Source organism: Pezoporus occidentalis, unplaced genomic scaffold (genome assembly GCF_034315485.1).
Source record: "Pezoporus occidentalis ecotype Australia unplaced genomic scaffold, CSIRO_AGI_Poc_V1 ctg18, whole genome shotgun sequence".
Classification (NCBI taxonomy): Eukaryota; Metazoa; Chordata; class Aves; order Psittaciformes; family Psittacidae; genus Pezoporus; species Pezoporus occidentalis.
In genome coordinates, this window is record NW_026913640.1 from 3,773,387 (window position 1) to 3,897,652 (window position 124,266).

The following is a 124,266-nucleotide window of genomic DNA, read 5'->3' on the forward strand; positions in this document are numbered from 1 at the left end:
AGCGTGTCGAGGTCCCTCTGGATGGCATTCCTTCCCTCCAGGGTATCAACTGAACCACACAGCTTGGTGTCATCGGCAAACTTGCTGAGGGTGCACTCAACCCCGCTGTCCATGTCACCAACAAAGATGTTGAACAAGATCACTCCCAACACCGATCCCTGGGGGACACCGCTTATTGTGGGGAACTTCACCTGACTGCCATGATTTTTCAAATATGATGGGCAGTGGCTTAGCAACTTCATTTGCCAGCTCCTTCAGGACCCACAGATGGATTTCATCAGGTCCCCGATGAACAGACTTGTGCACGTTCAGGTTCTTAAGATGGTCTTGAACCAGATGCTCTCTTACAGTGGGCCCAAGGTCTTCATTCTCACAGTCCCTGTGTCTGCCTTCCAAGACTTGGGCAGTGTTGTCAGAGCATTTCCCAGTCATGACTGAGGCAAAGATGTCATTAAGAACCTTCTCCAAATCCAGGGTTGCCAGTTCTCTTGATACCTTCTGGAGAGGGCCCACATTCTCCCTAGTCTGTCTTTTATTTGCAATGTAATTATAGAATCTCTTCCTGTTACCTTTCACAGTCCTAGCCAAGTTTAATTCTAACTGGGCCTTAGCTTTCCTAACCTGGTCCGTAGCTTCCCGAACAACATGCCTGTATTCTTCCCAGGTTGCCTGGACTTGCTTCCACACTTTATAAGCCTGCTTCCACCTTTTATAAGCCTAACGTATAAGCTTTTTTGAACCCACACTTAAATATAATCACAAGTCAGAAAAATTAAGACAAATGAATTTATTAGCTTTGTATTTGTTCTCTTCTAAACCTTGCTAGCACTCCTCTACAGTGATACTAAATAGCACATGGAATAAAAATTGAAATGCTGTAACAGTGACCTAAATTTGCCAAGCCACAGAAAGTTTCTCCTTTTCATGATTCCTATTTCCTAAGGTGTGCTGTCATAGGAATGGGATCATAGGATAATTCAGGCTGGAAGGGATCACAGGAGGTCTCTAGTCCAAAATTCCGTCCAAAGTAGGGTCAGCCACGAGGTCAGGCCAGGTTTCTCATGGCTTTATGCAGGTGGTCCTTGAAAAGTCTCCGAGGGAGACTATAATTTCCCTGGGCAACCTGTCCCACTCCTTGACTGATCCCATTCTGATCTGTTTGTCTTCATAGGTTTCTGCTTGCCTCCAGTCTTGCACCCAGGTTCACCTTCTGACTTTGTCTCCCTTCCTCCCACCATACTTTGCTGTGAAAAGCCTGAGTTCATCCCAACTGGCCAAAGTGCACCCTTGGAAACAAGCTTGTGAAACTGAGGGGATTAAGTGACAGCACATTGCTAGAATCTAAACCTGTTACCAGCCTCCTTTCAGCAACATGAATTTATATTTCTTCCTTCCAGCAGAGAAAGTCTTGTGTGACTTGGTCACCACATGACTGCTCATGCACTGTGCAGTGAAGTTACTCCTCTTTTCAGAGGGATGAAATACTCTGATTTTTTTTTTTTATTCAGAGACATTTTCTCACCTGACCACCAGCAATATCTCAAATTCAATGCATTAAACTTCTCATAAATGAGAATGTGAAAGTTTGCATTTTTTTATGCATGTTTTTGACCCCTTTTTTCCTTGGATATTCTCAGGGTTTGAAAAGTGTATTTATTCCCATACATGGTATCACCATTTTTTATTTGTTAGCAGTTTTCCTCTGCCACAACAGATTTGTGCAAACATGTACATGTTCCAGTGATGCTGGGAGAGGAACCTTCCTTCTCAGGCACCAACTTTGATCACTGCTGCTCATCAAAGTATTGTGGGCTAGTGAACATAGAGCAGAGGGCGGCAGATGCATTTGCTGTTGCCAAAATAGGCAGAACTTTAAGAGTTTTAGACTCAAGATAAGCTTGGTTTTCCTCATTTGTATTTGTGCTATTAGACACAACTAACATGAAGGAACAGCATCAAGTAGATGGGAACCCATGGCATAAACACTGAAGAAATTGAGATACAGAAGATACAAAAACCCTAAATAGACAAGTGGATGTGCTGATTTTGTTTTTAGCTCATCACACGTTCTGAGAAGTTTTCCATGGCTACTGCCAATCTTTTATTAAACTCAGATGCTGCTTGCTATGTAGAGCAATCATGCACTCTATTTTCCCATAAGGATTTGAACTTTCCTCCCTTGTTTGGTAGCTCTCCCAGTCAAAGCCATTAAGACCATTACATAGAATAGACTGCTGTGGAAAAGTAAGAACCATGGTTCAAAATAGGAAACATTACACTATGCTTAATTCTTGCAACCTTGTTTTCAGGACCATTTTACTATAGTCTGCTTTAGCACATTAAAAATGTGCATGTATAAGAGAGAAAATAAAAGGCACAACCTACCAGGCACTGGAGTTCTTACCAATGAACATGTTCACAGGCTTGCACAGAAGCGAAGACCAAGGAATACATGAGGTTTTCAGTGTATGCTCACCACCTGCCCTCTCTCACCAATGTACAAATGACAAAACTGTTCCATTCCAGTTCTTCCTCTGCAGGAAATTAAAACATCAGATGTTTCAGAAGACTAATGACAGAAATGGCAGAAAGGAAGTAAATGTACACATTCATTACTTTAATAATCATGGTTCATTCTTGGTTGTATTTCTCTCTGCCATGTGAAACAGGAGAGTTTTCCCTTGTCACATGCAAAGCTGTCATATTCTGGATTCTCTTTCCTTGTACTCAGCATTTCAGTGACTCTCAGCTGCAGGAATGTATCCATAGTAGATACCAAAGGACAGGATAAACGAGTAGGATGCTCATGTCTCACAGATTATTTACTATGCCTACACTAACTTACTTTTTATTCAAGTGAGCTGGTGTGCATTCCGTGAAAATGTTCCATCATTTTTAGTGCAGTTAGCTACTATCAAGCACAGGCAAGGGTTCTCAAAATCTCCCCTCACCATATCACAGGTAGTGTCAGTGTGCCAGATGACCTCCATGAGCTCTAGTGCTGGAATCTGACTTCAGATTCGTGGAAATGTGACGCTCCAGGGCAGCCTTGGATGCAGCGATCAAGAGATGCTAGAATTTGAGATCCTCAGGACAGTGAGAAGAGCGTGCAGCAAGCTCAGTGCCCTGGACTTCAAGAGAGCAGACTTTGGCCTCTTCAGGAACCTGCTTAGTAAGGTTCCATGGGATATAGCCCTAGAGGGCAGGGGGGCCCAGGACTCTTGGTTGATATTCAAGGATCACCTGCTACAAGCTCAGGAGTGTTGCATCCCAACCAGAAGGAAGTGCAGCAGGAGGGCCAGGAGACCTCCTTGGGTGGATAAGGAGCTCCTGAGGAAAATTCAATTGAAAAAAGAGGCTTATAGTAAGTGGAAGCAAGGACAGGCAACCCGGGAAGAATACAGGGATGTTGTCCAGGAAGCTAGGGACCAAGTTAGGAAAGCTAAGGCCCAGTTAGAATTAAATTTAGCTAGAGGTATTAAAGATAACAGGAAGGGATTCTACAGGTACATAGCAAAGAAAAAACAGACCAGGGAGAACGTAGGCCCCCTCAGGAAGCTCTCAGGAGAACTGGCTACACAGGATTAAGAGAAGGGTGAAGTTCTGAATGACTTCTTTGCCTCGGACTTCACTGCCAAAGGCTCTGACCAAACCACCCAAGTCTTGGAAGGCAGACATGGGAACTGTGAGAATGAAGACCCTGGGCCCACTGTAGGAGAGGAACTGGTTCGAGACCATCTTAAAAACCTGAACGTACACAAGTCCATGGGTCCTGATGAGATCCATCCTTGGGTCCTGAAGGAGCTGGTGAATGAAGTTGCAAAGCCACTGTCCATCATATTTGAGAAATCATGGCAGTCAGGTGAAGTTCCCGATGACTGGAAAAAGGGAAATATAACCCCCATTTTCAAGAAGGGGAAAATGGATGACCCGGGGAATTACAGACCAGTCAGTCTCACCTCTGTGCCTGGCAAAATCTTGGAGCAGATTCTCCTGGAAGGCATGCTGAGGCACATGAAAATCAACAAGGTGCTTGGTGACAGCCAGCATGGCTTCACTAAGGGGAAATCCTGCCTGACCAACCTGGTGGCCTTCTATGATGGGGCTACAGAACTGATGGACAGGGGTAGAGCAGTTAATGTCATCTACCTGGACTTGTGCAAAGTGTTCGACACTGTCCCACATGACATCCTCGTCTCTAAATTGGAGAGACATCAATTTGATAGGTGGACCATTCAGTGGATAAAGAACTGGCTGGATGGCCGCACACAAAGAGTTGTGGTCAATGGCTCAATGTCTGTCTGGAGACCAGTAACGAGTGGTGTCCCTCAGGGATCGGTGTTGGGACTGGTCTTGTTTAACATCTTTGTCTCTGACATGGACAGTGGGATTGAGTGCGCCCTCAGCAAGTTTGCCGATGACACCAAGCTGTGTGGTTCGGTTGATACCCTGGAGGGAAGGAATGCCATCCAGAGGGACCCTGACACGCTTGTGTGGTGGGCTGATGCCAACCTCATGAAGTTTAACCATGCCAAGTGCAAGGTCCTACACCTGGGTCACAGCAATCCCAGGCATAGCTATAGGTTGGGCAGAAAAGAGATTCAGAGCAGCCCTGTGGAGAAGGACTTGGGAGTGTTGGTTGATGAGAAAATGAACATGAGATGGCTTCAGTGTGCACTCGCAGCCCAGAAAGCCAACTGTATCCTGGGCTGCATCAAAAGGAGCGTGACCAGCAGGTCAAAGGAGGTGATCCTGCTCCTCTACTCTGCTCTCGTGAGACCTCACCTGGAGTATTGTGTGCAGTTCTGGTGTCCTCAACATAAAAAGGACATGGAACTGTTGGAACAAGTCCAGAGGAGGGCCACGAGGATGCTCAGGGGACTGGAGCACCTCCCGTATAAAGATGGGCTGAGAAAGTTGGGGCTGTTCAGCCTGGAGAAGAGAAGGCTGCGTGGAGACCTCATAGCAGCCTTCCAGTATCGGAAGGGGGCCTATAGGGATGCTGTGGAGGGACTCTTCATTAGCGACTGTAGTGATAGGACAAGGGGTAACGGGTTAAAACTTAAACAGGGGCAGCTTAGATTGGATATAAGGAAAAACTTCTTTACTGTAAGGCTGGTGAGGCACTGGAATGGGAATGCTCCATCCCTGGTAGTGTTCAAGGCCAGGCTGGACAGAGCCTTGGGTGACATGATTTAGTGTGAGGTGTCCCTGTCCACGGCAGGGGGGTTGGAACTAGATGATCTTAAGGTCCTTTCCAACCCTAATGATTCTATGATTCTAAAGCATGGATGAGGCTGCACACAGATGCACAGGGGATAACCAGAATATAGCAGACCTTCAAGTACTGCTCCAAGAGTAGTTTAGGTTCTGGGAGAACCCACTTGGACCAGTGACCTCCTAGAAGTATTTCACAGAAGGAACACAAACTACTATCCTGTTGTACAGTCACTGGATAGAAATTGCAGAACACCCAAACTGAAAGAGAAGTGAATAACTTAAAGGATGTCCAGAGGTTCGAATCTATGCAGTTAGTACTAAATTAAGCAAAAGGCTCATGAGAGAAAGACTTCAGGCAATTTCCTGGACGAGATGAAGCTCGCATTGCTTTTGAAATGAACGAGATAGAGGAATGGAGAAGTGCAGGTGAAAGACAACAGAAAGGGCTGTGAGGGTGAGTATCTCCCTGTGTCTATATTTAGAGGTAATGCCTACCAGGAACATAGCATTTCATTACCAAGAATAGTGGTATCCAGAGGTTCAAGCAGGGGATCCACCTTGAGAAGCTCCCACGCGTCTCAGTCATTCCATCCCAGGAACTTAAACTGAGAAACACTTTGGGGATTTGTTAGTCCCTTTATAACAAAAGGGGATGACCCAGCTACCTAACAGCTACTTTAAAGCCATCATCAGCCTTGAATTTAAATAGGGTGGTGGGTCCTAAGCAGGAATGGCTTCAGTACTAAGGACTACTTTTTCTTGCTCAGAATAGGAACTGTTACAATGGTACTCCTTTCCTCAGGTACAGAAGCAAAGCCACTAGTGACCTCCAGAGCATCCGTGTGGTCCTTGTTTGGGAACACCAAAGCCACATCAGCTCCAAAAGATAGGTTTTTGTAACCTACTCTGCCTCTACAATCCCTGATTGAGCTAAGAGATCTCAGAGCACATTGGCATAACAGTGAAATGTGTGGAGATAAGGTAAGAACATTGTTCCCTGTCTTTAGTACTAACAACAGAGAAAGTGGCTGCTTCTGAGAACTGGAATGTGCCCAAGCCCACAGACAGGCAAAGGGACCTGAAAAAGCAGGTTTTTTCTAAAGTAATTTTTGAAACAGGTTCCCTTCTCTTAGTATGGAGGTAAAAAGACTGAAAGTCACAAAAAAACTACTCCCCACTCAAAGAAGAGGCCCTGTTGGGGCAGGAGAATAGACAGAAGACCTTCTTCAGTAAAGTCCATCAAGTCACTCCTAAGAGTGAATCAGCTGCTAAGGCAGCAACAGACCACACTAGGAAGACAACACACAAAAAACTATTTCATTAGGAAATTCAAAGAAACAAACAGGGCATTAGGCACACTGTCCATACAAACTTTCACAGCGCGGGAGGGAGAGCAGTCATATGGCTCCCTGAAGACTACGGAAACATTCTCCAACCTTAAGCATTAAGTTCTTTTGGAAAATGTGCATATATGTAGTCTAGAGACAAATGGTTTACAATTCTATGTGTACTGTTCACAGTATTTCAAAGCTCCACCTTTATTTTGCTGCTTTAGGCCAAGTATTTGTATACATAAACAACATATGTATCTTATATGTATATCAAACAGAAGGAAGGCCCTGATTATGAAATCTGTTTAACAACTCCACAGGCTCCAACAGAAACAACTGGTTTATGCAGGAAGCAAGTATTTAAGGCTAATCAACATATAAGATTTGTTCTTATTTTGAATAAACACAGAAATGGAAAGCAAGCAGTGGAAGCTGATCTGATATTAAATACTAAATAAAAATAAGCCAGTACAAGTAGCAGAACAGCTTAGGAAGAAGGAAACAGAATTCATTTTTACATCTTTGCAGAGATTAAAACACCATCCCATGCGGAATTAATGTAATATCCCACAACCTGCTTCACACCTTTTTTAGGAGGTACCCAGGTATGTTATCATTGGAAGCTGCTGAAACAATGTATTTTATGAGTAACTTTTCCTATTCCATTCACAAATACAAGGAAATGGTTTGCAAAACTTGATGTTCCCTACCACAGTAATCTTTCTTTCACATTTGTACCAAAGACTTGCTTCTTCCCTAATACCAACAGCAAGAAGTGAACTGAACTTTCATATCCTTCCAAATTATTCCTCCTTTTGGTCTATACACTCTGGTTTGTATTTGGGAGCACAGAGTTGGCTACCTGTGTTTCAGGGGAGTCCTCACTTGCCATTTCATTGGGTAATGCAAGCCACATATTGAAGCCAGTTTCACAATTTTGGGCAAGTGCTTATAACCTTGGGAGGAGCTTCATTCCCTACATACTGGGAAACTGAGATATCAAAATGCAGAAGCCTTTCAACTAGCTGTTCTCTAGTTCAGCTCCAGAATTCGTATGCCCCTCTTCCAAGATGCGCTGCAGCTGGGTAGCAGTCTGATGACCGCTTTTGCTTCACAACACGGTGGTGGCATTTAGAACCACCCAGAACAATCAGAGTCCAACTCCCTGCTCCTCACAGGACTACCTAAAACTAAACCATATGACTAAGAGTATTGCCCGGATGCTCCTTGAACTCTGACAGGCTTGGTGCCATGACCACTTCCCTGGGAAGCCTGCTCCAGTAGCTGAGCACGTTCTCTGTGAAGAACTGATGTCACAAATGAGAAAGATTTGGAAACTTGGCTGGTTGGGACCCACTGAAGGGAATGAAAAGCATCAATGGCTGGGCATAAGAGACATACTGCCCTGTAGGAGAGGACATACATATATGTGAGGGAAGGGGAGAACTAGCCCAGGCTGCTAAGAAGGTATACTGAAATTAGTAGAAAGACTACGTCGCCAGGGTTTCACAAAAAGCTACTAAGAAAAGAGGTCACATTGAAAGATTTAATGAGAAGCATTGTAGGAGACATCATTACCTATGGTTGTATGTTGCTATCTGCAGTGTACACCTGTGAGGACTGTTTCTATTAGGCAGCTTTGAGAGCTCTGGTGTCCAGATGGCTTATATCTTGGCCTATTTTGCCTCATTTTTAGTGCTGCATTAAAAGGATGCTGCCTTAACCTTAACTTCCTGCCTATGGAGGTTAGAATTCTCGTTTGCCAAACTATTCCAAATTCCTTATAACTGGCTTAGCAGCAGCTATCATCCCCTTTCAACACACACACTCTGCACTAGCCTCAATTCTGTGTGTCTTAGATATATTTCAACACTCCAACTTCTTCCTCCAAATCAAACACCACATCTTCAGTTCTCCTCCCTTACATAATTATTAAAAATGAGAATACTGTTGTCACTAACATAATTTCTCTTATCTAGGCTTTCATCTTGAACAGAAGACTCCTATAACTGGTCATCTGATATTGAGTAACTGCTTTCACATCTCATTTATCTGTCGATTCCCTACCTTTTCCTTATCTTTCTAGCACCTTTCAAATTAATAACTCATTTTGAATATACCATTTTTCACCCAACACACCTCCACATAGCATTGTTTTCCCATCATCTAATCCATATAACAGGAAGTAAACAGAAGGTAAATAAAACCATTACTTTTCACTCCTTCCTCCTCCAGCTTTTATCTTTTGAAATGGTTATGGAAGGACAACAGTAAATGCCTTTTGTGGAAAACTCAAAGGCAGTTTTCACTGCCTTTCAGAGTACCTGCAGGTCAAAGGCTCCAGAGAAATGGTTGTGTACATCAGGTTCAGGTAACACACCGCTGCATCTATAGATACGGCTATAAAAGGCTGCTTAAAATGAACACCTTATTGTTTTCTTAAATATGGATTAAAACCTCTTCTGTTCTTCAAAATATATTTAGTTTACAGAATTTAATTTTGCTGAATAGAAAAATACTACAGAAACATGTACAGTTAAAATATATCTACCAAAAAGGCAGCTTTTCCAACAGAAGACTATTTCAAGGTGCCATGACTTCAGAAGAAAGCTGGTTTACATTATCAGCTTGCCTTCTCAGCATACTAAAGGAAAAGCTTTTTAGGGCAAGAATGTTTCATTCTAACACATTCTTTTATAACACCAACAGAAGTTATTACTACTTAGATTGTTACTAAGTTCTGTTCTTATACTGCATATCATAATTCCAGCAACTGTCTTCTATCTATAGAAAATTAGTAAAATGCAACAATACTGACAGAACCTTACAGAACCTAACATCTAAAACCTTCAGCTCTCTGGATCTGCTCAGGACTATGTAACAAATTTGTGAAGTGCATTATTTTTTTTTTAAGAATAAAATTATTTCCAAGTAAGCAGTCAGCATATTCAATAATACTGCTTGGCTTTCCAAAATACTGTGTTTCTTTGTATCTACATACATGAGGTAGGATACAAGCAGTAGAAACACAACCAGCCAACACCTTGCAAGATGTTATTCATCCTCCAAAGAAACTATATGTTAAAACTAATTCCAACTCATCACATGATGACCGAAATACTGATTTGCAGGGGTAGAAATCTGTATTTGAGACTTTCCTTCTTCTTCCATAAATATAATACAATGCTGCTAACTCAAAAGAATATACAATATATACCTTCATTATAAAAATGAAAGTACTAAAACCACATCATGACTGTAGTGAGGCACTGGAAAAAATGTAAGTGTGAAGCGTTACTGCATATACACACTGCATGATACTATGTTTATCCTGCCTATACAAATATAATGGTACCTGGTAAATTCTGTGCAGAGAGGTGAGACCTTTTAGGCAGCAGAAATTGATGAACTTTTAAGCAAGTTGTCCTGTATTTCTGTCCCAGTTGGCACCATTCAGGTCTCCACTTTTCTACTCGCAACAAAATGCCAGAAGCTGTACCGTACATAATGAAGCAGGTGTGCAGTAGGTGTCCAACAGGTGTATGCTGGACAAACCTACTGACACAGCAGGGAGACTGTTTATGCCTGTGGAATGTAAGTCACTTCTGTCAGCATTAGGAAATTGCACCTAAATTAGGAAATATCTTTTGTAAAGGCAAACATCCAACAAAGATGCAAAGACTGGAACGGCAACCTGAGCAGAACAGGAACCAAGAATGCATGAAGGCTCTTCCCCTGATGGAGGACTGGACAGAGGTTCTTAGGTGAATTTTATCATTTTGGTCATCATAAAACCATCAGAATAATGGGATGGCCATCTAGAACTCATCTTAATCATGTGTTTGTAGAAATGCTGCCTTGGACAAACATAGCTGAACATGTTCTTTAAGAAATTCTTTGTAAAATACGTACTGCACCTACCTTGAGGTAAAGATTTATCAATCTGTACTATATATATATTTAAATACAGGCAAGTTTTAAAAGTATCACAAACTCATTTTTCTATGTCCAAGGTATACAGTTTTATGATACATGTATGCTCTCTTCATTACATGACCTATTTACACAGGTGTTAGAAGACTCAAACGTATCAATATACTTGGATATGTACTTGTATTTGCACAGGACAAATGCAGTGAAGAACCCCACAGAACCAAAGGGATGCAAACTTCCAGTGTTCAAAACCTACTCTGTGTTTTCACAAAAGCAGACTTTGGTAATCTGTCATAACCTACACTACATGTGCAGAAAATAACATGAAAACTGTACACACACCTCTATGTGAAGTCTGGTGGTGGTTGGGTTTTTTTAGAATATCAGATGACAAGTGCTATGCCAGAATGAAGTATTTAATCTTCAAACCTAAGCCTTTTTTGCGAGTTGCTTACAAATTGATCATATTAATTTTCAGTAGAAATGTCTTTAATATGAATGCTTTTTTATAAATTCTAATGGTTTTGTTCATGTAGATTGAAATGTCAAAACAGCAAATGTCAAAATATTTGAAAAAGGGTTTAATTTTGCTAGAAAACGAAGTCAATTCACAGAGTCAAGTATATCTAATACAGGATTTTAGATTGTCCTAAGTGGAATAGGTGTACTCACACTAGAACTTTCAAGCAATTTCATATTTCCTTCCCATTGGAGTGTATTAGCTAGCCCTAAATATTTATTATCTCTGTCGGTGACAAGTGAAAAATCCCATGCTTCTGGAATCAGAGTGAATTCTTCTTAAACACTAGTATCAAGATTACAATCACTGTTTGCATTCTGCATATGAACTACAGATCACTGAAAGTCTCCTGTTGCACTGCAGCAAGAAAAGGAAATGTAACACAAATGAACATAATTTGCTGCGAAGTACAGCAAGATACTTCGGTAATCTCACAAAAATGTCATACTGGAACTTGTTACAGTGAGCTCAATTTGATCTTTTAATGTAATACAGTACATTTTTATAAACTTAACATTATCATTGCAGAAGAGCATGCTAACTCAGTGTTAGCAATTTATCTTTTATACATAATTATACTCTACTGTAGCTACTGTACGCAGATCTCAGAATGTTAGTACATAAAATATTCATTTTCTTTATATGAGATGAGAATGAACTTAGAGATTTGAATGTAAGAATGAAATATCTGCTGTGCCTATTTCTCAAGAAATAATGAATTACACATTATAACCCAAGAAATCCTCATTTAAATTGTAAAACTACAGTTCAAATTTACATTAGACATTGTGATCAATAATGTGCATCAGTATTCCATGAAGTTTAACCTAACCATGTTTATGCACATAAAGCCTCAGGAGTCTGCAGCAGTTTCAGCATCAATTTTTCATATTTTTTGTATAAAATGGACTTAAAGGTACATCTTCCATAAATGTTTTCAGTGCAATTCTGTCAAAGAGGAAAATATAAAGCTAGCTTTCAATCATTTTATACCATAAAAACCATACCAACAACTTGCATTTGCACTGCTGAAGCATAAGTAAGCCAGCTCTGTTGTACCAACTATTTCAAAGTCAATTCAAATCAACTGTAATTGCCTTTTTAGGCAGCATTTCACCTATACCTACAGGTATAAATGTTGAAAAGCTGAATACTGAAGGGAGTAGGAGGGACATTGAGGCAGAATAATCTAATATTCATAATACCTTTTTCCATTAGTAAAAGAAAAAAAGCATAATGAAAAATTATAACTTTCTTTAGTGGTGATCTTATCATTTGGAAATAAGTAAATCCATGTTTTAGTATTGTTTCCTCTAATCTTTATAGGCCACCTTACAACTCTAACTTAACGATGGATTATGTGAAAATGCTCCATTAATGAGATAAAATTTTCTCAAGTTAGAAATTGATTTTTGCACATATTATCAACTGTAGGGAACCAGAGAGAGAACAGCACCTGAAATTATCATATGTGCTTGGTTAAGGATAGTGTAATAACCTATACATTTTGGTTCAAAGACACAGTTTATACACTGTAAAACCGCATACAGGATACTGCTTTAAGTATTTTGTTTCTCTTTGTGTTTTTTTTTTCAGATTATACCTTGAAAATAAAAAATAAAAATCAAAACCCCAACCTCTCTATGGTAGCAGAAAATAAAAATGGAGCTTCATTCAAATCTTGAATACCCTGACTGCAATAATCAGCAGCTGGTTATTCAACAAAAACTTAGCTCTTCATACCAAAAAAAATTGGCTCAAAATCCCAAAACAAAACAGTACAATAAACTCTCAATAAAAGATTCTCTCAAGTGGCAACCTACCATATACTACTGCTAGATACGAGTTTCCAAAAAAACATTACATCCCATTTTCAGCACATTTTTCATAAACATGCAACTTCACTATAAAATACAAAACACTTGGCTCTCAAGAACAGCTTTATAAAGACACACTGCATCAATAAAATTTTTCTTTGTGATTAACTTTACATTGTAATAAGAACTGTATTTTCACTAATGTTTATATATCAGATTTCATATTATAATGTAGTAATAATTTGCTCTGTGAACATCATGTTCAGAAGGAAATATCTATACACATTAACATACTAGACTATTAAAAACTCAGTTACAGAATTTTATTGATACAGTAGATTAATAAAAACTGATGGGGAAGATAAAATGGGTAGGGTATTCAGTACATTATTTAATAACACACTTTTAAAATTAAAATATTTTAAATCCTTTCTGAATTTTCAATGCCACTAGAAGTCCAGAAAAGTCTGGCATCAATACTGAGGTGTAAAACAAACAACTTCTTTCACAATTTGCATCTCTTGTATTATTCTATCCAACATTGTTCACTGTAAAAGAAAGTAATTTAGCACCTCTGATGATAAGCAGGTGCTTAAAGGTAAACACTAGGTTAAATCCATGAAGGAAACAAAGACCATTTTTTTAAATTCTTCTCAACAAATAGTGGCAAAAGAAAGTGGCACTATTTGTTCAACTGATTTTGTTTTCACAGTTAAATGTCAACAAGAGTACAAATACGAACACTGACAGATATTGCTTGAGATCAATTTTCAACAAACTGTTCTTTTTTATATCAATAGATCCAATAAACAGTGGGGTACTGTCAGTTTAAAGCCGCAGATAAAAGCTATACAAGCACTTTAGAAGTCAGAAACATTAAAAAAAAACTATTTACAGTTTTCTTCTTTAGTTCATATGTCTACAAAGCCAGCGCACATTACACTTCACAAAAATCCACAGTTAATGATATCAACGTGTGTGGCTAAAGCTTGTGACCTAGGGACTGCAAATGCAGGGGCAGGAAAAGGAAAATAGATTTTTGTCTTTTGTTCAGCAACCCCATTTGTGCACTAACAGCTTTATTCAGTCTCAAGCTTTATAGTAAAAGCATTCTTCAAAGCTTTCACCTGGAAGGCTGATAACTACATGCTCACTCATCGCCTTTCCCTTTTTGAAGCTCTGCGACGGACCTGTTTGGAGAAAAAGCATTTTAAATGTTTTTAAAGGAAATTATCTGAAAAATTCAGGAATAAATATATTTTATAATGGAAAAATGCTTAAGTCTCACAATAACGTTTGAGTAACTGTATACAGTGTCATTCATTATTCATCACAGGGACAAGTCCCAGTCAATTACCCGGACATAACTTTGCTTGATGTTCCTGAGCCTGCATCCTTCAAACATTAAAAAAAAATATTTGGTTTCATTTTTTAGAGTTTTCCTACACTCAGATGCTCCAATCATCAGAAGTGTCCAAAAGTGTGAAGGCATTCATAGTAGCATTTTTAGTATTGCTACTAACATTACTAATGAAATAAATATAAAAATAAACTTATTTTAAAAGATTTGCATATTCTGGTATGAGGAAGAAATCTGTTTAGGATTCTGCTCCAAGATCCCATGCTTCTCTTCTAGCACTATTTATTTTGTGCCTTTTTTTTTTTTTTTAATAAAGAAACATTATGATGATCTTGCTGAGAAGAATGGGCAGGAATTACCTGGAAAATAATTACCATAAGGTTGTACACAACTCAGAAGCTATACAGAACAGAAAACAGAAGATGCTTGACAAAACCTGACATTTGCTAAGAAATGCAGCTTCTCTGGGAAGCTACAGTGTGGTGCCACTACACAACAGTGGCAGTTGGCAACCACCTCATTAATTTTAAAGGAGGAACGTTAAGCTCTCAGAACAGGAGAAGTCATTCACTGAACATGAACACACAGAGGACACCACAGACTTTCAAAGAAAATCTCAGGAATTTATTTCTCTTACATTGATTGTGGAAATTTCCTCTTCTTCCGTTACCTCTTCCTGGGGAATGTCGTCACTGACAGGTGAGCTACTCTGAAAAACATCCATCTCTTCACTAGATTCATTCTCTTTACTGGCTGCTTGTTTGGAACGTCCTGCACGGCTACAATCAGAAGAAAAATAACAATCATTTTCATAGTATATGGCTCTGCACATGTATAAACATGTATAAGAGCAAACGCTCTACAGAAACAGCAGCTTTATCACTTCATGTTATAAAATAGCTCTTTTATACCTATCTAGTTCATCCACACATGGAATAGAAGTGAAACTAGGAGGCTGGACAACAGCATTTTAAAACTCAGTCTTCCAGGTTAGAGGGTTAGGAGTACAAAGTTGCACAGTTTCTGCCTCCACACAACAGATTTTTCTCTTCAGTGCCAGAATACGGGCCTAAGAAGGTTGACACAACAGTAACCAGTGAGCAGGAGAAGCCAAACAGCCAGAGACAGAATACTTGGTTGGTTTTGCTTTTTCCCCTTCTATTCAATTCCATGAACAGATGTGCTGTACTTCTACAGGAGTTTATACACAAGATTTGGTAACTGCATCAATGTTTTACCGACCTAGAAGAGACTTTATTGCTCTCTATGAAATTAACACTATAATGAACCTGAATGCAAATCTGCCAAGCCAGCTCATGCTAAGAGCTGGGTATAATCAGAATAGCAATACCTTCATCAGGATAATCAGGAAAAATCAGTCAACAATATCATAAATTTTCTGTTAGCGATGGGAACTGAACCACAAGCAAAAAGCACTCATTTGCTTAAAATAAGAACTAGTCCCCCTCCCACCTGAAAAAAGAGGCCAACTAGATATATATCCAAAACTACACAGCTGCATCTACATCATAATTTTGGTTGGGTCATTAGCACAGTTCAGAATCAAATCACTGAATAATCCAACTTACTGCAGATGCAGTCTAGCTGCACCCAAACCAGGTAACTTTCTAGATGAAATTAAACCAGAAACTGTTCCAAACTGCGAACAAACACACTTCAGTCCCCAGTGGATGAACACATATCCAGAACAGCTGGCTTCTGACAGCATTAAAGCACACATGTGATGGGAACCACATTAAAATCTATACAAAATAGACTCTCTGAATTGCATATAGTAATTATAGTGTAGTACAGGGGCTTTCAGCGTCAACCAACCAACATGATACCTGCTGAGCAACAATACAAATTAGCCCAACTCAAGCCTTCCAGGACTGGTAGATACAAGAAAATTGAAAATAAAACAGAAGAATTACTCACAAATTCATCTTTTCACAGATTACAAAAATAAGCCAGCTCACATGCACTAACCCATAACCCAGTTGGCTATCAGAAATAGGTTATATGCTATCACCTTAAAGGTGATTTTACCTCACAAGTAAAATCCCAAATTCTTACGACAAACCAAAGGAGCCCAGAAAGATTTAAACATTTGGATTCAATATATATGTATGTATCTCGTGGTACACAGTGCTGCTCAGTCTATCAGCTCCTTTCTCTTAAAACTGCTACACACATGTAGAAAAGTGAGAAAGGCCTGACTACAGCACACTTTGAAAACTGAGGAATTACTGTGGTCTCACCTTTTTCTTGCAGATTTGGAAAGAGGACAGACAATTTGGGTGGTCTGATCACACAAAATTTTTCTTGGTTTTGTGTTTTTTTTGTTTGTATTTTTTTAAAATGAAATCTAGAATAGACCTGCAATTCACAACTTTCACAACTTACTTGGGCTCCTTGTGCCAGGAACAACGTACATACATGTGAACAAGACCTATGCCTATTACTGATCATGTGTAGTCTTGTTTACTTTGCTTAAAATGGAGTAAAGTAATACACTGATTTCACTGAGAAATTAATCAGAAGCTATTTGAGTATTAGCACATCACCCAACAATAACTTGTGGGCATGTCTTGTCTGCATGGCAGTAGCTGTTTCCAACTCTTGTTTCACTGTACAGGTAGCAGTGACTTCTGCAGTAACCAAGACAGTGTTCAGGACCTGTGTTTCTGGTGACAGAGTAAAGGAGCAGGAGAGGTTTAACCTGGGGTAGGGAAACAGAACACTGTTTTGGGATACTGTGCATGTAAAATGCCAGAACATGCAATGTGGTGTGAAACTAGAGTTAGAATTGAGGGTACAAGCTTGTTCAGGCAAGTATCTTTGTTATGGAAGACTCTCCAGGGACAGGCAAATTGGTACATTAAGGTGCCAGAGGAAGATCAGAATGATGCTAACTAAGCCCAGAAGCTAGAAAAACAACAGAGTAGTATCAAATGCCATACTGAAGATGTCATAAATAATGCCCTAAGGAATTTATCACTGGGGTCTGGAAAAGTATCTTGCAAATCTGTTCCATGAGCTGCAGTTTGATACCTGTGAGCAGGTAAGTCCTGTCAACTTGTACACCTCTGCTTTACCTACATTGCGTATACACGTACAGAAAAGGTAGATACACCTGTAACTTCTGACAGCAGGCACAAGAAGATTAAGCTAGCCAGAGTTTACTTTTATTTTATAGCTTAATCTGCCTCAGAATTTTCAAGAGCTACTACCCTTCAAAGACTGTAGCACATTTTAATCATGTGGAAATGATTCAAGTGGATAATAAGGCCACAAATTAGAAAGTAAACATTAATTTAAGCATCAAAATAAACTTAATTCTCCAGAATACTCTTTAACCACAGTAACAATTTGATTCTTCCTCTCTATCCAAAACAAATGAGAGCACTTTTTGCTCCTTGAAGTCCTAATAAAGCCCTGCCTTTAAGGCCTTCATGTGCCGTATTTTCTCCTAGAAGAGCAAAGTCTGGTATACGCTACCTGCGCACATTAAACTTACTCATAGCCTCTTGCTCTGGTGTAACATGTCCTGGGAGAATCAGCTAGGGAAAGCATTTTAGAAATAGCAATGGAAATTTATTTTCTTATCTGTCAATTAAAGAATTCTGAAATATTTTCAGTAAATGATTGTTTGGGAGCACAGAGGCATAGTTCTAATTTTCTCTAAATACAAATTTAGAAAATGTTCCCCACTTACACTTTTTTTGGCTGTGATGGTGGTGTGTTTGATGACCTTCCTCGTCTTTTCTGTGGCGTAGACTGTGCTGATTCAACTGTACTAGTTTCAGATGGTTCTGCTCTGTTTTGAGGAAGACCCAAATTGCAAAGTATCAAATTATAACTAATGTCCAAGGATAAAAAAGATGCAGCTTACAAGAAGACAGACTTACCTCTGCTGTGTTCTTTTCGGTGTCCTATTTTGCCTGCCTTTTGGTTTTTGTTCAATGTTTTCAGTTTGCCTTTCTTCCTCTTCCTCCTCCTCGTCTGCTGCAGCTGCTGATGGCTGTTTTTTTTTGCTCCTTTTTGATGACTTTGCTACTGGTTCTTCCTTAGGTGTTCCCCCATTATTTGCTTTGGGAGGGCGTCCTCTTCTCCCTTTCTTTGGTGGACTATTCTGTTCATCCTCACTTTCTATAACATCTTCTTTTAGCCTTTTTTCCTCTTGCCATTGTGTTTCATCAGATTCTGAAACAACTGCAGGTCTCTTCCTTCCCCGTTGACTGCCTCTAAGTTTCTGCTCTTGACCCAGTTTATTCAGGTCATCTATGCTTAGTTTCTCTTCTGCATCTGTGATAGCTGCTTTCTTCCTTCCTCTAGGCTTCTCCATCTCTGACTGAAAAGGTAAGATTATACCTTTAAATTTAAAAATTAAACTGCCATATTAAACTGTCAGGTATGCAAAAGCTACAGAAACTTCACCCTCCAAAAGAAAGAGTTTTCAAGTTACACAGCTTCATAACAATCTAAGATTGTCCACCATATCCATTTCAGAAACCTTTGCAGAAATATAAACACAACCATAAATATAAAATGCCAGGCAAAAGAGAAAAATTATTTCAAACACTAAAGTGCGTAAGGTCTTCATTTGTATGCTCACCTGTGTCAAACACAAGTTGCTAGAACATCTGTAAGTGCATTTTTATCAATAGGAAAAGATAAAGATACAGAAGATGGGAATTGTCAATTTGTGGCTTTAGCTCTGTTGCTAGCTGCCAGGGTGCTTATGCCTGGCTCCCATGCTGGCAGTGGCAAGACAACAGGCAACCCAAATTTATAATTGTAGAAGGAAGCACAGGAATTTGTGGTAGCTGCCAAAGCATGGCTGTCAGAGCTGCACTAAGACTCAACATTTGCTCTGTGCAGCAAAAACCCCACCCAACCCTTAAAAGAATCACAGAGTATTTGGGTTGGAAGGGACCTCTAAAGATCATCTCATCCCAAACCCCCTGCCACGTGCAGGGACACCTCCCAGTAGACCAGATTGCTCAAAGCTCCGTCCAACCTAGTCTTGACCATTTCCAGGGAAATTTCCAGCCACAACTTCTCTGGGCAACCTGTTTCAGTATTTCACCTCCCTCACTAACAAATTTCTTCCTAATACCTAATCTAAATCTACCCTCTTTCAGTTCAAAACCGTTGCTCTTTGTCCCATTATTACAGGCCCCTGTAAAGTCTTTCTCCATCTTTACTTACGAGACCCCTTCCTTTGTCTGAACAGTGAAGACATCTCCTGTCAGTTCATGACATCAGTGACACACCTGTTAACCTAGATCAGTGACATCCTTGTTATTCCCTGTTCTATTTGCTTTTGCAGTGATTGTGCATGTGTCATTGCAGCTGCTTTTACCAGGTAAATAGTTGTATCCAAGTTTCATGGTAAAGTTTGTCTTTTCGGGTTTAACAGTGTCCCACCTTGGAACTAACATGTTACACTATGATTTAATCTGGGGAAATATCCAAAACATTGACATCTTTAAAACATGGACTTTCTGCTCCCCAGTTAAAGTTCTGCTTCTCAGTTACCGCTTGCTATAATCTGCTCCCCAGCTCCAAAAATCCAAATGAGTCCTGAATCAATAACCTTAAGCAGCTTGATTACATAGTCAAAGTGAAATACAAATGTCCTCAAAAGTACCCAAAATACTGAACTGTATTTGCTTTATTCCTCAGCTTTGTCACAGTTAGCAATTCAACCAAATGCTTGTAAACATGAATTGCATGCCAGCAGCTGTTTAGACTCTCAGGCTTTCCAAGGTTTACAGCTGAAGTGACATATCAATATAGGCAGTGGGTTTTTTTGACATGAGACTGCTGATTTTTCTGTTTTGTTGTAAGCCAGTTTGCTTTTCCCACAAGATATCACAGTATAAGAGGGTCATTTGCACTTCAAGGCAAGCAAGGACATTTTCACTAATCAGTACCTTAAGCCCCAAGCGACTTTGAAAAATGGAACAGACATACTGGGAAAACAGACAAATGTCAGAGACAGTAAAAAATAAAACAGCAGTGACATCATAGAATAGTTAGGGTTGGAAAGAAACTTAAGATCATCTAATTGCAACCCCCTGCCATGGGCAGGGACACCTCACACTAAACCATGTCACCCAAGGCTCTGTCCAACCTGACCATGAACACCGCCAGGGATGGAGCATTCACAGCTTCCCTCGGCAACCCATTCCAGTGCCTCACCACACTCACAGTAAAGAATTTCTTCCTTATATCCAAATCTAAACTAAATCTAAATAATAAAGGCCCTCAGAAGACAGTGCTGTCAATTTCCAGAGCATTCTCCTGGAGAAACTGGCTGCTCATGGCCTGGACAGATGTACACTTTGCTGTGTAAAAAACTGTCTGGATGAGTGAGCCCGAAGAGCAGTGAATGGAGTTAAATCCAGTTGGCAGCTGATCAAAGTGGTGTCCCCCAGGGCTCAGTACTGGGGCCAGTTTCATTTAGTATCTTTATCAATGATGCGAACACAGAGATTAAGTGCACCCTCAGTATGTTTGCAGACAACACCAAGTTGGCTGGGAGTGTTGATCTGCTGGAGGACAGGAAGGCTCTGCTGAGGGATCCATACAGGCTGGATTGATGGGCTAAGGCCAATGGTATAAGGTTCAACAAAGCAAAGTGCCGGGTCCTGCATATGAGCCACAAGAATCAACGCAACGCTGCACGCTTATAGAAGACCAGCTGGAAAGCTGCCTGGCAAAATAGGATGTGGGTGTGTCGGCTGACAGCTGCCTGAACATGAGCCAGCTTGTGCCCAGGCAGCCAAGAAGGCCAACGGCATCCTGGCCTGCAACAGCAATAGGCTGGCCAGAAGGATGAGGGAAGCGATTGTCCCCCTGTACTGAGCAACTGGTGAGGCTACACCTCAAATCCTGTGTTCAGTTCTGGGCCCTTCACTACAACAAAGACATTGAGGTGCTGGAGCGGGTCCAAAGAAGGGCAGTGAAGCTGGTAAAGGGTCTGGATCACAAGTCCTACAGAGGAATGGCTGAAGAGAACTGGGGTTGTGTAACCTCAGGGGATACCTTAGCGCTCTCTACAAATACCTGAACGGAGGCTGTAGCACAGTGTGTGGTGGTCTCTTCTCCCAAGTAACAAATGGTAGCAAAAGAGGAAACAGCCTCAAGCTGTGCCAGGAGAGGTTTAAATTGGATATTAAGAAAAAAAATTTCACTGAAAGGGTTGTCAAGCACTGGAACAAGCTGCCCAGGGAAGTGGCTGAGTCAACATCCCTGAAAGTGTTTAAAAGACATGTAGATGTGGCACTTAAGGACATGGTTTAGAGGTGGACTTGGCAGTTAACAGTTGCACTCAATGATCTTAAAGGTCTTTTCCAACCTCAATAATTCTATGAAAACCAGACAAACTGAACCTTTTTTCATTGCATTTTCATATCCAATTCAAACATGTTTTCCCATAGTTTACACAATCAACTCATTTTCATGCTTCATGTTGATATCAAATATCACCACATTGGTTTTTATTATAAGTCTTGGTGACTTAAAATAAAACGTGCAATGCAACCAAACAGCTCACCCTTACAATATCAGAGTCGTCCCTTTTGTCAGTTTTTTTCCCTGGTAAGGGTGAAGTCAGTGTGAATTCTTCATTTTCACTGTGGTCCATTTCAGTACTGTCAAGCCTAGGATGAATAAATATTTATTCTCCTCATTACTATAATACAGCAGGCAATACTTAAAAAAATATATATATTAAGAACATCACTTCCAGAGGACTTTTTTCTTCTTTAGTATCTCCACTCAAAACACTGATCAGTTTAACTTAGGTGAACTGGGCAGATTATGAAGACAACAGAACATGTCAGACTGCAAGCACAGCATTTTTTAAATGAACTGGATGTAGAACACTACTAGTCTCAGATTCATTTCTGGATATAGAGAATAATCTGGATTCCAATATGTCTTTAGCCAAGAATGTATTTCAACATATGAACATACATGACTTATCTCTCCCAAGTCATTTTGTGGACTTCCCATGGAGTTGACAAGTATTTTTTTGTAAAACACTGCATTACATTTTAAATTAGTATTATATGTTAATAGTATACATTAAATTAGCATTATATATTAAAGTTACATAAGTACCATGTGAGAAGCCTTATTTCCAAACACATTTTCCTCAGTCTTGAAATAAAGTGAGAAAATATGAATATGCAATCTCTAAATGGTCTGTGAAAAAAACTGATTATAATGTGACTTTCAGTTGAAAAATGAGCATAGGAAGATACAGTAACTGATTAATAACCTTAAAAATTGACACAAAATAAGCTATGTTTTTTGAAGATGGGTATCTAGAAGTAGACTTATGGAGCATTACAGTACATTCCCCCCTCCATCACAGGAATCTAAAATCAAAAACTATTAAAATGTTTATTTATAAATTTGTTTCAGATTTTGCAGATGAGGAAGTCATGCAGAATCATCACAATGGCCAACCCAGTCCTCACGGTCTATGATGTGCTGTTAACATTACGGCAGGCCACAAAGTTCCTAGGAACTGCAGATGTATGTATACACACAAACACGTGTTTGTGTACATATACAGGTGTGTGGCTTATATATAGATATAAAAAAAGAAAATGAACATATAAATTCTCTTTCCCTCCTACAGGCAACTCTGGATATGATTTGATTCTGTTTGGGGTTTTTTTTTAAAGCAAATTTATTTCTTGAGTTAGAAAGCCAAATTCATGGTTTCAGTTATACCAATGTGGTACCGTAACTTTACTTCAAAATCAGATAATAGAATTATGTTTCTCACTTAGAAAACATTATCGAAATACTGAAAGTCGCCATTACAAATACTTGAAATATCAAAGCTGCTTTGTTGTCTACCAACCTTCCTTTGATCCTTCCTGGAGAGCTTGGATTTGAACTGCTGCTGGCATTGCTTACAGTTTCCATTCGTGAAGATTTGGATTGAGACTGCTTGCCTGCTGACGAAAGAGGCTTATTAACTGCTCCGAGAACATTGGCTGCTTTGGGCTGAAACCAAAAATATATTTCCTTTATTTTGAGCTACACATTTAGATATTGTTAACATGTACTATGCTTAAAATATTCACAGATTTCACTTTTTGCAATCAATATCTTCGTTTTAACACAAAACTATAAACATTTTCATATGAAAGTTATGACACCAGAAGGATGCTGACAAAGCTGTAATCAAATAGCCTGCTGCCACCAAAACCAGTATGCTTTTCCCTACCCTTATAGTCTGCCCTCTTCTCATTGGTAGTACTGGGTGCCCACCTGACCTTGCAGTAAGCCACTTCAGCATTTTTGCGCAGTTTGCTTTCTGCTGATCTAGGTGCCTGAACCAGCTCACCATTTGGGTCAGATAAGCATCTGTACTGGCAAAACAGAAACAGCAGTAGGATAGACCTTTCAACAAAGAAGCCCTTAAACTGGCTAAATTGTAATGACAAACCACACCAGTTTCAACTAGGAATGAATTTGAATCCAAAAAATCAAATACTGTGGAGAAGATTCTGATACTTCATGCACGGATTATAAACGTTAGGCTCTTAACAGGTGCCAAAATTTCCAGACACTGGTGAGCTTCAGGTTACTCATTTAACTGGACTGTCTTTCAGACACGCGAAAAACCTGCAGCTCATACTAACTTTTGAAAGAGTTGAAAGAGTTCAGTTACTCCTGAAGAGAATACACCTTTATGCCAAACACCTACATACGAAACCACTGAATTGAAGACCATTCCCTTCAATTCTCATGATCTAGGATGATCCAACTTCTATCTCGGTGTTGGATTCAAGCTATGTCTAAAGTTAGTGACAGCTGAAGAAAAACAAATTCAACATGCACATCATAGCAGCTTTGGGTGTTCCTTTTTCATAGACATGCACCGTGGAAGCGATGGTTATGCTTTTATAGCTGGAAGGAATTTTATACATCCACCAAAGATTCACTCTGCACCGAGTACAAGCAAAACAGCATATCCTTTCCAAAAGTAAACCTTGGAGAACAAAGTCCAGTTTAAGAAAATATATCTATTAGTTTAGAACTTAACCAGTAAGTGAATAGAGAAAGAGCTCTAGGGCAGAGAGATGTTCAAATTCAAACTGGACTGGACTTCCTACTAAAAAGGAACTAACAAACAGGTCCTGCACTAACCATTCCCCCCTTACCACAGAACCTACACTCAAGCTGCTGCCCTGCTTATATCCACCCCACTGCAATCCACTCAAGATAGTTTTCCACTCCCAAAACTGAAACTCCCTAGATCAACTCTCTTTTCATGTTGCTCTCATCACGGTCAAACAACTGAAAAGTTTTGGTGATCAAATACACCTCTGTGTTTGTTACAAAATTTCAGAACAACAAAAAAAATGAGCTAGAGCACCTGGCACTAGAAATACAAAATAATATAAAACCTGCCTTAGGTTTCAAAAGAATTTCAGTTAGGATATATGAGAGATTTGGAGATACTGGGGAGAGTCCCGCAAACAGCCTCTAAGATGAAAGACAGGACCAGAGCATTTGTCTTATGAGGAAAGTCTGAGAGAGCAAGGACTTTAGACTACATGACCTCCAGATACCCCCTCCAAACTCAAACACTCTATGATGTTTTGTGATGGCATAAACATGTTTCTTGCTTAATATTGTCACAGTACACTTAACATATTAAGTTGCGGACAAACTAGCAAGTATGTTTTATGTCAAGAACTGGGTAAGAGAACTTAATATTGACTACTGATCAGAAATTAAGAGACAATTTTCGTTTAAAGATTTGTGCATCTTCAGTAAGAAATGAATCTCTAATCCATGGAGTTCAAATACTGAAATGTGCAATATTAAAGTTCTCCATAGATGTCACTTCATATGCAGCACCGTAGTCTTCTGCAGAAAAAAAGGGTAAACATTTTGCAAACTTACCAGATATTATAGGGTTGGGTTTTTGGACTCTCTCCTTTAGAAGACAACAGGCTTTGCCTACTATTACCACACCTCAGCAGAGACAGCAGCAGTTTTCCCTTCTACCTATCTCTTTCTCTTTACCTGTTTACTAACCTTTGGTATAGATACACTTTGGGTAGAAATTATCTATTCTCTTACACTTGAAGATTTTATTAACTACATGTTAGTTTTGTTAAAACAAAACAAAACTCAAAACCACAAACACAGTACCAAAAGCAAACTCCCTCAACATCCTCACCTTTCCAGGAGTGAAAAAAGACTTCATTTCCGGAGGAAGATAATTTTTGGTGTTACTGAAATTCTGTAAAGGAATGATGGGGAGAAATGGGGAGTGGAATCAGAACAATAATTAGCAAGATACATACATTTTGAAGGTAGTACTGAAAGATATTAACAAATGAAGAAGGAATAGAATCACAGAATAGTTAGGGTTGGAAAGAAACTTAAGATCATCTAATTGCAACCCCCTGCCATGGGCAGGGAACACCTCACACTAAACCATGCCACCCAAGGCTCTGTCAAACCCGGCCTTGAACACCACCAGGGATGGAGCATTCACAGCCTCCCTGGGCAACCCATTCCAGTGCCTCACCACCCTAACAGGAAAGAATTTCCTTCTTACCTCCAATCTAAACTTCCCCTGTTAAAGTTTGAACCTGTTACCCCTTGTCCTGTCACTACAGTCTCTAATGAAGAGTCCTTCCCCAGCATACTTATAGGCCCCCTTCAGATACTGGAAGGCTGCTATGAGATCCACGATGGCTGAGGTGAGTAGCTCGAGAGAAGACGCCTTCAACACCAAAGTGGGGGGAAGCTCAGCATTCAGGAGCCTTAACTCAGAGCAGCGAGAGGCAACAAGGGAGCCTCCAGTCCTCGACAGGATTTGCCCAGAATGGTTGTTGATGTGTATAATGATATTCATTGCTATAAGACAGACGCTGGTAAAATGCCTCCTCAGCAAGTTTGCTGGTGATACAAAACTGGGAGGAGTGGCTGATACCCCAGAGTGCTGTGTTCTCATTCAGAAGGATCTAGAGGGATGGGCAGAGAGGAACCCTTTGAAATTCATGAAGGTAAGTGTAGGGTCCTGCACCTGCACAGGAATAACCCCATGCACCTGTACTGCCTGGGGTCTGACTTGCTGGAAAGCAGCTCTGCAGAGAAGGACCTGAGAGTCCTGGTGGACAAGTTGTCCATGAGCCAGCAGTTATGTGCCCTTGGGGCCAAGACCACCAATGGTATCCTGGGCTGCATTAGGAAAAGCATTGCCAGCAGGTGGATGTACATGTTCCTCCCTCTCTAAGCCCTGGTGAAGCCTCACCTGGAGCACTGTGTCCAGTTATGGGGTCCCGAATACAAGAGACATGAAGCTGCTGAAGTAAGTCCAGCAAGGGGCTACTAAGGGTCTGGAATGTCTATTCATGTGAGAAAAGGCTCAGGGAACTGGGCCTGTTCAGCCTAGATTGCTCTGGGGTGATGTGAGTAATATTGATAAGTATCTGAAGGGAGGGTGTCAAGAGGATGGGGCCAGACTCTTCATGGTGGTGCCAGCAGACAGATCAGAGGAAATCGACAAAAACTGAAACAGAAGAAGTTCCATGAGGTGTAACTTTACTTTGAGGGTGACTGAGCACTGGAACAGGTTGCCTAGAGAAGTTGTGAAGTCTCCTTCTCCAGAGATACTCAGGAGTCACCTGGACACAATCCTGAGTAATGTGCTCTAGGTAACCCTGCTTGAGCAGGGAGGTTGGACTGGATGACCTCTGGTGGTCCCTTCCAACCTCAGCCATTATGTGATTTTCTTTACATCATTTATGGTTTTGAAATTTTAAACCTGAAGAACATTATTTTGCAGTGGGGGGAAGAAATCAGTATGTGTGCACATATATAAATATTTATGAAAATATATATATACATGCAACTACACTATAATAGGGAGAAGTCAGAAGTTACAAGAACAATTAAAAAACCCCCTCAGTTACAACTAACAAAGATTTAAACAGACCTATCTCAAGAAAAATTAAATGTTAACAGATACCTTGTCAGGCTGAGTAAAGTATCTGGCAGGAAGGACTGGGTCTTTAGGGGATTCCAAACTGTATGTTGTACTCTTTGACATAATGATATTCATAGCTACATCGCAGACTGTGTATAGTTTCTGTAAATAATAAGATTTAAAAAACTGATGAAACAACATTTTAGACATTTACTGCACATCCTGATAATAGTATAGTTTAAGCACAGAACCACAAGTACTCTCAGTTCAAAAGCAATCATCTTCAACATGTAACAGCAGCCTTCAACTTAAACTGTGTATCTTGGGGTATTAAAATACAGGCGCAAAAGACAAAAGCAACTTGTGGTTTAAGCATGTGGTTTAGGTCCAGCAGCTGAAGAGACCCAACTTTTATGATGCATCTACACTTAAGAACAGTGTATGCCACAGTTTCAAAGACAAAGCTAAAAAGCAGAAACCCCAAAATCTCACCTCTGTGGGAAAAGCAGAAAAGTGACAAATCTGTACATTTCTGTAGTGCAAAAATCTCAAAAAAGATCAGGTTTTGATACATTCACTACACAATACACACTGGAGACATCTAATGTATGTATTTTTCTTCCTATACTAAGCTTAATCTTGCACTTTTTAAATTAATTTCAAAGCACTTTAGTGGATGATTTAAACAGTAAAAATTATAGTTTGCATATATTTTAGTGTTTAATAATCTCACTGAGACACAAACAGGACTAAACTATTACAACTCCCTTGCAATCATGCAGGACCTACTGAAGCATAGGAAAATAACTGTAATCTAAACTACAATAAACATTACAGTATGTAAGTATTATTTCCCACATACAGTTCTACAAAAGACATTTTCAGGGTTGGTGCAAAACCAAAAAGCAATTCATTTCCAGAAGCAGGCCAGAATTAAATGCAATTCCCAATTAAAAAGCATCACATACTTCATTCATTTTTGGATCATCTGGTCCTTGAGCATCCTTAGTCTGTTTGATATTTTCTACCATTTTTCGGATAAACGCGTGACTGTTGTTTTCATTTTTAGCCATCAATATTTCCAGGATGAACCACAGGCACCTGAAGGAGAAATGCAGTATCCTCATGAATAAAAATGTAAAAGAAATTCTTTTAAACAGCACAGTTGAGAAAGTGCTGTCCTCCAGGTATTATCGGTATTATTAATTTGAACCAGTCTAACTCTGGGAAACCAATACTTTCAAAAATAAATAAAGAATAAATGAAAGTAGGATGAGCAGAAGGTGAAGGCTCATCTGTAAGATAGCACAAAGCACTAAAAATGCACATAGACTATTTCTCACAGTATTTTACAGAAATAACTAACATAGTTATGTGCATTGCACAGCATCAGGATAACACAATGAACCAACATTTCACTTAGCATGAAATCATGTTGGTTTTAACACTAGAAATAACGTTATTAAAAGTAGTCTTACTCTTTAATGTCCTTGAGTTGTTCAATGTCCTGGACTTTGACATAATCTGGGTCATGAGCAAGGAGATGTATAGTATAAGGAACAACATATTCTGGTAGAAGTGACAAAAGTTTCTCTGAAAAGTAGAAGAAATATGCATCAAAAGACTACATACTGAGAAATATGCTTTTCTACTAGAGAGAAAAGAGCACAATTTAAGGTCAGATATAGGCACATGTGGGCCTATCACTTCATTAAGACATTGTATCTCATGGTTGATGTGCAGATGTTTCATGCATACAAAAATTAATATTTTAAGTATGTCTCACTCAGGGCTGCATATCTTCTAGCTACCCTGAGAATACAGCTGCAGTCACCCCTTTCTCCCAATATTTTCCTCAGTTCAAAGTCTGTATTCTGAAAGACTTTGAAAAACAGAAATGAGGACAGATCACAAAATCCATGTTAATTGCAACACATGAGATCAGCACAACTGCAAGATAAGCTCTATTCTTCCTTTGGATATTGCAGTGCACAGCCTTGCTGTCAACAGAAAGAAATTCCCTTTGCAGGGGCTTTGCAGTTTTCTCCAAACCCACAGCCTACCATTATCTGTTTAAAGAAGGTAGGTAACATGAAAGCTGTAACAAAGTAGTATTGGACTGAGTTTTAAAAGCCCAATCCCACTTGAACAGACCAGCACAACTGAACCATGGTATTCAAAGGATTCAAAATTTCTTCTGAAGCTTGTAAATAGTCCTAAGCAAGGACTGCAGAAGAATGTCTTCCCTACATCATGACAGCCTGAAGGCCTATTTTCCTTGAGCATTAAAAAAGTAAAGATTGTTGCCAAAGCCCCTCTCAGAGTTACAAACACATAATATACATTCCCTAAGGTAACCAACATATTCCTGAGCTAATCTATGTAACTAACACAATCCTGAGCTATGCAGAGTGAACTTCAGCATCTCAGAGTCTGATTACAAAAATCAGAATAAAAAAGGACATATCCTAGAGGGCAAGGACAACAGAAAGCATTTTGCAAAATAACATACACACTACTTTCTTTAGCCTAATGACCAAGAGAAACTGGAGGATGCTCAGCACACCTAAGTTATTAAACCTGTACCCTCTGTGACAGGCAGGATGACAGGCAGAGAAGGTATGCTAGTATATTACTATGATACAAGCACTTGATCTTGAGTGCTTGTGGCAAATGTAAATTCATAGTATTAACTTGCCTATGGATATACACTTGAATGTACATGTAAAGGAAGGAGAGAAATTCCTGGCTCTGCTTTTGAAAAATCACATTTCTAAGTTAGTGATTGGTCATCAAAGACATAACCAAGTCCGAGAAATTTTATTTCAGTAAGCTTTTAACTATCCATATTAGGTTATGAATAAGAAGTCCAAACATCTGTAAACCACTGTATATAATAATATTTGAAACTAGTTTATAACACGTAAGAACGCTGACATTTTTATCTCCAATATATATATATTTGTATAAGATGTGCTTGATAAATACTGTGCACATCAGATAAAATACATCATTACCATAGATTTCAGAAGACTGATTAAATAATTGCCATGTGTAAGTAAAATCTTAATCTATCTCATTCTTAAAAGTTTGCATAGATAGGAATAATGCACAGTGTACATCAAATATTTGGATTCATTCATTACAGCAACGAAAGCGTGAAATAATAAAGGCCCTCAGAAGACAGTGCTGTCAATTTCCAGGGGTAAACTTTTAGACAGCCATTGCAGTTGATGCAGTTAATTATCAAGAGTAATTATTATATAGACTGTAAGCCATAACAGGGTTTGAAAAATAATCAAATCACCAAATTTCTATTTCAAGCTATATTTTTGTAATTGAAATCCGGTATACAAAGCAGTTTTTAATGTGTTTCAGTTGACAGTGCACTATTAACTTTAAAAACACTTCAGTTTTCATGCGCTGTCCTGCATTTTAGCCACCAGCTGTTTGCATAACTACATAGAAAATATAAAGATGTGGCAGGAAAGAAAAAGAATGTAGTTATGATGTCAAAACACTGGCAAAATTGGCTTGCCTTAGACATGTCACAGGCAAAACAATAATAACTTCAATAGAATGCTCATCGAGAGCTCATTGAATCATAGAACAGTTAGGGTTGGAAAGGACCTTAAGATCATCTAGTTCCAACCCCCTTGCCGTGGGCAGGGACACCTTGCGCTAAATCATATCACCCAAGGCCTCGTCCAACCTGGTCTTGAACACCACCAGGGATGGAGCATTCACAACCTCCCTGAACAACCTATTCCAGTGCCTCGCCACCCTAACAGGAAAGAATTTCCTCCTTATATCCAATCTAAACTTCCCTGGTTTAACCTGTTACCCCTTCTCCTGTCACTACAGTCCCTAATGAAGAGTCCCTCCACAGCATCCCTATAGGCCCCCTTCCGATACTGGAAGGCTGCTATGAGGTCTCCACGCAGCCTTCTCTTCTCCAGGCTGAACAGCCCCAACTTTCTCAGCCTGTCTTCATACGGGAGGTGCTCCAGTCCCCTGAGCATCCTTATGGCTCTTCTCTGGACTTGTTCCAACAGTTCCATGTCCTTTTTATGTTGAGGACACCAGAACTGCACACAATACTCCAGGTGAGGTCTCACAAGAGCAGAGTAGAGGGGCAGGATCACCTCCTTCGACCTCCTGGTCACACTTCTTTTGATGCAGCCCAGGATACAGTTGGCTTTCTGGGCTGCAAGCGCACATTGATGGCTCATGTTCAGTTTCTCATCAACCAACACCCCCAAGTCCTTCTCCAAAGGGCTGCTCTGAATCTCTTCTCTGCCCAACCTGTAGCTGTGCCTGGAATTGCTCCGACCCAGGTGTAGGACCTCGCACTTGGCATGGTTAAACTTCATGAGGTTGGCATCAGCCCACCTCACAGGTGTGTCAGGGTCCCTCTGGATGGCATTCCTTCCCTCCAGGGTATCAACCGAACCACACAGCTTGGTGTCATCGGCAAACTTGCTGAGGGCGCACTATAATCCCACTGTCCATGTCAGAGACAAAGATGTTGAACAAGACCAGTCCCAACACCAGTCCCTGAGGGACGCCACTCGTTACTGGTCTCCAGCTGGACATTGAGCCATTGACCACAACTCTTTGTGTGCAGCCATCCAGCCAGTTCTTTATCCACAGAGTGGTCCATCCATCAAATTGATGTCTCTCCAATTTAGAGACAAGGATGTTGTGTGGGACAGTGTCGAACGCTTTGCACAAGTCCAGGTAGATGACATCAACTGCTCTACCCCTGTCCATCAGTTCTGTAGCCCCATCATAGAAGGCCACCAGATTGGTCAGGCAGGATTTCCCCTTAGTGAAGCCATGCTGGCTGTCACCAACCACCTTGTTGATTTTCATGTGCCTTAGCATGCCTTCCAGGAGAATCTGCTCCAAGATTTTGCCAGGCACAGAGGTGAGACTGACTGGTCTGTAATTCCCTGGGTCATCCATTTTCCCCTTCTTGAAAATGGGGGTTATATTTCCCTTTCTCCAGTCATCGGGAACTTCACCTGACTGCCATGATTTCTCAAATATGATGGCCAGCGGCTTAGCAACTTCATTTGCCAGCTCCTTCAGGACCCGCAGATGGATCTCATCAGGACCCATGGACTTGTGCACGTTCAGATTTTTAAGATGGTCTCGAACCAGTTCCTCTCCTACAGTTGACCCGAGGTCTTCATTCTCACAGTCCCTGCATCTGCCTTCCAAGACCTGGGTGGTTTGGTCAGAGCCTTTGGCAGTGAAGACCGAGGCAAAGAAGTCATTCAGAACCTCAGCCTTCTCTAAATCCTGTGTAGCCAGTTCTCCCGAGAGCTTCCTGAGGGGGCCTACATTCTCCCTAGTCTGTTTTTTATTTACTATGTACCTGTAGAATCCCTTCCTGTTATCTTTAATACCTCTAGCTAAGTTTAATTAGTCCATAACAACTTAGGCTCTCCCACGATCAAACTGCTGGTACTGGGAAGAAAGTACTACATAAACTGATCCTGAAGTGCCTACAAATATAGCCTTTGCCAGCATAAGACAAGAAGCTACTGATATAGCAGTGCAAAGACAGTCAACTTAGTACAGCATTTATGTCATTAAGGTTGCATATTATTAATTACTGAGCTAAAACTAATCATTGTCACTTCACTTACAACATAATTAACCATTAAGTTCAAACAGCACACATAACTGCCTTAAGAAACCACTTCCAGTATAGTCAGGAATGAGCATTCCCACAGCTGTTAACAAAATTGAAAGATCACAGGAATGACTGTTTAAAAAAATCAAAAGAAAATCTGAACATTATTTGCAGTTTTCATTAGATACTTCTCAGAGAAATTGATAGCCATTCTATCTATAAAAACAGAAAACCATCATACTTTCAGTCTACTCACATTTACAATTGAACTATAGCACTTGTACCAAAAAAGAAACTTCTGTTCTCTTACCACTAACTGCTGCATGTTGCTTCAGGTACTCCCTTCTGACATTTATGTTCTTCACAAGGCACTGCCTAGCGTGAGCTCTTCTCTCTTTCACAGGATCTTTTGCACACAGTGCACAAATGGCCATATATTCTAGTGGCAGCCGTAGTCTAGAAAGGCCTTTATGAAGTTTCTGAGCAAATATTTGTCTCACTTGGTAACATTCATCCTATTAAAAAAAAAACAAAAAACAAAAAGCAAAACCAAAAAAGGTAACAGTAAACTTTTCTAAAAGTAATATAGACTGGGAAAAAAACATGGAAGCCTGAGTAATTGTGCCAAAATCAATTTCAGACCTTGCAGCCACAGAAACATAGGAATTATAAGAATGTTTTTTAATGCCAATTCAGAGCAATTAAACTGAATTAATCAGTTCAAGTTCCCCTGAGCATCAGGAGAAGTGTTAAGGTTCAGAAACTGTACAGGAAGGTATCACACTCAGGACACAAGGCCTAGCTTAGTACTGTATTGAGGCATGGAGTTAACGTAATTGTATACAATAGAACCAGTTGCTTCATGGAGCCAAAGATCTCCACCAAAACAGCTTTTAGTCACCCATAATCACTGTGTTGATTTTATTACTGTGATTTCACAAATCTTCATCAAGCCATTAATATGAGAAATTGAATAAAATTCAACAGAATTACCAGATAAGAGAAAGTCAAATACTGAAGAGAGTATCAAGCATTTCCATCATACTGTGGAAATCTATGAACCAGTGTCTAACAGGTGCCAAATAACATGAAGGAAAATAATATGTAGGCGTCAAATTTACTCCTGCAATATTTTCAGTAATATATTTCCCCAAAATATATTAACTTTAAAATTCTCAGTATGGAAAACAACTTACATACTTTAAGACACCATTTAATATACCACAAAACAATTTAGTAACATAGCCCAAGGAAGGTTAACAGCAGCAGGTGTGGAAAACAGAAGAAAATGTACAGAAAAGTATAATGTAAGCAAGGCCACCAGAACAGCTTGGCCTATTTAACGTGTCAAAAACACAGGTCAAGAGGAAAGACCTGTTGTCTCTAAATGTGAAGAATAAAAAACATTAACAGTAATAAGCAGCCATCGTAGTCAAATGATGGCTTTGAAACTAGGAAGAACTGAAATGTGTTTCCAGCTATCTGCCAACAGGAAGTGTAGAGACAAAACCTAGCCACTGGTAACACAGACTGCTAAATTTGTAAACGGCATCAAGATAGATCATATAATACATTAAACAAGCCTCCATTTCTCACCACCTGAAAATTAGATCTAGAAGAAATTAACCAAGCTCCATTTTCCCTTCTGTGCTTCAAGCCACAGTCTTCCTGAGCTGAAACACCTGCTGTAATGGAGTTGAAGCAACCCAAGACCACAAGCCCAAACTGTGAGACCTACTCAAGATCTATTGCCTCTTTACGGAAAATTCAGTCCCCAGCAGCAGGCTAAGATACAGCCCTCTTCTGCTCAGAAACATCACCTAAGTCTAAAGCCTTTGGGAAGCTAAAAAGAGACCTGTGCTTAGTTGGTATACGGACAAGGAAGCATGTCCTCCCCTTAACTCAGAGGACAAAGGAAGGCATAGTTTATTGCTACTAATGGTGTTGTGTGGCACAAAAGGGAATGATTATTGCTCTCAATAATAGAAGATAAAGAAATAAGCTTTAATTCAGCTCAGTTACACTAGTTCACTGCAAAAAAAAAAGGGGGACCAAACTCAATTAAGGTCTAAATTTTTACATCATACAAATACAATGCATGCATGAAACCAAATTCACTTATCTACCTCTCTGAATTTAGTGCCAGTTCATCAGAAATTCACCATTTAAAAGCATTTTAAAAAAAATTTGCAAAGCAGCATGTACCCCTCAGACACAGCTCTGATTCTTGACTACAGGAATTAGCAACAATACTCCATTATGTATTCTGCTCTCTAATCATTTCACAATACAAAATGGCACCCTCAGAGAAAAAAAGAAATAGCCAGCATAGAACCATAGCAGAACATGCGCAACCATTACAGGCCTTAAAAATTAAGCTTTTCCTTTTGTTTAATCTATTTCCTGATCTGTCCACTTAAAAAAAAATTGCTGTAAATTAAATTACATAATGCTAGAGTTAGCCTTGACATCACTTCAATGTCATAATTCATGAGTAGACTCAGCAGTTTTAAGAATAAATACAGTTAGAATAATCAGTGTCTCCCATCAAGAAATGGATTCTAATACTAAACATTCTAAGAACTGTCATGGATTAAAACCAGGCAGAGCTCCTTCACTCACTCCCCCCCTTCTTTCCCTCCCCCTACTCCTGAAGGGAGCTACTGCTGAACCCAGGACAAGCATAAACAAATATGTATTATGTTATGTATGTATTATGTATACATGCAAATATCTCAAAACAACCCCAGATGGTTTCCAAAGGAGATTAATATGGTGCCACAAGAGCCAGCAATGTGCACTTGCAGGCCAGAAAGTCATGAAAAGGGGCAGCATAAAAAGAACTGTGGCCAGCAGGTCACAGGAGCCAATTCGCCCCTTCTACCCTGCTCTCATGAGACCCTCACCTGGCATCCTGAGCCTAGCTCTGGGGTCCCCACTACAAGACAAACACAGAGCTGTGAGAACAGGTCCAGAGGAGCTGTGAAAATTGTCAGAGGAATGGAACACCCCTCATTTGAGGAAAGGCTGAGAGTTGAGCTTGTTCAGCCAAGAAAGGAAAAAGCTCCAGGGAAGCCTATTGCGACCTTTCAGTATATAAAGGGGGCTCGTAAGAAAAACAGAGAAGGACTTTTTACCAGCACCTGTAGTGACAGGACAAGGGGCAGCAGATTTAAACTGAAAGAGTACAGGTTTAGATTGGACATAAGGAAGAGGTGTTTTATAGTAAGGGTGGTAGGACATCGGAACACGTTGCCCAGAGAAGTTGTGGCTGCCCCATGCCTGGAAGTGTTCAAGTCTGAGTTGGGTGGAGCTTTGAGCATCCTGATTTAGTGGAAGATGTCCCTGACCAAAGCAGGGCAGTTGGAACGAGATTATCTTTAGAGGTCCCTTACAACCCAAACTATTCTACAATTCTACAGTGAAATGTGATACTAACTTGTTTATAAATGTTGATGACCCCACTACGTTCTTGTAATAAAAAGCTCATCTCTCAACATTCTTTTTTGAAAATTAAGAAGAGGCAAGCATCAGGCCCAAATATAGCAAAAAATCAAAACAAAACACAAAACAAACCAACCAAAACAAAACAAACCCCCATCAAACTACAACCAAACACCAAAACCAAACCAATAAAAAACAAACAAGCAAAAAACCCCAAAATGGTGACAACATGTCCGTTATCAATATCCACAACAGAGTTAAGACTGATACAGCTGGAAAATAGGAAGTGAAAAATAAAGTGGTAGACAGTGATGAAATGAAGGGCAAGGGGCTTGCACCAAACATATTAAAAAGAGAGTCAAAGCAATGAAGGCAAATTCTGACAGAGGAGAACATTTACAATAAACAAAAATATGCCACAGAAGGCAAATGACTGAAGAAATGAAAAGATTTTGATCACTGGGGTCAGGAGAAAATAGAACATGCAAAAACTATATTGGCAGTGCTAGTCTGCCATGACATTATCTGTCTGGAGTATCCTTTCCGGAACAGAGACAGAACTTATTTGTCATTAGACTAAGTGGCTCTTTTCCTTTCTACTAATTTTTTTCCAAATTGTAAAAAATCTGCAAAACCCATTTTCACACAAGACTAACATTTATATTAGGTTTTGGAATAGGAACATTGAAAAGTCCTCGTTTTGGGTGTAAAAACCTTCAGTTATTACCACAGAATTTCTGCTGCAGTTAGATTTCATCTGCTTAAGTAATTTTGTTTTGTTCCATTTCTCTCATTTTTCATAGCATTTGGGAACTGAATAAAAGTTCCCTTTCAAAGGAAGATCCACATAAACATTGTTAAAACAATATGCAAGCCTAATACAGACTGTATTACTCTGATATATGAATGGTTTTTCTAGACTAATTTAAAATGGGTTACAGGTTTTAAAACTTTAGCCAGTCATAGGACTTAAGGTCTAGATTGGAGTATCATTATTACTAAAGGTATGCTCTGGAAGAGATTCCTTCCAAAGGATTTCTTGACTTTTGTGAGGTCATGGGCAGTTACAAAAGTAATACCAAAGTGAGTCCCTCCGTAATTGCCTTACTCTTAGCATGCAGTTCAATTTCTGTAGAATTTCTTAAATCTACCAGACAGGAACACAGGGGATCACTATATCTCTGCTTACAATTTGAAAGTTATTTTCTTTCTGGTACTGTGGGCTCACAGGCATAAATTAAGGATGGAAATTGAGGCACCTATTGAGAAATCTCTCCCTATCTCTTTTAATATTTAAAGGATGGCAATTATCATTGCAGACCTCTACATTCCAGCTATATTCTACCCAAGTATTCAAATATTCAAGAAACCAAGGTCACCATTGTCACCATAGTCCAATGTACTCTATATCATTTCAACTTCTAAAAATTTATTAAATGCAGCTGGAGTCTTTTAACTCTATCCTGAATTCCTTGGTTTATCAATATTCTAACATTTCACTACTTTAAGTTAGTATACCCCCACTGGACAGCTTAGTACTATAGATCTAATTCTCATCAAAAATCAGTTTTCAGGATTATGTAGTGGGAAAATAAATTCAAGCCAAGACTGAACAGTTTGCATAAAATGAGATTAGCAGAAGTATATACAACATACAGAACAAGCAAAATACATACTCATACATAATGCTGATAACCCACAACTCCCACCTAATTTCCTTACATTTATGGCTAGTGCACACAGCTGGTACTGTTCTAAGGTGATGATTTCATGGTAACAAGGTTCTTGTGCCAACTTCACAATAGCATTCCCTGCAGCCAGCCGCAACCGAGACATATCAGGTTTACTGAAAAAAAACAAGCATATGCATTATGAAGGTTAATTAGTAAGAAAATATGCAATTATTTGACTTAATTAAATCTCAATAAATTTGCATTGCTGAAAACCAGATACTTTAAAAAGAAGGAAAAGTTTCCATGGACTTTGCCACCCACACCCCCAAAAATCCACAGCAGAAGTAATTTCAAACCAGAAGTAGTTTTCTTGGCACCACATTTTACAGCCTGTTACCACATACCTATTACCTTGCCCCAACTTAGCAATGAAAATATTCCATGGGACTTCCTAAAAATTCCACGTGTGTGAAAGTTTTAGCTGTACGCTGGGAAAGCACAGTCCAAATTGCCTCTCAGAGGCCTCATTTAGCCTGTGAGATGCTTCCATTCAGCATGCTGATTTTTCTTCAGCAGGGTGCTTCTGTCAAAGAAGTACCCCATTTCTAGTCCCCAGAGATGCCAAAGTTAGTCTAGAAATGAAAGAGCAAGTAGTGATAAGATAAGGGGGAATGGCTTTAAACTGCAAGAGAGCAGATGCAATACTAGGAAGCAATTCTTTACTATGAGGGTGGTGAGACACCGGCACAGGTTGCCCAGAGAAGTTGTGGCTACCCCATCCCTGACTGCTCCAAGACCAGGCTGGACAGGGCTTTGAGCAAGCAGAAGGTGGGCAGGGGGATTGGAACTACATTGTCTTTAAGGTCCCTTCCAACTCATGCCATTCAACGATTCTATGAACGACAGCTCAAAAATCAATGCTGCAAGTCAACTTTAGTTAAGATTAGTTAAATATTATGATAGGTGACTAAGTGAAAATAACAGCAAAAAACAATAAGGCAAGTGAAAAAGTTTTCAACATGTTGAAGGTATTGTTACTTGACTCACACACCAAAACTGCACTTTTACTTATGAATGGGTTTTTCTGTAACCTTTGTAAATATGATTGTAGGTTATCAGAATATCAAAAGCATCTTCAACAAGAGCTTTGCGAACTGATATCCACTTGATGTTAATAAATTTAATAAACCTAGTTGAGCTTTCACTGTTCACAGTTTATGTCAACAAAGGACATTACTTTGTTGTTTCTTCAGATCAAACACAAAGAAATTAGTTTTATGCATCTCACTTAAAGTACTAATGAATTCTATTCAGCAGTAGTAAGTACAGTTTTTTCCTTGGGTAACTTGAAGCAGGAATCAAGCTGTATTCTTATTTAGAAATAATTATTCATTTTAAGCAGGATAAATACTGTTTAACTTCTTAATCATTCCATTTTATCCTTAGGAAAAGCAAACACTGTAGACTTAAATCCATTATTGCAAAAACTGTATAAAGCATTTAAAGAATTCAATAAAAGGACATTATTAAACAAAGAGTACATGACAAAAATACCTTCTTAAGAGCTTAAACCTTAAAATTCATCTAATCAGGCTTCATACGCACTCATGGTATGGAAACCACAGCAAAATCAAACACTAAAAAAATCAAATAGCAACCACGTGTCAGGACAAAAGCTGCGCTCACTTTCAAACGTGGCATGAAGATTAACATGGTAATGTCTAGTTTTTAGATGGTAAATTTCACTTTAAAAAGAATCTTCTGCGATAAGTGAACCCAATGAAGTTTTGCACTTCAGTGACAACTGAGAAACAGCAACTTACAAGCACAGAGTGACTGAGCTAAAGGAAGGATAAAATTAACAACTTTCAAGTAATAATAACATTGACTTTGAAAACTGAATCAAAGATATTTCACATAAAAGTTGGCTAAATTTTACAGAGTATGTGTGTCACAGAAATCACCACAAGCACGTGGGAAGGAAGAGGACAGTGTCAGTTGTGAATATCATTCTTACAGCTGCTGATGAAAACTCATCAGCTGCCTTATTCCCTGAAAAGATACTTTTGAAGAAACTCTTAACTGAGAATTTATTTTTTGTCAAACTGTAATAGCCAAAAGCTTTCTGATCTGCTATTGATCCCAAACCACACAATTATTAGGGCTGAAATAAAAGCTCCTGCATGATATAATTAAGCTTTTGATTATTTCTAATGATTCTGAAAATCGGTACCAAGGATTCCCTCCTCTCTTAAAACAATCCAGCACTGGAGTTGACATTTTTTTTCTTCTACTCCAGAGGATATATGTCTGTGTTCAGTTTTCTAAGCATTTTCTATGTTCCATGGAATAAAAAGGGTCTTTCGACAACTTCTGAGAATGTTGCATATCAGATGGTGTAGCAATTTATCTATAGCACAGAACTATGAAGTTCTAAACTACATCTTTTTAAGCAAGCTTCAGTGTAAGGAAAATGCAGATAGCCTTTCAGAAAAATGTCAATTCAGGTTCATATCTAATATCAATACTTTCAGCAACAGCTAGTGTTCTCTGATACTCAAGTACTCTTTCTTTATGCTTAGTATAGATAAAATCCTACTACAAAGACATGCAAGATTCAACTTAGTTTTACCTGACCACAAATAAAAAATCTGTATAATTTTTAATTTCAAATTTGTAGGACTGTTTATGACTCGCAAGATGAAAAATAAAGATCTGGAAAGTGCAGTTGAGATACTGATTATTGAAAAAAAATTAATATTAAAGCATCTGACACTGGTGAATTTAACTTACATATGCTAAGAACTCAAAGCAATCAGTTATTTCTTAAAAGAAATTCAACAAAGTCATCAAACCTACCACTTCAAAATGAGAGTACAGATTTGTTTCTTTATTTTCCAAGTAAGACCTTGCCTTGAAATTTAAAAATCCCCTTCCCTTACACTGTCACTGAGAAGTACAGTCGTGTATATTTAAAGAGGCATTGAGACAGAGTAATTTTTATGGCTCATGAGGACAATAAACCAAAATGATTATAACATGACTAAGAGCCCACATGAGGTCAAATGCCTTCTGAACCCTGCCATTTTCGGTTAATGCAATTATCTTCAGCAAATTATATATTGTTCAAAAGACAAGTGCAAGCTATGAACACAAAAACTGCCTCTATGTAGATCAACATCACATCAAGCACAGTTTAAAAGATTATGTTTTATACTCAACAGATAGTTTTGCTATCCAAGGACTACTCTAATTTGGAAAGGGCAGTGTCAGATTTGTACAGTAGGAACTCAGTAAGTACTGGGAGAAAGAAGATATACTCATTCTATTCTCAAAGGGTGAAGAATAAGGGTCAGGAAGCGTCAACAAGATACCAGGAACCTCCATGCAGAACTAATGTGCCTGAAATGTCATCGTTGCTTCAGAGATGTTAACATGGGTGGTATGTCATACAGAGATAATGGAAATCTACCCTCCTTGCAGTTTAGAGCCTTCACAAAATGCACTGTGAAAATCACAGAATAGTTACATTTGGAAGGGATCTCTGGAGGTCATCTAGCCAAACCCTTCTCCTCAAGCATGGTCACCTAGAGCAATCTGCCCAGGACAGCATCCAAATGGATTTTCAGTATCCCTAGGGATGAAAACTCCACCACTTCTCTGTACAACCTGTGCCAGTGCTCAGGCCAGTCTTGCTAGTAAAGACTGAGGTAAAGGTGACATTCAGTACCTCAGTGCTTTCCATGTTCCTGTCAGGTGTACATTTTCCCTAGTCTTCCTTTTATCACTTACTTAAAACAGCACTTCTGGTTGCCTTTGTAATCCCTCACTAGATTCAATTCCAGCCAGTTGGGCTTTGGCTTTTCTAACAGAGTCTCAGATGGTGTTTTCGGTATTCCTGCCAGGTTACCTGTCCCTGCTTCTACTTTCTGTACGCTTGATAGAACCACTGAATGATTTGGGTTAGAAGGGACCTTTAGAGGTCATCTAGTCCAACTCCCCTGAAACAAGCAGGGGCTACTTTAACTAGATGAGGCTGCTCAGAGCCCCTACAAACCTCACCTTTAATGTTTCCAATGAAGGGGCATCTACCACTGCCCTGGAGAACCTGTACCAGCATCTCACCATCCTCACTGCAAAAAAAGTCTTCCTTAAATCTAGTCTATATCTACACTCCAAGTTTAAAACCATTATCACTTGTCCTACTGCAACAGGCCCTATTAAAAAGTCAATCCCCATTGCTCTTGCGAGCCTTCTTTAGGTATTGAAATGCTGCAACAAGGTCTTCCCAGGAGCCTTCCCCTCTCTGGACTGAACCACCACAACTCTCTTCACAGCAGAGGTGTTCCATCACGCTGATTATTTTTGCTGCCCTCCTTGGACCTGCTCAGGTCCATGTCTTTTCTGTACAATTGACTACAGAGCTGAGCACAGTACTCCAGTTGCAGTCTTCAAGAGAGTAGAGTAGATGGGGAGAATCACCTCCCTTAACCTTCTCCAATCAAACTCTACTAAGCAGAACCCTGAAAGAAGCCCAAGTCTGTCCTCCTCAAGCACTACGATCTTGCCTTTTGCCTTCCTTGCTATCCTCAGGACTCTGAACTCCACCATCTTATGGTCGTTACAGACAAGGCTGCCTTTAGCTTTCACACCCCCAAGTCCCTCCATTGTTGACAAGTATGAGGTCCATCAGAGCACCTTGCCTTACTGGCTTCTCTATCACATGTGACAGAAAGTTACCACTGATGCTCTGCAGTAAGCATCTAGATGGCTTATGTGCTGTGTTGCTCCTCCAGTAGATATTCGAGTAGATGAAGTACTCCATGATGGACAAGGCCTGCAGATATGAAACTGTTCCTAGATGTTTACAGAAGGCCTCATCCACTTCCTCTTTGTGGCCAGGAGGGCTACTGCAGACACTCACTACAATGTCACCTACACCAATCTGCTCTTTAATCCTAACCCATAAACTCTCAGTTGGCTCATCATCCACCCCTAGGCAGAGCTCCAGGTTCTGGGGTTGAAGGGTTGCCTTCAACACAGAGCAACCTCATGTCATTGCAGCTTTCTCCCTCCTGTGAAAGTATCTCCAAGTCCTCCACTAACTTAAATAATGGAGCACTGACCACATCATTATGTACAGTCTGTATTATTATTTGTAGTTTTGAGTACAAAAAGATTGGGAAAATTAAATTCCTAAAACATGCACAGTAAGTAATCATCACTCCAAGCATCAAAATACAGAGGACCTACAGAACTGATTGATTCTGGATAAGCCAACAATATGCTCTGAGCAGTTATGCTGAAAAGCTAAATTACTACCACTTATCTCCCTAGTAAATGCTATGAATGGTTGTATTACAGAATTTAAAACTATGAAACAGTTATTTTCAAGGAACTTTAAGATAAAGACTACACAGTTGCTGCAAAGATAACATACGAGACAATTCTCTAGTTTGCAACTTTGTTAGGTTCTTATCTGCATAATCACTGTATAGTTCTACCCCAAAATTAAAATTTTTACTTAAACTGGCACAATCCATGCAAGCCATTAATGGCTTTTATAGACATGAATTTTCAGTCTTTGGCTAGCAATAGTGGCTGACAACTTGTCACTTCTCCTACTGCAGAGGATTAAGAAGATACCCAGAAAAACAAATCAGTTTTGCCTGACAGATCGTCTAAAAGGTAAATTATTTATTGAGACTTTAATCCTCTTTACACAGTTTCCTCTTGTTTTCACTTTTAGAAGCCTCAAGGAATTAAAGTCTGCCTCCAAGCAAAGTGCCTTATGTACTAGCTATTCCCACCTGAGTTAGTGCAACACACTCTTTTTATTAGAAAGGCTGTCTATTGTACAATTGTACATCAGGAAGAGCAAGTTGCATAAAAAATTAAACACAATTTTCAACATGAAAGAGGAAGTTACACAGTTTATTCTTGCAATACCAGTAATGGCCCTTTGAAGAAAGGGATAAAACAAAGATGATAAAAACTTATATACAGCTATATCTAGTGTTAAGAAAAAAAACTGAGACGCAGCAAACTTATGTAAGCATCCAGCCAAGCTTACCACCAGTTCTGATGAAATAAGATGCATAATCATTAAGCAGTCTAACAGAATGGTTTAAGTACTACTTCAACTAAAACCCTAACCACTGCATCAACACAGACATCAAACGTTACCATCTATAACATACCTAATTTTCCCCTGCTCTGTTAAATCACCATCACTATGTAATATTGTTGTTAGCAACCTCAGAGTAGAAGTTCCTGACTTGCTGTGGTTGTTCTTCATTCCTAGCAACCACCGAACCATCATCTTGATGGCCTGAATCTACAAAAGAAAGAAAAGTTGATAGGCAGAAGTCAAATCACACAATGAACTCATTTATTTTAATAATCTTTATCATAATTTAATCACACAGTATTTGCCCAAATGCTTTTTGATGCTAAAAACATAAACCTGTCAAGGCTGCAAAACATCATTTGAATACTGAAAGATATACTAGACATACTCTCACTAGACAGCAATATTTTACCGAAAGTCTCACACACTTATTACAGCAAATAAAAATCGTGCAACAGTTAAGGTTTGAACTGTTCATTTTACTAAGCAATCATACATTTTGCCCTGTGAAAGCCTATTATCCTAATTGAGCTTACATCTATTAAACACTGTGGAACACGCAAAACAATTTATACTTACTAAGAAAATGTTACTGGATCAAGAAGCAGAAGGCATTTTCATCTTCCTATATTACTATAATTCCTGTACTTAATCCCTATATGTTCTTTATTTATATATGAAATATTTGAATTTAAGACATGTAAATTAAAAAGCACTTCACAGACATCTGACTGTTAGAGTATCAAACTGTATTAAGGTAACTTGTTCTAGAAAAGAATTTTTCTTTCATGGCTATTTAAAGAAAAGCCTCAAAGCATGTTACTTAGGATAACTTGTCCTTTGCCAATGGAAACATCAAGTGTTTTGAGGCAAGGTTCTAAAAGTATGCAGATCCAGCTGCTATCAAGACACACTGAATAATTTCATATTTCTTTAGTAAAAATAAAGCATGAATTTTGAGATTAGTTTATTTCAGTATTTGAATCACTTTGTCCTTTCATTTTCCTTTGATATGAGAACACAGACAATAAGACAGAAAGAGGACTATATTCCTACAGAAAAATGAAAATGCTGATCACATAGGCAGCCTTGGGGGAAGAAGAAAAACAAACCAAAACCAAGCTTTCAAAAATCCAAGATATTTTTTGTAAACACTAACTTCAAATTTTCTCCTTGATGGAAAAGGCAGTTCTAATGACTTTCATGTAAACATTCACAATATCAGCAAATTAAATTCATCATACAGTTGATCTATTCGATTTAACAAACTGACCACAATGGTCCCTTCAGATCTAAATTCTGTGACCGCCATCTATACCAGTTTATTTTTTTTTAGCACCATAGTCCATATTCTCCACCTCCAGAACTGCAATTCTGTTGGGTAACACCAGCAAGAGGTAGGATGTCTGTCACTCCAGATCTCCAAATACAAACAGTGTTTGTGGAACAGAAATGAAATTGTCTTGCATTAGCATTCCAACAGTCTTCCACTGAAACAACTCTAAGTATCCACCAGAAGATTTTAATAGCAACAAAACCAATGTAATAATAGCAGTAAAACCAATGTAGTAATAGTAGTAATAATAGCAGCAGCAGATCTTCTGTTAGCTTACCAACTAAAGTTTCCTCATGCCTTAACCAGTACCTGTAGTCATTAGTGCCTCCTGTTTGTTGGGAGGATGGAAATACGCCAATTCTATTTGGTCTAGGAGCCTAGAATCTTCCTCTGAGATTAAAAATGATTATACATGAGATGAAAATATAAAGTCAAAATGCAACATGGGTCAGAACCATATGGAGGACCACAAAAAACTGCTTTATACTCAGCAGCACAACATGAACAACATGTATTTGAAGTGCAAGCACAAGTGATAAGAAGTTACCATTTCTTAAGAGAATAACATGACAGATCTTTGATTTGTTATGAGAAAACTGGAACTGACTACTAGCTTTACATAAACTGTCAGAAGTAAGTATTAATTTTTAACATTAACAATTAAAAATAATCAACAGGTAGTTCTAACAACTTTGATGTAGAGGTTATCATCACGCTTCCACTGTAAAAGTGTAACGGGCTCCCATCCCATGTAGTGATCCCACAAACACTGTCTTCTTACATCAAGATGATGACACAACAGTTAGCTCAGGTTTATACTACTTGACTTTTCGGAGTGACAAACGCTACAAGTTTGTGCAGAAGTGGAAAATGAAATAATGCCCATTTAAAGCATTAAAGTTAGAAAAATAGGATGAGAAACTTATACTGCTGTGTGCACTTAAGGAAACAAGAAATATCACTGCTTCTACATAAGTCTTAACCCACTGCAGGATACAGAGTATTCAGTACTGGTCACTGTCAAGAGTCTACTGCTTTAGAGCAGACACAAGTGCCAGGCATAGGAATTCAAGTTTAACTCATACAGTAATTAATCCAATTTAATACTGTACTGAAACAGTTCTCTACAGACATTTCATTTACGGTTTAGCACCCAAAACTAAGGGTAGCCTGTATCAGTCTACATCTGTTAGGCTGGACAATACTAAAATCTTGTCTTCATCAGTACTTCCCCCTTTCAAACTTAAACTTGCTAGTTTTAAGATCCCCATTAGATAGGCAATTACGTTACAAAGGGAGAAAGAGGCTTTTAAAACCAGAGTGAAATAAAATAGACTGTGAGAGAAAAATCATTTACAAACTAATGGTGTGGCCTGCAGTGTTCATTAAATATAGGCCTCTCAGTGGTAATAAATGCTAATTGAATTTGCAATCAATTTTCACAATAATCTGTTTTCATTTGCCAATAAACACTCTGTACAGTTTTCAGGCTTGGCTTCAACTTTGAATTGCCTGAAGATTTTCTATAAACCAATTCCCTTCCAAACAGCTAATTGTAAGAAAAGTTTTATCAACAAAAAAAGAGCATTTTAGAGAGATACAACAGCTTCATGAATCTTTAAAAAATTAAGAAAAACAATTAATATTTACTGCTTCAAGTTACACATGCAATCACTGAAGTGAAATCATGTCTATTTTAAACTAGCAGTTCATGAAATCAAAACAAACATGCATTCTTTCAACAGTTCTTGGAGTGCACTGTGTATCTATGGAGTTGCACAAATACAAAAAATATCCTTGCTGTAGTCAAACCAATAAAAAACTAAATAAACTCCAAACACAACTGAGCAGTTCCAGTAAGAGTTCTGTACCAAGCTGGAAACAAAAATACTTGTTACATCAGCAGAGAATAAGGTATGCTACAAAGAGTGTAACTTAACAGAGAAGACAAAGAACTTTTGAATAAAGTTGCTCTGATTATTTAAAAAGGCACTGGAAATTAAATGACTGCTACACTTAATTTAGAAACAGCATGTTATGAAGTACATGTATCTCACTGATTCTGAAAGAAAATGCAGAAGCACTATCTATCCCTGTTCTGAAGAAAGGGCATTTAAAACGCAAATACAGACATAGGATACATTTTCTACAGTGTAAACCTATTTCTCATTGAGTGAAAAATTAAGTTAGAATATCTATTACCAAGTTCAGAAAACGTAATAATAAACATGTTCCAAAAAAAAAAATCAATAAGCTTGAGGTGACATTTTAAAGTTAAAAAAACCAACAAAATCCCCACCATTTTAAAGCTGGGTTTGCTGGTTTGTGGTTTGTTTTTTGGTTTTGTCCGTTCCCCCCCCCCCCCCTTAAATCTTGTTGTTTTTCTGGTACACTCTGTACACAGAGCAAAACAATTTAACACATTTCTTCATTTGAAGAAACTGACAAACCCAAACCCAATTTTTACTTTATTCCAAACAGCACTGAAAGTTCCTTGGAATGTCCTAAATATTCAAAAGAAAAAGGAAGACTTTAAATAGTCTCCATGGTATTTAACTCCTATATGAAACAGAAGGGAAGTATATCTGTACACTAACTGTGATAATATCTGAAATACTGTTGCACACCAAACCTATGCTTATAACAGGCTATAATAAAAATTTAATAAAGCATATATGTAAATTTATTTAGAAAAGCAAAAAAAGTACATGCTCCCAAAAGCAAATTCTTCTGACAATCCAAAATGTGTTCTGGTAAGATACTCAATCTAAAAACAGTTATTTCTTTTTTACTTTTAGAAAGGTGACAAGCAGAAAAAAGCAGTTGACAGCTTTAAAAATTTAGAATTCTTTTAAGAATTCTTATTCTGTAACAATAGTATTATTACACAATGATACCAAAATATAGTAAGTGCTACTTACTTTAACAAGTGTTTCAGGAGACACTTCTTCATCTGGGACCCAAAGTTTTGTTGTCTTTTTCCCTGGAAGCTAAAATAAACGTTACATTTTGTTACGTTACCATTACTCTTCAGTGAAACCTGACTAATCTCCACTTTCCTGTTTGCTTCTCAAGTCAATACTGCAGCACCCACTGGTTTGCTATATGCCTTCTATCTTTTACAGAAGTAACGATTATGGGAGCGAGATGCTGTTCGTACCTCACAATTCAAGTATCAGCAAATTTTACAGCAGTAGAGGAGGTTTTATTGTTGTTACCTGAAAACTATTGCTTTTGAGTGTAATAGCCATTGCTTTCAAATTAATTTCCAGTTTCCATATCCAGTAGATTGGAACTTCAAGAGCATAGTTTGACAGTAAATCTTTCCCTAAACAATGTCTGGCAATCCACAAGTACTATTTTTCACTTTATAAACACTATGAATACAGAAGTAGTAGAAAAATTAAAATTCACAGTCTTCCAATTAGACGGCATATTTCAGTTTCAAACACATTATACTTCCTAAAAAAAATAAATCACAACTTGCTTGCTCAAGACAAGGGATTAAGTGAGTGAAGTCATTACCAATTTTACCCATTTTTTAACAAAAGCAAATCATGAGTGATTAAATGCTGTGCTATATAGCTTGTCACTTTTGTAAGGACTATAAAATTAGTACTGCCTCCTTTCCTGTACTGTGGGTTTTCAGTTCAAACAGTACACATGGATATCTATCACAATATCCAAATGTAGAAATCAAAAAGCCAAAAATTTTCGTATTTGCTGAGTATCATACCACAGGAGAAGCAAAATCTTAATAAGAGGCTTTAAAATACTTACCCTATCGTTCATTAGCAAATCTTTAACAATAAAAGTGGCAACCAAAGATTTCAAAGGGGCAGCAAACTGATCAGGTGCTAGCATGGCTATGTGGCCAATAGTAACCAACGGTGTGATGAGATGCTCAAAATTGCTTGGATCCAGACTTTTATGCAGTGGCTAGAATAAAGGTAACTGTAATCAGTAATATTCAGTAATCAGTAATATTCAAGTATTACTGATATAATCTGTGTCTTATTGAGGAGAGAGGGGTTGGAGTTCTGCACTACGTTGTCCATGACTATTTATTTTTCAGAAATACAATTTTTTTAAAACTATTGTTTTGATTTAAAGACAGATTCATCAACCCTACAAGTCTCCCACAAATCAAAAGAAAAAAAAAAATCACAAAGAAACACGAACTCTTTGTCACATCTGCATAGTTCAGAAAGTGGCAGCTCAAGCAGGGTTGTTTAGTAAACATGTATTTTCTTGTTGAAGAAATGGGCATGCTATATCTCAAGATCATAATTTCAGTAAAGGACTATGATTCAGCCTTCAAGATAAACAGCTGATGAGCACTAATTAAAAAGTGTATTTGCAGTTATAACTTTAAAATCTATTTAAATAGTCTCTACCATAATTCAGTTTTCCTTAAATACTTTGGGCCAGTCCCAATAAGGATAAGGAATGGCGTATGGCTCCTCTTCCCATAAAAAGTTCATGGTTCTAGCAGACAGTTTAACACTTAGTTTTACCCTATCATCTGTTAAAATACATAAACATGGATCATAGGATACAAAACCCCCCTCCACTATCATATTTCAGACCAAACTGAAGAGAACAAAAGGAAAGGGGAAAAACATCTTTTGTAAATTTGATACAACTTGACATATAAATTAGTACTATCTCCCTTAGTTTACATTTGCAATATAAAAGATTAAGAAAAACTAACTCAAATATTTTAATTTTACCTCAAATATCTGTGCAAACTGTGTTTCTTTGCTGGAAAATATTGCATGGATGCAATGAATAGCATACTTGGCTTGACGAGGGGGTCCCTTTTTAGCTTTATGATGTAACACTGGAAGCAAAGCTCTTAAAAAACAAGAAAACACACCTTTTCACAAATTGAAAATCTTCAAAATATCAAACCAGCAAAAAAGTACAGATATACATATAAAGAACATAACACCTCTGCAAAAGTGCTAGTTGTCCTGGTTTTGGCAAATTCTTCAAAGAAAGAAATGGCTTGTAAGTAAAAGTCCCTGGCTTTTGTTGATAAAATTTTATGTACTAGAAGAAATATTTTCTCTGCACAAGTTATTAAATGCTCTTTTGGATATATTCTTGTCTACACATCCGCATTAAATTGAAAAGAATGGGTTTACATTGCCATATATTTAATTTAGGGGGAAAAAACACCCCAAACCAACACCCCATACGTAATTCTGAAGGGCAATGATATAAATTATATTAGTGCCAGTGACATATCAGCTGTTCACTACTTCAAATACATTCATTTCACTTCCATTGTTCAAAAAGCACCACATTTTAAAGACATTCAAAATCTTTTTCCTGTTTTACCTGAGTAATACCTTATTTCAAAAGAACGCAGGATAGTGCTATAGTATGCAAAGGGAAGAAATAGAACTTCCAAAAACCCATAAAGAACACCGCTCAAACAAAGTAAGACGGAAAACTTACGATCGTATATGAGGAAAATCTTCCTCAATTTTACTTCCTGTGTTTTTGAAAATTTGTAATGCAGCTTCTGCTACCTTTTCATCATCCATTTTCAAGCAAGCCAGGAGAGATTCAAAAGTTTCAGCTGAATGAAATGAGATAGGGTGCGTAAATGAAAGTACCTGCCAGAATAAGATGAAAGCCATGTTAATATTTTTTTAAAGGTCCACTTACATAGAAACATTCCATCGTGAGTAATTTTCCACTGCCACACTGCAATATTTATCATACTCTGCCTGGTTTTGTCACATGATCCACACTTCTCTTTTCCTGACTTTTTCTGGTACCTCCTAAATAAGTCTCTGTCTTTATACATGATCTCATTAGTTTTAACTTAATTCTTCAGTCTCAATTTCTTCTCCTGCTATTGTGAACATGCACTTTTCAGCGGCGACATCTACATTACCAAGTACTGGCTTACAGCAGAATCAGATCTTAAAAGAAATAACTGATACTAAGGAAGCAATATTCACATTTCAGGGGTTTTACTTCAGAGTATTTTTAGACAGACTTGAACCCATTTTAGCCATTGCAACAGAACATGTGCTTCTGAAGCCCATCTCAGTTTTGTTTCACCAAAAAGAATACAGCTTATGTGCTCCCAGACTTCATGCTTGTTTGCCAAGTGGAATAACTGGTTGCACTCCGAATTGAAGCTCCTATCTCCAGAATAGTAATATAGACATATCCAATAGGGTCTCTAGTCCCTCAAGGTTTATACAGCAGCTCATCAGATCCTGTACCTCTCCTTCAGATTCTTGGACTCTATTTTCAAGTACGACATTCCTTCCATGTTAATAAATAAATAAATAAATAAATAAATAAATAAATAAATCCTCTTTTGATCCTCCTTTAAAGTTTGCCCTCTCTACATTTGTAAATGGCTGTTGATTACTAGCCTCTTTCCACACCATATTCTGACCCATGGCAAAGAAATGACCCTCAAAATGTAGGAACTCCTTCACACTCAGTTTTCCATTTTCCTCTCCATTTTATGGAATTCCCTTTTCTGGACTCCTACATTTGTCCAGTCAGGATTTTTCTCATGATGTACAGATCACTTTCCTCAGGGCAATCTTACTCCTTTTCCTTAAATGTGTCATGTCAGTTCATATGAGTATTTAAGTACTGACCTGGGAGCTTTCTTTCAAATATATAGTCCTTTGTGACATGATTCATTATTACTCAGATTAATTTTTGTGCTACTGGCTTTCTGTACTTTTATCTAAACGTGCACACCTGGTTAGAGAGTCACATGCTCTCAGATGAACCTACCAGGCCCTTAGCTGATCTAAGATATTCTGAAAACTTAAGTATGGGAGTCCTTTAGATTTGGAGGCCTCTGAAGTCAATCCACCCCTGCACCACTCTCAACACAAACATGTAACTGAAGTGGTAATACAGTATAAGTACAATTCTGTTCAAGTACAGGCAAATCTGACTACAATGTACTATTAGCCTAAAGTCTTTGAGAAACACTAAGTGAAACAAAAAACCCTGTGTAATGGCATCTGAAGTTTCAGGCATATTGCAGTATTGGTAAGTAACAGTGACCAGCCCTTTTCTTTCCCCCTAGCAAAAAGGGAGTACAGAATAAGAAATTCTGTACACTGTCCCCACAAGTGCATCTTTATGGAGTTTGCTACGTTAACTGAGTCTCCAAGACTATACAGAGTTGAAATAGGTAAGACACAAATTTATGAGGAACTCCTAGGAATCACAGTATGATGCTTACAAGTACAGTTCCAAAACTATTATAACTATATTCAAAAGCAACTAAATTCACACTCTAATAATAAAACTTCTAAATTCTTTATAAGATAACTTTACTTATGTGCCATGTAAGATGAACAGAGAGAACAAAACCCAAACCAGTATTCTTTCAGACAGCCACCACATGCTTATGGCTAAAGATACTGAGTGCCAATTAAAAGTCTATTTTAACAAAGTTGCTTCAGAAAGTTTTACATGCTCACTGACCACCAGGAGTATACTTGCCTTAAGCAACTCAAGACCTGCCCTGATTGCCTGGTCAGTAGGTACACCCTCATCTTCATCATCAGCTGTTCCATCTATAGACTTGTTTACTTGCTTGATAAGGGCACTGAAGAGGAAAACAAAGTATGGCCTCGTATTTACTGCAATCCACTGTGTATGACAGTTTTCATAAGATATAATCTTATTAATGGAATTTATTAAAAACTTAAAACATAAGCTTGTTATAAAACAAATATCAACTACATACATAACCTGGTTACAATCATCTCCTATCTAATTCAAAGTTTATGCAGCATTAAGTTAAAAAACATTTATCCATCAGGAATAAGATGAAAGAACCATAAACAAATTACTCCAGAAAGATGACCAAAATAAGAAATCAATTTGAGCACTACAAGCAACAAATTCAGGTAAGAATTACGGTGAGGCTACTAGCTGCTATGGCTTCTTAAAAATTGATGGAAAACAACTGTTTACAATGTTTAGTATACAATCCAGAGGGGGAAAAAAAAAAAATAAATTAAATAGCTTTACTAAGAGTTGATGAAATACTTAAAAGACCTATTTTCTGCACATTTCACCTTGACAGTAATGCTTCATTTTCTCCTTACACTGTACCCTAGGAAAGGAAATGATTATTGAAACAATCCTATTAGTGGGAGGTGTAGGCAGCTTCTGTATCATAAACTGAACAATATTCAGAATATTCCCCCAGTACATCCTGTAAATAATATTTATAGCTAAAAAAAAAAAAAAAAAATCCCCAAACCAAACAGCCTCAAATGAAAACAAAAAAGCCCCAAATGAAAATAAATAAGAAAACCCCAACTGGTAGCAAACCAAGGGCAAGGCCTCTTAGCCAGACTTCCCACATTTAACCTTTTTTTCCTGCCCTTAATTGGACAAAAATGACCACATAATAAAATCAAAACAGAAACCAAAAAATAAACAAACAAAAAGCCCCATCAAAACTTAAACCAAAACCAACCCAAACCCAGTGACCTTCAAAAACAAAGTGGGAGTTTAGTGAAAGTTTACAAAGATTCAAGTAAACCAGTTCTGTGGCAGAACTGAAAATACATATTTTTTACTACTTCCCCCCCCCCCCCCCCCCCCCCTGTATACTATAAGGCAGTCAGCAGGTAGACAACTCAGTGCCACATGTGAATCTTACTTAAAAATATACATTTTATATTACTTCTGTGTATGTGAAAAATCTGTTTTCAAATTTAAATTAAAAATCCAGCTACATATTGTACTCGATCCAAGATCAGAAACAGATTAAATGAAATCTCAATGGCTCCATTACATTACATACATGACAGGCAGAAACTGAAAAGCTCGAGTATTATAGTTGGAATTAACAGGTAAGAATTTCCCAGTATTTAGAACTACCTGTCTCTAAATAAGGTACCACATATCTCAAAATACAGCTGTTAAACAATTATTTCAGCAATTACATTTTTCCCCTCCCATAACTTAACTGGCTTACTTTTCTTTAAAGTCTTAATGCCTCATCACCATACTCTTCACTTCCTCAGTTAAATTACTGGTTAGATCACACTATGAGCTAATATTCTATTTGGAAAACTTCAGTGAAAAGCCATGGACAGAAATTTCTTTTAAAATCAGTTAATGAGTCACAAACCAACCTTCTCCCAACAGCAACAGATACATTTTTTCTGATATGTTGTCATGGCTGTGCTGAATGACAATTCAATTGTTTCTGTGGCTACATTCTGAACTAGCACACAAAAACCCCTAAGCAAGGGGAAAGAAAACACTGCAGGTTACCAGGTCTTAAACTGTAGCTTCCAGTCCATTAAAGCTTACGCTTAAAGGTGAAATAAGAAGCCCTGATTTCAAACCCTGCAATCTACAGCCAACACGCACACAAAATACCTGATGGATTCAGTATCAATGTGCACAGGAGCAATTCTCTCAAGAAGAAACTTTATCATTTCCAGGAAAGGATTTGTTGGTTGTTTTGGATTGCCCAGCTTCTTTGTTATCTCCCTCTGCAATATAAGTTTCAATTAAATTTATAATCAATTCAGTCCCAAAAATATTAACACATTTTAAGAGCAACTCTCACCACACATCCTTCAGCCTGTTTGCAGGAACATGTTGGGCTAACGAGCATTTCTAACTGACTTCTTATTTTTTCATCATCTTCTAGAACTTGTGTGAACTTTTTCATGAAATCTTGAGCTTTCCCTGGATCAGGAAGGTTTCCTTTAAATAAGAAAAAGAAAGCACTATTTATTTTAAGAAGTATGAAGTGTCAGTATTGTAAATTACACAATTTCAAAATGTTACACCAAGAAAGTTTCTCCATGTGCTTAAGTTAACTAAGCGGGGGGAAGAGGTGTAAAAAACCAAACACCATAAAATAAACAAAAGACCCAAACCACAAAACACTTTAAATTATGCTGATATACCTATGAGGACACTAGTTTCTAAAAACTGGTATACCCACAGACCTCCCCATGCTATTTCCTTTCCTTAGTCTTCACACTCATTTTGCAGCAAGTCTAGGTGTTCTTGTTAACAACATTAACAGCTGAAGTTGACCTCAGAATGAAAGGTCTATAATCTACAGAAAAATACACTCTGTATATAGCTCACCTGATATGACAGGTGTGGAATAATATTAAAAGGGTATTTTTGCTAAATTACTCCTCCATGCTGCACAACAGCTTATAATATTTAAAAAAAAAAAAAGCGCTTTTAAAATGCATTTCTTAAACGACATACTAACATTAGCATTAAGCAAAGTTGGCACAGAAAACAGTATAGGACTACACTATAGTGAGCTCAAAACAAGTTCTACTAAGTATTTCTTTCCATTTATTTGTTTTGGGTTTCTTAATGCGAGCCAGAATTAAAAGAATCAGAAAAATTACAAACTGAACAACTTTTATATTATAAAACAAAAGGAAAAAAAGGATTTGGAACATGGCCAACCAGGTAGTAAGATTCAGTTTTTACTCCAAATTTTTACAAAAATTTACATAGCCTTAAGCAGTATCAATTTCTGCCAGAACAGCTGGCTTTTTCTTTATTATTATTATTATTTTAAAAAATAAAGGTTGATTTAAAAACAAAGTTTCAGAACTCTAAAGCATGTTTTTCTTCTTCATACTGGTTTTAATGCAATTGGCATGGTGGTCTGGAGGGAACAAGATATGTTCCTTTGGGGTTGATGGTTTTTTCTTTGCTGTGAATTCAGGTTACATAAAAGTTCTTCAGTTTCCAAAGTGCCTTCCCTGCTACTGAAACCCAAATTATTTTGTGCTCTCCCAACAGCACTTACAATGTGAACACCTCAGAGATAGATAAGTTAATAGATAGATATTTTAGGAGGTTAGTTAACATCAGTTAATATATATTCTATTATAAATGGTAAAGCAGACACTGACACACTAGGATCTAGATTTTTAATTAGTCCACAACATATACAGCCAAAATGTCATGTGATTAGCTTCATGAGTGAAGACTTTTTACAGTAAGGAAGTAATTCTGCTTACCATTGTCTTAATTCTTTAAAGCATATTGTTACATCATCTTTATCATGATTTGTTATATTTCTTTTATCTGTTACAGAACTTTTTATTAAGCTTATCTGAAATGATATTTAAAGCAAGAACGCAATATAGTTAAACTGCAATTTTAAAACTGTAAATATTTTAACTTACTTGTTATAACCATCACTTTTGAGAATATAGCTTTACTGCTGGCATCTGTCTGTAAGTCACAAAAGAAAAATAGATTAAGTAAAAATTTTACATTATATATTTCCATTTGGATACTGAGTGAGCAAAAGACCACAATGCATTATCAACAAGTCAGCATCCATTTTGCTAACAGATCAGTATGTTAGAAATCAAAACTACCACTGCAAAGTTAATGCCAGATAGTTACAGGGAATAAAAGCTAGGTCACACCTACAGTATCATTGTCTCAGATGTAAAATATTTTTATTACTTTTCAAGCTACTATATAACTTATGAACAGCACAAATGGGTTATTTCTGTAATTGTTTTCCATCTAATGCCTCTTTCATTTTTAAATATAAAATGGACAGCAAGCATTAAATTCACTTTGTCTTCTTGTTCAGATATTGATTCTTGGTAGCAGTCCCCAACTTAATGTAAAGAACAGAGCAAGTCAATAATAAGACACCTTCTACCCCTCTTTAGCTGAACAGGGAAGGCAGTTAGTGTGAAAGTAACAATCACAAACCATAACAACAAAACAAATGACAATATAACTGCATTTCAAGATATGTGTGATGCTTAGATTTCAGTGCAACTGTTACTGATATAAAGTCATCCAACAGCATCTTACAAGCAAAATAAGTTATACAAAACAGCTTTTTTATTTAATTTAGTTTCCTTTTGTCAGTAATTCTTCTGGTATAGGATTTCAAATTCCACATGAAAAGTCACCTTAAGAGTTAGTTCTGGCACTGAAAAAGTGGAAGATGAAAAACCTACTACTGAAGGTAGACAAACTACTTTTCAGGGCACTCTGTCCCCACTTTTAGCTGTATTCCACAGTATTCTACAGACTAGGAAGCTTTACTGAATTGCACTGAAGTTTGAAATATTAAGAAATTATCAGTAAAAATGCCAAAGGGAATCCTTAATTGTACTCTGAAGATAAACACCCAAATCATCTTCAGAAAAGTGTTCTAAAGTGGACAAAATAATTAAAAAAGATTGAAATCTTTCACTGCTGCATAAGTGTTGTTAAACAACTTGGAAATCTTCATAACTAAAATGAAAATTGGAACCTGAAAAAAGATTCAAGCTTACAGCAATGTTGCCAAAAGCATACAGACCCATCAGCTTTCAAACCATAAAGGAAGCTGCTCTTTTGCCAACTGACTTTTGACAGATCGACTTCAGTGACATAACTTATGAAGTCTGCAAAACTCCATAAATGCACATAAATAGTATCAATTATGGGCTACAACTATCAAATTATATTCTTCTGAGAAAGATTTAAATAGTAAAACTACCACGCTATCAGCTTTCACTGAAGAGTATTTAAAAAGACACACGGAAATGTGCATTTCATAGAATGTTTTGGGTTTGAAGGGACCTTAAAGATCATACAGTTCCAACCCCCTGCCATTGGCACAGACATCTCCCACCAGACCAGGCCCTTCAACTTTTCATAGTAAATTTCTGTTCTCTAGAATGGAATTCACTAGATACTATAAAACAGGATTTTGAGTTCTAACATATTTGCACAGGTTTTTTTGTTATTAAGGATATTAATTAGCAAATTTGTGGAAAACATGGCAATGTTTGAGAAGAGAGGCAACCTATCTGAGTATAACAAAAATATAGCATGAGATTAAGACAAACAAGGTTTTTAGTGAATGTTCTTCACCTCATGACATGGACACTTCATATGTAATTCTAGCCATTAAGTATTTCTGCAGAACTGTCTGGCACTTTTTAGTGTTGGAAGAATGCTGCAATTTTCAGGGCTTCTGGATTTCACAGCTGAACAAGTATGTTCAGACAAGAAATGAAGGAAAAAAAAACAAAACAAAAAACCCAAACCCCAGTAAAACAGAAATAAAAACTGGTTTACAGGATTTAAATAATTATTGTTAACAGATCCAGAATTTCCATATTTGCACCTCTTACAAGTCAAAAGAAAAATATCAAAACTGTACTGTGGCGTTTCTTTGTTTCTGACTGATCTGGACTTCCAATACAGGCTATGTCTTCAAGTACTGGCTAAAGCTCCCATTAAAACAAACCTAAAGTTAAGCAAATTACTAATCATCAAATGAAGTAACCTGAATCCAAAGTATTTTTTTAACTTCTAGTAGTATAACTCCGTTGAATAATGACAGATTGAAGAAGATCAAGAAACATTTCTTTTTAGAAGATCTACTGTGGCACTTTATCTACATTATCTTGCATCCATGATATGGAAGCATCTGCAGCAAATAAAGCTTATACTGCAGTACTGATAAACCAGCATTCCCCCACTTTTCCTCAACCCTCTTTACCTCTGCGAGCTCTCACAATGCCTACACTTGCCACAGTGACAAGATCTACAGGAGAACAAATCAACAACTAAGCTATAATCATTAAGTGAAGAAATCAGACTGAAGTGAAAAAGCACAAACAGTAACACCAAGTCATATTCTAAAAGATTACTAGTTCGTTTCCATTTTGTTTTCTGAAAGAAACTGTTTCTACAGCTCTGAATGGCTCATAGATATTTCTCTTGAGATTATTACTGCCTTGGACTGAATGTCTCTTCAGTTCATGATTATGAAAAATCACTCTTACAGTTATTTAATTCTATGAATTAATTATCAATTTGGGGAAAACACACAAAACCAAAAACAACAAAAACACAAACAAGCCATATGAGGCACATCACAAGTAAAAGGTTTGTTAAAAATACCTAAGCATCTGCACTGGGTGTAAAGACAGGGTTTGGGGTAACAAAGGGCTGCTGGGCTGACCCACTAGGGAGGAGGTTAGGGACTGCCCTGTGCCTGCCTAAGCTGTTTCCAGCCAGCTCCACAACCAACAAACCAAACCAACACAACTCTAATCAGTGACAGAAGCCTATGGTGCCTCTGAGAAGACGTATTTAAGAGAGAAGACGCTGGAGAAAATATAACTCTAAAGGGATTGAGGCTAGTGGAAGAATCCCTGATGGAGCAGTGGATAAGAAACAAGGAGCAGTGGATAAAAAACGAGGAGCAGCAGAAGGAAGGGAACCACCACACCTCATGCCCATCCCCTGTGCTGCCATCACCTCACTGAAGGGACTGAGCATAGTGTGCAATGGGGGCCTGAAGACTGTAGAAGAGCTGTTTCTCTTAAGTGTGTGGTTTGTGGGTTTTCTTTTCTCTCAATACCAGAATAAATAAAAAGTTTGTGTTAATAGACAACAAACTTAGTAAAATTCCCTCACTCAAAACCATTTTGTTACCCATGACAGCATCTCAGACTATCTGAAGCCCCCTACATTCTCCAATGTAGTCCTGTTACTCAAAAGGATATTACAGTGTAGAGAATCAGCACTTAACAGCAAATGACAGGATGAAAGTCACATGGACAAATGTAAACACGTCAACAGCATAACACTAGTTTGAATAAAGTGCTAATACTGGCACTTATCAAAACCTACATGTTTAATTCCATATTATATTTGATATAACTGAGAATGAACTTTCATCTCCCTGAAAAAAAATTTCCTACTGCAAGTGCAGTCTAGTGGAATATCAGTTAACTTTCAAAATATTTTATGTGATTAAAAATAAGCTTCAGATTGTGAAACAAATGGAATTAAAAATCTGCAAGCTAAAGATAAGTTGAACTTACTTTGGGTTGTTTTATCAGGTCAACCAAATCCTTTACTTGATGTCGTAGAAGATTCTGACATTTCCACATTTCATTCAGTGCTCTAAAGAAAAATAATAATAAAAAAAATTAATTTTAAAAAAGTTGTCAAAAATCACAAACTCGATAAAGAACACAACTGACCAATAAGACCCCTTAAATCCTTTTCAACTCCAGTCTCAGAAATATGCTTATCACCTGAACTTCAGTTGCTGTGTGAGCAACAGTTAAACATTTCTTAATGGCATGACATGGTCATATTAGATTGGAACAAAGTGAGATTTTAAAACAAGTTTCATTTCAGATACTTAACTACATAGCCTTTAAAAGGAGTAGGAAGTAACTGATATCTGGCCCATAAAGAGTTCATTTGTACAAGCATGAAATCACTCTTCTAAAAACATTCCAAGAAGCAGGCTAAAGCAGATGTTTAAGATTTTTATCATGAAAACAATTTTTTTCTTGCACACAGAAAACAGCTACTAGATGAATGAATTGTGAAAAGTGGACACAATTAGACTCGTAAGAGATACAATAGAGATATTTGATAAAATTGAAAATTAGCACATTTTCCAGGAAAAATAAGCCATATAAATAATAAAGTCACAGATTCACTTAAACTTTCCTAAGCCACAAGAAGTCAGTTCTACGTAACTGAACATACTGTGTCTTTAAAATGAGTACTGCTGCACATGAAAACTGTAGAATTCTGAAGTTATTTGTTGACTGAAATAACAAGTACTGAAAGGAATCCATTCTGCATTTTTCTTCAGCTTATACTAAAATTTACTAGAACAGTAACTTTTTATTTTTAATATACTATTCTTATTTCTAATTTGTTACAGTTGTAGTATCTTTAGACAGGCAATATGAGAAATGTAGGTGATTCAAAAATCACTTTCTGTAGCATTTGAATGCTGTGAAGTTTTTTCAAGCCATTCTTTCACATACAAAGCTTTTTTTAGTCTCCCTGACTAGGAAAAAAAAAAAAAACAAAAAAAACCACCAAACCAAAACAAACTATATTTGATTTTCAAGTGACTCAGTACTAGTAAATGAAAAACAAATTTAAAATTACTAAATTCAAACTGTGAGCATTACAGCAGCAAAATTAGTCAATTTCATGCATATATACCCATTTTAAGATGGGGAAGGCACAATTTTAAATGAAATGCATATCAAAGGAGGAAAACCAAACAACTTATTCCTTCCCACTCTAAAGTCATCCTTGCTGCTAATTAATTGAGAAGCTGCCAGATAAAATCTAGGGCTAGTCAATGCTACTACCTATGCTATCTCCTTTCAGACATAAAAGGACTAAAATGCATTCAAACTATTTATGCTTAAAAGATACCACACCTTGTTGGAAAACACCCTATTAGTCTGGGGTTTTGTTTGTTTTATTTTTGGGGTTTGGGTTGGTTTTTTTTGTCCACAATACCACCTGAAAAATAGATATTATTGCTATGTTCTGTTTTCTGATAGTTCATAAACTACTTTTGTCCACAGCCGTAGGCTACTTGTGACAATTCAGAACTAATTTACAATAATGTTTGCATTTAAAAATATTTTGCAAGTAGTTAAAAACAGCACGTACTTCACAGCATTTGAATCCAATGTTGCATAAAGGTAATACAAACATTTCATTCGTTCATTGGTTTCCAAGTTGTGAGGGACCATATACTGAGCAAATATGCGTTCAACAAGTAACCTGAAAGACAGGATTAAGAAACTTAAACTGTAAAGGGAAAAAGCAGTTAGATTTGCAAAACATTCATTCAGAAGTTCTCAGACCTATCTAGAGGTCAATTGTTGCGTATAAAGATGAGGTTATTCAAAAACCTAAAGGTCAAGTTACTTAACTTCCAGTATAACTCAGCATAAGCCAAACAAAACTATAAAATTGTATCTTCTGTAATGATACTGTTAGCAGTAGGACATTTCAGAGATGACATAACTGAAGTCAGATATATTATTCTAGACAGGAACCAAAGGATTTTAGAGAAGGTTGTCTCTGAATAATCATCCCAAAGAGATGTCATCAGTGAATTTCATTACAGGTCAGCATTGAGATAAATTCACAAATTGATGTAAATTAATGGGCCTGAAATAAAGAAATATCATGTTGACTGTATCATACATTATCATGAAGCCTAGAAGGAGAATTCAGATACTCATCAAAAGGAGATGACTTTCTTCTACCTCTCCCTAGCACCTTTCCCAAGGGATAAGTTTATCCCATTTCTTTTGCTTCTGCAATAAAAATGTAGGTACATTCACAAGGGAATTATAAACATTACGTTTAGGCTAACGGAGAGAAGAAAATTCTTATGCACAACTGGAGAAACTGGTCAAACCCCAAACCCAGCTCCATTAAAAAGATCCTGAAGTTTAAGAAAATCGTGAGTAAGACTGGACCTACACACATTTCTTTGACAGATGACTTTTTGAGTCTACAAGTTTTTGAAAAGACTTGGATGGGTTTGCAATACCATTTGTATCTAATCACACTGTGAAGGTCAAAGGCTCATTTCCAGCGCCACCAAGACTGCCTTGATTAGTCAAGAGGGATTAGGTGCTCATACGCATCTATCTGTTTTTCAATACGAACAACTATAGACAAGGCTATAGCTGGTATGACAGAAGCACTGCTTTCACCACAAATCCAGGACAAAGCTCTAATTCATGGCTATTATAGTACAGAAAAACAAACCTTCTGCAAAGGGATATGCCTTAACTACATTTATTAGGCTTACCTTTAAATCGTATAACAACATGCAAATCTAAAGCAAGATTGTTAAAGCGATTTCAATTACTGCATTTTAGCATAAAAATTAGCAAGCTACTTAAATACAAACAAAAATCTCCTTTACTCAAGCAATGAAATACAGCTGTAAGTATTGAAATATCCTGACCTATCTCACCCTTTAGAATAACTTTAGCCTTTTAAGGTAAAAAAGAAGAAGAAAACAACACAAGACAACATTTGGCTGCAACCATGTAAGATTACACTACGCACTGGATCAAAACATGTATCACCAAGTCTCCTTCTTGCCAGCACTTAAGCACAAAGGAAAAACAAATCTGAAAAGTTACACACTTATCAACAGAATCACCTAGCTCATGACTGACTTACCGGTCATCAATACTGTTTTGATAATATATATGCAGAAGTTTATCTTTGATCCATGATATTTGTTTTGCAGCTTCTTTTCCTGCTTCTGATTGCAATGAATACTTCTTGTATATCTGTGCAAGTCCCATCATAGCTTCCTTCCTCACTCTCCACTTGAGAAAAAGAAATAGTACCCAGTTTAGCAGTTCAAAGCTCAGACTGCAGAATTTCCTGGTAGGCAGTATTCTACACCAAAATAATCTCATTTACAAGTCATTAAACTGAGTTCTAAGTGCAACACTTTCTCAACAGGACATATATTGCATTAAATCTACTGTGCTAAACCTTTCAACATCAGTAATTACTGTGCAAGTATCTTGAATTCAGAATTGTTACAAATTCAAGCCAATGCCCTTTCTCACAGGCTACACTGAATATTTGTGATTGTATTACCAGTGCAACAGCAGAAAGCATGCCAGCAATTGAAAAAAAACAGGCGATAATGTTAATTCTAAAGATTTGCGCCAGCAGCTTTACCATTAGTAGCAAACCCTCAAAAAATTTTACCAAATAACCAAACATACTTAAATTAGATTTCAAGACTACTCAAATTTGAAAGCCACTACACTGATTTGTCAGTCTCACAGTGATCCAATTAAAGGAAGGTAAACTAGTTAGCTCTGATGGGGGAACATTTTTCATTAGTAATTTACAATACATTTTGAAACCTGCTTATGAAATTTGTTAAGAAAAATGTTAGAATGTTTTATAAGGATTTCATTTTATTGGAAAAAAAAAAAAAACAAACAACTACACAACTGGAACAGTATTTTTGTGCTTTAGCCTATTTTTTTATAACATACTATCTTCAATGAAAATGCAGCACAATGAAAAATGTGGCATTTGAGTAACAGGCAAAAGATGCCTTATTAAATAGACTGCTTCAAAATTTTTTGCATAATACTGGTTTTAATTCATCATTTTCAAATTAGTTCAGCATTTTTTAGAAATCCTGTTTTTTAAAAAGCTGAATTACAGTCTAGAAATATAACATGCATCCATGATCAGGACTACTTATGTCTTACCCGCTTGTCCAGTGTTCGTTCTCTGACAAAATTAAGTAGATGATCATTGACAAGCAAAAGATCTTTTTTAGCAGCAGTAACTATAGAGACTATAACATCATGTCTTATGGCCTCTTCAGGGTCATGTGACCTTACTTTAAGATATTCTGGGGGAAAAAAAAGTAAGTAAGTACACAATTTTAGCTACTTTTCTTATGCTAGACAGCACCCAACTGACAGAAGCAGAAAACATGACCTTCTACTGGTTTGAGCACTGACAGTAAGAAACCAATAATTGTCTCTAAGAGAAATACCAGTAAAACCTTATATTAGAATATCAAATTTTTGTATTTCTGGCATCATAGAAATATGAGTTCTGGCATTACATTTTTACTTTAATTTTTATTATTTCTTACAATAATTAAGCTATGCCTACATTGTCGACTATAACAGCCAAACAGAATTGGATCTGTAAAGTAGAACAGACAGTGCTGAGAACCTGATAACCACACTGGATACATTTTGAAGTCTTTAGGCTAGAGACTACTCTTTTCCTGCATACTCCATCCCCTTTGGCTGCTGAAGCACATTAGCTGCACTCCTGACCACAACTTCTATACTATTCACAAGGAATCTAGCTCACATACTCCAGAAACACTTTACAGTATGAGCTGCGTAAGCACTGTAAACAGGGACAAATCAAGAGACATACTTAAAAAGCATGCTCTTTGACCAAGGTATAATGCTTACTTAGACATGTTTTAGCTTATTTATCTTAAAACTATTTTTCTAGAATATTTTGGTCCACTGCTACTTATTTTGTAGCATCAATAATCTCATACTATCCACATTTTAAGACTTCTGCTTAAGTGTCAAGAATGTCAGCTATCATCCTTTTAGAAAGCTGACAAATAAAATGGCAAAGTTCATTTATCTTTCTAGAAGTACCTATTTTAGGTTATAGAAGCATTATCAGGTAAGAAAACACATATAGAAGTTAAGATCACTGTACTCTGCATACATCAGTGAAACACTGAGTACATTAAGAAACACTGGAAATTCAAAGTTTACTCTGAATGCAATAACCAGAGGTTATTGTTCTCTTATTACTGCTCAATGACCAGTGAAAATTTTCAAGTCTTATCTGAAATACTGGCCATTAACATTTCTGGTAATCAGCACAAGTGTCAAGAGTGCACATCAAGAAATAAAGCTTTGCACTCATAGAGGTTATGAAATTTGAAATCCAAATACAACTCTTTTTTTTTTTTTTAAATTATGTGTTACACAGGGGTACATAATAAATTAAAACCAAGTGAAGAACTAAGCCATTGCACAAAACAATTCTGGTCTGAAAGAGGAGTGAATTAGAGAAGAACTTTTTCAACAATTTTTTCTTTGACAAGCACTGTGGGGAGAGAGAGGAGGGGCAAGCAAAATTACATTTCCCAGAGGATACCATTAGAGGGGGCACAAAGTCTTTCAGCAATGTACAAAAAAGAAAAAAAAAATCCTTGAAAATACAATTCTGATAATTAAAGAAGAAACATCTCTGCCATTTCCATTCTGGAAAGCCTAGAAATTTCTTTTAAGCTGGCTTAACAATACCAATAACTACGGGATGACTCGAGCCCACCTGTGTTTCTGTTTTAACTTGACAAACATTCAGCAAGCAGGAGAGCAGTCCCATTCAATTAACAGCCCTGTAGATTCCCTGCTTAGACCAACTAAACAAAGATATTACCTCCAAAAATTATAAGAAGTAGGAGTTTATTGACTTCATATGCACTTTGAGGGGGAAAAAAAACAAACCATACAATTTTCTTTAATTACACTTTTTTCATGAAGACATCAGGAACAACAACTACTAAATGTTTTATCTACACCAGTTCCTTTCTACAGACGTCTTGAATTACAGGCTGTTTTTCACCTGAAGGAGAAGGAACCAATGGCTGTGATCACAGTTACCAGGACTGTTTGTCATGTTTTAAACCATCACTGCATAATATTTACACATTTACATGGCTTTGTGGAACTGAGATCTCCACTCTGCACCCTAATTAATAAATGCCATGACCATTAGGTTAGCCAGGCTGTCTTTGTCTGATCCCATAGTGTTTACTTTCAACAGTGGTTGTGAATGCAACTGCTCTGAGAGAGTGATCTCTTTGGTTAAGGCATTCTTTATGTATAACTCCCTCAGCCCAAGAGGCAGCACTAAGGCAGGGACTCTGTGACTTAGAACTTGAACCTCAATTACATCCTCCACTACATCTGACATTACTTAGGATTACAACTAACCTGCCTGACTTTTCCAGGAGACTTAAAATTCTGTTTTAATGTTATAATAAATCTGGTACCTGTTAAGTCTTTTGCTAGATCAGGATGGTTCATAAGACAGTGACTTGCAAATTTCACACATTCAAGACGAATAGGTACATGGATATCATTAAACCTATTCAGAAACAAGACAATGCATTACAACAACAACAAAAATACCAATGCTTCTACCGGGGCAATTAGTTTATTTCCACACAATTTTACATACCTCCAAAAATATTTTTATGCTTCCCATGCAGTTATATTCTGTAAAACATCTCTGATTTCACAGTATTAAGTAGACTGTCTTTAGCTTAAGAAAAGATTTCTGTACTCATTTTTTATCTGTACTCATAATTCATGTTCCAAACATGAAGAGAAATATTCTCTCCTGGTACAAATGAAAAATCCCCAGGCAGATAACAACTATTTATGACAAAGATGTCTGTCATTAAGTATTTTTTCTGTAATGATCTATATTAATTGACCATGAACCATGTATCAGCAGCTAAAACTTTTATAAGCTTGTGATGTTTGTCTTCACTATAAACTGCATGACAGACATCAAACAGGCATCTAGCCTGGTAGAGATGGATCACTTCAACCTCTGTAGTACTTCCTTTTGAAAGAATGAATTAGGTTTGATGCTTGAAAGCCAGCATTTTCTCATACTTAATTTTGATGCAAGTCATTTTATAACAAAATGATTGATGTTAAGAGATTTTTGTAACTCTCATTTTGAAAAATTCAATGCATTTTCAACCTATCCTCAAAATGCTTGGGTTTAAACAAATTGAAAATTAGATTTTAGAACAACATTGCTGTTGAAATGCTTATTTATCGAATAAAGAGTTTTTAAGAAATAACTGTTTTAGCAAAAAAGCAGTTATGTTTTCGAACTTCACAGATTTTAAGAAATGTTCCTTTAATGACATGGCTATTATAACTTAGTTAAAATCCCGGGGAAAAAGTAAACACATGTATGTGATTCATAACTAGTTGAAAACAGTAATTAGGAACAACAGAGTCTTCACATTACTTCACATTATAATACAGTGAAGCATTTTCTTTTAGGCCCAGTTAGACCTGTGTTTTTTTTTTAATGACATGAAATGTTTTCAAGAGTTTATCAATCAAGTTTCTGTACTTTCAAAAGTAGCAGTTCTTTGAGGACTCTGGTTTTGATACAATTGAAGGCTAAATTATAAAATATTGCATTTGTAATAATGTATAGAATTTATCCTCATTTACTCAAATCAAAAACATTTTCATCATCGTAGCCATATTTAAGTTTCTCCTCACTACCCAGCTGTATTTTCTGGCACAAACTAGCAGAATATTTCAAAATCAAGACTAAGTATACTTGCAGCACAAATTCGAATACTAGAAACCTCCTTAAAGGCACTCCTACCATTAAAAAATTGAAACCAGTATACAAATACTGTACATAAAAGCCTCAAAACCAGTTGCAGTATCACCTGATACTGCAAATGTCATTTGATGTTGTTTTAGAATTAATATATTATTGAACAGTTTCACTTGTGAAGAAATAAAATATTCCTTTTGCTTGACAATTGCAATAAAGATAACTGGGGAGGGAAAAAAGACAACTAAAAAGGAATGACTTGTAATTGTTTCCTTTGCAGAATCACAGATGCAGATTTATGTAAAATAATTGCTTTAGCATTAGCTGTCAGATTTCAGATAAAGCAGCAGGAGGGAACTCACTTAGCTGTATCACTTTAAAAGTTTAATTATACTTCATTGAATGTTTTCTTCCTCCTAAGGAAGGGAATTAAACCAACACATACCTCCCCAGGTAGCACTGCCAAAGTGGTTTGTTTTGAGAAGCCAACTCTGAATCCTTTGCCCCAAACATTTTTGCTAGCAGCTTTACAACCTGCAGGCGTTCTTCATTGTCATTGCTCTAGAAATTGAACACATCTTTTTTAATTAAAAAGTAAAATTATAAAACCAAACAGTGCCAAAAAAACCCACAACCCTCCCCAAAACCCCAATAAAAAACAGAAGCACACAACCAAAAGCCCCAAATCTGCCCACACAGATTAAAAAAAAAAAACACAAAACAACTCAAGCCAACAAAAACTACAAAAAAAAAAACAAAAACAAAAACCGCCAGAATTCTGTTTTGTACAGGTTTTACACCAATATACTTCTACACCTCTAGAAATATGAAAATACAGATTAATAGACTTTTCCTGTGTAGAAATATGTATGTCAAGACAAAAACCATTTGCTGTTACTGGAAGAAGACAAAACAATAAGAGCAGCAGAAAATTATAAACAATGTAGAGGAAAAAACCTAATGTGGACAAAGCCTGGTGAAAAAATACGAAAAATACACAGGTGCATACATCTTTTTAATGCTCATTTACAGATTAGTGATTCTGTCAGGAAATTCGATATGTTCCTGTACAAGCTTACACAAATTCAAGCGCAACATAAACCCGCAAAAATAACACTACATTTGTCTGCATTCAGAAAACCAATTTATAGAGAAGATCAGAGGTGCACAGGATCTGGTCCTGTATTTAAGCCTGCATCTAAAAATACTGAGTTACAACAGATACCTCCCTTTCATATTTAAAATTAGCACTAACAGAAATAAAACAAGGCACTTCCCAGTATATTTTCATTATCACCGGTTTGCATTACACTTGGTTTGGCACAACACACAGCATTTGAAGCTTAATACATACTTCAGATATATGTGCTAATGCTTGTGCAATTAGCATGGACTTGCTGCTCACCAATTTTTTTCTTTTGCTTATTAAAAAGAAAGATAACTGGCTGCAACACTTCTTTGAAAAGCGAGTAGCTAAAATTAGTTTGTAATAACTAGATATTAATCACCTCATTATTTCAGTATTTTTCTAGTAATAAAGACAAGGACTGTTTAAAATATTCTTTTCTACTATTTCTGACATTCTTATTAGTTCAACATCACCTTTTTAATGTAAAAAAGAAATAACAGCACAATGTAGCTGACAGAGCTCTCTAATATGACATCACAGCTTTAAAGACCAACTATTCCTCCTATCTGGCTCAATACCATAAATGGGCTGAAAAGTTTGCCAGTATGTCCTTTTAGTTCAGCTCCCTAAAAACAGTAAAAGCATTTGCAAAATCTTTAAACAGAGCGAGACAAGTTAAGGATGAAGAAGCCTTGAACACTGACATACTGCATTACAAAAGACTAATTCTTCCAAATACAAGTTCGTACTAACAGCACTAAAAGTAAATCCATTACTATTTGACTAATATTTCCAAATAAAATTCAGGTTGATGTTACTGAAAGCCATTTTGAACCTCCTTCTCTTAATCTGCAATAAATTATACTTCTTTTCCTTGATAAGTTTCAGCTTGTGTCCTTTATACTACAGAGACTCATTCTGTGCCCTCATGGTTAAGAATTTTCATTTTTTTTTAAGCCTATATTAGTTTCCATTATTCACATCCCATCAACTCCTATTAAACCAACAAAATATTAAACACTAAGCATCTCTGAATTTCCCTAGGTAACCAATAGAGATCCAGAGCAAGACACACCAGAAGGTGGGGAAAAAGGGGGGTGGAGGGGTCAGTAGCACACTAAACATTCAACTATTTGATTTCACAGCCAGAAATAGAGGAAAAAAAAAGATAAAAAGAGGTTACAAAAAACCCCAACAAACAAATCCCAACACAAAACAAATAAAACCCTACCAAAACCCATACCATATCCATAATGAACTGGCCATAGAAGAAGCTTTCACTTATTAGCCAACTATAAGACAACCTACCACATTTCTAGTCCTGCTTGTAAAAACAATGAATATTTATGACTATGGATGAAGAAAATTTGGAACTTTCTAAGTTTGTGCCCAAATGTTGGTCTCGTTGAAGCATTCTTATACAGAACTCCTGAAGGTAACAAAAAATCAACCTGTCCCTCTTATTAAATTAATACATCGCTGCTGCAGCCTCTCAGTAATATTTTCAGTTTCCCATACATGCTCCTAACACACAGGCAGCTGCTCTTCTGCTTACACACTAGGGTCACTAATAGCAGCTGAAGTTGGTCAGATCGTTATCACTACCAAGTCCAAAAGCACAGGCACCACTGAGGATACAGGGGGGATTTGAGAGTAGAAGTGCACACATGACCAGAATCTTGCCAGGAATTTTAACTAATATCCAAAAGGAAAGGCAGTTCTACAATAATAGAAGTCAGCATTTTATTGATTTTATTCGTTACATTATATTGTCTTAGTCAGATGGTAAAGATATAAAACCTGTTATGGCTATTTCCTAAATACTCTATTCATGAGCTTTCAATTCACCTAAACATAAAATGGTATTCACTCTCAGTAATACAAATTTCTTAAATTCAAATATGAAATTTGAATGAAAGAATACAAGTTTCCTTTACAAGCTGACCTACACAACAATACATTCTTACCTCTGTTCCCTCCTGCACCAGTAATGATTCTGTGTCAACACTAGGTCTCTAAACACATCACCTTAAGATGCCAATGTCAGACACAAATGACTGACCCTCACAGAAGAGGTTAAGCTAAATGAATTTCAGCGTACATTCTCCTGATAAGGCCCCAGATTCCTTTCCAAAATTCAGTTAAAAAATAATTACCAGTTAGAAGCAACCATGATTTGACACAGCTCTCCAAGAGTTGCAGTTTAACAATACTCCTTTTCTGCTTCATGAGAACATAGGAGCTTTTTCTTTACAAAAATCTATAAAGGTGTGAGGGGTTGACCCCAGCCAAAAGTCAAACATCCACCCAGCCTCTCTCTCACTTCCTCTCCTGTGAAGAGAGTGGAATTTGAGAAAATAGAAGGCAGAGTAAGATGTTCATGGATCAAGATAATAACAATTTAATAGGTAAAGGAAAAGCTGCATGTACAAGTAAAGGAAAGAGAGGAATTCATTCACTACACCCTATCAGTTCTTAGAAAGCAGGGTCTCAGAGTGTATAGTGCTTGCTTGGGAAGACAAACATTATGAGCACAAACATACCCCCCTTCCTCCACATTTTCCTGACCTTTTATTGGTGAGCACGTGTCACCTTTCAACCTCGTGCCCTCACTCAGCCTACTTGTGGTGGGGGAGAAAGCCTTTACCTATGGAAGCACTATTCAGCAACAGCCAAATCATTAGTGTGACAATAACTCCATTTTAGCCACACATATGAAGTACAGTACCATACAGGATGTTACAAAGAAAATTAACTCCATCTCAGAGAGACCCAAAAGGATAACTAGTATGGCCTCTTTTGTTTGTGACGGCAGCACATACCTGACTTCATTTCAATTCTGTCCAAACATACTAAAAAGATTCTTGCGATACACAGGACAGAAAAAGCACCTAAGGGAGTAAAGCACACAAAAGCTGCACATTTCAGAGAACACCACTGCTGCCAGTAACCTTTCATTCTTCAGCCAAGCCAACACATACAATTCTCACAGCAGTTAAAATCACCTGGCATCCTGACAGAACCGCATGGTCACTGGTTGCACCTAATGGCAAGGTGCTTGAACACTAGGTGGCCACATTGTTTAGATACAAACCAGTAAATACGTGCAACAGCGTTACTGAGGTACCTATGCTCTCTCACAACTTCCATACTAAGTGTTTCTTAATCCCTCTATACATTGTCAAAAATTTGGTCACTGAGAAGAAAATCCTTGTATGTTTCCTCAAACTCAAAAAGACAATCTTCCATAAGACCCTGATCCCATAAAGAAAAAACAAGAGGCTTACTGCCACAAATAGTGCAAGAGAAGTTCAGAAAGATGGAGAGCAAGAATCTGGATCCTGTCAGGTAATGAGTCACAGACACACAAATGTTTGTTCATGCCCTCAAACTCCTATCAGCCCAACCAATTGGAAGGCTCTGAAGATTGCTCACCTCATTGCTGGGAGAAAAACACCACTTCATCTTCAAAATATGCCACAAAGAGTTTAAAAGCAAAAAAAAAGTACAACATTATGTGGAAATTCTGGTTCACATACAGAATACAGCTAGTAGAAAAGTTGGTGATGCCAGGAAGAATGAGTTTAGAGCAACAGGATCACTATCAGAGAAATGCCCAGCACTTACACTGTGAGACAGAGTACCCTAAAGTCAGGATGAAATATGAGAATAATCCCTGAAAGAACAAGTCAAGAATACCAAGACCTTTCAGTATCCTCTAAGAACAGGGGAAGGTCCCCAACATCAGAACAATCAAGATCAAGAGCACCTTTTGGCTATTTCCCTCCCCTTCACTTTAACTAGAATTTATGCAAATGAGCATGGCAGCCCTTGCAGTCACGGAACAGGAGTACATCCAACAGACTTGAGATTTCAGTCTGTTCTCAGACAGAAATTAATTAATCAACTAATTGATGTGAATGAGCATTTCACGTTGGGTAGAAAAAGCATCACCAGAAATGCTTCCCTCAGTGTAAACAGACTCATCCCATTCAACAAACAGGATTCATCAGTAACCACATGGATTTATCAGTAATCACATGGCTTCAGGACCAAAACATGTCTCCTTGATGCATCTCAAGTGAAAAGGAAGATAGAAAAAATGAACTAAATTATATTTTTCTTTAGGAGCTCAGTAACAGGAAGCAAAATATATATACCATTAGAACATACAGATATGAGTATCTCAAGGACAACCCTTCAAAGTCTTATCACATATTATTATCAAATCATTATCATTCTTCCAGGAATTCCTATCTTCTCTTGTTTGGCTAGAACCTTCCCACTTTGTTGCCAAATGACAACCCAAAAAAGTGAAGAAATCTTTCTCTGGTTGTTAGTAATGAAGTTCTGCAATATTTGCTTTCGTAAACCCCACATCACATCATTCTTCTCTTATACAAAGGCTGAACTGTTATTTCCCAATTTATTTTGAAGTCCTGTGCCCTACTGAGCTGACCTTCACTGCTCTGTACATGACAGGACCAATAAAAAGAAGAAAATAATAATAGTTATTTAACATCTGTACGAAAGTAACCATTTGTCATTCTCCACTGGCAAAAAGACTTTTCAGACAATGTCAAAAGAATTTAAAAAGAACAGCTCTTGGATAAAAATGGCTCAAGCTACAGCAAACAAAAGAAAAATGCTTTAAGAAATTAATTAATTTCTTTTAAATTAAATTTCATTTAAATGATCAGAAGTACTGAGTTCTGGCCCACAGAACTTGCCAAGTTTGACCTGGATATTGTTTTGTTTTTTTTAAAGCATCCACTTTAAATTGAGCCAGACCACTTGGAATCTTGCTTGGATATGTCTACTATGAGTCTACTTCATCTGGCCAAATATTTTTTTTTATTTACTGCTTTTGAAACCATTATAAGGAACATGCATGTTCCCAGAAAAAGAGAGCAATTACTCCATTTGTCTTTGAAAAGCATAGATCAAATGTCCAACTTCAATATGTTGAAAGCATTCCAGATGAGATCATTTGGATACATCTTCACTCCTCAAAAATGACAACTCCACAGTTGAAACAGCCACAGCTTTCCTTTAACTTCATCTGCTTTAAGAGCAATACAAACCTCTTTAGCAGCAAAGTAGCAATATGAGATCCAGGAAATCAGTAACTGTCCCACTACCCCATAAGCTTTATTTGAGTATTTGCCCCAGAAAAGTATTTGACTTTTACAATCACACCTTTGTCTGATACAGCTCTTGGATATAATCTCACAGAGGGCTACAAAGATGAACAGGGGGCTGGAACACCTCTCCTATGAAGAGAGGCTGAGACCTGGGGTTTTTCACCCTGGAGAAGAGAAGACACCAAGGAGACCTTAGAACAGCCTTCCAATACCTAAAGGAAGCCTGCAAGAAAGCTGGAGAGGGGCTTTTTACAAGGGCATGTAGTGACAGGACAAGGGGAATGGCTTTAAACTGGAAGAGTGTAGACTGAGGTTAGACATCAGTAAAAAAATCATTGAGGGTGGTGAGGCACTGGCAAGGTTGCCCGGAGAAGCTGTGGTTGCCCCATCCCTAGAAGTGCTCAAGGCCATGTTGGACATGGCTTTGAGCAACCTGATCTAGTGGAAGGTGTCCCTGCCCATGCAGGGGGGTTGGAACTAGATGATAGATAAAGGTCTCTTCCACCTCAAATCATTCTATGATTCTATGAAAAGCTATGTACCAAACCCAGAAAAGCCAAAATCATCTAGTCAAGCTCTGAATGATACACAGAGCTCAATAAAGTTCATGGCTACTGTATCATTAACTGACCTTTATTCAAAAAAAAAAAACACCTACTCTCTCAGCCCACTATTTCACTTGGACTGCCAAGTGTCTTTTTCTCCCTTACCAGGCAACTGATCCAAGGCTTCACCAAACCTAACAGGGATACAGCTGTCCAGGTTCTTTTCATTCAGAGCAGCAAAACATTAGTTGCCTCCTACCATAAGCACTCTCAGTTTCACTGAATTCACACTCTCTTCTTAACATGCTAACATGCAATTAAAAATGCTTGACACTAGCTGCTGCTGTTTAGAATAAAGCCATGACTATTACTGGAGTGGAAAGTATTTGATCATCGCTGGCAGGTCTGCATAAAGAATGAATTTGCGTTGATTTCAGAATAAACATAGGCTGACCATATTTCATTAGCATTTCAGAACATTCATCTTCAAGATACTATTTTTAACCATAGAAGGATCTTACAGACCTCTCAACTCATTCAGAACCATAACATAGTTTAGGTTGGAAGGGAGGACCTTAAAGATCACCTAGTTCCAACCCCCCTACCACAGGCAGGGACACATTTCACTAGACCACTTGCTCAAAGCCCCGTCCAACACCTGGCCTTTATCACTCGAAGGGATGGGGCATCCACAGCTTCCCTGAGCAGCCTGTTCTAGTATTTCAAGATTTAAACTAGGATTATCCTATTCCAAATGGAGGCGTTATTTTTTCCCCTGTAAAAGATAGGTCAAACTACATTTGACAGCCAAAAGGACAAAACAGACATATATTATTTGTCTTACAACTTAAGGAATCAAAAACACACACCTGAAGCAACAAAATAATTCAAACAGAAGCCACACCACAGTCTTAGAATAGCTACAAACTGTACCCTGTTCAACAAGACACCAACCAAAGATGAGAAAGAGCAATAAGAACGTAACTATAAAGACATACATGTCTATTGGAAACATTGTTTAACTGGATCTTACAATCCCCAAACCTGAACCCTTACCCTCAGGGCTCAAGGCCTCAAGGAGAAAACTAAACTAAGGATCAAGGAGCAAAAACAACACATACTCATCAAAGAGTATACTAAACAAAGAAGAGAGCAAAAATGGAGAAAGAAAGAAAGAAAAAAAAAAAAAAGGTGTGGTCAATTAAACAGTACAAAGAAAACATGGAAACGCTTAGCTTAGCGCTGAAATCACCCCGTGGAAGGAAGAGACCAGTTGTTGAAAGAAAAAAGGCTGACAGCATCGGGCTACTAAATTTTCTGATTCCACTGGTAAAATAGGATACAAAATGTTTGAAAGAGTGGAATGCAAGAGAAAATGAAAGAGGAGGAAGACAATTCAAGAACCTGCAGTTTTTAAATGGACATAAAGATGGAAAGGTTACTTCAATTATGATGGGGGGGGGGGGGAATAAAGGATGTGGCAGCAGTTAAGATTAAATCTTTTGAATAACAACAGCTTTGGCTACAGAAGTACTGTTTTTATTGGAGTGAGAATGATAATTGTTCACCATCTGTAAGAACAGAAATTAAAGGCTGCAAAGGTCTACTTTTAAGAATCAGACAAAAAGCAGTAAACTGAATCCTTCTTTTGGAAATATGAATGAAAGGATAAAACCATTAATACACAACCAGATTCTCAAGTCATCAAAAAAATCAAATTACTGCTTGAAAGAAGCAAGGAAAAAAAAAAAAAAAAAAAAGCCCCACGCCAACCAGAACCCAAACATATGCATACAAGCACTGTAGGTTCATACATCTGAAGTTAAATTACTTTGAGTGTTTTTATGAGTTTTCCTTTAAACAGTGAAAAGATATGTTTTAAATATTAGTATTCATTTTATATATCAAATAATTTGATGAACTTTCCAATAAATAAATAAAATAAATATATAAGAATCATTAACAGTCAAAGCACACACGTTTCAAATATACAGGAAGGACAAGAAGTGTTTACCTTAAGTTTGAATTCAAGCTGGGGTAAAACAGAAAGCAGGAGGTGACTGTCAATATTGTACAATTCCAGAATTAAGTCGAATACATGCTCTGACAGGTCACTAATGGATGTTTTACCAAGCATGAGGACTTGATTGAAGAACTGGAAAATAAAACAGGGTATATACATCACTAACAAAGTGTATATACACTCTTCTAAATCCTATGCTTGCCTACATATAAATTCACCATGCACAGACCAGGATTCTGTAACAGAAATCTTAAGATATTGTTGTTTTGTATTCAATATTACATGTTATGTAAAGTACATTAGAAAGTACATTTGTTAAAATGCTTCATTTACCAGAGCAGGCCTACAATAATGTAAGAAACACAATTTTAGAGGAGTTCCAGTGCATCGTGTCTTTTTATAATGTGACTATATTTAGAGTTATTTCACTACTGAGAACAATCGCTTTAAAAGTATTGCAGCATTTAGTCAAAACAGGGCTGAAACAACTGGCTAATTACTATATTACACAGCTGACAGGTTAAGGAGCTGTAAGTAAAAGCACAGGAATTAATAAGTGGCTGTTCCAAAATTTATATTTACAAGCAGCATAATGCAGCTGTAAAGCCATTATTCTTTCATGGTGAACTTGACAGGTATGAGAGAAACTTTATACTTCTCATTAAAGAAAATATTTTCTAAAATCAAATATTAATTCCACACTCATTTCAACTATATCCTCTCATAATAGATGGGTAAGAAGCAACTAAGGAGGAACTTACTACTTCTTACTCATAATGGGGAGGACATAATTCGGAAAGTTTTTCTTCTCTTTGGGTTAAGACAAAACACAAGCATGGCTAAACAAATGAAACTATTTCCACCTGCCACAAAGGCAACAGAACACACTTAAATGGCACTTCAGTTTCCAAACCCCAAACTTGGTACAGATGAACATCATGACTCTTTGTATCTGACAAGGTTAATCATATCAGTAAAGAAACTAAAAACATGAAAGCTAAAACTTTTTAAGGTTTTAAAGTGAACCTCAACAAGTGATATAAAAGAAAAAAAAAGTCAACAGTTTCTAGCAATAATTACTAGAAATAACATGTGCATTTTATTAGAAGTTAAAGAGTCCACACTGTCTTCTGTATACAGTGTTGCCTGGAATACATATATTCTTGGTTAAGAAACAAATTCTTACTGTGCCTTTAATATACTTTAAGAAAGCAAGCAACTTTCAAAACAAAGACACCAGACAGCATAATATTTCCCACTTGTGGAAAACGAAGAACAGAAGACTGCATGTACATATTTTCCATAGAGGAATTCTTAGTGTACAGACTTCTTTAAAACCCACAAAATGTCACCCAGTTTGTAATCTAATCTTACAGCTGAAGAACATTTTAAACACATTCCCATGTAGCAACACCTTCCCAAACGGCAGGTTTAACTAACAGGTTTGAAGAGTTTTCACAGATTTTTTTTTTAAGTCTTAGAAGGTACCCACTTTGCAAGTACAAGTGTTAGAAGTCTGAAAGCAGTAAAATGCATTGAAAATTTTCTATTGTTTTCAAGCTCCTGAGGTTTTGGATAACTGCCATGAGACCTGCTAAATCTTTAACTACTTCTAAAACTCTTAATTACTTCTAAAAAAAAAGTATTTTTTTTTTCTACTGTGCAACCTAAGTTAGAACATACTCCTGTCTGATCTTTCCACCTGTCTGATCTTTACTTCCTCTCATCCCTCTCCTTTTGTGATGTCTATGACATCTAGTCTCAACTTGGCTACAATCCTCAATCCACTTGCTGGTTTTCTTCCTCAATATCTTTTCTTAGATTCTGTTTCCTCTTCTTTTCCTGTGACAACAGCATTAAAATTCTGCTCTATCTTCACTTCTCTTAGCTTCTAAAATAGTCTCATCTCATTCGAAAATAATTTTGCCATAGAAACAGTGTGTTTATGTATTTTTTTTCAGAACAATACATGTAAGTACCATTGGTCTTCCATTCACATTAAGGACTGAAGTGCAAGGTCTCCCAAGGCAGCAGAAAGTAAACTAACCACTGCATTTCAGAAATCAAAATTAATACAGGCTTAGTAGTTTCAGTATCACGAAGAATTAAACTCAAAGAGATAGGTTACAGTGCTTCATTAATACAACAATTCTCTCAAAGAGCAGCCCTATTTGACTATATGCAATTCATTCACTTTATATTACAGCTCAGTTAAAAATGTATTGATTTCCATGTTTGTTTGCAGTCTTCACTTACATTAGTAATGTATGGTTCAATTGCTTGTGCTGTCCTCTTTAGTAAAGCTTTTGCCAAATCGTAGGCTTGCTTGTTTAAATTCTGGAGGGGAAAGGGAAAAAAAGCAAAAGAAGTTTTAAGCACATACATTAATCCTAAAAATAAACACAACAATTTAAAGCTAATGTGTACTGGTAAGTCCATTAAAGGAATCGCTCTTTTTATACTTTCAATAGTAAAGATAATACAGTAAAAAAAGCCTACTCCAAACAAAGCTTTGTAGCCTCCACTAATATTACTGAGAAAATTCTTTCCAGGCAAATTGGGGCTTACTTTTAATTCTCCGTTATTTATCTAAGCCTGAAACTCAGTGAAGTCAGGTCCTACATTTTACTGTTCCTCCTTATCAACATCCCCGAAAAACAGGAAAGCAATATAAAGCAACACCAAGGCATTTACAGGCACCACAAAAGCAAGACTCTGAACAGGACTGTGGTAGAAAGTATGATTTTGTCCTTGCACCAAGCAGCCACCTTTGAACCACCATCACAGCTTCTCCATGGTATCTTGCAAAGATACTCAGGCTCTTTGACTGAGATAGCAAAGAAAAAGAAATACCCAGAATTTTAGTTCATGAGCAGAAAAGAAAATACAAACCAACAAAACTAACAAACCGAAATAAAAACCCACACCACTTTCCCAGCATTCGCTCCATTCCTATCCCTCCATTTGTCTATTTGGGTTATCGCTCTGTCATTGTTTCCTTCCTTTCCCTGCACATATTCTCCATGCTCCAGTTGCTACATCCATTTTATTATGTCTAATCAATTATTTTTCAAAAATTCAGAAGAAAATGCAACTCGGCCCTTGTGACACTCACTGCAGACTTGATTAACACATAGAAGAACGAAAGGAAAGTCTTCAATATAAAAAATACATATAGTCTTTTAATAGCTAAACATCTCTGTAAAAATATAGTTCTCCCAATTTTATTAGTCTTTGCAATTTAAAAAACTCAGCATATTCCATTTACAAGACAACAGTTCGGGCAGTTTGTAATTGTTTTTAAAACATCTCATACATAAAAGGAAGAAAACTTCCCTTCAGCATAATGAAAAACAAACACAAGATACATTGGACACCCAGGGTACTTTTTTTTCTGTGTATTCTTGGTTCTTTGTATCTATCTGAATGGAAAAGATGAGATTTGCAGACAGATGGAGAGTATTGTCTGCAATTTCAAAAACTGTACAGGAACTATAGGCTTCTCGATAGCAGTAGGAACAGATTAACATTTTCTGTTAACATAAAACAGAAGCCTTTGACTTGCTTACAGACAGAACAAAGTCAGGTGACTGAAGTCAAAAGACTACAAATATTCACACCTGAAGTACCTATTTTACCCAGAGCCACTACAGAAGGGGAATAAATTCCAATTCTAGAAAGATACTCAAATGCTCACATAAAAAAAAATTAACATCCTGCAATTTCCTCTTCCCTTTATCTAATCAAGATGCAAGGGTCAACATTGGCAGCCTTTTTACAAATTTGTACAGCTGTTCCATGTCCCAGAAAAGACTGCAGAATTTGTTTTCTGTTATTTAGCTAGAACTGTGACCATTCAGGAAAAGGCACAAAAATCCCTAACAAGGAATGTATGCCACTTGCAATTCTTGCTCTGATCCCTCTTGACTCCCACAGCTCACCTCCACCAAAATAAAGAAAATAATTTTTACCCAGGTAAAAGTGAACTCTAGATCATGAGGAAGATCTGATTTAAGTATAAAACAAGTCCAAACAGCAGACCTAGCACAGCAGAGATCCAACAGGCAGATCTGTTTTGATTCTCATTAATTACAGTTTCAGCTTGTATCTCTCACACACTTCATTTGAAAACTCTGTTTCTCAAGGTAAATGCCAGAAGTACCCATTTGCAACCCAGAGTAACATATTAACATTACACTTCCTTCCATCTAAAGAAGCTGCAAAGGTAAAAAATACACACTTGATCACAGCCTGCTAAGGCAAGTTAGCTTTTTTCATGCCTTATGTATTTCATTTAATTGTGCCAATAGCCAAAGCCCTCAAATGTCCAGAGCCTGAACTTTCTGAAAATAACAATACCAAAGTAGTCTTAAAAGTATACAAGAAAGTTTTCTTCTCCCTTTTCCCGTTTCAGAAAAGAAGAAACAAGAAAAATTGCCACTGCCTTACTCAAAATTAAGCCAGGAGCAACCCAGACCATTATCAAATACGTTCAAAGATCTTGTACAAAACATCAAACCTATCTTTCTGACTAATTTAATAGCCACAACTTTAAACTTTGCCTTAAGCAGAAATTTTATAAACAAATTTAACAAATTTCTTCCCGTGTTTATCTCAACTCTTCTACCATTATCTTCTCTTCAATCTTTCTATACATGTAGAAGAAAAAAAAAAAAATTATTTCAAGATCTTCTAATGCTTTAAGAAAGCCCTCATGATGGGGACAATAACCTTAATCAGGATGCCTCTAAGAGCCCACAAGCACCCAGCAGGGATAAGCTTTTAAGAGTCCTGAATTGGGTAGAAACGAGCCATCAGCTGGCAACACCGTTTAAAGTAATCATTAGTAATTACTGCATTTTGAAGGTAAAAGCAGAAATAAGTACCAATTGATAAGGACAAATCAAAGAACCACCCATGAAATGGCAGAACTCAAATCTTCTGCAAGAATGTTAATAAACAGGAGAGAACACTACTATTACTAACATTAATTTTTATGCTTAGAAGGCCTCCAGAAATAATATTTGAAGACAGACCATCTTTGTCAACCCTCAATTCTCTCCTTTGTCTCAATTCCTACCACAATTTTTGTGTATATATTGTTAGCATTTAAAGCTTTTTACACTTCTGTAAAATATTAAGTTTCGCCAACTCATTTTTCATACCTGTTCTTCTCAAAAATGACTGGCAAACTGCTACTGCAGAGACAAGAAGCAGTGGCAGCCTCTCTGAAAGCATGGCACAGATATTTTTATGTATCTATAGACAGTGTTCTCCAGGACAGCTTGCCAGAGAGCCAAGTCAGTTGTACTAATACAGTGGGGTTAGCCATGGTGGAAATGCATACCCACTGATTCTTTTCAGTTACTTTTCTCTAGTTGCCTCTCAATGTCCAATTTAACACAACTCAAAGAAACTGAGTGAAATAATTTGTACTCAGCCTTTTAAAATAAATAAATGAAAAGGTAACAGAAAACAAAAGTATGTCCCTTATTTTTTCCTTCAGAACGGATAGCTTGCTAGCATCAAGCCAGTCCTTAAATTCACAGATTTAGTAGTAAAATAAAACATTGAGTCTGTATCCAGAACAAATTCTCTTTAAGGGAAAAACAAACAAACAAACCCCAAAACAATCAACAGAACAACATACATTTAACATATTATTTTCTTGGCATTTGAAAAGGTTTTTCAATTTTTTCTTTTTAGCAACAGCAAAGCACCAGGATTTGTACCCAGGAGGATTTGACAAAATAGTTCTAACAGATTCTCTAGTTCTACTGGGGGAGGGAAACCAGCTTCTAAGGATGGCTGATAAAGGAAAAGCTCAGCTGAAGTGTTGCCAAGAGAGATAGCTCTAATTATTAAGTAAGTTCCTGGTAGAGACAGTTGGAATTCAATTGTCAATATCACTTTTTTGAAGAGATAAGCATGCAAAGCATGTGGGACACACTACGTGGGATTCCTCGGTGTACTCCTGAGGCTGAAAATGGAATACTCTGGGAAACACAAGGAAATAAAGTACACTTTGCCTTTTAACACACTGCACAAACAAAATTGTTTACAGGTGCTACCATAAAGGTTTAATAATCTAAAAAGAATTAAAAGTGAAAGGAAAGCTATTAATTTCTCTTGCCTTTTCATATTCATTACCTCTCCTTTGCTTCTGGTCTTTTCTGGGGTTAGTTCACTAGATATTTATTTCATTCCCTGTTAATATAATCCTATCAAATGAATTTTAGTAGAATTCATAAGAAAAGAAAAACCACAAAAGGGAAAAAAAGTAACTGAACATCACAAAAATTAATCAGTCAACTTAATTGTTTTACTGATTTATCTGATACCTGCAGTACTACTCAAACAAGCCTGCGCATACTCTACTGTACCTGCATTATTAGCATCAGTCACCTTCATTCAGGTTTACATCAATATGGCTTTTATTCTGGACAAGTGAGATGCATGACAAATTGGCATGGTAGACAGAAGTTTGATGGTACATCATGTCCCCAGTATATGCTCCTTTTGCCTGAGTCATTGTAGCTGTTCTGATAACACCATTGCTTGTTAGACTTACTACTCAGGACTACTCAGTGACCACATGCAGCATCCCTCTTCAGAAAAATACTGATCTTGGTTTTAAGAGATAACAACTTTGAATTAACCTTCTCTAAATTGCTCAACTAGTTACTACAACTCTATAATAATAATAATATAATTTGTGCATCAATCTAATGATGAATTTCAGCTATCAGACTTCAGCATCCAGGATCTAAAACTAGAGAAGCTGTTTGAACCTTCTGTTCCCAATACACACTTACAGACTGCCCCCTGATAAACTGTAGAGATTAAACTTCTCAAGTTTTCCACCCAGTGTTAGCCAATACAGCTCATTATATAACAAAAATTATATAGCTCTATCACTATTCTCTAGAATATAGTCATTCAATTCACAAAGGCACTCCACATTCCTTCAGACACACAGCCTTCATTCAGGCTGCATCAGAAATACACTGCTTGCCCATGTCACTTGCTACAAAGAAAGCTGTCCTTTCTACAGCAATCTCTCAATCTGATCATTTTCAAATCTTAGCTAGTAACAGATCTATGCTTCTTCTACACCATCAAATGTATTCTTTTGGTCCCTGGCTAGATAAGGATTCCCTACTCACCATTACAACAGCTCTTGTCATTATGCCATTTCTGTTGAGCAAGGTTAATTTTAGAATTTCCCTCACCTGTACAGCTTAACAGTTACGTCAGTTAAGACACGGTTCTGCTTTATGGTGGACCTTATCCTTAACCGCCTTGTCGCTTAGTGCTCAATGGACATGAGTGGAAAAATTCTCACTCTGAATTCATTACGCTTTTCCAACATGATATCACTAACCACAAAAAGTGGTTAGATGACTATGTAAGCTCTGAAATTTTAAATAAACACTATGATATTGAGATTAAACAAAATATTGAGATGAAACAAAACTATCAGAAGCTCCTATTAGTATGAAAATAGTTAAAAAAATAAAACAAAGGTAAAAGTATGCAGAATATCACCTGAAGTAACTATTTCAGTTAGGAAGTAAGCGATAAGCTAGCACCCTTTGTCGCTGACATGGACAGTGGGATTGAGTGCGCCCTCAGCAAGTTTGCTGATGACACCAAGCTGTGTGGTTCAGTTGATACACTGGAGGGAAGGAATGCCATCCAGAGGGACCTTGATATGCTTGTGAGGTGGGCTGATGCCAACCTCATGAAGTTTAACCATGCCAAGTGCAAGGTCCTACACCTGGGTCGGAGCAATCCCAGGCACAGCTACAGGTTGGGCAGAAAAGAGATTCAGAGCAGCCCTGCAGAGAAGGACTTGGGGTGTTGGTCGATGAGAAAATGAACATGAGATGGCTTCAGTGTGTGCTTGCAGCCCAGAAAGCCAACCATATCCTGGGCTGCATCAAAAGGAGCGTGACCAGCAGGTCGAAGGAGGTGATCCTGCCCCTCTACTCTGCTCGTGAGACCTCACCTGGAGTATTGTGTGCAGTTCTGGTGTCCTCAACATAAAAAGGACATGGAAGTGTTGGAACAAGTCCAGAGGAGGGTCACAAGGATGATCAGGGGACTGGAGCACCTCCCGTATGAAGACAGGCTGAGAAAGTTGGGGCTATTCAGCCTGGAGAAGAGAAGGCTGCGTGGAGACCTCATAGCAGCCTTCCAGTATCTGAAGGGGCCTATAGGAATGCTGGGGAGGGACTCTTCATTCGGGACTGTAGTGACAGGACAAGGAGTAACGGGTTAAAACTTAAGCAGGGGAAGTTTAGACTGGATATAAGGAAGAAGCTCTTTACTGTGAGGGTGGTGAGGCACTAGAATGGGTTGCCCAGGGAGGTTGTGAATGTTCCATCCCTGGTGGTCAAGGACAGGTTGGACAGAGCCTTAGGTGGCATGGTTTACCGGGAGGTGTTCCTGCCCATGGCAGGGGGGTTGGAGCTAGATGATCTTAAGGTCCTTTCCAACCCTAACTATTCTATGATTCTATGATCCTTAGAGTCAAACAGCCAGTCTGAATAGGAGAAGAAAATGCAAAACCCCAAACACCTTAGTCTGTTAACATGTTCAGTCAGTAACATGAATCAAAAACAGCACAGTCAAATCAAGTTGAACACAGGTAACACAATGAAACAAGACAGTTAACAACGGAGAAAATACAAACTATTTTGTGTAGTCTGCTTTTCCTTGTTGCATCCCAAATCTTTACTTCATAAATCTGAATTTTTGCAACACAAATCTCTTCCTGGTCCTGGCACAAAAGTATTAGAATGCTTGAAGAACACAGTTAAAAACATTTCCAGTGGAAAAAATACTGACCTATACTAAGCATTTAATCTTTCACTCTCAATAGAGAATTTATGTGCTGTTTATTTACTGAAATTGATGGCTAGGGCTAAAGCACACTATACTGCACTGTTTGCTATAAACTTTTGAGAGCCTGTGGTGAAATCCTTACTGTTTCTTCAGATACATTACTGTTGAGAAAAAAAAAAAGCATTCCAAAATGCAAAAACCTCACACTGAACCTTACTGTAATTTCTAAAAAGTTAAGTTAGCCCTTTCCTGAATGCACTGAAAAAAAAAAAAAAAAAGCTGTCAGATGACAGCCAGAACTGTTCAAAAGCCAGCTAACATTTCCTAGATAATTTCAAAATCCTTTTTTCTGTCATACACAACTTACAAGTCTTCTCCTACACCACAGCCCAAAAGATTCCAGTAGGATCCAGCTAGTTTTCTCAATGAGGAAGTCAAATGTTTTAACAGCAAGGAAATCTAAGTGTCACAACACATGCACAGCTTGAAGTTTTTCCTCTGTTCATCTTTTGGACACTGTTTTGGGGGTTTAAGAGGACATTATTCATTAAGGAAAGCAATTATCACTTGGGTCTTCAGCCACCTCCACTTCTGAACTTAGTTCTATGGCTGGATCAAAAACATTCCAATGTGCTTTCAGTAATACCAAGTCAGCATTTCTGAAATATAATTGTGCCAACTACAAATCAGCAGTCAAAACTTCTTCCCCTCCCACTTAGGGCAGCACATTAGTTTGAACTGCTGATACAGCACTACAATAATCAAAAACTTTCCAAAGAATATATGTATCTTTTATAAAAAGTTCTGATGATATTGACCATATATAAAAGTGCATAAATTCATATGACATTAAAGCTTTCAGATTACTATGACCACTGATACTTTGGTTTATGGCAAGCAAATCAAAGCAATGAAACTACTGAATTGTTACTATTAAAAATCATTTTTTCACTAAAAAAGAGCCAAGTAATAGGAATACATTTGCTACAGCTATTCTCACAAAGAAATTTGAATATCTGAACACATACATCCAATAAATAACAAATACAGAAAAAAATAAAAGTGAAGCCACTATTAAGTCTTACCTTATGTGCTGGCACTAGATTAACTAACACTGTATCCAAAAGTTCCTGCGACACAGTATCTCCCTCACAAATGATAGAGCTCATTAGATCAACCATGTGCATGTGTACTTTTTGGTTATGACCGTTGCTGAAATTAAAAACAAAATTCTTAGTGTACTGTATATATAAAGTACAATCTCCATGCAGTGTACTCCCTGTGGTGATGCCAAACAACAAGGAATATAATAATCAAATCACAAATTTTCTTAGAGGTCAAAATACTTGTTTTTCAGCTGCATATACCACTTTCCAAAATGTTCTTGAATCTCACACCCTCTTCATTTACTACAGCAGCAAAAGAGTAGGAGGACTGTATCTGTCCCTACCATGAAAAGAAAGTATTATAACATCCCTTCCCTTTACTCAACATCCTAGAGTAAGTCCAGCAAAAGGTCACAAATATGATTAAAGGACTGAAGCAGCATTCATACACAGTGAGGCTGAGAGCACTGACACTTAGCTTCAACCAGAGATGGCTTCGGGAGGAACTTATCATTATGTTTAAATAGCTGATGTTGGGACTAAAGAAGATGGGGCAAGACAGTTCTCCACTAACAGGACAAGAGGCAATTGGCACAAGGTGAAATACAGGTCATACCATTTAAACAGAAAAAAAGAGAAACTTTTTAAATATATGGGTGATTGAGCACTAGAAGGTTGCCCAGAGAGGCCATGGAGTAGTATCTGTCCTTGGAGATGCTCATAACACAGCTGGCTACAGCCCTGGACAACCTGCTCTAGCTGACCTGGTCTGAGCAAGGGGGACAGACTGGACAATCTTTAGCTGTACATTTCAGTGCCACTATTTACTAACTCAAGTTTCTACAATAATAATAATTCTCCAAATTCTCTGTAATTGCATGTTATATCATGCAATTTAAACAGAATAAAATAAATGCAAAGTAAGTTTCTTTGGAAGAAAAGATTACTTGCAGTGTGTCTTTTTTAATTGAAACTTGCAAAACTGACAGCTTGTCACGTTTGTAATTTCTACCTTTAGTTAAATTGAATTACAAAACTAAGCTCATGACTGCTACAAGTAACACAACAGACTGAACACCAAGGTTAGAAACACCTGACCTCAACCATGCAGTAACATTATAACTGGGGGGGACAATACTTACTTTATTACTGAAAACAGCGTTCTGTACAACTGTGTAAAAATCTCGTTGCTGTCTTCTAATTCAAAGCATATGTTATAAGATTTGACCCAAGCTATGTTCTGTGTTGAACAGAGAAAAACAAAAGAAGTAAATACACAATTAAGCTGAAAATATAATTTAACAGTTATTATGAAACAACTTATGAAGCTTACCTCAAGCAAATAAAAATACCGATTAAACTGGGGGCTTTTTGTATCTTCTAAACCTTTAAGCTGCCTTGTTATGAACATAAATATATCCTGAAAAGAAAAAGGTTACAGTTATTTAATCAACTGCAATGAAACTTTCAAAATTAAAATAATTATCTTTTTTAATTACTAGCATTATTCATTACTACAAAATATGCAGCAACAACAGACACTATTTCACAGTCCAAAAGAAGATGATCTACAAAAACATCTTGGAAAACGTCAAGGAGTAATTTTAAAATGCTTCATGTTTCTTTAAAGGGTTGAGAAAGTATTCTTTTTCTGAAAGGAACAAAAGTTTTTCTTTTCCAAACAAAATTACTCAACTTGACAAAAACAGAGCTGCAACTGGCTGACATGCTGTGGAAGTCAAAAGATTATTCAGAAGGACAATGAATTTTACACTTGTACTTTATACTGCAACAGGTTTCAGGAGAAGGGGGAGAAAGCAGCAGGCAACTTCAGCTTTCTTAAAGAGTATTATTATATGTTTACATTGTATTGCTTGTGAATTTCTCAGTCATCTGCTACTGACAAAGATCACATCTTTTGCAAAAAACAATAAACCAAATTGCTCCTCCTTCCTTGATTAACTTTCAGCACCAGAAGACTTCTTAAGAAGAAGTCTCACACAGAATAAATTCAAGCAGGTTATAAGGAACAAATAGTCAATTATGAACAGAATGGAACCACACAAGAAAGTGTCTTTTTAAAATGCTTTTTACATTCAAATAATCAACAGCTGGAAATTCCTAAGTACTACATTGAATCAAAAGATTCAGAAGTACCTACCACCAGAAACAGTGCTTACAACCTCAAGTGAATCTGTAATATTTCAATCTAATAATCTAGGCCTATCTTTTGGAATTTGATTTATAAAGCTGTCATAATAAACACAAGAAAGCTTTACAGCTAACCGTTAAAAAAAAAAAACACCCTATCCTAGAAACAGTCTAGAAAGCTTTTCTATAAGATTTTCCAAGGACCATTTCCCCTCACTCTCACAAGAATGAGATGGACAGAAGATGAGAATGAGGTTCCTTTTTTTTTTCAAACATTACAATGACAACACTAATCCTTAATAATTAAGCTGAACACTTAATATGGGTTTAGGTAAAAAAAAATAAAAATATATTACACACAACATGATCTCTTAGCAAAAAAACACAGCAAGAAAACTGTTCATATTTATAGATACATTGGTGTTTGAATTTGGATCAAGATTGTGCCTTTGAAGTTTAAATAAGGATGATCAGAAGAATGACTGTTTAGTTCACACTTCAGCTACAGAGTACATCAACTAAAGCAAAAGACACAGTTCAAAGGATGCATCTATTAGACTCCAACCACTAGAGAGCATTCAGTCCACAGGAAAAAGTCAGTCTGGAGAATCCCACCCGCCCTAAAACACTGAGCCTCAACCACTATCAGGCCACCAGCCCTTCCAAAGATGAGTTCCATCATCGGAAAAATCGGCACACCAAAACATGCTATGAATTCAACAAGACATACAAACTGAGTCTCAGTGAAGGATAAGATTCAAATAAAGAAGAAAGGGAGCATCTAAGAGCATATTCCATGCCAAATATAACACCTACTTCATCTTAAAACTCATGCCCTAGGTATGGGAATTATTCTGTTAAACTTCACTTGTACAGATGAGTACCAATCAGTTCATCACAAAGTATCTTTAGCTTTTATCCTGCAGCTCAATATACAAAACTTTTTATTGAAAGCAATTCAAAGACCCTAGAGACCAAACTAATTTTCCTTTTATAAAGTACTCATCACTGTATTGTATATCAATAGATATATTAATGAATAGCCTACATGTACAATGTCTAGCAACTCAACGCTTCACAAATAATAATGGCATCATTTAAAAACGTAATAACTTACCCATAATTTTATTTTCCTATTTCTCTTTTAAAAGAGGACAGACTTAACCCAAAAGTACCCACTAATTTTTAGTATCTAGTGTAATACAACTCAAAGTTTTTCCCTTTTTTAAAGAGAATATACTATTTGAACATGCACTTATAAATGCAAAACATGGATAAAGTAAACTTAGAGGGCAGCTAAGAAATTGCAACACTTTAACAAAGTGGACAATATGGTTTCACATCAGACTCCATAAAGCAAGTCCACACTAGAACCCAGACTCTAAAAACAAAAGTGCTTATACTTCAACTTTATGAATAACACTGAATGGGGTTCGTGTACTGTTGTCTTCATACCAATTAACCACATAATGGTTTCAGTAAGCATCAGAGCTGTGGCTTTCACCACAAAACACGCTCAGATAGTTAAAGTTCTGCTACTATATACACCCTTATACATCTCCATTTCAGCTGAGTCAGGCAGACAGTCCATTTGTCAAAGTCATTTTCTTTGATACATAACCATGATTAGAGTATCTTCTCCTCCCCGCCCCCCCCCCCCGAAAATTAGATTTGGGCTCTAGGCTTTCCCTAGACTGAGAAAGACTTGAATGTTTCCATATCCCAGAAGAGCAATCCTGCTCCAATTCTTTTAGCCTACTTGTGGCATTTTCCATCCCTGTTATCAAAGGGCTTACAACACTCAGCAAGGAATGTAAGATTTATACTGATGATACTCCTAAGAGGGAAATCTAAAATTTTGATCCCTTCTCTCAGCATCTCACACAATGTGCAAGTTACAAACAGATATGAAGAGTCTGAAGCAAGGGCAAAAACCTAAGTTTTCTTCTCTCAAGAAATTACCTTTCCTAGCACTTAATTTTGCCATCTTTAACTTTGGTGCTAAACATACTAGAAGAGACATCATAGCTGCAGTATGGATAAAATGTTAAATACTGGGTTAAAATAGTGCCAAGACATAACCCAAGAGGAAGTATTCTTCCTCTTACCTCTTTGTCATAAAGTGGAGAGAACTCTTCGACATTTGTATCAGAGCTCGTCCTGCAACCACAGAAGCTGTATTCAGAGGAAACAGGTCTGCAAAAACCTACCTCAGTAGCCCCAGGTAAAGGTCTCTATTGCTTGTCCTTTATTTCTCAAAATAGGTTTAGAAATTCCAGTCAAGAAACTGAATTCTGAAATCTGTACAGATCACAGAACTGAATGTTGAAAGTGAAGGTTCCTAGTCTGTTCAGAGCTCTGGCCAAGTAGTAGTATGCTTACACTGCAAGTTTAAGATCAGTAGTGTGAACCTTCCAATATGATATACTGCAAAATTTGAAACTTAGTAGCATTTGATAGATGAAATTCGGTATGGAAGAGTATTATAATGTTAGCCCAACACAGAAAGAGAGGAAAAACACACCAACAAACTCTAAGTCTAACATGCAAAGGAAAACACATACTCAAAACTGAAGCAGAAATCAGGATGCCTCAAAACCAGGCTTAGAATATAGCACAGCAGAGAAAGTTAATGTTTGTCTCCAGTTGAAGATGGTGTAATCAATAGGTAAGGTAACAAGATACTGTGTAATTAGAGGTGCAACAATTCAGAATAAAGAAAAAACATCTAATAAATCCCTGTGTATCTCTCCAGTATGTCTGGTACTAAATGATTTACTACAGTTGAAACCATACTATTTCCCATACATATGATGCCCTTCTGGTGCAACCACAAGATCAGAAATTGATCGATTTCTTCTTGAGTGATAACAGATATGCCTTCTACCACAACAATCTTTTTATCCTACTATGGAGAAAACAAAAACCAAAACAAAGTAGTACATATTTTTTAGTGTTATTTTTTGTCTGCAAGATTTTCTCTAAGATTCGGTTCACCACTCTAGAGTCAGACTGTGTAAGGGAAGTGCTTCAATTTTGAGAGTTTGAAAGAAAGCTAAGGTTTCTATTTTAAAAAGTAAAAAGAAAACAACAAAATCACCTATTTTTTTTTTTTTTCTGGAATAAATGGGGCAGACCTGTACTGCCTTTTCAAACCTGGCATTTCTCTATCAACCATCTCCATCTAGTGGGATCAGTGATGTTTGTAATTGCAGAATTTTCCAATTCATATGAGAAATCATCCTCCTCTATACAAAAATAATTTTTCCTTGTTTCAACAGAGCCTTTAAGAATACAGTAATCATCTTTTCACAGTTTAATTGTAAACAGCAGAGGCATTTTTCCAACTGAAGGAATTGGCTATCTTGCAAGATATTATGAAAAAATATATAGGTGTGTCAATACTTCTCAAGTAATAAACTGCTATCTGCAAATCCCCATGGCTGTACAATAAAATATTTATTTTCAATATAAATCCAAAACTCTATAAGTTATTGAAAGAGGTACTATATATCACTTTATCCAATGAACATTTGACCTGACCAAACAGCCCTATCTCAGAATCAAGTTAAAACTTTGAATTGTACAGGCTGAACCAGAAATAAAGAGTTATAATCAATCATACCCATCATTCAAACCTGGTGTGAAAAGAGCGATTAATTCAATTTACCTTTAGTTTATCTGGCGAAGTGTATGGAGCTTCAGGAGCATATATTCTGAATATATCAGCAAGACAACATGCTACCAACAAACGTACATCCTTATCAGGATGCTTGAGGAAAAAATCTGAAGCAAGATGTAAAGCAAGATTTAGGTAGAGCTCCTTTTCTTCTTCGGAGTCCTGGTCCATATCCATGAAAGTTTTCACAACCATCTAAAAGGGACAGACAGACATCAGTACATAAGATTAAATACTCTGCATAAGAGGGTCCTCACTGAAAGTTCCTTCTCTGGTTTTGTGCAACTTCTAATCAGAAACATTATTAGCAATGCAGTAGCACTTATCTGAGTAACCAGTGCCTTATTTTTCAAGATAAAGGATCTAGTCAGGTCCTCTATCATAATCTCAACACACAGTCTCAGAGTTACTGAAAAAGCCTACCTGTAGTAATTCACATACCTTTCTGAGAAACCATATAATCAAAATCCAAAACCAACAGCATTCACTGTTGTAGCAATTCCCTCGAAAACTTTGAAAACAGCAAAACTAAGGGAGAAATAAGTATTTTGAATAGAAGCATTTAGGGTTACAATTTATTTTCCTTCTATTTCAATTTCAATTTTTTTCTTCTAATGCTGATAACAAGTTTCCTCCCCAGAAGCAGAGCATGCACTTTCAGGGGAACTATATATAATTCCAGGGCAGCTCAGCAGCATGCATGTTCTAAAATGCCCAGGAGTATTTATTAGGATCCAGTAGACTAAAGTTATGGAAGAAAAAGAAAAGAAAAGTCTGGGACACCAAGTATTTAACACCCTAAACAGAACAAAAGCAAGAAAAGCCACAATTAGTAACTACTAGTCAGTCATAATTTTTCTATTCAAAAAAATGTTTGGAGGAGAAAATTATGTCTTTCTCCATTTCTTATTTGGATCACAAAAGCAGAATTATTTTCAGGAGTTTAACTCTTGTTAAAATTAACAAAGACAATTACAAAATCCTGAGAATTAAAATCAAAACTCACATCTATTTTACATTGCAAGGACAGATATTTTTCAAGAATAATGATGTCAGTGAAGCTCCTCAAAAACAAAACAGACCAAAACCCACCCTACAAACTCTTTCACTTTGCTATAGCTTGTTTTATTAAAAATTCTTTTTTTTTTCCCTCAAATTCATTATGATCAGTCAGGTAGCAACAAATCCTACTTTAAAAAAGAAAGAACTTCTGCATAATTTCAATCTCAGCAGCTGTAAGATTTTCAAGCATACAAGAATCCTTTACGGAAAGGCACAAAAGGCTTGCGCGCACATAAAATACCCATTGTGAGGACCTCTCCAGTCCGACACAAGATGAACCATTTGAAGTGCACGGGTGCCCTTACAAACTTAGAGTGATTCAGCAACCAAAATTGTTTCCACTTTTATGGAAAGTAGTTAGATTTATGTAACTAGAAAGGAAATGAACAAACATTCAGGCATCACAATAGTTCATGCAACAAGTACGTTTTTTTTTTCTACTCTAGAAATGAACTTCCATAGTGGTCAGGACAACAAAAATCAGTCATCTTGCATCCAGAGCAATCTGCCACAGTGTTGAAGGAAAAACAAAGAAATCCAAGCTAGTTTTCCTAGCATTCCCTAATAGCTTTCCACAAAACAACAGATTAGAGGATTCCTGAGCCTGAAATCACAGCTAGGCCACCATGATTAATACTCCTGAGCTTCATCTTCCAGATGTGGCCTGTATTTCTTAACCCATTCAATTTTTCTTACCTTTTTCTACAGTAATAAGATTCAGAATTTAGTCATACAACTTACGGAAGAGGATGTTATTAGACTGCTGCTGTAGAATGAATGTATTTCAGTTACGCCTTTCTTCTTGCATATAAGAGAAACTCTGGAATAATGTTTTTCTCACGCTATCATTTTCAAGTGTTTATTACCTTCTTTCTGACTTCAGTGCTAGTTCATAACTCCAGCCATTTAGTTTATATCTCTTTTCCAAACCTACTACAACTTGGAGAAAGCATGGATCAGAAAAGCACAATATTTGAGGGAAGTTATGCTAACACACAAATTTATTATGCACATTTTCCATTTTATTATAGAGGTTTCTCTATATAATTTGCATTTACATAAATAGATTGTCATTAACAAACAGCTGACTTTCTGTAAATCACAGTAAACTCCACAGAAAAGTGCTTCTCCCTAATAATTATCTGAATTTGGCAGTCAGGGAAATGAAGAGGCTAATAGTTCACTTATTTATCAACTACGGTTCTTCAACATCTGAAACTGTATTTATACTGTAGATCTAGACACTTGTGGTGTAGTCTAGATCATCCAATCCTTTATAAAAGAAACACCTTCTCCCTGCCTGTGTACCAATGAATGAACAGCCAGAATAAACCACTGAAAAGAAATAGAGATCATTCCACAAAGAACACTTCACCCGCAAGAGAGATCAAAATGACAGAGTAGAAGGGACTAGACATTCAAGGCCAAAAATGAAATAAAACTATAGGAGAAAAAGTATCAGTAAGAACTGTGTACATTTTAATAAACTAAAAAAAAAAGTTACACAAGTGCTAACAAATAATATCTTCTGTTACAAGTCATACATACGGTTATAAATGTCATCTTCTACTCAACATCATAGACTTGGTTATAAATGTCATCTTCTACTCAACATCATAGACTTTAGTCAGTATACTGCAGTCTATCAGCCTAACTCCCAAAGCACAGACACGTTGCTGAGGGGAAGGGGAGAAAAACTCCTTGTGTTTTGGGGTTTTATTGCTTTCTGTTCATTTACCAGTAGTTCTAACTAATTTAAACCCACTTGTTAAGAAAACAAATGCCAAATTAAGCTCTCCCAGCTGTTAGAATACTTAAGGTTCCTCTCCCACATCTGCTCACTCCCGTTTTACAGGGTAAGCCCAAGCTGCAAGCATTCCTTCTGCACAATACTAACAGGCCTGCCTTTTCGTGAGAGTACATGTGTATATAAAGAACTGTGGTAACATAATTATCCCCCAAATCTCTCCACCTTCCCATAGAGTTTGGCCAAATAAAGTGATCAAGAAATTGAGGAGACAGAAATACATACCACAATCAAAGACAACCTTCATTATGATACAGGCTAAAATAATAAGAATAAAGAGTTTTCTAATCGATCCAAAAAGCACAAATGCATAAATTCTGAGGTATCCATATTATTTCCAAAATCATGACTGGCTTTTCATGTTTTCTAGTATTTTCTTCTCTAAAAGTAACAACTTACTGTAGGAGCTGAAATAAAATTTAGGAAGTATTTGAAACTAATATAGCTTATTTCCGTTTGTGACTTTTTAACTAACTTAAACATTTTTAGACAAATCACTTCAAGAAAGTGGTAGCAGGCACAACAGGCAATAATTTCTTCCTACTGAGCACAGAAAAGGTAAAGCCAAAGGAAAAAAATAAGTAAATAAACCTTGTAGACAGAAAAACAGAGTAATAAGATCACTGATGCTGTATACAGGAAACTTGAATTTGCGAACAGTTACTTGCATACTAACCTTTAGCCTTCGTACCATCTCTTCTTTAGATATTTTATCAGAGATTTCTTTGACTCCAGGAGGATATGTGATTTTTCCATCGTTGGCTCTCGTCTTTGAATGAGCCATGATTTCACAATTTTAAAACTGTGGAAAGAAATTAAGAAGTCAGTGTGCTTACTGGTTTACCTTACCTGCCTGATTTTCACAAAAAAAAATCCAATTAGAAATATAACAAAAAAAAAATCCATACAAAGAAAAAAATATACAAGATATTTCGATTGTTTTCAGTACTATATATTGTGGTAGACAGCAATGGTTTTGGTATTCAGGTAGATTGCCCTATACTACAATAAAACTTGAAAAGCACATGGCAGAAAAAAGCTGAAACTCCTCAATCCTGAATGTATTTGATCTTCACACTTAAAGACTCAACCAAGAATCTTCTTATCTTATTGTATGAACTGTTTCCACCACTTGATAATAATAAATCCTAGCCAGCTTGGATTTTTAGACTGAGAAGAGACATCTGAAGTGGACTTTGTGTTTTCCAAACAATTAAATAGAGCATAATTTCCCCCAAAGCCTAAAGAGCAATGCTGGCAAAGTGTTACACGTAACTAATTTTAATTTGCCAATACTGACAGACAAGCAGCAGAGAGAGAATAAAGCAGTGACAGGAACAGAGCAGACCAAATGGAAGTCTTTCCTCTATGCCACAAAGACAAGTTTTTAAGCAAAACTGCAGATAAGCAAAGGTATCTTCTTCCTAAATTCCAAGTATAAAAACAACTCCATTTTCAGTCCCTTTAAACTGATGGAAATACAGACTGCCACCTTAATCCACCCTAAATCATGGAAAGTTCCACTGCTGCAGAAAAGGAAGCTGAATTGAAAGCTTTACCTGCATAAAAGCATTTAATACAAGACAGTGAAAAACTAGATGGCATGTGTTGGCATAAATTATGATTTTAGGAAAAGACTCTACAAGGACAGCTACAAGCCAAAAATGTACCAAAGGGAAATAAAATATCTTTGCCATTGCCTTCGTATTTTTATTTAGTTTAAAGTTTAAGAAACTTCCTTGCAGTCATCACTTTCATGAACTATGAATTCCAAGTCAGTTACTTTCTTCCTTCTGACCTCCAATACAAGGCATACCTATGTACACTTTGAACTTCTCAGAACTGTAATATCAGACATAAAAATCAACCAGAATCCACAAGAGATGGGTCAGAAGCATGTTACATAACAGGACAGTTTAATCTGCCATAACTGAGATTTTCTAGCCCAAGCCATGTTATGCCATGTACTTCAATAGCTACACAAAAGTCAACTCAGTTTCCATCATCCCCTCTGTACCTCCATGGCAGCTGAACTAAGTGGTATGCACATGAGGTAAAGACCATGAGAAAACTGTGATGGAACAACTCACTGAAGTAACTACTTCTAATACTCCCAGTAAAATACGCTGCCACCTTTATTTCCGCTGCATTTCTTAACACATCGTCGTGACGTTAAGTCTAGGACTCCTCAAAGACAAACAGAAGATTTAACCAAGTTCACTCTTGTTGGTGTTTGACACAGATAATTTCATTCCAACTTCCAGATGTTTGATGTCATAGCTAAATTCATTTTAACAGCTCATCACAGCAGAAGGGAGTCTTGCATCCCTTAATCCGATAATATATAAAAGCATCAAGTGCTTTGCTGGACCAACCAAACTTGCCAACTCAGAAAAACAAGCCTAATTCTTTTTGAAAAGCACGTGACAAGCATCAAAGCTAACTCAAGGGAAAGAACAGGAACTAAGGGAACTGGGGAAACAAAACTTCCCTTTCCAGTGTTGGATAGCTCTCAGATCAGATCAACTGCAGTGCAAACTTGATTACAAGATGATGATACAGTCCTATTTGGAGCACATTTTGAAATAATTCAAAGACTGAATATCCTATTATGGTCAAGTTGAACTGTCCAGCTCATATGTCCAACTGACATGCAACCAAGCTTTTAAGCTTGTGTGACATACAAGGTCTGGGTTTGATATTGAACATCTGTATTGTGTTTACGTAGGAAGGTTTTATTAGCATCCCTTGGTTAGGGCCCACATTACAGCAAAGGGAAAAGTACGAGGACGAGTAGTGGAAAGATGAAGGGTTACAAACTATACGCAACCCCTCTTCCTTATCTCCCCTGCACTGCATGATGTGGAAAGGGGAATGTAAAAGAGTCAGAAAAGGAGCGATGTTAAGCGTGGAAAGAAGAGGGGTTGGGGAGAAAGTGGTTTTAGTGTTATGTTTGTTTCTCTACATCCTGCTCTACTTTTAATAGGCAATAATCTTCCCCAAGTCAGGTCTGTTTTGAAAGTGACTGTTACTGGTAAGCTATCTCCCTGTATTTATCTCAACCCATAAACTTTTTCATCTTATTTTTTTTCCCATTTTAGTGAGCAGGGGGCGTGAGAGAGCAGCTGCGTGGGTGCCCAGCAGCCAGCTAAGGTTAAAAAACAGGGCACACAACTTGTCCCTCTCAGAAGTATAGAAATCACTATATAGAAACTAATTTTCTATAGAATTAACACATCTTGTAGGACCAAAAATAAATTTAAAAAAAGGTTCAACTAAATAGGTTATTACTTGACCACAACAGGCAAAGAATCATAAAGAGTTTAAACTTCTTATATACTACAAATTTGCAGATCACTCATGAAAACTTTTTAGGATGGCTTTAAACTGAAAGAAGGGAGATTTAGATTAGGTACTAGGAAGAAGTTCTTCACAATGAGGGTCATGAGGGACTGCAACAGGCTGCACAGAGAAGCTGTGGCTGCCCCATCCCCGGCAGTGCTCAAGGCCAGGTTGGATGGAACTTTGAACAACCTGGTCTAGTGAAAGAGGGGTTGGAATTAGATGATATTAAAGGTCCCAAACCATTACTACGTACCAAATCCAAAGAAGGGCAATTCTTCATAAGTTTCTTTGAGATTCAACAAGAAACTCGGCTGATGGGTTGGTATGGGGTGCGTTTTTTTCTTGGTTTTTTGTTTTTGGGGTGGATTTTTGGTTTTTGTTTTTGTTTTTTAACAGCTGAAACTTCAGCTCTTCACAACATGTTCAGAAATCCAGTATTATTCCATATACACAACTGGAAGGCCAAGAAACAGGAAATGCTCACATGAATACCTTTCTTCAGACAAGAAAACAGACACTAAGATGCTCAGCACCAGCCTGAATGTAAGCCTGTTACCTAATCAGTAATATGCGCACTGTTTCGGCTCTTATATGAGGACAAAAATTGAGATAATTCAACAAATACATAACAAATACAAACATATTCATAAGAAACAAATGCTAATCCTAACACATAGGAATAAAAACCATGATTGAATCAGCTTTTGGTTCTATTAAGCAGAACAAGCTAAGTGAAGTCTTTGAAAACTACAAAGAAAATAAACATATCTTAGAATCATAGAATTATAGAATAGTTAGGGTTGGAAAGGACCTTAAGATCATCTAGTTCCAACCCCCCTGCCATGGACACCTCACACTAAAGCATGTCAGCCAAGGCTCCACCCAACCTGGCCTTGAACACTGCCAGGGATGGAACACTCACAGCCTCCCTGGGCAACCTATTCCAGTGCCTCACCACCCTCACAGTAAAGAACTTCTTCCTTATTTCCAGTCTAAACTTCCCCTGCTTAAGTTTGAACCTGTTACTCCTTGTCCTATCACTACAGTCCCTAATGAAGAGTCCCTCCACAGCATCCCTATAGGCCCCCTTCAGATACTGGAAGGCTGCTATGAGGTCTCCACGCAGCCTTCTCTTCTCCAGGCTGAACACCCCCAACTTTCTCAGCCCGTCTTCACATGGGAGGTGCTCCAGTCCCCTGATCATCCTCGTGGCCCTTCTCTGGACTTGTTCCAACACTTCCATGTCCTTTTTATGTTGAGGACACCACAACTGCACACAATACTCCAGGTGAGGTCTCACAAGAGCAGAGCAGAGGAGCAGGATCACCTCCTTCGACCTGCTGGTCACACTCCTTTTGATATAGCCCAGGATATGGTTGGCTTTCTGGGCTGCAACCGCACACTGAAGCCAGCTCATGTTCATTTTCTCATCAACCAACACCCCCAATTCCTTCTCCTCAGGGCTGCTCTGAATCTCTTCTCTGCCCAACCTGTAGCTGTGCCTGGGATTGCTCCGACCCAGGTGTAGGACCTTGCACTTGGCATGGTTAAACTTCATAAGGGTGGCATCAGCCCACCTCACAAGTGTGTCAAGGTTCCTCTGGATGGCAGAACCACACAGCTTGGTGTCATCGGCAAGCTTGCTGAGGGCGCACTCAATCCCACTGTCCATGTCAGCGACAAAGATGTTTAACAAGACCGGTCCCAACACCGATCCCTGAGGAACACCACTCATTACTGTTCTCAAGCTGGACATTGAGCCACTGACCACAAATCTTTGTGTGCAGCCCGCCAGACAGTTCTTAATTAATTGAGTGGTCCATCTATCAAATTGATGTCTCTCCAATTTAAAGACAAGGATGTCATGCAGGATAGCTTAAGCTAATTTAGCATTTAAAGTATTTATTCCACTCCTTGTGCAGAAGGAGATGATGCAGTAGGACTTAAGATATCTAGGCACTGCTGCTTTCAACACAGAAGCACCAGAAGCACTGTTGCAACTATAATCATAGAATCATAGAATAGTTTTTGAAAGGCTTGAAATCAGGAACCAAGAGCAAGTCTGCAGAAAAAAATGTATGCCTAAAAAAGCTTGACAAATTAAAAACTAAATTATGGGGGGGGGGGGGGGGGGGGGGGGGAAGGGGGAGAAGACGATGCAAGAAAGCAGTACAAGAAAAGAAATGGAGGAGAAAAAGAAGACAAAATATACACCCTTCATACAATGCTAACAGGAAAATTAAAGCATGAAAAAATCAAAAATGGAAGTTGCAGTTTTGGACATTAAAATAGGATAGATTGAATTCATCTCCCCCTGTGACAAAAGTTAAATGGAAAGATAATATTTCATGAGAAATTATGATTATCAGACAGCCACAAGGAACAATTCATTACTCTAAAACAGAGATAATTATTAACAAGTATCATTGTCAAAATTTGGTTAAACTCAAAATGAGTAGTTCTGTACATAATTAGCAGGATTCAGCAGCTATTCAGTCCCAGGTAAGTCTACTGACTATAAGACTGAATATTAAAAGATTCAATATTAGGATGGTTTCTGTATAGTACAGAATTGTGAGTAATTTAATTACACACATTCTACTTGCCCAATAGTATAAAATATGGATTACAAACATGCAAATAAACCATGGATTGAGATCTTGCATATTAAGTACCTATGCAATATATTTAATGGTCAATAAATATTACAGGATGTTAAGTCAATGATTTAAAAGAGGACTTAAAATACAATTAAATGGAGTGTGGTCTGTTTGGATGACTGTTCACATTGCCTATGGTGACTTAATTAACTGTGCTAATCATTAAACAAACTATGCCTTAACATACATGAAGTCGCGTGTCAACAGTACTTTTTCAAAGATCCTACATGTGTTAAAAGCAAGCTTTAGCAAATCAATTCCTGTATTCCTTGCAAATCTGTCTCTTACCTTACTATTTAAAATCCAGAATCCAAACAGGAGGACATAGAACTTTCACTGAACTATATATAATTATTTATATAGCTGTACCTAGAGATCACTATTTTTTAATTAGGTATACAAAATTTAAGACCTATAAATTTGACCTATGCAAATATTTATACTTTTACATCTATGTTTGCAAGATATTTTACAATGAGATGCTGGGAAGCACACTTTCTTCATACTCACAAAGCTATTGGAAGCCTAAGTGAACTTAACTTTCTTCTGTGCCAGCAATTTGTTATAACGTGTAGAGACTTAAAACATACATGTTTACACAGTCCGTATCACTCCAACGACAGCGAAGTGTAGCCAAGAAAAAGTATTTGCCAACATTCATCAACCTGTTCTCCACAATCAAGCAGGACAACCAGTGGCCTCTCACCATCACAGGCTATTCTATTAGGAATACAAAGACGGTTTAGAAGAACCAAGAACATTTTCCCTAAATTGTCTCAAGGGAGTATTGCAAAGAACTCAAATCTTATTCATTTCGTAAGCCACAATACAGAGTTCACTCCAAGGCTCTGTTATTCTGTCAACATGCTGTTTGTCATGTCTCTTTCTTATTTATATTCTTTTTTTTATTTTTACACCCTCAGTAGGTAACATCCTTGTACAAATACATATAAAGCATTACAAATACTCCGAGAGCGCTAATCTTGCTTCAACAAAATAGCATGTATGAAGAAACTGGTTAAGATGCAATTTCCACAAAAGATGCCAGAAGGTATTCCAAAGAGATTACTTAGTGATTTACAGAAGTGCAAGAGGCAGGTATCTTTCTACTTCAGCAGAATTATTAATAAATCACAAATAATTTAATGATTTAAGCCACTTACAGAAAAATCTTGCATCGTCATAAATTCCTGCTGTGCATAGCTGATTGATAACAGCTGATCAAGGTGAGAAGTTACTTAGGTGTTAAAGACTTTCATTATGTGTCACTAAATTAAATCTATTTCTACCATATATCTATTGCTAAGGAGTTATAACTTGGCTATTAAAAAAAAAAAAAAAAAAAAATCAACTCCAAGCTGAAACTTGGCAGTTAATTTTCTGCTGTTGAGTAAAGTAGAAAACTTTAGTGCGATGGACCAAGCACGCTCATGAAATCAAAGTAATTTTTCATACAGATTCAGATACAATGTCTAGATGAATGCTTTCCATTCTCTTTTAGGAATGTTTTATTATGCTATACTCTTAACTATCATTAAGCATTATTCATAATATCAAGAAAATGTTAGCTTCCTATTTCTGTAAGGCAACACTATATGTAGTAAGGACTGATATAGGAAGAATTTAAAGAAATCGCTAATTAAAGGTCTCATGGAATGAAAAAAAAAAAAAAAAGATAAGGGAAAAGTAACACTTTCAGCCTGGCAAATTATATGAAAACTACTGAGGTTTGCTACAGAAGTCTCATTAATGGCAATCCTGTGACACTCAATATGTAATTAATAATGCCTGTTTAAACTAGGAAATGCTATTTTCAACCTTCCATTAGAAAATACAGCAAAGCACATTAAGTTTCTTTATTGATATATTGAGCAAACACTGTGGAAAACGAAGATGCGCAGGTCAGAATTGCGCAAGAGGGGATATTTTCATTATGTACAGAGGATTTGGAGGATTCAGAAAAAGAACACAGAAGAAGAAAGAATACAACATTAAGACAAGCTACAATACAAAAGTCAACATATGCCTGATAAAAATCCTAAAGCAACTTACATGGAGTATAGCACTCCTAGTACTCCTCCTTGCAATCAGTTAGGAAGTGATCCCAGAGAGGTGCCCATTTCTGCTGATAACATTTTTTTCAAACTTCATTATAAAAAACCTCCCAGTGATTACCCAAGTGGACAGTATTGAGCATACAGCTCTCACCAGTGGTTTTGCAGACACTTGCAGCTTCCACAAGATACAACTAACCCAACTTGTAAATTTCATCATTTTTGAGATGCGGTTAAAAGCAAAAATGACAATAAAATTGCCCCCCCCCCCTTTCATTTTTCCATTTATAAAACAGCATTTCCACTGAAATATAATCAGATTAAAAAAAAAAACAAACAAAAAAAACAAAGAACACCAAACAAACAAACAAAAAAAAGATGAGAAACTACATATCAGAATTCACTACTAAACCAAACAACAACATAAGAAAACCAAAACTGCCCTGTTATTGTGGGATCTCGGCTTTCAGACTTTTGCCCAAGACAAAGTAAAATGGACTGTAGACATTACAATTATAATTTCTTATTTCTCTGCATGGCTGCAGGAAAAGAAATGACGAGATAAAAATAAAAATTGGAAGACTATAGCAGAAGATTCTAACAGACAAATAAAAAGGCAAAACCACAATAAACCAAAGAACTACTGGTTAAGATTTTTAAAAGTGTAACTATTTGTTTTATAAAGTGGAAAAGAGTGTAGGCTGACAAAATATGATGGTAGCTGAAAAGACATCTGCAATATATTTGTCAGCCAAATACTAGGGAAAACATCCCACCTCATTGCTTGCTAGGTGGTCATATTATGCAAGCATACTACATACTAGCAGACTGGTCTCTTCAGGAACCTGCTTAGGAAGGTTCATTGGGATACAGCCCTAGAGGGCAGAGGGGCCCAAGACTGTTGGTTGATATTTGAGTACCACCTGCTACAAGCTCAGGAGTGTTGCATCCCAACCAGAAGGAAGTACAGCAGGAGGGCCAGGAGACCTCCTTGGGTGGATAAAGAGCTCCTGAGAAAAATTCAATTGAAAAAAGAGGCTTATAATAAGTGGAAGCAAAGACACGTGGCACAGGAAGAGTACAGGGATGTTGTCCGAGAAGCTAGGGACCAGGTTAGCAAAGCTAAGGCTCAGTTAGAATTAAACTCATCTGGAGATATTAAAGATAACAGGAAGGGATTCTACAGGTACATAGCAAATAAAAAACAGACTAGGGAGAATGTAGGACCCCTCAGGAAGCTCTCGGGAGAACTGACTACACAGGATTTGGTGTTCTGAATGACAGAACCTCACAGGCTGAGGTTCTGAATGACTTCTTTGCCTCAGTCTTCACTGCCAAAGGCTCTGACCAAACCACCCAAGTCTTGGAAGGCAGATGCAGGGACTGTGAGAATGAAGACCTTGCGACCACTGAAGGAGAGGAACTGGTTCGAGACCATCTTAAAAACCTGAATGTGCACAAGTCCATGGGTCCTGATGAAATCCATCCGCGGGTCCTGAAGGAGCTGGCAAATGAAGTTGCTAAGTCACTGGAAATATAACCCCCATTTTCAAGAAGGGGAAAATGGATGACCCAGGGAATTACAGACCAGTCAGTCTCACCTCTGTGCCTGGCAAAATCTTGGAGCAGATGCAGATTCTCCTGGAAGGCACGCTAAGGCACATGAAAATCAACAAGGTGCTTGGTGACAGCCAGCGTGGCTTCACTAAGGGGAAATCCTGCCTGACCAATCTGGTGGCCTTCTATGATGGGGCTACGAAACTGATGGACAGGGGTAGAGCAGTTGATGTCATCTACCTGGACTTGTGCAAAGCATTCAACACTGTCCCACACAACATCCAGGTCTCTAAATTGGAGAGACATCAATTTGATGGATGGACCACTCTGTGGATAAAGAACTGGCTGGATGGCTGCACACAAAGAGTTGTGGTCAGTGGCTCAATGTCCGGCTGGAGACCAGTAACGAGTGGTGTCCCTCAGGGATCGGTGTTGGGACTGGTCTTAACATTTTTGTCGCTGACATGGACAGTGGGATTGAGTGCGAGGATGATCAGGGGACTGGAGCACCTCCCGTATGAAGACGGGCTGAGAAAGTTGGGGGTGTTCAGCCTGGAGAAGAGAAGGCTGCGTGAAGACCTCATGGCAGCCTTCCAGTATCTGAAGGGGGCCTATAGGGATGCTGGAGAGGGACTCTTCATTAGGGACTGTAGTGACAGGACGAGGGGTAACGGGTTAGAAATTAAATAGGGGAAATTTAGATTGGATATAAGAAGGAAATTCTTTCCTATGAGGGTGGTGAGGCACTGGAATAGGTTGCCCAGGGAGGTTGTGAATGCTCCAACCCTGGCAGTGTTCAAGACCAGGCTGGACGAGGACTTGGGTGATATGATTTAGCGCAAGGTGTCCCTGCCCACGGCAGGGGGGTTGGAACTAGATGATCTTAAGGTCCTTTCCAACCCTAACGGTTCTATGATTCTACATAAAAGCTTAAAAAAGGGAAGCACATAAGCAGACTATGCCCAGACCTCAGTGTTTAACATTGAATGCAAACAATGTGAAATAACAGAGTTTTCAATATTGAAAAAAAAAAAAAATAAAGTACAGCAAGTCATTCAAAGGGGCTTGCACTTCAGTTTGGTTGGACAGGAGCATGAGAGTTTTCACCTAATTCACTTACTAAACATTTCCAGTCCTGTACCAAGTAATTTATTTTCTTCTAGAAAAACACAATTCCTTAAAGAAATGGAAAAAGAATGCATGGAAGGAGCTGCAGAGATGCAGCATGTCATTATACTCACAAAATCAGAATTGAAGCATTGTATGTACCACTTGAATGTAGAGGATTTTGTGAAAAGGTAACACTTTTCCAGTCAGGAGGAAGAGCAGGGAGAAAGATAGGTGTAGAGAACACACATAAGTTTCATTAAGTCTGAGAAAAAGACATTAAATTTTTTATAATGACCTCACATATTGAAGGTCAATAACAAACACTATGAAATTCAGCTACATTAGAGAAGCTGCAAATATGTCTTGGTAAGATTTCTTGGTAGTCTCCATTAAAAAAAAATAATAAAAAGAGGTTTGAAAAACTTTAGATACTTTTACATCCTATGTAAAGGACCTACAGTTGAGTGTTATTAATTCAGTCACATCCGAGAATAAATCCAAGATGAAGTAAACTTAATGTATCACAAATCAGACAGAGCTGTCTAAAAAGATGCTAGTTTCCCTGTTCTCTAGAGCACAAAATATTAAGCTAGGGAAAGAGTACTCTCTAATGTAAAAGTATAATAGCATAGTTTTTGCCCCAAAGAAAATTTTACCGAAGCTTCTGAAAAGCCTCACGGTATACATATTCTCAACACTCTTTCATTTTAATAGTAAAGCCTACAAAAACTGTCTTTATTATGTCCATGCCTTGACAGCCTGTACTTCAGGATGATTTCAATAGGATTTGGGAAAGAATGCAGTCACCAAAAAAAAAAAAATCTAGGGTCTACAATAAGGGCATGGTCTAAACAAGACTAAAATGAAAGGGCACATATTGACCTAACTCAGGAAATTAGACCTCTCCCATCCTTCTTGCTAATGTTGCGACTGCAATAAAACAAAAAAGTTAAATCAGTTGCTCATATAGAAGATTCAAACTAGTCAGTACTAAACTGAAATGCAGGTATTTTGTGTGAAGGCACACTACTTTGAAATAATACTGACAAGATTTGAGAATAAGGCATGGTAATTATTAAAAATGACACTCATGGAGAATTATGCAAAACTGTAAACCTCACAAATGCCCATTCACCAATGGCGGACTTCATGAAGATTCATTTCATGTATTACCTCACCTTGACATATTCACCAGTCTTCTTTAGAGGATGCCTTTGAGATGCCCTGCCTTTCTGGTGGTGATGGGAAATGTGACATACTGCTGTTAAAAATACATTTGTCAAGTGATACACTTGTAATCTTGTCTGTAACACCAGAAAAACAAAGAGTGTAACTCAGTGAAGTATCAGTTGAGACCGTAAGCATAAACATTCTGGACATTCTTCAGCATTTCACAGACCAAAACCAACGAACCAACAGGACATGGACCAGTGGCAAGTTAATTCTGCTTCCAGCCCACCACATGAAACTGTCATACACCAATGTTACCCATGCAGGTGGCTTTCAGAAGGGTAACATATGTTCACAACATTCTATCTGTACATTTGAGCTATATAATACTGACGAGAAGTGAAATTTGTCCCCATGGGCCCCCTCATTAACTATTATTGCACCTGGGAATACTGTTCTCAGTGCTAAATTTGGAATAAAAACCCCTTCTTCTATCAAGAAAGCCACATGCACATACTTGGAAGACCAAAACTATTCCCTTAGTCATACCCAGTCATGATCCCCTAGCCTACACACACAACAAAATTTAAGTTTCACAAACAACATCGCATAAGTTTGTAATCCTACAGATTCTGATTCTGCCAACATTCACAGACAATGAATGTTTATGTTAAATTGACACATGCAATGCACAAATAAAGTCTCTGCTTTGAAAGGCACAAATTGAAAGCAGAAATGATTTGGAGTTGTATACAATTCCAGCATGGTGGTCACAGGCAATGCCCATGCCAAAGGAACAAAACTGAGCTTTAAGCTGTTTGTCCCTTTGACTGGGGTGCAAGGAAATTTTTGATAGTACTAAGTAAATTCAAATGACCCCTTAGGAAAAGTTGCAAGTAGTAATGAAAGCCCTCAAGACAGGAAAGTTGTACCACAAAGAGAGAACTGAAGCCAAACGGCCACTGTAAACAAATTTTAAAAGAGAAAAAAAATTGCACTTCAATAGTTAAAACCAAGAGAGAAGGGTTTGGGGGTGTCAGAGGGGGGGAAGTATTGCTACATAGTAATGATTAGGCATCAAAAAAATATTGCAATACCCTAAAAAGTCAGCTGAATATCCATTTTCAAAGAAACAGCAGGTAAATGTAATTCCTGCAGCAACTGGTACATTCAATCAGAATTTTCAGTGCTTGTACTTATGAGTTTCACATTTTCAAATCAAAGCAACTGCACAAATACTATCTGAGAACTCAGGAACTAGTATGGCATGCAAAGCTTTTTAAAGCTACTTAAAAACTAAAGTGAAGTACATTTCAATTTGAAAAATTTAAATCAATTTTTAAAATTAAAGTGTAGTACAAGAAAATAAAGGCACCACTGTCATTAATAATGCAGAGCAAAAAAGTAGTATGGCCACTACAGCTGCACTACTTTGATATCAATAGTATTTGAAGAGTTTAGAAAAAAAACTGTGTGCTAAAGTAAAAATTTTAAATACTGGCATAAATGTAACTTCAAAGGTTATCATACTACCCTGGGACAATTTATGTTTGATCAGACTGCGATAAAACAATCTGCAGTTTTCTTGCATCAAAAAGCATTTATTATGTAAGCAATTAATTGGAAATCTTGGATGGATGCAGAGAGAGATCAGACTGTCATCCAGTAAAACACTGAAATAAAAGATTAGAAAAATGTTTCTGTATAAAGACTGCATTTGAACGCCCAAACAAGAATATATGCTACAAGTCTGAAAGCAAATCAACTGTTAAGAAGAACGAAAAATGGAGCTGAAGGTGGGTCCCACGCCTGGGTCCAGGCATAGAAAATCACCACACTGGTCCTATGTAACATTAATTCTAGATAAGGTACTTAAAAAAACAAACAAACAAACAAACAAAACCTCACAAAGCCAAAATCTCAATATCTAACACAGATTTAAAAGTACTGGCAAGAACTTCCTTAGAATACTATGTATGGGTACCAGCACCTATCATCAAGATAATTTAAACTGGACAAAGCACCCCTGAAGTCTACTACATCAAGGGGACACATCTACAGAGGTGACAAGAGCCAGTCAGAAGGGTAAGTGAAGAGAGGCAGAAATCACTATAAGAACCAGAAATACTGGAAGATCCTACCCAAAGAAAACAAGCCACCATAAGACATAAGCTCATGGACAAACAGAATCATTGAACGGTTTGTGTTGGAAGAAACCTTTAAAATCATCTAGTTCCAACCCCCTGCTCACAAAAAGCAAAACTGACATTTAGAGGAAGACTTCCATTTTTTAAAATAAAGTTTTTTTAACAAGTTTCTGAAGCAAAATATCCAAATAGAATATGGCACAACTCAGTCAGTATACAAGAGATCAGTACCTTGCTGTTGTAGGCTACATGTATAGTTATGTGAAAAAGCAGACCTTTCACTTTACAAAATACTTTTTATCAGAATCACTAGAAAATGACAGATCTTTTTAACAGTACCAGTCTAAGAAGAACTAACAACAGCCTAGGTATAAATTTTAACAATATCACTCATCTACAGCCCTAATTTGGGCACAGCCCTCTTTCAGCAGGAGGGCTACTTTAAGATTTAGAAAGGCAAAAATTATTTGTTTCCTTACTCCAGCAGTTCGAAAGGAATGGGAAGAAGGAGGCAGGAATTATTATTTTCCATTACAATAACTATTTTCAAAAAAGCATAACAAAGTACTTGGAAGTCCAGATATTTTGTATTACTAATTTTAGAAGGCTAACATCTGTAGTATTCATCCATACACATGCAAGAATGGCATGGAAGCCATGGGCAAAATAATGAGAACATGACAGAAAGTAGAATACAACTACAATGGATAAACATTAGGTACAAATCAAGTTTAATCACTGTATTGTCCCTTGGGAGAAGACAATACTTGTTATTATTTTAGTATACACCTCTGCAAAAAATGCCTTATCGAGCCTTAACATGAAAGCTTATTGAGTTTTGGTTTGGTTTGATTTGATTTGGCGAGGAAGGGGAGAGGTTTCTTGTAAGAATTAAAACAAAAGAACTCCAAACATGAAGAATATGCGCATGCTACCACAGAAGCAAATGAGCATTTCGTAAAACTTCACAGATGGACAGTCAGCATAAAGTTGCTTTAGTAACAAGGCAAGATTTGTACACGTAAGTGAGCCACCTTTCCATTCCCAACTTCATATATAATGTCAAAAATCACAAAAATAAATGTCTTGCACCCTACTGCAAATGATCCAATACAGAATTACTAAAGATCAAAACACAACACATTTACATCTTACAATTAAATGCATCTCACTAAAGAAAACATGTATTGCCCTGCAAAGTCAGATGTTATGCTAAGCAACACTGCATCCACTCCTAATAAATATGATTTATAAACAAACATTCCTCTTATGACTGCATATAGAAACCTTAGTACCAAAACCACGTTCTGTTGGATGTTTTACAAACAGAAGTTGGCTACCCAGATGGCTTGTACCAGGGTAGCTTTTTTCCCCATCTAACTAGAAGATTTTTATTCACTTTTCTCAGAACTCTAAGTGACAGAAAACCATAAACTGTGAAAATGATTGTGGCCCTGGGACACAGGAAGAACCCATAACTGTGATTACAAAGCACAGATTAAATGAAAACTTACTACAAGGTGAACTAGGTGCATTTGTGGTAGGTTTTTAAGACCACAGGACTAGAATAAACTTCAAGCAACAGAGTGTAGTCATCTGCTAACATACATGAACCTAACACTGAAGCTGAAGACTCTTAATGTTTCAGTCTGCAAAGTCTTACCTTTGACATGTATCTCTGCACACAACCAACATGGAAGCTCTCTTTGCCAATAAACCATTTACTCCTGTAACAACTCCTAATACAGTTACTCATCCGTTATAATTACCTTAGCCTTGTGGTGTTGTGTTTTCGCAGAATGGCTGAGGAGAACCTCTGAACATCACTTGGTCTAACCCACTTGCTCACAAAGGGCTGCCTAAAGCTGGTTGCTGAGGACTACCATCTAGATGGCTTTTGAGCATCTCCAGGATGGAAACTCCACAACTTCCCAGGGCAACTTGTACCAGTGCTTGGCCATTGTTACATTGAAAATGTGTTGCCTGATGTTCAGAGGGAGTCTCCTCTTTTAGTTTGTGCCTATGGCCTCTGGTCCTGTCACTGAGCACCACTGAAGAGAGACAGACTCCATCTTCTTTGTGCCCTCCTTTCAGAAATTTGCATACGTTGAGACATTTTAATCCTGGCTTGGTTACAAACAGGAGTGTTTGCACTATTACAGCTAAACCAACCTTCCTCATAAGAAATTTTCAAACTCTGTGGTTTGCTTTCACTTTGTAAATTAATGCTTTCTATTTAGTTATCCTTCAGTTGCAGCTTATCACTTACATTAGGACACACGAAGATGAAATGAAGCTGTATCAGAGAATGTTCAGATTGGATATTAGGAAAAGGGTCTTCACTGAGAGGGTATTCAGTCATTGGAACAGGCTCCCCAGGGAGCCAGGGATCCCCAGGGAGCATACCACCAAGTTGTCAGAGTTCAAGGAACATCTGGATGACCTCTTAGCCATATGGTTTAGTTTTAGGTTGTCCTGTGAGAAACAGGGAGTTGGACTCTGTGATCCTTATGGGTCCCTTCCAACTTGGGATATTCTATGACATACTCATTGCACAGTGGCAGACAAACTGTGTGCATTGGTGTATAGGTTACACTTTCACTAAAGGCTCAGATCTGTGCTGATACGTATTAAGGACACACACTTCATTCCTTACAATAACCCAATACCACCCCACCCCCAAGAAGGACAAAAATCTACCCAGGAGAAAAATCTAAAGCACGTCAGCATTAAAAAAAAAAAAAAAAAAAAAAATAGATCAAAACAACAACAACAACAAAAAAAAAACAAACTACACATTCCCCACAGGATTATGGCCCATAAATAGAAACAGTTAGGACATAAGTAACACCTATAGGAGATAACAGTAAAAACACTCAGCAGAAACTAATCTTTCCTCACTGTTAACAGGATGGATTTTGCAGCTAAAAGGTTCAAGCATTAAAGCATTAACAGACACAGCTGCTTGTACTTGTATAATGTAAGTATACAATCAAGACACAACAGTTTAGAGACCTTATACATATTACTTAATCTGCATCCAGTCAGCTCTTGTAACTTACAGGTTGCCCTCTCTTGATTCCCATGAAGTTAAAAGGTTAGCATAGCCAAACCTGACCAATGAACACCTCTGGTAAATCCTGCTGACAACTGAATCCACCACTAATCCACCTGTCTGCTCAGAGCCAGATGTTGCTGCTTCTTTAGCAGAAAAAGCTGGAATTGTCCACACCTCAGCTAGATTCTCAGCTCAAGAGAAATCTATCTTAATTAAGTCTTTAAGACAGAAAGCTCAGCTTAGCATGGAAACAGCTGAGGTATGGACACACTTCTAACTCCACTGCAGAGATTAACAAACTGCATCAGACAAATGGAGTAGAAAGTTTAGGGGAAAGCCAGTCAACCGAAAGCAAAGTTGAAGGTATGAACAAACCACAAACTCCACACACAACAGTTAGGAACCTCAAGGAAGTAGGATTTACTTGGACAAAGAAGGACTGGAATCAGAAGCCTGAAAAGGTATGAGGACTAACTAGACAGTGATGTCACTCTCTAGAGAAAGAGAGACCGACCAGAGCAGCAAGATCAGCTACGGGTGGCAGAGAACTCATTCCTTCCCAGGCTTGCAGTGCAACATGCAACCATCATGTTACACAGATCTTCTACCAGTAACAAGCACTTACAAGAATTCACTGAAAAGCTCTTGTATCTCATTGCACTTACTTCTGGTTAAAAGCTTACTGCTACTAATAGCATTCCATCAATTTAATTAGTAGTAGCTACACAGAGCTGAAGGTTACAACCTAATGACTCACAGGAGCACATCCATACAGTCAATTTGTTTACTAAGATTGCTTAAAAACAAAGAGCAAAAGTATGGAAAGAGTTGCAAAATCAGTTAGTATAAGTCAGGAAGCATCAGAATTAAGATTCCTTATGCAATATTAAAGAGAATATGCACAAAGGAGATTATTTGCCTGATTGTTCACTACCTTTTTCCATGCCACAGGACTTTCTCATTCAAAGCAAAGAAGCTACTCAACTTTTCTCCTGTAATTTAACATGTCTCCCTTATTACACCCTATTTAAACCATGATCTGAAGAGACTTAATTTTCTACAGGCCTTCTGTACAGGACTCACCACTGTAACACACTAGTGTGCCATAAAAATTAATTTGTTTCACAACACTGTCACAAAAGTTTTCATAAAAAATAGCTATTCTTCCCATATTACAGATGAGTAACCTGAATTACAGAATGAAATTTAAGAACTACCCATCAATTTTGTCTGCACAGTTGAAGAAATTTAGGGCACAACTTCAAAAGTACACCATGTTATCCAGTGCTGTGTCCAAAAACTAAAACTTTTACTGACCCATGCAGAAGTAGTCATGGTCTGCAGTCTGTCTCCCAGGACATAAACGCACTACTAAAAAGCTCTTGAGGAAAGTTTGGTTGAAACAGACTTATCTAGGATCACAAAAAACTGACAGAAAGAAAAGAATTGAAGTATTCCAAAGTGATGTTCAATCATTCAAACCACTAGATATGCTTTCCCTTCCCACAGTTCCCTGTCAATTCATTTCACATTTCCCAGCTTTTGGAAAATATGTCAGTCAACTTTGATACACAGCTCTAATTCCTAAATACAGCCAGTTGAAAACAATTATATATAAATCATAACTAAAGACTAGCATAACATGTATTTATGAGGACAGGAATTAATTAAAGCAGTTTCCTATTTTTAAGAAGAAATTACATTTTGAATATTGTTTATGGCATTTTTGTATGTAATATAGAAGATTAAGGGGGCAATGACCCATTAAGAAATAAAAAGCTACTCTAAACATGCTCATATATAACACTGTACAAACAACCTGATGGAGAGATTACCACCAGAAACATTTGTAACTTGGGAAGACTTTCAAAATACTTCCAAGTTCTCAAAGTACACATATACCACTCTTTAAAATTAGCACAGAGTATTTCTTTCCAAAAACTGCGCATGTATTAAAATCCCTGTTCTTAATTCCTTCAGTTACAGAAATGCTTCCAAGAACTACAGACTGCACAATCTAAGCTGGGCAAATGGAAGATAAACGCTCCCTCAAAAATCTTCAAAAAAGTTTATCACCGGGCTTATCAGTTCTTTCTTCCATTTCCAAAAACTGGGAAAGTAAAACGTTACAGCCTTATTCTAACTAGTTCATACTTTCAAGAAGAAAAAAACCCCAATGCAAACGTTATTATATACCATGAATTGTGTCTGCAGTTTGTCTCCTTTAACTTTTGAAAAGCACTGGGTGTCATGTGGAATGCCCACAGACACTGTGCCATACAAAAGTTTTCACAAACTAATGGCACAAAAAGCTGTAGCTTCTGCCATACGTTTTGTTTCCATGTACAGGAAATCATAATGAAGTACACACAGTGCTTCATGCTGACAGTATCACACCTAACGGTGAACTGCCCGCAGCCTCTGTACACTTCCCCGAAGAAAACACTTTCAGATTTTAAGTAGGTAGATGCACAGGCGGGAAGGAAATCCCAAAATACAAGCAAAGTTTTCCATGAAGTAACTTCTGCTCACTTCTTATAAATGACAACAACCCATCTCAATTCTTATTTGTTAAGAACAGAAACCCAACACATGCAAACGATTTCCTGGAAATCTGATTGTCTTCACTGAAACTCTACATCCAGGTAACGAAGCAGCACTAACAGAAATGAACAGTCAGACTCAAGGTCGGGGGAAAGATTACATACAAAAATTTTTGATGTACTTTTTTAAGACTTCCTTGTGAACAGTATGTTCACACTCAGGGTGGGTAACTAGATTTTTTAATTTTTTTTTTCTTTTTTTTTAAACGGGGACTTTTCTCCCCCCTCCTCTCCTTTCTAAGACTTTCAGAATTCTGATTCTTGATCTTGAACTACAATGTGGATACACTGGGGATGTCTCAGAGAGAACCAGAGGCTGCTTTGATAGAAGTCATGGACAACTAATGGCTCTACATGTACAAAAGGTGGAAAGCCTCACTCAGCAGTTACTTTCTAAGTGATTAAGTTTTAGCTCTATCTAGTCCTGTTTAGAAGAGCTAGGAAATGTAGTTTAGGTGAATATAGAACAGAAGCAATTAAGACAATAACGTTCTGACTGCTAACTTCATGTCTTTTTTGACCATTAAAAAGAATGCAAGTGAAGCATCTCATTTCAGCAGCAGAAGCATCCACCAGGGTTTCTAATTAAGTCAGAGAAAAAGTACACACAGTTAGTATTGTCTGGAATCGACCTTTAAAGAACAGGGTCTAAATTAGAAAACCCCAGATGGGGTCCTGATCCCTGGTTATGGTACTACCATATAAATGGTGACAGACACAAGATGATTAGTACAAACATGCCCATCTGTTCCCAATAAGGTATGGCGCTTCTCTCAATTATTATTTCTTGAAGCATATTAATACCAAAGTTCTCATGAGCTGAAATAACAGAGCTAAGATCAGGCAGTATAACCCAGCAGAATAATGCAGAATGTTTTCTGAATGCGTGGGATGGGAAGTGAAAGAGTAAATTCTACAGATGGGGACAAAGTACTGGAGGTCTTAATCCTCAGAACCTGCTCCAAGAACTTCTTCACACTTTGGGAAAGGTTGAAAGGCAGTACATGAAGTGACAGACAGTAACAACTTTTAAAAAGAGTGAAGGCGTTAACATTTTGATTCTTAGAAACAAAGTTAAAATATTAGTTGTGTTTCATGGAATTGTTTCAAGTTAGATGTGTTACAGTAAATATTCATATTAACAGCATTTTTATTGTGGAATCCAAAGTGTTCCAAAGACTTTTTGAAATAAACCACTAACTTCCCGAAATTTATTATTTTCAGTCATACACTGCACTTCTCATGTAATTAAACATCTGAATTAAGCGGGGGAGAGGGGGGGAAGTTTTCTACAAGACTACATTCAACTCAGAAGGTCACTAATGGAAGAGCAGTATGTATGTCATTTACATACATGCACAGTCTTAACTTTAAGGTGTTCAACCTCTAAGAGCAAGATATTATTGTTTTTAAAGCATGTATTTTGCAATTGTTTAAAAGCCTGCACACGATTCCTTCCAGGGTCCATCAATGCTGTTCAAATAGTTCAAAGGGTCTACAAATCTGATAAATCAACACAACACTTTACCACTAAAGATTATCACACTAACACATCCTTTAAAAAAAGTTTTCTCAGTTTTCCACTACCAGCTAGTTTCAAAACTGACTGAAAGCCTCTGATATTCTCTCAGTCTTTCCAAGGATTATTTCAGGTTGCAGTATTCATGCTTTGTGCTATGAGAAAAAAATACCATTACTGCAGATACTTGTTAAAAGGAGTATGATACTGACAAGTGGTATCTTTACCACATGCCAGAACTACTTTTAAGTTCTAATAAAGGAACTTGTCTGAAGGTAAGGGTGAAGACTAGGTCAAGAAAGAGGAAGGTATTTCAGCTAAGTAGTATTAAGGGAAAGAGATGTTAAAATGAAACTGGTAGGGAAAAATAATGAGTTGCAGTATCCCATTTTCCTCCATTTCTTGGTTTGCATGCTTTTAGTGTTCTGCTTCACATTTTCTTATTCATTGCTCCCATGAAAATCCTCCTTGTGCAACAAGTAGCATTTATCACTTGTCCAAACTCAGGCTTAAGATAAAACATTTACTCAAAAAACTTCAAATGAAAAATCCCATACTAAAAGGCTCCTACAAATACCCATACAACCTCTTACTCTTCTGTATGATATGAACTGTGTGACTGAAGAAAGGCAGAGAGGAAAAAAATCATAACCTGAGAGCCTGGTAGAGAGCAATATATCCCAAAAGAAAATGCATCTCTTTTGATCTACAGGAGGTAACAGAGTCTCCTGTTCTACAACCAAAAATGGATAATGCCTGAGGTCATGCGATATTTCATTACTATGCTTTTCCAAATGCTAGCAATGACTGTTTGGCTTTATATTTTTAATTACAGCTTAATAATGACTTAGCTGACTTGCTCAGTTCAAGCACACAAGTATGCTTGTTAGGTACAATCAAAACCCAACATTCATATGGCACATGAGAAAGAAAAAATAGCATACAAGCATTACACACATTATGATTTTCCATTCTCATTTGATTTATTTAGCTGTTTCATCAAAAACTGAACTACAGCTTATCCAGTCTGTATAGTAACTAGCAAAGGGAATGCAAGAGGCACAGAACCAAACACCACTGTGTGAGAATTATAAAACAAACCCATACAAAACACCACACACAACTGCACACCCCCACACCTCACAGCAATTAAGTACTACCTTGCTTCAAACAGACACAAGACGTCATGCAAGTACTGAAGTACTAAATACTTTCCCCAGTAGCGCAGGCTTTCAAATGCCTGTGATGAAGAGACACACACCTCAGTTAAACTATCTTACCTGATTGTCTCTATCAGTTTTCTTTTAGGGTGGGCTGAGCACAGCATACATGCAGATGTTTCACATCTTTTTTGAGGCATTACTTGACACAAGTAAATATAATACTGAAGGTATAGCTACATTATGTACAAGACACACCAAGCTAAATTTCTATCATATGAAAACTGAACAGTTCCACTAGCTTGGAAGGGGAAAAAACCTGAAGGAATGCATGTCATCTTACCCCCTTCCCAAAATGTGATTTGACACCCACTTTCAACTATAAAGCCACTCAAATTTTCAACGCTCCTATTCCATCCCCAGCAAAGAGAAATCAGTTACAGCCAAAGAACCTACCCTGCCAGCACAAAACAAAGACCAGCACGAGAATACTTCAGCAGTTGTGTTAAACGGGAAAACAGAACGCCTAACAAAATAATCACCACTCTCAGCAAGCGACAGTGCAGAGAGCAAACATTAAAGTCAGAATAACACTTGCACGACAGAATCCAGCTCTGCCGGAGCTGCTCTGCTGTAGTTTAGCGTTCCGGGATTGCTCACAGTCATTAATTGTTGATTTGTTTTGAGGAGCAGATAGTGATTTATTTGCCGCGGGATGAAGTTACAGACCTAGACTCCTGACCAGAGTCTCTCAACGTAAACAATACATAACCTATAAATTAACCATTCTCCATCTGGCAATTCAGATGTAAAATTCATAGTTTTTTATATACCAGGAGGCAGCAAACACACACACACCGTTTCCTTTCCGAGCGCTAACAGAGCCTGATGCAAAGTGGGAGGGAAAAAAGAAAGGAGAGAGGAAAAAAAAAAAAAAGCCAGCATGAAAGGAACGGGCTCACACAAGTAGGGACCTACCGAACCGAGGCTCTCCGCGGCCGCCAGCTCCCCCCGGCTGAGGATCGCTGCTAAGTGCAGGGCGGAGAGACCGAACCGGGGAGTATGGGGGGGGCGGGGGTGTCCCCTCGGCGATCCCCGGCGAAGCCCGAGCGGGGAACAGGCCGGGTGCAGCGGACGGTGGGGGGGCACCGGCGGGGGCCGCGATCGCTCTCCACAACGGACAAGCACCCTCCCCCCCCCCCCTTCCCGAGGAGCCACCGCCGCTGAGCGCGCGACACCGCCCGGCGGGCCACCTGGGGGGGGTGAGGGGAGAGGGGGTGACCCCCCGGCCCCCGCGGCGCACCCCAGCCAAGGTCACCCCCCCGCAGGGCCCCGCCGCGACCGGGGCGAGGGGGGTGCAAAGAGGGGGAGCGGCAAATTTAATTTGTGACGCCGGCCACGGGGAAGGGGGGAGGGGAGCAGCGCCGCGAGGAGATGGGGAGAGAAGGGGGTGCTCCGCAACGGGCCAAGGGGAGGTCTACCTCCTCCCTGCTCCCTGTCCTCCTCGATCGCCGGCCGCGGAGCTCGGTCCGAGCGGGCGCCCCCGCCCCAGAGAAAGGAAAATGGAGAGGAGCCAAGGTGGGGGTAACGGCAACCAAAGTGCCGGGTTCCTTACCCCGCCGCAACCGCCTCTCCTCGCTGGTCCCAGGCGGGTCCGCTCCGCGCTGCCGCTGCTCCGGGCTCGGAGAGGAGCTGCCGCCGCAGCCGCAGCCAATCGCCTCTAACCCCCTCCCCTTCCGCAGCTCGCCCCGGTCCCCCTGTCGGCTTCAAAATGGCGCCAACTTGTCTCTGGCTGCTCCAATGGAACCGCCGGGGGAAGCGAGCCGGGCCAGAGTGGGACAGCAGCGCCCCCTACCGACCCTCGCAGCCTCCACTGCGCGGGCACTGGCCAAGTTAGCGGTCACAGGGCCCGCAGCCACCGCTGCCCTCAGCGGCGGACCTCCGCGCCCTGGGCCGCCGGACAGCCCGGCTCTCTGCGCAGCCACCACGGGAGCTGCAGAACGCCGGTACTGGGCGATGCAGCGGGGCGGAGAAGAGGGTGTAAAAGTCATGACCCCTCCCTAAGCGTGCTTGCGCCTCGGGTCCCGGTCCAGCTCTCGCCTGCTAGCCGGGGGCTACGGCTACGCCTGCCACCCCGAAAGACTGCCGGCCGCTGCACAGCGCCGTACGGATCCTTGCCAAAAGACAGGACCTGAGTTTAGGACCGCGGCTGCAGGGTTTGCAGGGCGGCAAAGCACCTCGCCCCACGCACAGCCTGCAGCCCGGGCCGGAGGAAGGGCCCAGCAGCCCCTCGGCCGATGAGCTGCGATCCGTTACCCGCTCCTGTGCACAGTGCAAAGCAGCGAAACAAGTATTTTCCAAAACCAACGCGAATTATTAACGGATTATTGTAAAATGGAGAGGAATAAAGTTGCTTAAATGCAGAGAAACAGCAAAAAAAAAGTAGCAGAAATAGCTCATCAACCCCTTTGGTTTTGCTTCAGCTCACAGAAGAGTTTCAGGGGCACCCTGACAGGAAAGCGCAGGCAGAGAAGTGATGTAACTTCTCAGGGCTGCAGATGAAATGCTGCATTTATGAATGACACATCAGGAGTGCGTGGAAGTGCTTAGAGTATTATGCTCCAGAAAAAAAAATAAAATAAAAAAAACAAACAACAAACATAAATGGTACTTAGCAGTTCTGAAATACATTCGGGGCTTTGCTTAGTGTGAGGAACATGCTTCAACTGCATGTTAGCTAAGACATTGTATCTAGTGCTTTCAATCTTCTATTACTTGCAGCAAGGATATACTTCTTTTTGACGCAGGTTGAACAATTTCCCCTCAATATCCCTCACTGTCAGCTGGGCTTACCAAGACACCACATCTTGCGCTGGGGAACACACCTGCTTCCTACGGAGCACTAGCACCTGTGTGCGAGAATACTTACAAACCAGGAGGAAAGTTAAACATAGCTACCGCAATTGCAAACCCAGGTGTATAGCTGTCAAAGTAACTAGCGTGCTGACATGTTGCGGACCCGAATGTTCTGCCCGTTCTGCCGAGGGAGTAGGTCACTGCAACGCTCCTGGCTCCCGCGGTGAACGCTTCGAGGAGCGGGGAACGGTGCTGTATAACGGAGGCCTCCCCGCAGATACGCTCTGCCCTTCATTTCCTGCCTATACCAAGACTCCTTAATACTTCACAGATGGATATTCGAAGGTAACTCTTCTCCCTTTTCAACCCGTCCCGGTCTCCCCTGCCGCGCGCTACAAGACAGGCGCTCGGCTGCCGCAGTAGCGTGCGCGGCCCTCAGGAGGGAGCCCGTCGGACACCGCGGCTCCCGCCGGCCGCTCTCTAACCTTCGCCCCGGTGCCGGTTCCCGCCAAGGAAGGCAGGCGGGACGCGGCCTGCGGCGCCCCGGCTCCGCCCCAGCGACAGCTGCGTGCAGCCGATGGGGCGGCTGTGCCGTGAGGAGGTGCCGTCAGGCCGGGCCCGGCGCGGGGCTGTGGGCGGCAGGAGGCAGCATGGAGCTGTCGTTCGGCGGCGAAATGTGCTGGCCAGCCGGCCAGCCTCTGAAGAGCTCCTTGAATGCTCGTTTGGAGGCTTCGCTGACCGTGCTGCGCAAGAGGCCCCTCAGAAAATAACTTGTGAGTGTTAAGAACTCGACCTACAGGAGGGAGTAGCAAGTACCCGGCCCCTTTTCGGGGTCCTAAAAGAAAAAAGCCGCACCGTGCAATCTGTGCAAGTGCTGGCTGTGCTCCCGAGGGCAGGCTCCGGCTATCCACAAGAAATGTCACATCCCCATAGGTCATTGATGACTGTAAGCAGACTCGTTTTTACTACATCTGCCACCTCCTGAAAGCCAGGATTAAACATATATGTATGTAACAGAAACTGTGTGCTTAAGAAAGATTCAACATGTTTGCACAAAATTTTGCTTACAATATGACATACAGAGAAAGCCAGTGCCACAGAACTTCAGACTCCTTGCCTTTAGAATCCATTTGTGGACCTGTTGTCCACTAACTCGTCTAATCCCTTTTTGAACCTGCTGGTACTGTGTATATTCTAGCCTACTTAAGCAGCAGATTATAGAAGCCAACTACCCACTGTGTCAAGAACCCTATTTCTTCACCTTAAACAGGTGAATTGTAAAATCTGATCATATGCTGTTCAGCCTTGTCTTTCCACAACCAGAATCCAAACCCTTTTAGTCCCTACTTTGTTAGACTGCTGATCTCTCCCCTTTGGTCATTTTAGGTATCTTCCTCAATATCTTCTTCAAATTTGTGTCCTTGCAGACCAGGACTTCACACAGTAAGCAAGATAGGAATACGCTGCTGAGACTTCCCACAGATCCGCAAACTGCTTTCTGTCTTGATCTTGGTTCTCTTCCTGATGATGTCTTACATCTCTATGGTTCAGTGGGGGTTTTTTGGTTGCTGCTGTAGTTTGGGCTAAGGATTTCTGAGAGCTGAAAACAGTGACTTCCAGATTGTGAATTTAAACTCCCATTACTGACAGATAATCTTATAATTTACCTTACAGTGATCTAATTCAAGCCTATCTGCCTTCTTTTTACCCATTCACTTTTGTGAGACCTTCTGGAGTTCTTTCTACCAGCACAGCATTTGATTACCCAAAAGAGTCTGGCACCACCTAAGTATCACAGTGTGCAGCCCCTTTTCCAGGTCATTGATGAAGATCAAGGATATTTCAAACCAGAACAAACCAATATTCTAACTAGCAATCATGCCTCTATTTAAATAAGAGCCCTAAGATACACTTCACAGGACTGAACAGACAGGGACCTCGGGAAGAAAGCTGGCACGTGAGAAGGACATAAACTTTCAAACAACCCCAGCATTCCACTGAGGTTGTAAGGAAGCTGGATCCTAGAATGACTCCGTGGTGTAGCAATCCCTACTGATTCACTACACTGAAATAAAAAAAATTGCCTAAAAAAATCCTACAGTCCCTGGGAAGGGAAGGAATAGTTTGGAGGGAGCAAAACCTTTTTTTCATTCCCAGGATAAGAAGATATTTCAGCTTAACCACATCATTGTAAATCTCTGTCCTGGCTAGCAAGCTCAGTCCACCCACAGAAGTGTGAACTAACACCAGGAAGAAAGAAGAGACTATACACCAGAGAACAAGAACGCCTGCTTTTGACAGCAGTAAGTTGTGAATTTTTCTATTGATTTCCCTACCTACAGATTAACATTATGTGAATTAAGAGTCACTGTTGATCAAATATTTCCATACAGTCATCACCAGAGTGATAAAGGGCCAGCACAAATGAAGTATTTTAATGGAAGCCAACTGCCAGGGGTTTTTATTTGAATGCAAACTGCAAGTTACATTTCTAACATTACATGAGTTACCCAGGAGAATTAAGAAACTACTTAACTGATTCCTGAAGTAGCTTTTATTTCCTTTTATAGATGGTTTGGGAAAAATAAAGGCACAGCAGAAAAGTAAACACTGAAAAAGTTTGAGAAATAGAAGAGTGAAATATTTTTTCCACCACGCTTATCTTCCCTTGCTTAATATACAGGTCTGTGAAAAAGATACTTTTGTTTCCAGTATAGGTATAAGCACCTTTCCCTTCTGTTTGTTTCTATTATGACTCTTGAACAATTGCAGCAAAAATATTTATAAACATAGAAAGGTTGGGTGGGAAGAGACCTTAAAAATCACCTAGTTTCAATCCCTCTGCCATGGGCAGGGACACTTTCCACTAGACTTGGTTTGCTCAAAGCCACATCCAACCTGGCCTTGAACACTTCCAAGGGTGGGGCAGCCACAACTTCTCTGGGCCACCTGTTTCAGCATCTCACCACCCTCATAATAAAGAATTTCTTCCTAATACCTAATCTAAATCTCCCCTCTGTCAGTTTAAAGCCATCCCCCCTCTTGTCACTACATGCCCTTATAAAAAGTCCCTCTCCAGCTTCCTTGTAGGCCACCTTTAGGTACAGGAAGCTGTCTCTAAGGTCTTCTTTTCTCTAGGCTGATGAAGCCCAACTTCCTCAGCCTGTCTTCATAGGAGAGGTGCTCCAGCCTGTTTACTAGAAAAACAATTCAAATAAAATACATGTAATTTATATAGTGAGCTCTTCACACCAAATGGGTTTTTGCCCTGTAGGAGGGAGAGTTAGTGCCTATATAGACCTTTGACTTGCAGGTGTGGTGATTTGTCTCAGAGAAAGAAAAAAATACTTCATTTATTTGTGTTGGCTCTTCAGGTAAATGGC

The 124,266-nt window shown here is 38.1% G+C and overlaps 1 protein-coding gene across 1 annotated transcript; it reads right to left on the reverse strand.

The window, feature by feature from the left end:
* Positions 1-11,044: 11,044 nt before the first annotated feature.
* Positions 11,045-119,766, reverse strand: PDS5B (PDS5 cohesin associated factor B). Its single transcript, XM_062615062.1, has 35 exons — positions 119,643-119,766; positions 96,321-96,446; positions 92,767-92,970; positions 88,279-88,365; positions 88,088-88,185; positions 86,925-87,051; positions 79,246-79,326; positions 76,981-77,121; positions 68,594-68,709; positions 66,824-66,918; positions 64,485-64,630; positions 63,421-63,572; positions 61,882-61,995; positions 60,267-60,348; positions 56,595-56,643; positions 54,992-55,131; positions 54,799-54,914; positions 52,897-53,002; positions 50,860-51,020; positions 50,127-50,250; positions 49,174-49,332; positions 48,315-48,383; positions 44,128-44,264; positions 37,977-38,100; positions 33,121-33,325; positions 28,645-28,759; positions 28,135-28,267; positions 27,209-27,328; positions 25,409-25,471; positions 23,072-23,217; positions 21,749-21,854; positions 18,093-18,535; positions 17,900-18,001; positions 14,819-14,960; positions 11,045-14,011 (listed from the first exon to the last, which is right to left on the reverse strand). The coding sequence occupies exons 2-35, from the start codon at positions 96,426-96,428 to the stop codon at positions 13,976-13,978; spliced, it is 4,347 nt and encodes a 1,448-aa protein (XP_062471046.1). The 5' UTR covers positions 96,429-96,446; positions 119,643-119,766; the 3' UTR covers positions 11,045-13,975.
* Between the last annotated feature and the right edge of the window lie 4,500 nt (positions 119,767-124,266).

Coding starts and splice junctions, on each gene's coding strand:
- PDS5B (XM_062615062.1), bottom strand. CDS start 96,428: ATGGCTCATTCAAAGACGAGAGCCAACGATGGAAAAATCACATATCCT. Junction 64,631..66,823: donor TCTAGCAAAAGACTTAACAG/GTACCAGATTTA, acceptor TTTTTCCCCCAG/AATATCTTAAAGTAAGGTCA. Junction 25,472..27,208: donor ACTTTACTCAGCCTGACAAG/GTATCTGTTAAC, acceptor ATTCCTTTACAG/AATTTCAGTAACACCAAAAA.